At 58.3% G+C, this 121,896-nt stretch overlaps 5 protein-coding genes across 9 annotated transcripts; 3 read left to right on the top strand and 2 right to left on the bottom strand.

The window, feature by feature from the left end:
- The first annotated feature begins 5,482 nt into the window (after positions 1–5,482).
- FTH1 (ferritin heavy chain 1) lies at positions 5,483–10,677 on the top strand. The gene is made up of 5 exons (XM_045854753.1): positions 5,483–5,521; positions 7,839–8,294; positions 9,659–9,805; positions 10,129–10,254; positions 10,356–10,677. Exons 1-5 carry the CDS (start codon positions 5,483–5,485, stop codon positions 10,515–10,517), a joined length of 930 nt encoding a protein of 309 aa, XP_045710709.1. The 3' UTR covers positions 10,518–10,677.
- A 93-nt stretch (positions 10,678–10,770) lies between these two features.
- BEST1 (bestrophin 1) lies at positions 10,771–21,662 on the bottom strand. The gene is made up of 11 exons (XM_045855351.1): positions 21,604–21,662; positions 20,418–20,608; positions 18,820–18,914; positions 18,066–18,299; positions 17,366–17,520; positions 16,903–16,980; positions 16,412–16,564; positions 14,946–15,026; positions 14,470–14,621; positions 12,113–12,766; positions 10,771–11,105 (listed from the first exon to the last, which is right to left on the bottom strand). Exons 2-11 carry the CDS (start codon positions 20,567–20,569, stop codon positions 11,087–11,089), a joined length of 1,773 nt encoding a protein of 590 aa, XP_045711307.1. The 5' UTR covers positions 20,570–20,608; positions 21,604–21,662; the 3' UTR covers positions 10,771–11,086.
- A 17,445-nt stretch (positions 21,663–39,107) lies between these two features.
- Positions 39,108–60,739, top strand: RAB3IL1 (RAB3A interacting protein like 1). Of its 5 annotated transcripts, XM_045855430.1 has the most exons (11): positions 42,034–42,250; positions 43,871–43,988; positions 50,793–51,045; positions 51,418–51,513; positions 51,605–51,682; positions 52,303–52,521; positions 54,114–54,242; positions 54,336–54,448; positions 55,826–55,925; positions 58,630–58,696; positions 59,658–60,739. In XM_045855430.1, exons 3-11 carry the CDS (start codon positions 50,986–50,988, stop codon positions 59,738–59,740), a joined length of 945 nt encoding a protein of 314 aa, XP_045711386.1. In that variant the 5' UTR covers positions 42,034–42,250; positions 43,871–43,988; positions 50,793–50,985; the 3' UTR covers positions 59,741–60,739. The 5 variants fall into 5 exon arrangements, with proteins under 5 accessions (XP_045711382.1, XP_045711383.1, XP_045711386.1 ...); XM_045855426.1 differs by lacking the exons at positions 42,034–42,250; positions 43,871–43,988 and adding an exon at positions 39,108–39,338; XM_045855427.1 differs by lacking the exons at positions 42,034–42,250; positions 43,871–43,988 and adding an exon at positions 39,108–39,338 and having other exon boundaries at positions 59,661–60,739.
- Positions 60,740–67,639: 6,900 nt separating this feature from the next.
- FADS3 (fatty acid desaturase 3) lies at positions 67,640–83,658 on the top strand. The gene is made up of 12 exons (XM_045854977.1): positions 67,640–68,069; positions 77,825–77,935; positions 78,513–78,710; positions 79,159–79,260; positions 79,391–79,513; positions 79,814–79,874; positions 80,497–80,573; positions 80,970–81,067; positions 81,359–81,455; positions 81,617–81,696; positions 81,813–81,938; positions 83,293–83,658. The coding sequence occupies exons 1-12, from the start codon at positions 67,845–67,847 to the stop codon at positions 83,342–83,344; spliced, it is 1,350 nt and encodes a 449-aa protein (XP_045710933.1). The 5' UTR covers positions 67,640–67,844; the 3' UTR covers positions 83,345–83,658.
- A 4,750-nt stretch (positions 83,659–88,408) lies between these two features.
- Positions 88,409–121,383, bottom strand: FADS2 (fatty acid desaturase 2). The gene is made up of 12 exons (XM_045855335.1): positions 121,028–121,383; positions 112,289–112,399; positions 110,484–110,681; positions 110,273–110,374; positions 104,700–104,825; positions 97,090–97,150; positions 96,761–96,837; positions 91,914–92,011; positions 91,557–91,653; positions 91,168–91,247; positions 90,345–90,470; positions 88,409–89,995 (listed from the first exon to the last, which is right to left on the bottom strand). The coding sequence occupies exons 1-12, from the start codon at positions 121,232–121,234 to the stop codon at positions 89,944–89,946; spliced, it is 1,335 nt and encodes a 444-aa protein (XP_045711291.1). The 5' UTR covers positions 121,235–121,383; the 3' UTR covers positions 88,409–89,943.
- Between the last annotated feature and the right edge of the window lie 513 nt (positions 121,384–121,896).

A 121,896-nucleotide genomic window follows, 5' to 3' on the forward strand; every position in this document is an offset into this window, starting at 1 on the left:
ATTAAGAAATTATTTTCTCAGGTGTGTTTCAAAAGGAGAGCCATTCCCATCTAGAAATACACACAGGAAGGTTAAGAGAGGAAATGATATAATGTCTGGAATTTGCTTCGAAATGATCCAGGGTCAGACAGGGAAGTGGATGGGGATTCAGAAGACACGAGGGTGACCAGCTGGTCATTGCTTAAGCCGGGCAATATGTACATGGAAATTCACTGAACTATTCTCTACATTTTGGGGAGTAGTGCAAGTTCTCAATGATAAAGGGGGTTTTTTTAAAAAATTACTGTTTTTTTTAACCGAGGAGGTATAAGGCTTGCACATTGTAAACTATAAAACACTGCTGAGAAAAATTAAAGACAGCACAAATAAATGGAAAGACATTTGTGTTCACAGACTGGAAGTCTTAATATTGTTAAAATGCTCTTACTACCCAAAATAATCTAAAGATTCGATGTAATCCCTATCGAAATCCCAATGGCATTTTTCCCATTTTCGCAGAAATGGAAAAAAAATCCAAATATTCATATGGAGTCTCAAAGGACCTCCTAATAACCAAAACAATCTTTAGGAAGAATAACAAAGCAGAAGGTGTCACGTCTCCTGATTGTGAAGCATATAACAAAGCTACAGTAATCAAAACAGTATGGCACTGGCATAAAGCATATACAAAAATTAATTCAAAGTGGATTAAAGATCTGAACATAAAGCCTAAAACGTGGGGAATAAACCTCATGACATGAGCAGTGATTTCTTGGCTACGACCCCAAAGCACAGTTAACAAGCAAAAATAGACAAATGGGACTACATCAAGCGTAAAAGCTCTGCCCAGAAAAGGAAATAATCACCAGAATGAAAAGGCAAATGATGAAATGGGAGAAAATATTGGCAAACTATATCAAATAAGGGGTGAGTATCCAGAACATATAAAGAACAACAACAAAAAACCCCAAATAACTCAATTTAAAAGGGACTTAAATAGACATTTCTCTAAAGAAGCTAAGCAAATGGTCAGCAAGCCTCCGAAACCTGAGTGCTGGGCCCCTCACAGGTCCTCGAGCAGACCCGCACACAGCACACCAGACTCTGAAGGGCACAAGGCCTGCGTGCCTCGGCTCCAAGGTCCTGCTGCCAAGAAAACTGTGTTTTTTGGTGACATCAGGCTGGACCTCGCTTGGATTGTGGGCTGCAGGAACTCTCCTCCACCCGCAAGGATATTTCAGCCTCAGGGCAGCGAGAATCTCAAGGACCTTTTGTCCACCAGGGCCCACGGCTGCTGGTCAGGTACCATCAGCAGTGCTGATTTTCAGAACTGCAGTGGGTGCAGCAGGGCCCCAGATCCGGGAAGTTAACTAATCCCACCATTAGACTCGGGGTTTGAATCACACCCCCGTCTCTTACTGGCTGAGCAACCCCGGGCGAGGCCGTCGCTGAACCCCTCTGACCTTCCGTTTCCTCCTCTGAGCAGGAGGGACTGCTCAGCAAGGCTCCCTGCCCCACCCCCTCCTCAGAGGTGGTGTCGTTTCGGCCACAGTGAGGTGTCGGCCTGCTTTGCGTGACGTCTCTGGCATGTTCTGTTTGTGGGATGGTCATGGCTCCAAGAAGGCGCCAGTCCCATCTCCAGGAACCACGGGGCATGTGTTCCGGCAGGGAGAATCAATCTTTCTACACTTCCTCCCTCGCCCCCTGTGACTTCCCACACACTCCCTTGGCCGCAGGAGCAGGCGAAGGGAACCCGTCTTCTGAGCAGACAGCCCGTGACCGTGGTGGCATCACTGTCCCCGTGGCCCGGCCAGTCACAGTGTCCTCAGGTCCCTGCTGGGAAACCACCCTCAGACCCCCAGAAAGACACATTCTCGGAATCTTCCACGTGGGAGGGAGAAAGAGCTGGTCTTTCCTAAGATGGGAAAAGCAAACCTGTGAGGCGAGGGGTGGGGGAGGCCCATCCCTCTGTAATAGGGATTGTGACAGCTGGGCCTCACATGAAATCTGACACATGGTTCTCAGCAGTCCGTGACCCTGGCGCTTTGCTGGGCCCTGAGCTAGGGAAGGGAGAGGCACTGCCAGGAGGAGTAGGGCACAGGCACCCCCCTGCAGTGTGGGAGGCAGGTGCATAAGAGGTCACCGCAGCTCGCTGTAGCTTTGCAGCGCTGGAGGGCACACGGATGGAAATTCTCCACTCCGCAGGGGGAGCAAGGGAAGCCTCGGGAGGATATGTGAGCTGGGTTTGAAAGCCCAGCTGCTTTTCAGGCAGAAAAGTCAGGGGAGGGCAGTGGGGCAGAGGGGCAGAGGGACCAGCTGTGCCGAGTCCCAAGGTGTGAGGGGACCCGCTGCTGGGCCGCAGGGACTGGCTGGAAAGGGAGTCCCAGATGAGAGTGGCCGGCAGACGGGCAGGGCCTGGGGCCACACGGAAGAGCTACACTCCCATCCCTAAGGCCTAGAGAGTGTGAGGCAGAGCGACGCGCTTACCTGTGCATTTAGTAAGGCCGGGGAGCGCAGACTGGACACAAGTTAGAGCTGGGAGAGGCACAGGTGGCAGAGCAGGCAGGGACTAAGGAGCTTGACCGGGGCCTCTCCCAGGCTAACAGTGAGGTCTTTGGGGTCCTGACCCTCTCATGGGACACTGAGGACTCCACTCAGCTGACTACTGGGCCCCATGGGCTGGCCTAGCCAGAAAAACTAACTCGCCCAGATTGCACACCAGGGACCTTAACTGGTGGCTGAAGAGTCACTTGGCTGCTCACTGCAGTCGCTGCCTTCTGCTGCCTCCAAGGTGGGCCCAGGCCTAAGCTGCCCTTTATTCCTCCCCGAACTACCTCAGGGCTGCTGACCTCTTGGGTTGCCAAGGAGCTTCTTTGTCTGGTTCCCCAGCACCACACCTCCCAACCTTCCCCCCCCTTATAAGAAAGCTGGGGTCTCTACCCCCAAACTCTGTGCAGCCCAGTGCTCAAGCTTCTCCCTCAAGTTTCCTGTCACCAGCAGACAAGGGGGGCTGCCCTTGCTGACACAGCCTCCCGAGGCTCGCCCTCTTTCTGAGGCTGCTGGCCACTGCTCCCCACAGGCCGCCCTTGCTGAGCAGGGCCTCTCCTGATCTGGCCAGGGTGGGCATGGCTGAGCCCGGACTGTGTGACATGCTTAAGCCATGTGTCCGGGTACTAGGTCACAAGATACAACCTGAATTATGGTGATGAGGACACCCAAAGTTGGGGGGGAGGGGCACCCATGGTAACCTCGGGGAGGACTGGTTCCAGACACTGTAAATAAATACAGGAATCAAAGTTCAGGAAGGCCAGGTGTCCTCTTTGAAGTGCCTAGAATGTGGGCAGATACCCAGGAGGTCATTTGGAAGGACCCAGCAGGAGAAGCAAAGGCAAGGTCCTTGAGCTCCAGGGGCCTACAGTCCAGAGGAAGGCACCAGATATCCCACGGGGCGTGAGGGTGGAGGGCAGGAGGACCCCAGGGGACGGCTGGAGGGCTGCAAGCGGAAGAACCAGAAGGGCCCCTGGGCTGCCCTAGGGTCTGGGACACACCATAACAGGGAGCTCAAAGTCCAGCAGGCGGGCAGACGAGCAGAAAACGGTGAGGGTGTGTGACCTGGCAGAGGTGCGGGTGCGGGGCCGTGCCCTCGGGAGCTCCCACAGACGCGAGCGGTGAGGTCTCCCATTCTCTGCTACTGCCCAACACCCCAGGTCAAGGCTCTTGACCTTAACCTGCTGGAAAAGGGGGGTCCTGAGCACCCACACTTTGAGTCTGCATTGCCCCATGGGCTTTCAAGAAATGGCCTAAGGACAAGTTCTCTGAATCATGGTTGCATCATTCAGAAAGGTACCTAAATCTCATTCAGTGTTGTTTTGTTTTTCCTCAGTTTTGAAATTCCTAAACCCTTATTTCTGGCACACAACTTCTGGGGAAATCCCAGACATGTAAAACATCAGCTATTCGGTTGAAAACATTATTACTCAGTCCATTCTCTCCCAGCATCCTCCCCTATGCTTCCAGTCCTATGGCTTTCCTTCATAGTAACCAGCTTTACATGAACCATTCTGGGCTCTGCTTTCTCACGTAACATCATTTCACAGACACGTTCCAGCAACAAATTTGTCTTCGATGATTGTGTCATATTCCACTACGCGCCCAGTCCTACATTTTAGCGTGGGTTTCTGCCTTGGACGAGCCCTAGCCTTCTATGGGGCTCCCACCTCCATCTCTGTTAAACACGGTGATTTGAAAACACTGACGTCCTTTCTAAGCCTCGACGTTGTGAGTGGCTGTGATTTCCCAGTGGTGGAACCGTAACTTGTAACCCACAGCCCAGTACCTAGAAGGGAGAGACCCAACAGCTGCTGAAAACGCCCTCGAAGGCCAGAAGGCACCGAGGGATAGATAGATGGGTAGGGAAATGGCACCCACTCCTTTCAGCAAAAACCCAGCGTGGGGCGGGGCCTGGTGATCTAGACCCCTTTGTTCCGGGTCCAGCCTGGGCAGCCAGCCACAGGAGGAACCGGCAGGGGGGTGGGGTGCTTTCCCTCCAGTTAAGTCACAGCCCGCCAAGCCTTCCGCCCCTCCTTGACAAAGCACTTTCGGAGCCCACGCCCAGCCCCTCCAGACCAGCAGAGTGCTGAGTCACGGTGGGACAGCAGTTTCCAGCCCCCAGGCCCCGCGGAGCCAGCGTCCTACAGAAACAAGCAGCAGGCTCTTCTTTTGCCTGTGGCTCCTCCCACCGAGGCTGCTGTCCCAGGAGGCCCGCCAAACTTCCCCGCCTCCTCAGAGTCACGAGGAGCTGGGGCTGGGGCCGGAGGGGAAGCAGGCAGAATCCTGGTAAACAAAAGTCCAAAGACTAGGCCCCTGCTTCAGAAGACTCTAGAAGCATGGAGTTGCCAGTTCTGACACGCTGGCTTCCCAGAAGGTGTGGAATGGCCTAAGCAAACACACACACACACACACATATACACACACCAGCTTGAGATTTTCCTTTCACTCTTCCCAGACAACCTCCCCCAGCGACCTTCTACAGCCCAAGCTGTCCCTTAGTTTTGCCATGAAGTTCTCAGCAGCCACTGTGCTTAACCAACCGCCCTTCTGCCACAGACCCACCTCATTGCTGTGGGTCCAGCTTCACGCTGGCCTTCCCCAACAGCCTGCCCCCAAACTGCATATTCTGTGCTCCCCGTCTCAGTGAATGCCAACTGCAGCCCAGACAAGAAAGCTGGGGGCTCTCTTGCCCACCTCGCACCCCTCACCTCCACCCCCCCACCGAGATCCAGTCACCCACCTCATCCCGTCTATTCTGACTTCTCCATGTTTCTCAAATCTGCTTTCTGTCTCCTCTGCTCAATGGGAAGTAGGGCTCTTGTCTCCCCACCAGTTCCCAGCCCTCCAGCCTGACCTTAATCCAGCCTCCACATTCAATCACGCAAGCATCTGTTCATTCAGCAAATACTGAGCACCAAGCAACGAGCACCTTGCAAAGTGCTGGGAGTCCAGGATGAAGACGGAAGCAACACCTGCCCTCCGGCAGCTTACGGTGCGTGCAGGAGCAGGGGCGGCAATCAGAAAGGTGTGATTTACACGTATGAACATGTACTGCGCTTATCACCGTCACTGTGTGCACAGCCTACAGACACCATCAACCCAACTGGCCATTTGAATTTTAACCTTGCAGACAGCATCTCTTGTCTTACAGCTTTTCAGTTTTAATTGGCCCAAACTTCCAACTGACCATTTATGGTTTTTGACAGCTTCAGAACACTCCCGACCCCCAAATTCTAAGATCATCTTCTGTATATTCTTCCAGTAACTTTACAGGCTTTTTTTTTAAGGCTTGAATCTTTAACCCATCTGAAATATATTTTGAAGTACAGTGAGTCATTCTCTTCCACATGACTGTCGATTGCTTCAGCATAATTTGTTGAACCCACTCTTTCTTCCCTAATTTGCAATCCCACTTTCGCATCTACCAAGTTCCCATTCGATGCGGGTAGGGCCGTTCCCTGCACTGCTGTGGCCTCTCCCCCTGTGCCAGTACCAGCCGCTCCCAGGACTTTAGTTGTTTTGTTTTGTTTTCATAATACCAAGGAGGCAAATGTACCCTCCGATGCTTATCATTTATTTTACACACTTACTCTTCCAAATGAACTTTGGAATCATTTTGTCACGTTTCCAAAACACCACTTCATCTTATAGAAATTGCACTGAATTCATAGGTTTATTTTAGGAGAATCGACATCTTTGCAGACCTGGGGTTGGCTGTCTGGAACCATGGTGTCTCTTCCCTGATGCAAGTTTTCTCACCTGTCCAGCAATAAACATTTAGTTTCCTTCTCACATCTCTCGTGAACTTTATTCCTAGGTACTTTTAGCTTTTGGTGCCAATATAAACGAGAGGTTTTCTTTCATTGCATTTTCTAACGGGTGGTTACTGTCATGTAGAAAAGCTCTGCCACTGATGGCTTTGCTGTATTCGTATCCTAGTAGTTTTGGGGGTTGATTCAGTGTAAGGTTTCTGAAAACAAAACCAAGCCGGTAGTATCTCCCTGGCGAGAAGTCCCGTAGTGTCCCCATGTCCTCCAGAATAAAACATAACCCCTTTTTATGGCACACAGCCCTTCCTGACCTGGCCCCTACACGACCCTTCCAGCATGACTCCTAGAACATAACACTTTCTTCAGGTACCCTGGCAGACCATGCCTTTCCACGCCTTTGCATACACTGTTCTCTCTGCCTGGAATTTCCTCCTGCATCTCCCTCCTCCACTTCACCTTGCTTTGACTTTTTCTTCAAACTTAGCCCAAGGGTCACTTTCTTCGGGAAGCCCTTCCTGACCAACTATCCCAGACTGGGTAAGGCAACCGCCTCTCCTCCTGGCATCTTTCTGCCGACTCTCTTGTAGCCCTATCCCCACTACATTTTTCCTGAAAGTAATACATGCGCGTTTTGAAATGAATCAAGTGCCATAATTCCATCAGCAACTTGTTTTAATATTTGCATAAAATCCCCCCCCCCTTTTTTTAAGGTTTGTAAGTCCAGCTTCCAGTTTCAGGTTTGTGAGCATCCCCGGAAGGGACCTTGGGCAGCCTCCCACCTATGTGCAGAAGAACCTGGCTAAGAATAGTGAACCTCGAAGCCAGCAGGCTGGGGAGATGCAGCCTAGCTCCAGTTCTGCCACCCACGAATTCCTACCCAGCTTGGGACACAGCTGTAAGCCACATGCATTGGACCCGCGTTGGATCTGCCCCTCAGGGTCCCGGGTGCCTGTCGTGCCTGAAAAAAAGAGGCCATTTCAAAATAGCCACCCAGCGTCGGCTCTCAGATCCAAGTCGCTTCTCTCTTTTTTTTCTAACCTCCGATCTCTCAGTTTTAAGCACCACCAGTGATTTTCTCAGAAACCCAGGTGGCTCACTCACCCCCATGGCTCCCTCGGGGAAGGCCGCCCGCCCGGCCTTTGTTGCATAAACTGCAGTGCCCAGGAGCCATATTTGTTTTCTGCAAAAGGTGGCGGGGCTGATCCCAGATGGCCATAGCCCCCACGCCGCCTCGCTCTTTTCCAGCCCATCCAGACTCATTCGGCCTCCCAGGGCCCATGTTTCCACTTTCCTAATCTGCAATATCGGGGTGTGGTAACGGCTGCTCTGCCGCTCTGATGAACCGGCCCCAGGCCCACAGCATCAGAATGCCGTTAGGGACCTCGGGGACAGTTTCCCGTGGTTTCCAAGACCCAGGACGCCACTGGGGTCTGGGATCCGAGCTGGGTCAACAACCCCTCCCCACCAAGCGCTTAGCACAGAGGCGAGCCATCACCCGCAGCAGCGCAGCAGCGATCCGCGCACACGACACGGCCTCAGGCCTCCCCACCCCCACGACGCCAACGGGGTGGAGCCCCCGCGCTCCCCCAAGAAGGGGCGGGGCTCGACGCGCGGGCGGGAGGCGTGATTGGTCGGGGCGGGTGTGACGCCCGCTCCTGCTATAAAGGTGGGGTGGCTGGCCCCTGCGCCAGAGTCTTCGCCGAGAGTCGCCGTGGTTTCCTGCTTCAACAGTGCTTGAACGGAACCCGGCGCTCGACACCCACCCCCATCCCAGCCAGCTGCCCAGATCCATCCTCCTGCCACCTCCTCACAGCGCCCTCGGACCACCCCAAGGTCCCCGCCACCGCTCCAGCGCCGCGAAGCCGCCTGTCCTCAGCCGCCATCATGACCACGTCCGTATCGCAGGTGCGCCAGAACTACCACCAGGACTCGGAGGCCGCCATCAACCGCCAGATAAACCTGGAGCTCTACGCTTCCTACGTCTACCTGTCCATGGTGAGGCCTGGCGCCGTCTCCCCGGGTGGCAGGGCGGGGAAGGGGCGGGTGCAGCCTCTCGGGGATGGGGCAGAGGTTGTGGCTACGGGTGGGGGTCTCCTGCCCTCCTTCCCCCGCCAACCCATGTGCGCCCTTTGGGAAAATGCTTCCCAACGCTTGGGAAGGCTGCTCCAAGTATCTCGAGACTTGTCTTGCGCAGAAATTCTGGGCACGTCGCCCTTTCCGACTGCCTCCTGGGAGGGCTTCCTCATAGGCAAGGGCCGCCTCTGTGCACCATTTTATAGTTAGGGAGAGTCCGTTTTCTGGAAATCCTGGGACTGCGTCGCTTAGGAACTGTACAGTTCTGCAGTTAGGAAGGTGGATTTTTGCATTTCCACTCCTACTGAGTCTGATCACGTGCCCCTGAGGCCCTTGGTTTGCTCAGCTAAGGGGTGGAGAGGTCCAACTCCCATCCCCCTGGTATGGCGGAGCCTGCTGGGTAATGGTGTCAAATAGCAACCTTGGGGGCTGGTGCAAAGTGTCTTATCTCTCGTGGGCTCGTGGGCCGATCACTGTGGGCCGATCACTGCCGCGCAGCGGTCTCCACCCCTCAGCTCTGCTTATCTTTAAGCCTCATTGGAACTGAAGCGTGTCTGTAGAAATCTCCCCTTCTGTGGACCCGAAGTTGTCTTAGTCACACACCCTAGTGCCTGGGTAATTAATTCTTTATCCTTTTTGTGTCTGAGAATTGTAACCTTCTCACTGAACTCTCAGTTCTTAGATAAAATCCGCCAACAATTACTGGACAAGGGATTTTTCCCTATAATTGGTGAGATCCGTTTTCCAAAATCCTTCAGTTATTTTAGGATTGTGCAAAGTAACCAAGAATAAACGTGTTCCAGATGGATTTGAAAACAGGTGTGGATTTCTGTGACTGCCATTCATTTCAGGAACCCCTGAATACAGCAAGTGTCTGAAACTAGAATCAAATTTTTGCTTTCTACTGGTAGCATTTATCTACATTTGCTCTGCTCGCAGTTGTGTGGCCTTGCCTAGAGGGTTAATTTTAGAAATCTTTCTGTCTGCCTGCGAGCTGGCCAGCACACCTTCGGTGGGTTTATCAGGGAGGAGGGGGAGAAGGCGCTAACAGTGCAGGATAAATACTCCAGCACCCACACCCATGAAACTTGACACTGGCTCTAAAAACTTTGCAGTATACAGTTCCTGAAAATGGTTCAGACTGGAGGCAATTCCCGTGCTATTCTGAAAGTGCCTTGTAGTCCACTGCAACTTGAAGTATCAGGTTTCATTTTTGTATTAGAGGACAGAAACCAATCCAGGCACACAACCCGCCCCTAACATGTCCGTGTTCCTCTTTTATTTAGTCTTACTACTTTGACCGTGATGATGTGGCCCTGAAGAACTTTGCCAAGTATTTTCTTCACCAATCTCATGAGGAGAGGGAACATGCTGAGAAACTGATGAAGCTGCAGAACCAACGAGGCGGCCGGATCTTCCTCCAGGATATCAAGGTGAACAGAAGATCCTAGGGTTGGCATGCTACCCGATTTATCAGGCAGTCCTCGGGTGTCGGGTATCACTCGGTGTCTAGCAGTTTCCTTTTTAAATGATGAGACTTTGGCTTTTGTGTTCCTTATGCCCATAGTCTAAGCCAAAAGAGGCAAACTGTAATGAGCGAGGGTGTTAAATTTATCAAGGGTGGAAACTTACCAAGGAAGACTTAAATGTCCCTTTTGTCAAAAAGTTACATGCATAGTAGGGGCCTGCTGAATTGCCATGGTTTATTTACTTGGTAGAAATTGTAGGTGCATTGACCTGACTTCCTCCTCTTCAGAAACCAGAACGTGATGACTGGGAGAATGGGCTGAATGCAATGGAGTGTGCATTACACTTGGAAAAAAGTGTGAACCAGTCCCTGCTGGACTTGCACAAACTGGCCACTGAAAAAAACGATCCTCATGTAAGTATTCGCCACCAGGGAGGAAACAGAGGAACTCGTTTTCCTTAGTTGGCTGGGCAAGTTTACCAATACCTTTCTTCCCCGTTCCGTTTTTTTCCTAGCTGTGTGACTTCATCGAGACTCACTACCTGGATGAGCAGGTGAAAGCCATCAAAGAGCTGGGTGACCACGTGACCAACCTGCGCAGGTTGGGGGCCCCTGGAGCTGGCATGGCCGAGTATCTCTTTGACAAGCACACTCTGGGAGACAGTGCAGACAGCTAAGCCTCAGGCTGCCTTCCTGCCGCCACGGGAGTGACTTCCCGGGTCACCAAAGCAGTGCGTGCATGTCGGAGTCACCTTTACCTTTTCTATAACTTGTACCAATCATCCACTTACGTCCTTCATTTGTACCGTTCCTTCAAATAAAGTAATTTGGTACCCAGCTGTTGTCTGCAAATTCTTGGGGGAGGGGCTAGCATACCAATGACAACGAAACGCCAAAGAGAATTTGTATTTGTGCAAATCCTGAGTTTATTAATCACCCTTTCGTTAAACTAAACTCCTAAGTGTGAAAAAAGATACCGAGGCTTTGGTGTGTGGAGTGCAGGCAGGACTTCAAAGACTCCTGGTTTTGAATTCCACATTTCCAGTGATTTCTTCCAGCTTCTGTTATTTCTATGTACAAAAGTCCTCCTGACGCTAATGATCGTCGGTGCCCATCGAGCTGACTTTAATTGGGGCTGCCACGGGAACACACTTCTCCGTGTGGACGGCTACGTGGCTACAACTAGATCAGTGTCCCGCTGGTGTACGCGCAGGAAGGACCAGGCCGGTAAAGCGTTCCCCAAGGGCTAGGAATGGGCTTCCTCCCTGTGGAAAATTTGAGAAAATTCACGTGAATGTGGAGGATCACTTCATTCCAATACCGCATTAGCTGCAGTGGGAGAGCAAAGGTTGAGACACTAAAGAGTGGGAAGCAGCAACTAGCGTCAGGAGAATGCAGAGCCGTGAAGACCCTCCCAAACAAGCCACTGTGACTGGCTTCTCTCTAGGTCTAAAAGCAGGAGAGATGGCAGCCCTTTTGGGTTTTCATCTAAGCTGTGTGTTCTGACCACTAGCAACTGCTGGAGAATCTAGAAATAGGAAGTAACATCCCTCCCTCATGGTGGGGTGGGGTGGGGTAGGGTATATGTATAGTTGGCTGAATGTCTAGCAGATGGAGTAAAGGGAAACACCTGGTGGTTTTGTAACAGCTTGGATTGACTGCAAGGAAGTAGGAGGAGCACATTTAAGGCCTCCTGCGGTCCCCAAAGCAGAAGATACCCCAAAGGACCTGCATGCCCTCACCATAACCATCTGCCAGCTCCCAAAGGTGTGGCACCCTTTGCAGGAGTTTCAGGGCTGCTGAGTGGTCTTAGAGGAGCATGTATACGCATTCCCGGCTAAGCCTGGGAGTGAGTTGAATTTGGGGGCTACAGCCTAGAGCCCCTAGTTCTGCCCCATGATTTTGTGCCTGCCACACTGAGCTAGATCCAGTGATAACATCTCCCCATCGAAGCCTGGCCTGGTAGCCCTTCCTCTGGCATCACTCCTGCAGCTTTATCCTCCTTCACCCAGGTCCCAGGGACTCCTTCCTGGCAATGTCAGGCTCTCGGGTGAAATGAGCAGAAGCCCCCAATGCTTCCTTAGGGCCCGTGCTTACGTGGCCAAGTGTATGTCCCAAGCCACTGCTGGGCATAGGCCCAGCATTCTCAGGCAGTGACGGAACCATATGGAAATCATGGAAGAAGGGTCGGCTCAGCAAGGGAAGCCAGGGAGGGTGGGGAGGTGTCCAAGGAGAGGGCGCACTGATCCTGGGTTGGGTCTAGAGGACACACCTGTTTTCCAAGTCCCAATAAGGATCGTGATGATCTCTGAGTGTGGTGTGTATGCTGCTACGTGACTGTGTATGTGGTTCTCTGAGGTGACTTCCAGGGGCCTCTGACACGTCCGTCAGATTAAACTCGACAGTTTTCCTCTTGATGTGACACAATTCCAGGCGCTCCATGGAGGCCCCAGCAAAGGCTGGGAGTGACTCAAAGCTCTTCCTGGCCCCGGGAGTCACAGGCTGAAGGCTCTGGTCTTTGACAGTGCTGTCTGCGCCAGAGACCCTGCAAAGACCTGAGGGTGCTGGCTGTGCTGGTGGGAATACCATAGGGACGGAGCTGAGCGGTGTCTGTGGGGCACTGTGGTAGCCTGACCGCCCGTACAGCGCAGCGGACATAAAGGCTTCCTCCCCCTTCAGCCTCCAGGCCTTGCTATCATCCTGGTCCCTGGGGCTCTTTCTGGCCCCCCTGAGGTTCTCGGGCTGGCCCTCAGGGAGAAGGACTTCTTTCTTGGGCAACAGTAGTTTGGTCTTTGAGCTTGTCCTGGGGGGCTGGTGGTCGTGGGACTGCAGCCCCAGGAAGCGGCCAATGATGCCATTGTGAGCACCTTCCTCCTCCTCCTCTTCCTTCTGATGCGGCTGGAATTTCATCTCTTCCTTATGCAGACTGCAAAGAAGCAGGAGACTGCGGGCTGAGTAGGGGGGACAAAGGACTGAACCGGACCTTCTCCTTCCCTCCTTCTTCTCTCTCCCTCTGGCCCAAGGTCAAGGACACACACTGGTCTTCACAATGCCCCCACTCGCCTCTCTCCTGATCCATCCTGTACCTCCTGTACCTCCTAGCTCACCAAACTATTGCTCTATGGCTCCCTCTTGCCTATGTTAACATTCTAACTCCCTAGCGTTGAAGGGCTTCCTCTTCATCATCTCCCCTCTCACCCGCCTCACTCCAGACAATCTGAGCTACCAGTCCCCAGGCAGCGGTGGTTAGATGAAGCCCAGGGGAGACTCTGGGCAAGCCAGGGATCTGTGGTTCCAACTAGGGAGCAGCACCCCTAAGGACAGAAGTCTGGCTTCCTGGGAGCCCAAGGCCTTTACTCTGCAAGAGAAAGCCTGCCTACCCTGGAGTGTGGCCTGCCTTGCCCTTGTCCAAATTCTTCCCACGCTTCAAGCCCAGCTGCAGGCCCAGCTACAGGCTACCTCCCAGGTGGCCAATGGTGTCCTCTCTTCTATGTCCTGTCCTTTGCCCAGGCCTGCAGGGCCTGTGGTGCCTGTCCAGAGTCTGCACTCCCTCACTACATCATGGGTTCCTCAGAGGCACGGCCTATGCATTGGTATTTTCTGTTACTTCCCCTCCAACTCCTCAGCCTTCAGCTGCTGGAGTACAGACCACATAGAACTTGAAGGCAACCTCCGGACATGCTTCCGACCTAAGCAAGCCTTCCTTTGGTCATTTCCCCAAACCTTGTTCATGCAAACTAGGGAACTCTAGCTAATTCTAATTAGCGCGTAATAGGATATGTGGTTCTTAAAAGAACAAGAAGAGAACAGAGCTTTATACTGTGGAAGAAAACCTTGATGGTGTGGACCCTGACATGCACCCAAGTGCTTCCCACTCTCACCCCAGAAGGAGAGCGCCGTCTGGGGCGGCCCTTCAGCCCACTGTGGCCCAGCAGCAGCTCCAAGGGGATTCTGAGCAAATCAGGGAGACGGGACCCATGTGTGGGGGGCAAGTTTGGCTACTGTGGGTGATCTGGGGCCTCTACCCTGTAGCACAAAGTCTACCCGGAAGGTATGTATGATGACCCAGCCTCCTGCTGGGCGTGCCTGCCACCCCCCACCTCCTTCGCAGGGCCACCCCTCCCACCACCACCACTCCCTCCCAAACACTGTAGCTTATCAGAAAGCAGTTGTGGACTGGAGTCAGGAACCAGGTCCTGATACCCCAACTGATCGCTGATCACTGACTGCCCTCCAGTAAGTCCCTTCTCTCTCTGGGCCCTGGTTTCCATCTCTGGACACAGGGGCTCAGACTGAAGGTACCGAAGAAGCCCGAAGCAGTACCAGGTAAGAGTGAAAGGTGTACAGGTGAACCAGACATCCTGGCCCCCATGTGCTAGTGGCTATGTGGTGGTGGGCTGGGCAACTTACTTAACCTCTCTGAACCTGGAATTAACCATCTGAAAACTGGAGATAACAAACCAAGGTTATTGGGAAGAAAAAGAACAGTTAATATATATATACAAAGAGTTTAGTACAGCGCCCTGCACTTAGGAAGCACCCAGTATGCACTAAGTAGGCTATTCTAAGTTCCTGGCCCTTGAACTTGGGGTTTTCTCTCCACCTACATGGTTCCCTGGCACTGCCCACCTGATATTGAAGGTGGAGCCAAAAAAGGAGGGTCGGCGAGACTGGGCAGAAGCGGCGGTGTAGGGAGGCTGTGGTTCTGGGTCATTCCAGTACATGTCTTGCTCCATGGGGGGCAGGTCCTGGTGCATCTCGTCCACAGCCAACAGGGACACCTGGGTGCCCGGGACAGGGGCAGAAGTCCCACAGAAAGATCAGCCCAAGGCGGGACCATGAACGTGCCAGGTGACTTGGAGAGGTCACTTCTGTGTTTCTGGACCTCAGTTTCCCTACTTGCAAAATGGAGAGACTTACACCTACCTGAAGCCTCAAAAGTTGGGGTGAGAATCCTGTGAGTGAATGGTTCACGGGGGGAGGGAGAGGGGAGGCAACTCACTGTCAGGCCTCTGGCCCCCCTCCCTGGGTCCAGTTTGGGCACCTCCCTCCCTAGGTCCTGTCTGCGGAGGGTCCACGGCACTGACTCCCTCCCACCCCGGTACCTGCAGGCTCCTGTCGACAATCCAGTTGGTCTCAAAGTCATCATCGTCCTCCCCAAACGGGTTGATGAGCTGCTCTGCCACCTTGGGGGGAGGTGAGGCTCTGGAAGTCCTCAGGGAGAACCCTTGCAGTCTTGCTTCCCACCCTTAGACCTCCGCTCCTGGCTCAGCCTCTCCCAGGTGCCCCTCCTGCCTGACCATTGTCTCCAAAGCCGCTGGGTAAGGGCTCCAGCCACCCGCACATGGGAGCACCCAAACACATCGCCTTTCCCTTCGGGACACCGGGCCTTGCTGGCTGCTCTGAGCCAGCCCTCCTGCACCTGCCGAATGCCCAGAGCTATACTCAGCCCAGTCGCCACCTTTATCTCCCTTCACTGCATCTCACCTGCAGTGGCATGATTCTATTCATTAGTTCAGTTACTCATTCACTCCTTCAGTTACTCACTCGTGTGTGCAAACATTCATTTACTCATTATTTTATAACACAACAGACTTAATGCTGAGGCTGCACTGTATTAAAGGGTAGAACAGACAGGCAGATTCCTGGGCACTAGCCTCTGAGGTCCCCTGACCAAGCCCCGCCGTGGTGGTGAGTGCAGTGCATTAAGCTTAAGTGGACATCCTGCGAGCCACCAGGGCACCACAGGAGAATTTCAAGCAGCAAAATGGTGTGGTCTGGTTTGAGCTGTAGATAACTAGGGGAGGGGGAGAGGGAACAGCTGTGTGTGTGTGTGTGTGTGTGTGTGTGTGTGTGTGTGTGTGGCATGGAGAGGAGTGAGACAGGAGGGAGGGGACAGGAGGAGACACCACCACCATCAAAACATAAAGGAAGAGAGGGAGAGTGGGTGGGAAATGGATGGAATGATAGAGAGATGGAGAGCGCACTGTCATTCAGCATTCCTGTCAGAAGGAGCATTGCATGTGATGGGAAGGAATCCTTGGAAAAGCCACTCCTGGTGGGGACAGCGACCTCCACGCCCCCACCAGGCACGGCTTCAGTAAAGAGAGGCGGTGCTTATCTGTCTTCTAAAGGGTGGAGGCCGGGGTGAGTGAGCCTCAGGGCTTTTGTTCCGCTAAGCAGAGGGAACAAATTTGGGACCGGATGGCCGGGGACAGTGAGAAGCCGCCTCACCAGCAGGGCCTGCCGCTGACACTCTTATTCCGTGTAGGCCCCTGGTTCTGGGCAAGCAGGTGGGCATCCCGCTCCTGAGGTCTGCCATCGAACAGGCGGACAACTGAGCTTCCCCGGCGCCTCTCATGCCTGCCCAGGTCCACGCCCTGGGTGAACCACTGCCCTCAGACGAAGGCCAAACGCAGGTCCCGCTCCCTTCTGGGGTTCAGTTTCTTTGTGAAAAGGTGGGGAGACTAGAGCACTGTGGTCAGGACCCAGTGTACCATCTTCCACCCTGGGGACCCTCCTCCCCTGGCTGGCCCACACCCACAGCCCAGCCCCGTCCCGGGAGGCTCACCTTCAGCCAGCCAGCGTAGAAGAAGAACTGCAGGAACGTGAAGACGGGGACAACGAGGTCCAGCTCGTGGCCAGGGTAGGCCTTAGCCGGGTTCAGAAACTGCCGCCCAATCAGGCAAGCCAGGAAGAAGCTGTACACTGCCACGGTCACCACCTGGGCAGGAAAGGAGGTGGTGGGAATGGGCCGGGTGGGGACCTGGGGTCCGGAAGCTCCTGAGGCTGGGGGACAAGGCCTTGCTCTGACTCACACGCTCTTGTGATTTTGGGTGTCTGTGATCTCCTCCTTAAAGGGGGAAAATCCCCCCGCCTCCACCAGGCAGGAGCCTGGACTCTTCGAACTGGGCCCTAGAGAGAACCTGCACAGTGCAGACCCGACTCCCAGGGAGAGCCTCTTTCTCCGCCTCTAAGTGAGTCCTTCCCATCACAGGCTGCTTCCTGGGACCTCCCAGCCTCAGTTTCCCAAAGGGGCAGCTTCGCCAGCCTTGTCCTCACCTGCGTGTACACCAGTGGGACACTGATCCAGTCGTAGGCATACAGTTGACCACACTGCGTACGCAAGGTGTTCATCTCCTGGTGGGGAGCAGGAGGGAGGGTTGGGGTTCTGACCAGCACCTGCCCTCCCAGGCTCTCCTCCCCAGGTACCAGGGTCTGGTGCTCACGGGCCAGCCCTAGATGTGTGGTCATAGGCAACTCATTTAACCCCTCTGTGCCTCAGCCTCTCCATCTATCAAAAGGGAACCAGACTCTCAGAGGCTCCCTTTCAGGAGGGGATGGGAGGGGACTGTGGGAAGGGCCACACTGGGTTGTGGAATCCTATTGGAAAAGGTCCTACTATCCCAAGGCAACTCCAGGAAGACCCTCAGGGGCTCAAGCCTCCCCTTTGTGGGAAGCCTTGTTCCACCTGGGGCACAGCCCTCCCTGCTCTGCGGCAGCCCCATCTGCGTAGTGGGCTCACCGCCAGCAGGCTCTGGAGCAGGACAGGGTCCCGGATTCGACCTCCGATCCACGCCTTGACAGACAGGTTGGCAAACCACACCCAGGGCACCCAGAACGTGTTGTGTGGCAAACTCAATTTTTCCAGATGCTTGTGCTCCGCAGGGGTCATGAAGCCTGCGGGGTAGAGAGAAGAAGCAGTGGGTGGGGAGACCCGCAGGAGGGGGCTCCAAGATTCAGACCCTGCTGAGCCCACAGGGACTTTGGGAGCTCCTTTACCATCCCCCTTCTTTCAAACAATAATTACTGAGTGCCTGCTATGTGCTGTTTGGGGCTGAGAACATGAGAGGGGTCTATCTCATTAACCAGGACCCGGTCAGGAAAGGCCAGAGACCAAGGTCGCAGATGTGCAGGCCTGGAAACACAGAGTACGGGAGAACGGGGTGCGGGGTGGCAGAGAGAGGTGCACCCTAGTTCCTCACCACTTCCCAAGGCCCCCAACCCCACTCCTCCATCCCTGCTCTTCCCTTACCCCCAAGGGTCCTTAGGCCTACCTCAAACCCCTATCCTCCTAGGGTAGCTTCCTGGCCTGGCCCTGCCTTCAGGCGCCTAACTCCATGGGCCAATTCAGGACCCCAGGCCTCGACCCCCTGGCTCCCACACAATCCCCAGCCCAGGGGCACCCAGCTCCGCCCATCCCCAGCTCCAGGGTCCCTGCCGACCTGCTTTCACCAGGTGCTGGGAGCTGGGGAAGCGCTTGTAGACCGCCGCGCTGACGCTGCGCAGAATGAGCACGCTGCCCAGGTTGGCGTAGCGCATGAGCGTGCGCCGCAGCAGGCGGCCTTGCTCGTCCTTGCCCTCCACAAAGCCCGACACCAGGTTCATGAGACGGTCGGGCCACGGCAGGTTCTCGTATTGGTTCCACCAGCGGGTCACGACCAGCGTCACGTAGAAACCTGGGCAGGAAAGGCGCAGGGCGAGGGGCGAGGGGGCGAGGGCCCAGGCTGCGGCCAGAGCCTAGCAAGGGCGACGCCTCGGTTTCTTCTTCTTTCTCACGGGAGCAGGTCCAGCCTCATCTCTTTTGGAAGGCGCTCCCAGCGGGGCGGCGAGGGCCATCAGAGCCCCGCATGGAGGCAGAAAGCCTCGAATTACCTCTCCCGTACCCCGCCCCCGTCCCCGTCCATCCCAGAAATCAGGCAGAGCACCCCCCCCTCCCCCTCCATCCCATTCCGCCTGCGCAGAGGCTCCGGGGACCATGATGTCAGCGCTGCCCTCAGAACCTGAGGTCTCGAGTGCTCACGGCAGGAATCCTTCCTAGTGTCTAACGTCGGCCCCTCTGGCTGCAGTCTCCGGTTTCCCTGAACTTCCCAGAGGCCGACCACACCCCCCCACCCCACCCCACCCCCACCCCCAGCGCCTCGTGGTCCCAGCAGCCATGGGGACCGACGTTAGACACACCCCGAGGAGGGAGCTCACCCAGCACAAAGGAAATGGGGATGAGCTGGATGTAGCTGTCGCAGTACAGAGTCAGCTTCTCAAACATCACCTGCTGTTCCTCCGTGAGGGCCATCCTGGGGAAGCGGTGGGGGAGCAGATGGCCGAGACCGCACGGGGTCCAGCCAGGCGCGGGGGTAGACCTGTGGCTGCCCCGCAGCCTCCGTGTCCCTTTTACTGCCCGCTCCAGCTCGGACTGCCTGAGCCCGGGGCGGCTCCTTCCCTGGCAGCCCTGACCGCCCCGGAGGACTTTGGTGGCTGAAGGAGGTCCCCGGGGAGGTTTTCCGCGAGGTGGAGGAAGGAAGGTCCCGCTGGAGGAGGTCCTTTTAGGGACCCCCTCCGCCACGGGCCCTGCCAGTCCCGCCATTTCCTGGGGCTCCCTTTAAAGGATCCAAAGGGCAGTTGCTGTTGTTCTTTTTAAGTAGGTTGAAACAAAGGGTGTTAGGTCTTTGAAAAAACGTGCGGTAGGGAGGATTGAACAGGCAGAGCGCGGAGGGACTCTGGGGCAGTGAAACCGGTGTGCACAACGCTGTAATGGGGATGCAAGTCGCACGTGTGTCCAAACCCACAGGGTGCCCGTCGCCAAGGGCAAACCCTCATGTAAACTGTGATTGGACTTTGGGTGATGTCATGTGTGTCCACGTGGGCTCATCTCGTGTAACATGTACCGCGCGCTGTGCTACTGGTAGTTGATAGTGGGAGGCTCTGTATGTACTACATGTGGGGGGGGGGGCGGGGATGTGGGAACCCTGTGCCTTCCGCTCAGTTCCGTTGTGAACCTGAAACCGCTCTAAAAAAGTCTAATTAAAAAAAAAAAAACAGCTATATTAGTGCCCTGGTAACAATCAAAGAAAACCAATGTGTTCTGTGATTAGTACTGTCACTACGAGCACAAGACTTTTTATGCATTTGATATTTTCAATCTATTCCGTCATTAATGCTTTTTCTATTTAAAATGCTGTCATAGATTTATCATATATTCTGTGATTATAGCTGTCCTATATTTATTTATTTTTTAAAGCTTTCCTTTTACTGTTTTTTTATTGTTTTAAATATTTTATTTATTTATTTTTAGAGAGGGAAGGAAGGGAGAAAGAGAGAGAAACATCAATGTGCGGTTGCTGGGGGCTATGACCTGCAACCCAAGCATGTGCCCTGCCTGGGAATCGAACCTGCGACACTTTGGTTTGCAGCCCGCACTCAATCCACTGAGCTACGCCAGCCAGGTCCTGTCCTATATTTATTGTTATTGAAAAAAAAAGTACCGTCTGGACCGGTGAGCCTGGGCGGGCAAAATTCAGGAACACAGGCTGGCTATGGGGGACCAGGTGAGGCCTGGGTTCCAGGACCTGCCCCGGGTTGGAGGGTTGGGTGTCTGAGGTGCTCCCTCCCAGTCTGCCTCCTTTTCTCTCCTCCCCAGCACTCAGCCACCCCCCCCCGCCCCACTGGGGCTGGGCCACAAGCTCAGCTAAGCCTTATCAGTGCATAGGCCCCCTGGGTGGCTTGGAGATGTCCCAGCAGTTCAGAGCCCCAGCTGCAGCCCTCCCAGGACCCACCTCAGCCCCTCTGCCTGCCCGTACCTGTAAATACAGCGGATGGTGTAGTAGCTGAGCAGGAAGATGAGGAACTCGCCGTAGAGCAGCTTGTAGATGCTGCCTCGCCAGCACAGCAGCAGGCGGGAGAAGGAGCCTAAGCGGGCATTGGCCACTTGGCTTGAGTAGGTGACGGTCATGGTCAGGCACTGACTGGGCTGCTACAGATGGGCTGGGTCCTGGTGGACAGATACAGACACCGATGGGGGGAGTGGGAGAGAGCGGGAGCCTTGGTCAGAGCCTGTCTGGGGCTCATGTGTCCCCTTAGCTAGGATCCTGCCGTGCTCTGGACCTCAGCTCTTCCTTCAGGACACCGAGATGGGGGTGAGGTGGTCTGCACGGCCCTGCCAGCTCTGACCACCTGGGGGAGGTCGGAAGTGAACCCAGAGGCTGCCCACCGCCTTGGCAGGGAAGACATAGCTCGGTCTGTGCCCCTCCAGTGCATGACAAGGACAATGACCACAGTGCACACACTGGGGGCCAGTCCTCTGCACGCTCCCCAAGCTTCCTCAACCCACTCTGGAGAAAGAATTGGTACGAGGCTCCCTCAGCCTTGCCGACCGTCCTGTCCCCAGAGCCCAGAACAGAGCCGGGCTGGCAGAGGTGTTTCCTGAAGGGCGGCCCCAGGGCCTTTCCAGCTGCCGATCTCCCCGCCTGGGGGACGCTCTGCCTTAGCTGACTCCGTGGCTCATCCCCACGTCAGGTGACCTCCTCAGAAAGAACGTCCCCAACCACCCCTACCTAAAAATAGCGTCCCAGTGCCACCCACACTTTGTGACTTCTCACCTTGCCCAATGTTCCTACACAGCCCTCAGTCGTGTTATACTTGAAATTATATCTTGCAGACTGCCTGCTTGTTTACTGCCTAGTCCTTCCTTAGAGTGGCGGCTCCTACTGCGCTCCCAAAGGAGGTGCCCCATAAAAATCTACAGGAGCCACGGGTGACACCCACCCTCCCCCACTTGCTCTGATGCGGCCCCACGGGCTCGCTCTCTGTGTCTAGCACACACCAAGCTCTTCCCCACCCAGGGCCTTTGCACAGACACACAGGCACCCACGCACCTGCACATGTGTTGCCCGTGCGTATGCATCACACACACGTGTGCTAGGACAGTTATCCACCCCAACGACCCTCAAGGCCCCAGCGCAGCCCGCCCGGGCAACCTCTACTCACAGGCCGAGCTGCAAGCTGGTCGGGTGATCCTTCAAAAGCGTCTTGCCACTGGACTGGTGGGACTCTCTGGGGTTCTGTGGCCAGTGTCCCTGCCTACACTTAGGGGCTGGCACTGGCCCTGTGGGTGCTAAGCCGTCACTTGACTCCCTAAACCGTCACCTCCACAAAGGGGCCCTTTTGTTCCCTCCTCATAATCTGCCCGTAAGCAGCAGCCAGCACAGTCACCGGGACCCCTCTAATTCCTTCCTGGCAGGGCGTGGGGGGGCTGACGTTTCCGGCAACACCCCTCCACCATGGACCCTGCCACTCCTGCCATTCTCTGGGGGCCCGAAAGTCCAGAGATTGAGGGATTCGCATCTGACCCTTGAGGTCTTCCAGGGAAGGCTGTGGGGAGGAGGGCCGGAGCTGACCCCAGAGGGGGAGCCTCTGCCCAAGCCCCGTGGGGCTCTGGTGGCTCCGGGAGCCATGCTCGGAAGTCCTGGCTCTGCCTCCCAGGGGTGGGCCTCTGCTTCTCTCTAAACCTCAGTGTCCCCATCTCCAAAGATGGTGTTTCCTTAGAATTCCATCACCTCAGGAAGAGTGACAGAATTCTGCGTACACCAGCGAGAAGCTCTGATTGGTTGCTGGTGACATCAGCTCTTGGGGCTGTGACTGGGCCGCAGGACCTAGGGGGTTGGTTGTGAGCTAGGGAAGGAGAAGGCAGGCAGGGGGCTGCTGTGTGGGGGCCAGGCCTGGTGCACGGTGACACAGCAGCTCCGGTGACCCTGCTGCTGGCTCCCAGCCAGCCCATGAGAAATGCAAGCGAGTACCCAGGTCCTCAAGGGTGGCTGGTTCATGTCTCAGCAGCTGGCTCCACACTTTTCAATGCATCAGTCCATACTCGAGGACCCTCCTAAGCCACTGGAAGTGGTGCATCCAGAATATGTTCCTCTCAAGTTAAGGGAAAACTTAAAACAGGGGTGGCACTTGGTCTTCAGTGGCCATAAGAAGGGCTGGGGACAGCTATTAAATGTGTGGCTTTCTCTGCATCCTTCTCCGGAGTGTGATTCTGTGATGAAGGGGATGCTGTCTTTTTAAAAAATATATATTTTATTTATTTATTTTTAGAGAGGGAAGGGAGGGAGAAAGAGAGAGGGGAACATCAATGTGCGGTTGCTGGGGGTCATGGCCTGCAACCCAGGCATGTACCCTGACTGGGAATCGAACCTGTGACACTTTGGTTCGTAGCCCGCACTCAATCCATTGAGCTATGCCAGCCAGGGCTGGGATGCTGCATTTCTAACGAGCACTGTGGGGTCACGATGCCAGCGGTCTTCTGACCACACATCCAGAAGCCCTGAGTTACAATTTGATCTTGAACTGTTACAGAGCAGACCTGGGGTGGGGGGTGGGGCACGATATACTATTACTGAATGGACCCACCCTTGTACTCCAGGGGTCCCCCACCCCATACTAGGTTTACCTTGCCCACTGCTAGGGAAAGACGTCTCTCAGTGCCAGAAATTGGTGAAAAGGAAAGGGATTACTTATTTAAAGAGTTATACAAACTTAAGAGTAAGGACTTAATGTCTTCATTGAGGTCCCAAAGTCCTTTAGAACACCCACAAATGCACAGTCCTTTCTTCCCCCTCTGCCCAGTCTGGGGTACCATATCTCAGAAAAAGAAATAGAAGTTCGTGGTTCTTCTCTGCCCAAGCTGCGTGGTCCCAGAGAGACACCGCATGGCTGCTGCGCCCGGGTTTAAATCCCAGCACCAATCTTCCTCTGCCACGCCATTTCCGACTCCTCCCACAATTGGCCACAGCTGCCAGCATTCCCGCATTCTTCCAGCTTTACTATGGGCTGCCATAGTAAATCCGGGCAGCTGTGGCCCTGTGGTATGGAGCCAATCACCTCCAAGCTCTTCTCAATGGCCCTGCTCCATGTGTCCCATCCCCCAGCTCAGACTTGTGGGGGTGAGCACATCCTATATATATTTTCTTCTAATATTTCCTGGCCACCAAGTTCTGGACCCCATTACAAATCCCTACTTGGGCCCTCTGCCCTTGGCTGCACCCTGTGACAGAACCTGAAAATAAATTCCAGACCCCCTTCCTCTCTCTCTCTCTCTCTCTCTGACATACTCCTAAGTGCAACAATGCTGAGTCTGCAGGTGATTTTCGTGCATGCCATTTCTGCCTCTATAATTTAATGCCTAGAAAAAAAGTTACAATTCTTTCACAATGACATTGGTTTTTTTTCTTTCTTTTTTTTAGATTTTTTATTTATTCATTTTTAGAGAGGGAAGGGAGGGAGACAAAGAGAGAGAGAGAGAAACATCGATGTGCGGTTGCTGGGGGCCGTGGCCTACAACCCAGGCATGTGCCCTGACTGGGGATCGAACCTGCGATGCTTTGGTTCACAGCCTGCGCTCAATCCACTGAGCTATGCCAGCCAAGGCTTTTTTTTTTTCTTTCTATTCATGACAGACACATGAGGCAGTCTCTCAGAGAGCAGCGACAGCCCTAGAGGAACATTTGTTGCGTCCCTGCCTCCTGCTGCAGTTGGTGGCAACTGGGTTCTTCCCCGTGCCCACAAGGAAGGCACCCAAGGACCCACGCACACAAGACTGTGGGGTGGCAGGATGGTTTATTCTTGTGGAGATGGACACTGCCCCTGGGTTTCCAGCGTCTCCTCTGCCTCCGTCCCACCATGGAAAAAGTCCAACCCTGTGCTCAGCAAGGCCAAGACAAAAACCAGCATCCAGAGCTTCTGCTTCATATTAAAGCTCAGTACAGTGCAGCATCCGGCTAGCTTGGTGTGTGTTTGCAGCTGTAGTCCATTTCAGGCTGCCCCCTGGAGCCTGCGTGTGAAGTTGTGCGGCCGTGGGCCACGAGGCTGCTAGGGCCACACGGAGAGAACAGGCGTGTGCAGCGAGCAAGTGCCAGTCAAGAGCAAGAGAGAGAGCTCAGTCCCTTTGGAGCCCACGCCATCTGCTGCGGGGCCCTGCCGCTAGCTGCTAGGCTCACGTGGTCTCGTGCTCCTGGGAGAGAGAGCGCATGATCGAACACGGCGGGCGCATCACCGGGTTGGGGGCAGGGAGAGAGAGAGAGAGAGAGAGAGAGAGAGAGAGAGAGAGAGAGAGAGAGAGAGAGAGAGTGCGCGCACTTCTTTGTTCCCCTGAGGTTATGACCAAGAGCTTCGAGATGCACCAGGTGCTTTCTCAGAAGAATCAGTCGACTTCCCAGTTGGCTTTCATAGGTCCGCCCCTTAGTTAGACTGACAGGCCTCTGTGGTCTAGCAGCGCCCCCTGTGCCCCGCCAACTATCAATGCCAGAGACGGGGAGGGAAGAGTGGTAATCCCCTCGGTGGAGAAATGCTGTGATCCTCTGGAGTGTGAAGCTGCAGCTCATCTGGTGAGCAAGCAAACAGGCTTATGCTCCCCAGTTTATTAAACTCAATGTCTAGTTCCTTTTCTCGCTTTCCTTTATCCAGCTAAATGCCGATGGTCACACTGTGATGTGGGAAACACCTTTCCCATCACTCTCCTTAACTGAACCAGGGAAAGGTCACCCAAACCTCAGTCTCCTCATCTGCAAAATGGGACAGCACCACCTACCTCAGCAGCCGGGACAAGAAATATTCAGGCTGGACAAGAAATATTTTAGTCAACTCTCCAAACCCAGTGATTCACGTGCCTGGTCACTTGTCAACTTTTCCTGAACTGCCTGCAAACCCGGGGTGCATCTGCGCACCCCCTTGCAGAGTCCTGTAGCCTGGACGGGGCCCAGGTGCTGGTGTTTTCTCCCAGGTCCCCAGGCAAATCTAATAGACAGTCCGAGTTGAGAACCACCGCTGCGAAGGAACATCTCCCTGCCTTGTACTCCGTCTTCCCCCCATCCCGACACACAACATTTCAGAGAGCTTCCCACTTAGCAGATGATTAATAAATATGTATTTCAATTCAAGCTGAGACATGTGCCTGGCACCACGCCTGGCGCAGAAATGCTCACTGTCTCAGTGGAAGGAAGGAATACAGGAAACGCCAGCCTTCGTGGGGTCTCTGGGTTTTGCCTCCCCCATGGTGTCCACTGGAGGGAGCCCTTGCCCAGCTGGCGCTGGAGCCCCAGAATCTTGGCCGCACTGCGCTGGTTAGAATCTGTGTGGACCCTGGATCTGGCCCTGGATCTGGCCCTGGATGGCTCCTTCGTCTCCTTGACCCTGACCAGAAGCTGTAGAGCCATGGGAGGGAGCCAGCAGACACTGGAGTGCCCCCCTAACCCTTTCTCCTGAACTGAGAGTTTCTTCACAATATCCCCAGAGTCCCACTAGTACCCACTGGCAGTGCTGCCCCAGGCCCCCTTCCCCTCCTAGAGGCCCCAGGATATCGCCGGAACACCCTGAGCAGCTGGGTGCTCCGGGCGCCCTGCCAGCACTAAGCACAAGCCATGGCATTTCCCACGGGGTCTTGGCCGTGAAAACGTTCCCAGCCGGCCGAGGACAGCTGGGGCACGCAGTAAAGCCACGACGAGCCCTGGCCGACCCGTCAGACTGGGACAGGGGGCCCCAGGACTGACTCCTTCCAGGACCGGGTCAGAGTCGGCCTCTTCTGCTCTCCATTCGCAAAGCAGTTTATTCAACAAACCGTCTGATGCCCAAACTGGGACTATGCTAATGCCTACCTCTGAGAATTCGTAGTCAATTTATCCAAAGAAATCCAAAAGGCTAATTCAAAAAGATGCATGCATTCCTATGTTCCCTGCAGCATTATTGACAGTAGCCAAGATGTGGAAGTAACACCGGTGTCCTTCCATAGATGCGTGCATACAGGAGATGGGTGTACATGCACAAGGGAATATTAATTGGCCATAAAAAAGAATGAAATATTTGTGACATGGATGGACCTCAAGGACACTATGCTAAAAAAATTGTCAGACAGAGAAAGACAAATACTATATGATTTCTCATAGATACAGAGAACAAACTGATGCTTGCCAGAAGGAAGGGGGTTGAGGGGCATGGGGGTGGGGGGAAGGAGAAGGGATTAAGATGTACAAAGTGGCAGTTACAGAATAGTCACAGGGATTTAATGAACAGCACAGGGAGTATAGTGAATAATATTGTAATAGCTACATATGGTGCCAGGTGGGTGCTGGACTTATGGGGGTGATCACTTTGTTAGTTATAGAAATGTCTTATTGTACACTGGAAACTGATATCATACTAGATGCCAACTATAATTGAAAAATAAATTTTTTTTAAAAGAATTCACAGTCAAATAAAAACTGGGGAAACAAATAACTCTGACACAGAACATCAAGGCCTAATGTGTGTGCCTAGTACGCTGAAGTCAGGGAAACTTTCACAAAGGGAGCATTTGAACTGGGTCTTGCAGCATGAGTAGGAGTTCGTCTCAGCTGAGAAGGATGGAGGAGCATTACATATCAAGGGAATAGACCATGAAAAGTCACAGAGGAGTTACTGAACAATGGTTCGATACGGCATTATTGTTCGCATTTCACAGAGAAGGGTGCTGAAATGCAAGGCCTGCCTTGTTCCAGGCCACATAGCTGTGAAGGGCCAGGTTGGGACTGGAATATGGCCTTCTGTTTTGGACGCTCCCCTCTGCGATGGAGCTCAGTGTCTGAGAGGTGGAGCCTTACGGGTTAGGGTAGTGGTTTCTGTTGGGGTTGAACGGAGGTTCAAGGGATGGAGGATTCCTGCAGGAGACCTGCAGCACAGCCCGTGCTCTTGAGCGCCCCAGCAGAGAGCTGTGTCTGGGGCAGGTAGACCAGAGCTGGGCAGGTGGGTGGAAGTTCCAAAGCCAGAATGCTATGACCTTCTCATCTAGGATCACCATGGCAACAGGATCATCACAGAGGGTTGCCACTGTGCCCTTCCAGGGCCTGCCTCAGCTGGAGGGGACCCAGCGTGGCTGGGGGCAGTGGGCAGGGGCCCTGGGGTGGGCCAGCCAGGCCTGGATGCTGCCTCCAGGTGCTGCATAGGGCACCCGTCAGCCCACACCCCTCTCTTGGGACGAACACAGAATAAACAGGGCAGAAGCCAAGAAAGAAAAAGAAGGACTTGGCACAGCTGGACAGGGGAGGAAAGGGGTGCTGTCAGCCTGGGGCCTGGAAGCAAGTCAGACAACACCTGTGCCGTCCGGCCAGGTAACCCTCACCTCTGACGGGCTAGACAGACTCAGTGTTCAAAGAGATGAGCTCGTGAGCCTTGGCTCCTGCAGAAAGACACGGGGACCAGAAGAGACAGCGAGAGGCTGGGACGGGGCTGGGTCCAGCCTCACCGAGCCCAGTCCCACCGGCGACAATGGAATAGCATGGACTGGGCCAGAGCCAGCCCTACGAGAGACTCAAGGCACAAGGATTCAACCACAGCCTGGGGAGAACGCTGATCCCCGAGCTGCCGTGTTGCCATGGACTCTGCCCCAGTGAGACCAATCAGGTGAGGTACCGACCCTGTCCACGTCCCCTCCCCCCGTCCACCCTGCCTGCTGGGAACTAGGGCCCCTGGGCAGATGAGGAGGAGAAGGGGCGTCACAGGTGGGCCTTCTCCTGGAGAAACACACGGGGTGTGGGAAGACCTGGAGCTGTCACTCATTCAGTACAGGTCAGCGTGGCCTCCGGCTTCCTCATCTGTTGAATGGGCATGCTAGCGGTTGGCTTGCCATGAAAGAATGGGAATTTTCCTCATGGCTTCTCCTCCGGCTGCTCCTTTTGCAGACAAAGAAACCCCAGGCCTAGAGAAAGAAGTGGACTTGCCTCAAGTCCCCAGAATTAGAGTTGCAGCTGGGATGGGTGAGGAGGTCACTGCCTGAGTCAGAGCGGGGTATCTCTTTACTGTTCCAAACGTTCCTGTGCTTTCAGTTCCACGTGCTGAACACAGCCGTGCTTAGCACTCTGGGGCTGGGGGGAGAGGAGAAAAGACAATGCGCCCCCACCCCACCGCCACCTTGAGCCTTCACTGGGTGCCAGGCCGCGCACTGGACCCTGTTAAAAACAATCTCATCTCATCAGAGCCAAGCCCTGGGATATAGGAGGTGTTTCCGTTTGGGGGGCTGGCTGTTACTGTACCTTTAGGTAAAGGTTTTGTTTAAACATCTGTCCCCAGTTCTTTGGGGAACGTATCCAGGAGTGGAATTGCTGGGTCGGATGCTGATTCTACGGCTGACTTTTCGAAGGACAGCCAAGCGGTTTTCCGGTTTTCCGTAGTGGCTGTGCCAGTTCGAACTCCCGCCAGCACCGTGTGAAGGTTCCCATTTCCCCACATCCTCAGAAACACTAGTCGTTTTCCTGTTTTTGTTTTAAATACAGACGTCCTAGGGAGTGTGCAGTGGCCCTCAGTGGGGCTTTGATTTGCATTTTTCTCACGGCAAATGACATGAAACCTCTCATGTGTCTCTCGGCCATTTGTGTATCTCCACCAAAGAAAAGTCCGTCCAAGTCCTGTGCCCCTTTTCCAATTGTTTATTGTTGAGCTGTAGGAGCTCTTTACATATTCTGGACCCTAGACCCTTGCAAGGTGTACGATGTGACTTATAAATATCGTCTTCCATTCTGTGCACTGTGTTTTTATAGTCCCAAGAAGGCCATTTGAGGCACAAAAGTTTTTTTTATTTTGATGAAGTCCAGTTTACCGATTGTGTCTTCTGTTTCTTCTGTGTTGGTGTCATTTCTAAGAAACTCTTTCCAAATCCCAGGTCATGAAGGTTTGCCCTTCTGAAACTTTTGCCTTTCTTCTGAAACTTTTTATAGCTTTAGCTCTTACATGTCGGCCTTTGACTTATTTTGAGTTATTGTTTGTATGTGCTGGGAGGTAAAGGTCCAGCTTCGTTCCTTTGGGTGCAGATGCCCAGGCGTCCCGGCACCATTTGTGGAAAAGACTGTTCTTCCCTCATTGGATGGCACCAGCACTCGCGTTGAAAGCTGATTGACAGTAGACGTACGGATTAATTTCTGGACTACCAGTTCTGTTCCATTGGTCTATATGTCTGTTCTTACTCACTCATTGCTAAGTTCAGTGTGCTAATAATTGCATTTAGAACTTTGGCACCTAGAATTGATGGTGTTGGCTTATATTTTTTTATTCTCAGACATCCTTGTTGGGTTTCTCTTTTTTCTTTTTAAAATTAATTTTGATTTTGTCAAAGTAGTAACATGTGTATATTATTTAAAAAGTCAGTGGTCACAAAAAGGCTTATAATGAAACAGCAACTGACTGCTCCACCACTCACTCCTCTCCAGCCCCCCCAGCCATGCCTTCTGGGATTTATGCATCTTCATTATCTTCTAAGTAACAGGAGTATGCAGACAACTTTTTAATAATCATTTAATGTATTGACTTCGTTTTATTTTTAAAGATTTCATTCATTCATTCATTCATTCATTTCTTTTTAGAGAGGGAAAAGGAGGGAGAGAAACATCAATGTGTGGTTGCATCTCGTGCGCCCCCTAGTGGGGACCTGGCCTGCAACCCAGGGATGTTCCCTGACTGGAAATTGAACCTGGGACACTTTGGTTCACAAGCCAGTGCTCACTGAGCCACTCCAGCTAGGGCTGATCTATTGACTTCTTATTTGGAGGATGAGGGTTTAGTTATCTGATACCATTGTGGGTTAAGACAACAAGAGCTAAGGAAATACTTGGCCTTTACATTTTTATGCTTACTCAAATGTTATTCATTCCTGAGCACTTTAGAAACTATATTTTCTACTTTTGTTTTTCTCTAAAATTTCTAATTTTCTTGTCTTGTTTGTTTGTTTTGTATCTACCTATTGTTCATGCTTCCCACACCTTCCAATATCTTCAGTCACGTTAGTTGATCTATCAGCTCCAATGACTTTCCAGAGACACCGTTTCTAATGCCCATCATTCTTCTCCATCTGGACTGGTTGCTCTCCGTGCTGCTGCTGCACAGTCTTTGTCCAGGGACTTTGCTCTCGTCCTTGGAATAATCTTTCCCATTGTCCCAGGTTGGGTTCCTTGTTTTCCTGTGTCCTCCGTCTTTCTTTCTTGTGGTTTACTCTTCTGTTTTGGTTGAACACACCCTGTGATATTTCCCGAGTTCAAAGTGATGGTATAGATGGTACACAAAGTGATGGTACACAAAGTGATGGTGGCAGAGCTGTGTGGTCATGACTACTCTCAGCGTACCGACCTCTTGACCGTCTCTCTTCCAATTTGGACTAATTCTCCTCTTTGCCTGTGCAGGGTCCCAAGATCTGCCCTTTCTATCATCCAGAAGGTTCCCTTTCCTTTTGTTCTATGGTGGCTTTCCTGTGTCCTAACCTGTGCAGCGGGGAAGGGGGACTTCTGGTTTACTCCTCCTTTTGTTGGAGTGCATCCTGCAGTAGTTTCTGAGAAAGAATACAACGAGAGTGACGTTTTATGAGACTGGCTTATATACTTGAATGATAGTTTGACTGGCGCAGAGTTCTAGGCTGAAAATAATATTCCTTCAGAATTCTGAAGGCATTGTCTTCTTGATTCCGTTGCCCCCCCCCCCCGCGAGACATCCAAGTCTATTCTGATTCCAGATCCTTGGATGTTAAGGGTGTTAAAGCTGGTAAGATCGTCTCTTTGTCCCCAGCTTCCTAAAATTGTGCATGATGTATCTCACTTAGTATTTTCATTGGTATTTCCAATGAAAATGGAAATTTTCACTCTTAGTATTTCCACTCTGCTAGGCACAAGTGGGCCTTTTCAATTTGACAAACCATTTCCTTCGGTTTGAGGAAACGATCTCAAATTATGTATTTGATGCCTTATTCCCTCTAGTCTCTTCTGTTCTCTCTTTCTGAAATTCTTGTTTTTCAGATATTACACCTCCCAAATTTGTCCTCTAATTTTCTAATCCTTTAGTTTTCTTTTCTTTACTTTTGTTTATTGTCTCAACCTTGTCTTCCAACCTTTCTTCACAGTTCTTATTTCTGCCACCATCTTTTCCAAAAAACATTAATTCCCAAGAGTTCTTTTTTGTTTCTCTGAATATTTACTTGTTTGGAAAGCATGTTCTTGTGTCGGGAATGCAATCCTTTCTCTTCTCTCTCGGAGGACATTGATGATAGTTTTTTTCTGAGCCTCTGTTTCTTGCAAGTTGCTTTTTTCTGCTTACTAGCTTCGATGTCCGTCATATCCGGGGTTCTCCCTCATTGTCTGCTCATTGCTAAGAACGGGAGCTGGGCGCTTAAAACTGATGGGAAACTCTAAGCAGGATGACTTTGAGCTTCACACTGTGGTGCTCTTCCTGGGCATTTCTTGGGCAAATCTAGTCTTAAGGTCTTTGGTTCTGTCTTCTTGGGGTGGCCAGAGTCCCTCAGGGAAGGCTCATGCAAACTGCTGCCTGAAGGGTAAAAAGGCCTGGATGCCCAGTGAGGGAAGAGGGTTAGGGTCTCTGTTTTCAACTTGTATGCCATCACCTCATCCTCTCAGACAGATACTGGCCCGAAGCGCCTCTGTTTTAACGTCTTTAGAGGATAAATCTCCCATCTCATGCTAGACTTGGAAAGAAGGAGGTGCTCAGTGGCATGGAGTAGGGAAGGAAACACAGGCAACTCATGGCTTCTCCAGCAGCTTTGACCCAGAGCTCAGTGGTGCAGCCGCTATGGCCGACACTGGACGTCTCTGCTGCAGCCAGCTCCTGGTGCTCTGTTTCCCTGCTCTGTTCATAACTGAGGGAGATGTGTTGACACCTCACGCCGTAATTACCGATTTATCCAGTTTTCCCTATAGTTCTATTGATTTTCGCTTTAAATGCTTTCAGGCTATTTTATTAGGCACATATTACTTTCAAATTGTTACATCTTTCTGGTGAATTTAACTTTTATTTTACTAAACATTGTCAACATTTTCATATTACTGCATAGTGGCCATCTCTGCCCTTAATAATGACTTTTTTCTTAAAGTTCAGTTATTAATATAAATATACTACCTTTCTTCTGTTCTGTATTTTTTAAAAATATTTTTTTATTTATTTTTAAAGAGGGGGAAGGGGGGAAGAATGAGAGGGAGAGAAACACCCATGTGTTAGGGATACATCTATGGGTTGCCTCTCCCGTGCCCCAAACCGAGGACCTGGCCCATAACTCAGACATGTGCCCTGATTGGGAATCGAACTGATGACCTTCCAGTTCACAGGACAGCATTCAATCCACTGAGCCACACCAGCCAAGGCCATCTGAACCAATGTTAAGGGTACAGTTTAGTGGCATTAAGTACAGTTTACCTTGCTGTGCAACCACAATCATCATCCATCTCCAGAACTTTTTGCCTCTTCCCAAACTCCGTATCTACTAGACAAATATTGCCACCCTTCCATGCTTTATTTTCTATTTTTGGATTTTACTGACCTTATAAGTCTATGTTCTGTACCTCCTTTTAAACTTCTTTTCCATATTTTCCATCTCTGGGTATCACTCTCTGTGCTGCTTTCTGATGAATTCCTTGACCATATCTTCCAGGGCTCCCATGCTCTCTTTGGCTGTGTCTAGTCTATTTAACCTGTTGTTGTTGTTGTTGTTGTTGTTGTTGTGTGTGTATCTATATATCTATATCAATCATTTGGTCGTTTAAAAATCTCCTTGGGTGCCCTGGCTGGTGTAGCTCAGTGGATTGAGCTCAGGCTGTGAACCAGGCATTGCAGGTTCGATTCCCAGTCAGGGTACCTGCCTAGGTTGCAGGCCATGGCCCCCAGCAACCGCACATTGATGTCTCTCTCTCTCTCTCTCTCTTTCTCTCTCCCTCCCCTCTCTAAAAATAAATAAATTAAATATTTTTTAAAATCTTCTTGGTTCTCCTTGATAGTATCTTATTGCTTATTTATCTTAAATTCATACATGACCTTTCTATGTTATATAAGGACCTGAATGTCTGAAGTCCTATAGCCTGTTAATCTGTTGTGCATCATTTCAGCTGATTCTTACTCCTGGTGGCTAGCCTCCTCCTGTGCTGGTGATATCCGATTGTGAGCTCATTGATTCATATTAACCAATGGGAATCCTTCATACGTAAAGTTGGGCACTTTCCTCCAAAGGGTATTTGCCTCTGCCTCTGCCAAGAGCCAGGGGGTGCCACCAACACACAGAACACTTCGGCCCTCCTTGAGGGGCCCGGTTCAATGTAGTTGCCCAAGAGTCAACGCGCCCTCCTCCTTCTGGCCAACCTCCCAGCTTCATTCTCACTTTCCTTCGTGGGCTGGAAAGTGATTTTTGGAGATGTGGTTATTAGACAATGGGGCTTAGGAGAACCATGGTCTCTCTTTCCAGGATGTCCTTCTCCTGTATTAGGGGAGTTCCCCACTGCTCCGAGTCCACCACCTCACTAAAGGCAGAAATTCTTCAGTCCTTTCCACTCACACACACAGGAGACATTTATGTCGTTTTTGGATGGGCAAATCTGATCACATTAGACTCCCGCTGAAACCCTTCCATGACTCCCTGCTGTCCTCCAGCACAAAGTTCGAACTCCTGACCTAGCGTACAAGGTCCCATGTGATCTAGTCCCTGGTGCCCTTGCCAGATTCATTTCTATCCACAGTCCCCCTTTCCTACTCCCACACCCTTCTCTGGGGAACATTTCCTAGATTTCAAATCTAGGTTCAGAGTTCCTTGAGGGACTTCCCATCCCTATACCTGCTGCAAGCATTGTAGCTAGATGTCTGAATGCCCCCTCTTACCCCTCTCCCACACAGTGCCCATCATGAGTATAGAAACCCTGTCTTGTCCACCATTATCTCCTCAGCACCTGGCACAGGTGTTCATTAAATATTTGTTGAGTGAATGAATGAATGAATGAATGAACATATTAATTTAGCGCCCAGTCTTTTGCATCTTGGTTTTTGTGAATTCTTTATATATTAAAGATCTTAACACTTTGCCGTTTGCTGGGAATATCTTCCCCAAGCTATTCGCTTTTTAATTTTTGTTAATTTTTGGAGAATGGAGGAACATGGAGAAGTTTTAAATTCTTTTTGTTTTAAGATTTTATTTATTTTTATTTTTAGAGAGGGAAGGGAGGGAGAAAGAGAGAGAGAGAGAAACATCAATGTGCGGTTGCTGGGGGCCGTGGCCTGCAACTCAGGCATGTACCCTGGCTGGGAATCGAACCTGAGACACTTTGGTTTGCAGCCCGCGCTCAATCCACTGAGCTACGCCAGCCAGAGCTCGAGAAGTTTTAAATTCTAAAGGAAACAGATCTATTGATTTTTCTTTCGAGGACTCTTCAAACGCTTCTAAGTTCAGGAAGTCGGTTCCTCTCTGGAAGTTAATGAGTCTTCACTAGTATTTTCGATGCACACCGCTGTCGATTTTATGTCCCAAAAGCAGGGCTCTGATCACATCCCTCTTCTGCTCAAGGTCTCCTTGGAGGCTTCAGAATAAAGTCCACACTCTTTAAGTCGACCTCTGAGGCTCTTCATGATTCATCTTGAGCCTGCCCATCCAGTCTTTCCTTTACTGTCCCCAGCTCGGCTGAAGCTCTGCCAAGGGAAGGGTTGACTCCTCTGTGTCTGTGCCTGTCTCTGCCCCGACTCCACGCCTTTGTTCCTGATGGCCCCTCTGCAGAGAAGGCCCACCATCCATCTCTGTTTTCTTCATGTCTGTATAATTAAATTGTGCTGTTTCTTCAAGCCCTCCTTTTCCCAAAGAGCCTCACCTTCCCCTTCCTCCCAAGAAAGTCAATGTCAGAGGGATAAGAACATGAGTTTTGGAGTCAGACAAACCTGGATTAAAATCCCAATTGCATCAGTTGTTCACTGTTACCAAGTTATTTAAGCCTTCCTTAAGTCTCAGTTTCCTCGTCTTTCATAGGAGAACCGAAGGCGGTGTAGGACCACATCCGGTGGTTGCGAGGGGCAACTAAGTCTGACCTCAAATGTAAATGTCCGGGCGTGGTCCCAGCCCCACTCCGCATTCTGCCATTTGGAAGAGAGTCCCCAGGTTTGGGCCTGGGAGGGTATGTCTACCCTCCCCCTCTAGTCACATCTGCCCCTAAAGGTTTGGCTGCTTCTGGAATTCCACTATGTGCCTGAGCTCTCCTGCTTGGGAGCTGGGAGTGAGCAAACAGGTTCCACCCCCGGAATCCAGCCCGGGCCCTCGGGCACCTTGGTGGGACTCCCATACCCGTGTGGGCCGAAGGAATCTCCTCTCTCCTTTTCTCACGTGAATGACAGTGAGCTCTAATGGCTTTGTCGCCGGGAAATGTTTAAGTCCCCAAAGGGGCCCCCTGACACCCTCTGGCCCTCACTGGCAGCGCCCCCAAACACAAGTAGAGTACGGCAAGGGTAACCCTCCAATTTTGAGGTGAGTAAACTGAGGCTCAAACTCTCTTGCATGCAGTTGGGTCAAGGACTTGAGCCTCTCAGCCCTACTCAAGGGACTCGGGGAGGCCTGGGCCGCTGTGGTGGAGAATCTGGGGGGGTCTCTGGCCCCAGAGTAGGGGATGATGCGTGAACCCTGGCTTTCGGGGTCTCCACCAGTGGGCTGGGGCTGGCAGGGAGCTCAGCAGGTGTGTGTTCTCTCTGTGAACCCGGAGCACCGCCCCCGAGTCGTGGTCATCCGGGGAAGAGCGAGGGCGATGACCGTTCCCTGGCTGGGTGCCTGTGTGTCTGGGGCTGGGAGTGAGAGTGGGGACAGCCTGGGCAGTGAGAAGAGCAAGGTCAGCATCAGGAACCTGGATTCTGGCCCAGCGGCACACCCACCTGGGGAGAGTGGCTGGCCCCTCTGGGCCCTGATGGTCCCACGTGTAAAACGGAGGTGGTGGTAGAGAGAACCGTCTTTATCACGGAGCTTAACATTCTCAAAGCGCTGTCCCGGGCCGGGCCCTTCCCGGAGCCCAGGCCGTCCCCGGGGCCTGACTTCACCAGGTTGGCCCTGTCAACCCTCTGACACCATTCAGCTGCCTCCACCCTCCGCCTTGTCCTTGCTCCAGGGGTCTGGGCCTCACGCCGGCTCCCCACCACCCCGGGACTGGGTGGGCAGTGTCTCGGTCAGTCCTGCGAGGAGAGCTTCCAGGCCCACATTCGACTTCTTGAGCCTCTTCCCCTTCTCCTGAAGCCAGCATCCTCTCCTCGACTCCTGAAATCTGAGCTCAGAGACCCAGGGGGGACTCTCTCCGTGCAAAACATTCCATCCAGTTGTCCAAACACTCCGCACAGCTGGTAGAGGGAGGGGCGGCCAGAAGCCAGGCTTTGGGGACCCCTCGGGCTATTGGACTTGGTGAAGTCCTCGCTGGGAGGGCCAGGTCTGGATGCCCAGAGGGGGTTCACAGGGCCCAGAGGGTGAAGGAAGAGCCCCGCAGCAACGCCCTGGCATTCCTGGGCTTGCCCAAGGCCCTGGAGGGGAAGGTCTGTCCGGGTTTGCTGGGCCAGGTGCGCAGCAGACTCCTGCCACTGGCTGGGACGCGGCTGAGCAGCCCCGAGCAGGCAGCCTGGTGAGCCTCCCCTCGTGACCAGACTCGCTGGGGCGGGGCTGGCGGGGGGCGGGGGGGAGGGGAGGGAATGACGTTGAGACAGCAACCCCGGAGATGACTCCGTAACTTCGACTTCGGGCAGCAGCTTTTACTGGCAGCCAGGCTCGGACCTGGCGGCCTCTTGCCCCCGACTCACACGTGACCCGGGACGAGTCTCTGAGCCTCGTTTTCTTCGCCTGCACAGGAAGGGGTTGGGCCTCTTCTGGTCCCGAATTTTCTAAGAAGTCACAGCCAAGGACGAGACCCTCGCGGCTCCCCGTTCGGCCCTGGCTGTGCCTAAAAGTCCAGAAAGCGGCAGTTTTCTACACAGTTCCCAAAGCACCCGTGACTCAGTTTCCCCCCGATGGCTAGGGCTCGGCAGGGGAAGGACTGTGTGTCGAACACTTTACCACCAGCTAGACTGAGCCACTGCCCCTCCTGCCACGTTGGGGTGACAGGGAGAACCCCCTTTTCACACATCCTGTTTTCTATTAATTGTTTCCAGGTGGGCCCAGAGGTTGCCCTGCAGAGGAAGGTGGGGGCACCGAAGAATTTAATAGGGGGATCAGTGAGGAGCAAAAACAGGAAGGGGGTGGGAGCAGGCCATGGAAAATTCATCGCCAGGAAAGGGAGGCCAGCATCTGGTTTGCATTAGGCCGAGAGCGCTGGGAAGCCCAAGCCTGAGTGGAAGATATTGTTATCCGCCGGCGGGTGGGCGGGCGGGCGGGCGGGGTGTGACTGCTAGTCAGGAACTGGCAGCTTCTCCCCAGCGGGAACTCGGGCGCTGACAGGAAAGAAGAGGGAAGACAGGGGCGCAGGGGACAGGAAAGGCTCATTCCAGTCTCCGCTGTGGCAGGCGCGTCACAAATGTTACTTTCTTAGCCATTCACAACGTCACGGGGGGAGAATTGTCCCCATCTTATGGAGGCGGGAACTGAGTCCCAGAGGCGTTAAGTGACTTGCCCAAGGTCACACAGCCAGGGAATGGCAGGACTAGGATTAGAATTCTGGCCAAATGAGACAGGGTGAGACAGTCAACCCCCACCCCCTGGGTGGATTGAGGCTGGCTGTGTGCCAGGCGAGGAGACACAGAGGATTTGGTGATGAGTGGGGGGGGCAGCCTCTGCCCGTGGGTAACTCGGGGCTTGCGGGTTGTCCAACAGCACCATGGGGCACTTGTCATAACACAGGGCAGACCGTGCATCTGAGGGCTGGAGCCCGCTGCCCGCGCAGGAAGAAAGCAAATCGCAAGGGAAGGCTCCCAGGAGGAGGGGGTAGGTCTATCAGCGGGGCGGGATGGGGTGGAGGCTGCCGAAAGAGGGACTAATGAGAGGAAGGCAAGGTTGTAGGGCATATCTGGGCAACAGCAGCCGGCCTGCTGTGCCATTGAGGGTGAAATCCCATTTCATAGTTGGGGAAACTGAAGCACAGAGAGGCTACCAGGTCCAGGGGTTCACAGCCTGGAAGGGGGGAGATACACCAATGTGAGAGAGAAACATCCATCTGTGGCCTCTCATACACACACCCCCCCACACACACTGGGGACCTGGCCCACAACCCAGGCGTGTGCCCTGACTGGGATTCGAATCGGCAACCCTTTGTGGTTCGCAGGCTGGTGCTCAGTCCACTGACACACACCAGCCAGAGCCAGGCCTGGGTTCTTAGCTACTTCACTGAGTTGTCCCTTTTTGCTGGTGGTTAAAGGTTTGAAGGGGGTATCGAGGTCAGGGGTTAGAGAGGGGGAGGCAGGCAGCCTCACCCAAGCCTACACAGCCAGCGAGCGCTGGAGCCAGGGCTGGGCAGCCTCCTTCCAGCGTGCTAACCTGGGCAAAGGTCAGGGAACAGGCGGCCTCATCTGTGGGCCCAGCTGAAGCCCCGGGCCCCGGGCATGCAGACAAGGCTCCCACCACCCTTCGAGGCCTAGGAAGGAGGGCCCCAGAATTTTCTGCTGCTGCCTGTTGAGCCACAGGAGTTAATAATTATGGTGCTAAGGAGATAGACTCCTGTCCGGAAGGCTCCTCCCTCACAGGCAGCTGCTTCTTCAAGATAGCAAAGGTTAGTGTGAGCCCGGGGGTAGGGAGAAGGCTCTGCCACCTGCCCGTCCGGCAGCCTCCGGAGGGACGCTTGGCCTGGCCCTGCAGGCATGAACCCCGCTGAGGAAGGCACCAGGTGCCCGGCCCGAGGGAAATGCCCCGTGTACCTGGTGATGAGCTCAGGGGCCGTTCGCTACGCCCCATCAGGTCTGTGCCCTGCCCTCGAGGGCGACCTGGGAGAGGAGCCCTGGGACACAGACAGGTGAGCCGGTGACCTGACAGGGAAGGGAGATCTTGCTCTGTAGGGGGCCTGGGGGAGGGGTTGAGTAGCCAGCTTCTGGGCAGGGGACCAGCCTGGAACTGGGAGGAGTTTCATGAGCCTCCTACAAGGTCAGCGCCAGGGGGTGGCCCTGACGGTCTTGTTCCACTTGGCAGTCATGCAGACATAGAGACCAAGGCTCAGAGAGGAAAATACACTCATCCTGGGTCACACAGTGGACGGAGGACAGAGTCAGGGCCTGGGTCGTGGAGGCTGGCGGTTCTGCTCCACGTCTCCCTCCGGCCAAGGGACTTCGGCCGAAGCTGGGGATGGGGAGGGCCAGGGAAACTGGTTGGGGGCAGGGGCAATTTGGAGAGGCCAGTGGCTTGGGGGCAGAAGACACACCTTATTTCATTTCTCCCTTTCCACCTGCAGGCCAGGCAGCTAGTAGTCACACGGCTGCATGCAGCTGCAGCCTCCAGTGAGTCCTCTGGTTTCTGGGCTGTCTTTTTTTTCTTTTTTAAAGATTTTATTTATTTACTTTTAGAGAGGGAAGGGAGGGAGAAAGAGAGAGAGAAAGAGAGAGAGAGAGAGAAACATCAATGTGCAATTGCTGGGGGCCGTGGCCTGCAATCCAGGCATGTGCCCTGATTGGGAATCGAACCTGCGACACTTTGGTTTGAAGCCCGCGCTCAATCCACTGAGCTACGCCAGCCTAGGGCCTGGGCTGTCTTTTCAGAAAACGGGTATAAGGGGTCTCAGCCTAATTACCCCTGGCTGTGTGACATCAGGCAGGTTCCTTACCCCCTCTGAGCCCATCCTTTTCAGCTGAGGAGCAGAGCTTATGGGGCTGTGGGAGAAGCTAGTGAAGCCTGGGAATGCAAGGTAACTGGATACATAGATGCTGGAATATTTTTGGCTAGTAATTGGGGTGTCAATGCTCCCAGAATGGTGACCCCACACTTGCCCATGGAGGCCTCACTCAAGGGCCTCCACAGCCCACCCACCCTCCCGTACTGAGGATTCTTCTCCTGGAGCCACGGCCCCGGGCTGGCACACCCTTCCGCCCCTCATCTCCCACCAGTCCGGGTTGCCGGCCTCGGACTAGGTCTTATCTCCTGCCTGGTCCTGTCCTGAGCTCCTTTAGAGTCATCTTCTCCCCCTTCCCCTAAACAAAGCGAACAAAGCAAAGGCCAGGAAGCAGCAGATGCTCAAGAGTTGTTCTGGTGAAGGGTTCAAGTCAGCGATCGCGAGGACGTCTGCTTTCCGCCAGGCCCTGCGCTGGGCTGGGCTGGGTGGGGAGACAGAGCGCCAGGAAGGAGCGGGTGTCTGTCCGCAGTCAGGGAAGCAACTTCCCTGCAGAGCGAAGGGCACGGGAGGCCTGGGCGGAAAGCTTCTGGAGAGTGAGAAGGGATGCCCCGGGCTGCTCACCGGACAGGTGCGGGCTGAGGGAACCACGGAGCAGGCATGGCCTCCAGCCTGCTGTCCACTCACCACGTCCTGAGCCGTGGCGGGGGCTGTGTCCGCCGAGGGAAGGGCTACTGTTTTCTGTTTTGAACAAAGACATCACTCACGGAGCAAGGTAGGTGTGCCTTGGGCAAGTGGGGGTCCTAGAAGTGGAGGTCCTTGAGAGTATGTCCCGTACGCCCTCCCCCCACTATCCTGGAGCCCCAGGAGGACAGAGACTGTGTCTCTCAGTTTCCTGCGGGCCCACAGCCCTTGTGTTGTGCATAGTTTGTGCTCAGAAAGGGCGGTTGGACGAATGAATGAAAGAAATATCTATGTGTCCCCAGAGGAAGAGCTGACAAACGCAAGCCCAGGGACCCTGGCTCTGTGGGCTTGGAAAACTAGTGTCCCGAGTGCTGGCAGCATCCAGAAGGGAGTATCTTCTTCCAGCCCCCCCAGTCCTCCTCTAGATGTGGGGGGAGGGGGAGGCACAGTTCCCCGCAGGAGAGAAGGGAGGTCACGTTTTCACCAGCCCTGAGTTGAAGCTGAGGTCAGTGCAACCAAGGGTCAGAGCCTAGGGTAGGGGAGAGGCACGGAGAGTCTGAGGTACCCGGAGACCAACGGTTTGAGGTGCAGGGGAAAGGTTTTGCAGATGTGGGACCGGGCAGGTGTGTGGGCGTGGCGGGTGCCTTCCTCCGGAGAGAAGGCAGTGGCCAAGGCAAGGCTGGGGGGGGCGGCTGTTCACAGGCACGAGAGGCTGGGGCTGGAGATGGGCCACACGTGGGTCCTGCCTGGGACAAGTACCCAGAGAGTAAGACGGAGAAGACTTGTTTTGGGGTCTGCCCCCCCCCGCCCCGCCTCCCACCAGGCAAAATGTTGCGCAGGGACGGCCTCGGAGCGGGGAGCTCAGGAGGGGATGATGAGGGCCAGAAGGCCCGCGGAGGGGGTTGGAAGGTGTCTGCTGACCCAGAGTGGCAATCGATAAGGATCACGGAGCAGAAAGCCCGGTAACCAATGCAGGTTCTTGAGCCGAGTGGCCGGAAGGGGTGCTGCGCCGTGCCGGGGAGGCGGTGACCCGAGAGAGGGAGCGGCGGGGAGCGTCTGAGCGCTGCTGGCCAAGGGCGATGGGGATCGGCCTCCTCCCGCAGTCGGACTGTCCGGGGCGAGCAGCCGAGTGGGGTTGGGCCGGGCGCGCGCTCAGCTCTGCGCCCTGCAGGCGGAGGGGCGGGGCCGGGCATGTGTCCTCCGGCCACCCCCTTGGCCACGTGACCCCCGAGGGCAGGGTAGGGGCTGAGCTGGGGTCCCGGACGGACGGACTGGGGCCAGGACTGACAGGCAGCGGGACAGGCCAGCTGGCCCGGGGTGGAGTCCGCAGCGGCGGGGGACACGGCAGGGACGCAGTGCTAGGAGATCTCTGAGGCGGCGGGGACAAACGCCCGGGCGCCCCGAAGCTCCGGGATGTGGAGCGGGTAGGTCCAAGCGCGCTCGCGGCTCCGAGCAGGGTCGCCTCCCGCTGTGTCCGGGCTGGGCGGGTGAGGGATCCCTGCGGAGTCTGTACCCACAGGACTGGGGGTTCGGCTCCCCAGTCCTCTCTGCGGCGGAGGAGCCCGTTGTAGCACGAGGACCAGAGAGAGCTGACTCTCAGAGATGGAAGGACACTCCGCGGGGAGAGGTCAGCGGTGCGGGCGAGGGGGGGGGGTAGTCTTTGGGTGTTGGGAGCGCGAGAGGGGGGTGGCAGGCCGCCCCTGTGTGACAGCGCCAACTCCTCCTAGCTCATTTGGAGAGCAAGTGAGGTGGGGGGAGGGGTGCAAGTCAGTAAGTCCGGGGGTACATGCCCAGAGGAGCCCCCCGCAGAACCCTTGGAAAGCAGTGCAGTTGGGGAAAGGGGGCTGGGTCTCTGCCAACGGCGCCTGAAAGTTGCTGAGCCTCCACCTGGGGCTCCTGGAGCGGCAGGGCTCAAAGGTGCGGGGTGGGCTCCCCCCACCCACCTCGCTTCACCTCCAGCACCCATATCATCTGCTCACTGGCTCTCCGGTGTGCCCTGGCCCCGGCTGCCCCCTGCCCCCTATGTGCAGAGAGGCTGCAGTCTTCCCATGGAGCTGGGTAAACACTTCCTCTTTCCCCAGGCGGGGAAAGACCAGGTCCTGGACCCGAGTGGAGGTGGGCTGTGCTCCAGTGAAGAACGGGGCCAGCTGGGTGGTCCCAGGACAGGGCTCCCAGGCAGAGCTGGGGAGTGGCCGCAGCCCCCCTGGGGAGGCTGCGGGGCTGGAGAGTTTTCTGAGACAGGCCAGACCCACTGCGCTCTGTGGCACTCAGCACAGCCTGAGCTGAGACGGGGCGAGGGGGAGGGGCAGGCTGGACCCCCAGATGCAGGGGCGCTGAGAGAATGGGCTCCTGGTGGGGGTGAGGTGTAGAGAGGCCAGAGACTCTTAAAGGGGGAACCCTGGAGCAGAGCAGGTCTCCTTTGGGGTTGTACCTCCGGGGAAGGAGACTGGGGTTTAGGGAGAACGTGGCTGAGATGAGCTGGTGGTACCTGGAGAGGCGAGGGCAGTCCTTGTGACCTCCGGTGTCGGGTGTGCCCAAGGCAAAACACAGCGGCTGGGTTGCTGTGTGACCTTGAGAGTGTGGCCTCCCTCTCTGGGCCTCTAGGTGAGACGAGCAGGTTGTGGGGCCAGGAGCGATCCAGGCCCGAGAACGTCCTGCCCTGGAGGTGTCCAAGCCAGGGCCCGACAGACAAGGCTGGGTGCTACCAGATGGACTCTCTCTCTCTCTCTGTGTTTGTCTCTCTTTGTATACAATTTTATTTATTTATTTTTAGAGACAGGGGAAGGGAGGGAGAGAAGCAGTGGTGCAAGGGAGAGACATCGATGGGTTGCCTCTTCTACACTCCCTGACCTGGGACAGAACCCACAACCCAGGCACATGCCCAGACCGGGAATCGAACAGGCAGCCCCTCACTTTGTGGAACAACACCCAGGCCACAGAGCCACATTGGTTAGGGCCAGACACTTTCTCTGAGGACAGAATCGAAGAGACGACTCGCGGTTCTGGAGATGGTCCCCAGTCCAGTCTCCCTGCCGTATTCCCAGGAACCTTCTGGATGGACCAGGCTGCCACGCTGACTGCCCCCCCACCATGATCCTCAGCAGTCTCACTTCTTTCACGAGCCTTTGAGTCCCCGGGGCCCAGCCGGGTGCGGAGCACAAAGTAGGTGCTTCCTAAATGCAGACGCAAAGCATGAGGGGGCCGAATGAGGAGCTGGGCACCTGGGGAGTGAGAGGCAGAGTTTGGGGGTTACCCTGACCCTGCCTTTTTAGGGACCCCTCCCATGGCTAATGGAGCCAGGGATCGACAGATCAGGGGCCTAGCTGCCAGCACCCCCTGGGGACCTGGTGTCCTAGGAGCTTTACCCTGGCACCCACAACAGCTGGAGGGACCCTGCTGGGGTCATTAGTACCTTTATAACTCTGACAAGCTGCTATGCCTGTGTCCACCCCCCACCCTGTAGCTCTGGGGCAGCTGTGCCCTGAGGGTCCTTCATCCGGGACCAGGAGGAATCTGGGAGGAGGGGTCGATGTCGATGTGTCTGTGTGTATGAGGGGTCACTTTACCTGTGAGGTGAACTGAAACACCTCTCTGGGGTGTCTGCCATTCCCGGCCAAGGCATGGTGCTAGCTCACGCCGCCGGCCCTGGGCCCAGAGCTGCTCCTCTGGTCGCAGTGGGATGCGGCAGGAGCTCAGGTGGGTCCTCTTTCCTGCACACGGTCCATAGCTCTGGACCCAGAGGCAGCTCCCCCCAAATGGGGCCACACCCTCCCCATCTGCCACAGTGCCCCATGTCCATAGTTTGGGGCACCAAGTCTGCTCTGAGGGGATGGGCGTGAGGGCAGTGTCTCGGGTGCTTCTGCAGCTGACACTGTGCTGGGCACTTGGCACTTGGTCAGCAGAGGTCAAAGATTGGGCTCCAGGCTAGTTTTGATTTTTTTGTGTTTTTTTTTGCCATGAGGTAGCCACCTGACATGGGTGTTAGCCCTTTAGTCTCAACTTTCCCGTCTGACAGATGGGACTCATCGTACCTGTCCTAGGGAGGGCCAGGCTCCGAGGGACTGCCCGGAAATGAGAGGGGATCACCCCAAACTCCCAGGCATGGGGGCTGTGTCTTCGCGGCAGGCGAGGTGCAAGCGAGCTCAGGGGCTGCAGGCAGGTGTGTGGTTCTGGGCAGGTCACTCGCCCTCTCTGGGTCGTGCCTACTCTAAGGAGTGTGAGTCTGTGGTGGTTGTCTATAACACCTAAGTCACAGGAGACTATCGCTCTGAGACAGGTTTTTTTTTTTTTAATTTTTATAAGTGTATTTGAGCCAAACTGACCACATTGCCGGGAAGCCAGGAAGCAAGATCTTAAATGCTTCCCTGAGACAGTATGGCCTGGGGGTCCAGGGTCAAGAGCAGGGAAAAGAGGGTTGTGCTATACCCTTACTGCTGCCTCCTCCTAGAAACCCTCCATGAATTGCCACCTCCCCCTTCTCAACAGGTAGAGGTCTTTTCTGCCGTTCCATAATCAGCACACCTGTATGCGAGACTCGCCCTCATCAGAGTCCCGCTTGTCCTGGACTCCCCTGCCTCGGCACAGGGTTTGCGCCCAGACAGGCTTGGGGAAAGGGAACCAAACGAATCAGAATGCGGCATGAAGGGGCTTGCTCCTGCTGCTGCTGCTGCTGCTGCTGCTGGACTCTGTGAGGCTGTGCAGCCCGGGTGGAGCGGGGCTGGTAGAGTGCCTGGCCCGTGGCAGGTGCTCACTGTGTGTGTGTTGGGCGTCTGAGGTCTCGGGGTGTCAGATGCTTCTGGTACTGAGCAGGTGGATGTGGGCCCTGTGCTGGGGGCCCTGTCCTCTGAGATGGTGGAGGGTGGAGCCCCTGCCCTCTGGGGCCTGGTCCCGGCTCTCAGCGGAGACCCGGGGCTGGATTTTCTCACCAGGGCTGGGCTGGACTGGCAGGCCTGGGGCTGGGGCTGGGGCTGGGGCTGGGGCTGGGAGAGACTTGGCCTGGCCCACCTGCTTCAGGAGTTCTGGCCTCTCTTCTCAGCTCTTCCCTCCTCCCGCTCCCTCCTGGTCCACGTTCTCCTACAAGGCGTTGCTGCTGCTCCCGCCTCCCAGGTGCACACCTGCTCCGCAGTTCCTGGAGCTGCCCAGGTCCACCCTCTCCCACCCCTGGAGTCCTGGTCTTCGGCTCCGTGTGTGACACCGCTGCCCCTTCTTCTGGAGCCCTCCCCTCATCTGACTCAGGCTGCGTGCGGCTGCCCCCTCCGGCCTGGTGCCTCCCTCAGCCACCTCCCTCCCCTTCCCCGAAAGACCCCCTCCCAGTTCCTCATTCCTGTCATTACCGTTCCCCTCCTTCACCTTTTCCTCGGTTTTCGACGACATCGATTCATTGTTGCGACTCAGTTTTCTCTGTCCCCCTGTCCAGCCCCTGGTGGTCCCAGGAGCCCCCTTTCAGAGGCATCGGTGCCCGTGTGTTGCCTGCCAGCTCAGGGCCCGCCTGGCTTGCACAGCTGCCCTGGGTGGAACCCGCCCAGCCAGCACTGCCACTTGGGCAGGATCTCCAACTTCCTCACGCCCCCCCCCCCCCACTCCGCATCCTGCCTTACTTCTCCGAAAGCGCCATTCATCCCCTTCCCTCCCCGCCGGGCTTCTCTGGGTGGCAGGTCACATGACTCACTGCCGCCCGCACTCCGGATGCACTTCCCATCCTGCCGCCTCCTCCGTGCCCTGTGTTCCGGCCAAGGTGCCTTCTTCCCTCTCTGACCCTCAGTGCCTCAAGGGTTTCAGACCGGGATGAGGATGAGGAGAGCCTCTCACGGCTGTGCCGTAATGTGGTTCACGCACAGTGACACGTGTGGATTCGGGTGCCGAGCTCGGGGCGCGCAGCCACCGCAATCCTCACGCGCCGCCATCCAGTGCCGTGGTGGGCTGGCGTGGCGCGGGTGTGTGGCAGGGGCTCAGGGTTCCAACGTGCTGGGGTGTTGGGAGCTGAACACTTGGCCCCTCTTAGCACGCCGAGCCTGGCTGGGCTTGAGGGCGGGCCCGGGAGCCAGCACGTGAAACCTTTCTTGGGATCTCCATGTGCCCTGGGCTGGGGTCGCCTGACCAGCAGCCTCAGTGTCCCCAGGGCCTACTGAGTGCAGGAGTGTCAATCTGACGCACTGCCCCAGCGCCGGGCCCTGGTGGGGGGAGTGGTTTCTGCTGACGGATCAGCCGAGCTGGACGGTGGGCGCGGTGGCCCCAGGCAGAGGGAGAGTGGCCCTGCGCCCTCCCTGCCCCCCTCCTCTTGCCCCAGTTTCGGAGCTCCCCTTGCTGACAACACCCTTGCCTGTTCAATGAGCCCCTCGTGTGTGCCCGTTGGCTCAGGGGTCTTGGGCTCAAAGAGGCCATCTGGGCGCCCGTGGGTAGGGGGTGGGTAGGGAGGGAGAGGTTGAGGGCAGGAAGTCCTCATGGCAGGAGGGCCTGGCCGGGGCTGGAAAGGGGCACACAGGACCCTAGTCGGGCCCTTCTGGCCCAAGGACTGGCCTGTGGACCGGGGGGTTGCTGGGTGACTGGGGACCGTGGAGTCCAGGGCCTTAATTCTCAGTGGCCCTTTTTTTGCTGATGGAAACGAAAGCCCTGCTGGCCGTCCTGGGCAGGCTGGATGGGGAGTGAGGTTCCGGGGGCTGCCTCCCCCGCCCTCCTGTGTTTCCAGGGGAAGTGACCCCTCGGGGCCTTTCCTGTATGAACTGGCCCGGGCCCTAGGAAACGGCCCCCACCTACCTGCGACCTTGACTCTCACTATCTGAGCCTGCCCCTGAGCAGACCCCTTCCCCGTGGCCGGCGGTAGCATTGTATCCTGGATGCTGGACTCGGTGTCTGCAGGGAATGGGGACTGAGGAGGTTTGGGCAGAGGGCATGGGGCTGGACTTGAGGGAGAGACTAGCGAAGAACTGAGGTGGCAGCCCGTGCTCACCTGAGACAAAAGCGTGTCCTCCTCACCAGGTTTTGGGCCTGTGGTCTGGGGGGCTGAAGTGCGTGGGGGAGGAGTATCCTGGCTTGCCCTGGGCCTAGGAGCGCGGGGCCTGGGGTCCCTCCTTAGTCTGGAGTTTCCGAGTGCGCGAGCTGGCTGGCCTCAGAGCCCGGAAACGGGAGGCAGAGGGTCTGGGATTAGAGCTGCCCTCCCAAGATAGGAGAGGCCTTTCTTCCCCTCCGGTGCCCGCACCCCTGGCCCAGGCAGGGCGCAGCTGGAGACCACAGGGTGGTCCTGCCATTCCCACACTTTCTGCCATTGGGATCTGCGCATGGGGCCTTCCCACAGGGGTGGGGGTGGGGAAGGGACCACAGAGGCTCTGACTCAGGCCTCCCAGGGTTCTCTGTCTCTTCTGGCTGCAGAGGAGGGTCCCCCGCCGCTGCCCCCACTGGCAGTGAGCTGAAGTGGGAGCCTGTGGGGGAAATGATGGGGGACTGGCTGGCCACACCCCCCGCCTGTGCCCTTGGGACCAGCAGGAGAGTTAAAGCCTTTCCCTGTGTGGCCAGAGGCCCAGACCACACTAGTGGACAAAGTCCGGCCCTCGCGGGAGGGGCCGGCGGCCCTCCTCTCTCCCAGGCAGGCGGCGTGAGACGTGGCGGGGCGGGCCCTGCAGAGGGAACACTCGGAGTCTGGGTGTCTGGGGCCTGGGGTCCCGTCTGTGCCCTGAGCCGTCTGTCCCTGTGGGTCAGCCCCAACCCACGGCCTATGGTTCTTGCTCATTCTCTCAAAGCGGGCAACACCGAGGTGGGGCCAGCTGCCCCCCACCCCAAACTGAGGGCTGAGCCCCTGACCTCCAGACTGCCAGTGGGGACAGTCTCCAGGGCCTTCGGTGTCAGCTGTGCGGCCCAGAGCCTGGGCAGGCATAAGGGGGGGGGGGGGTGTCTGCCAAACGTGGCTGCGGACTGCACGCCTTTAACCCGGTGCCGTGTCCAGGGCCTTCTCGCTTGACCCCTAGTGCCCCTTCTGAAGGTTCTCACTCCCGACCCCGGGCGGGAGGCTGCTGCAGAGGTTCCCACGGGCTCCCACGTGCCTCAGGTCAGAGCCCCGCGTGGCCTTGGGCTTGCCCAACGCTGCCTCTGCCGTCAGCTACAGCTCTCCCAGCCCTGGCCCTTCCTCCTGGGGGTGGGGGGGGGGGACATTTCTGGGCCTGAGCAGAGGCTGGGAAGCCAGAGGCTGGGGTGAGAACTGGGTCAGATTTCCCTGCTACAGCCAAGGGGGGGGGGCTCCTCCTTGAGGAGAGGCTCCTCCCCCTGAGCCCAGCGGTCTGGGATCCTCCAGAGCAGCACTGATTCCACCGCTCACACCGCCACCCACTGGGAGCTGCAGGGCCGGGGGGGGGGGGGGGGCGGCGGAAGACCTGGCCTTCTGTCCCCCCACCGCTGCGGACCAGTCAGCTTTGTGACCCCTCCCTCGCCTGTGCAAGGGGGACAAAACCATGACTGCTGTTGAGAGTTTTAAGCAGAATAACATGGGCAGAGCACCCCTTGTAGACTCGGGCACAGCGTGAGTCCCCTGGACCAGAGCCCAGCCCAGGGCCACCACCGCAGGCAGCCCCTCACGCTGCAGGGACCCCCTTCCAACGAGACGCTGCCCAAACAAGGGCACTAGGAGGATCCCCGTCCGGCACACAGACCATTAATGAAGTGACAGATGTGTATTCCCACTGTACTCATCAAAGCCCCGCATCTCTGCCAGGCAGGGCCCGGCCGGAAAAACCTCGAGGCCACTCTCTGGGCGAGTTCCAAAGCAGAGGGCAGGCTGGGCCGGGCTGGGCTGGCCGGCTGCACGGGGCCACGTGAAGGGTTGGGCATGGGTTCGTTGCTGGGGTCCCTTGATGTCCAGTCCCTTTGTGTCACTCTAGGGGGAAACTGAGACCAAGGGGCTGCTTGGTGACGGTCCCAGAGTCCAAAGGACAAGCAGGAGGCCCCCGGCCCCCAGCCTTGCCTCTCACACTTTCCCCTCAGCAGTCCAGGACTTTCGGGTCTTGTCTTTCCTCCCTCCTGTGTGGGCCTCCCGGAGCCCCCTCCCCTCCACTTCCTCACTGTTATCACTGGCCTGGCCCAGCCCCCCATCTCCGCCGCGGCCCCCCACTCCCAGCCCAGCCACTGCCGCTCAGAAGCTGCTGGCTCAGGAGCCGCCAACTTTTGCTGAGCGAGCGAGTCCAGAGGTGCTGTCTTGGCACAAACCACCGCTGGCCAAGCGCTCTCCCTCCCTCCCCCTCTTCCTCCTTCCGTCCCCAGGGTCTGCTTCGAAAGCAAAGGCTGGAGGGTGGATTGGCCGAAGGAGGGGACAGTATAGGCTGGTGGTCTCCAGGGGAGGAGGGTCCTGGGGCCCAGAGCAGGGGTGTTTGTGTGAGGTCACACCTCGGATCGGGGAGAGCTGAGATTGCTCCCCACAGATCCAGGGGGACTGGAAGTGAGCCTGCCTGGCCTGGCTGTTTGCAGAATCTTCGTGCCTGCCCTGGCCAGTCCTTCCTCTTTGTCCTGTCCTTAATTTGCATGAGATTTGCATAAAATTTACATGAACAATAACAACAAAGGCAATTCCCACATAAGTGCCTTCTGCGTGCCAAGGTTTTAGGCACCTCTCTGTGCCCCCAGTGACCCTTGAGGTAGGACCCTTGGGATTGTCCACACCTGATGAAGTGGAAGCTCAGATTCTCAACTCTGATGCCTCGACCACTGGGTCACCTGCTGGACAGACCGAGCGGAGCACTGCTGTGTGTGCCCCACACAGCCCTGGAGGGGGTGGGGAGCAAACAGGAATGAAGGAAGTCTCTCCCCCCCACCCCACCCCCCGAGAGATTTCAATTTCGGTCATTCTGCCCTTGGGACAACCCTGGCGGTGGCCGCACTGGGAGCGCCCCATCGTACAGGTGCAGACACCACGGCCCAGGTTGGTCCCTGGGCCCAGCCCTCGAGGCCTCAAGACCCCTCACCCTCTGTTGGCCGCTTGCCTCCCAGGCAGCCCCACCCGGATGAGGGCCACCCACCGCCCCTCGAAGCTGTCCCCGTCTCCTGGAAGAGCGTGGGCTCCTGCAGAAGCCTCAGGGAGCCGCCGGGAGGCCTAGCGGAGACCCCCGCAGGGGAGGAGGCCCCCGGCCAGGAGGGCCCGGCAGCCGCCCAGCTGGACGTGTCGCGCCTTCGCAGCTCGTCCATGGAGATCCGAGAGAAGGGCTCGGAGTTCCTGAAGGAGGAGCTGCACAAAGCCCAGAAGGTGCGGTTCCGGGCAGGGTGCCTGGGGGAGCCGCGGGCCCTCGCCCACCCACGTCCGGAGTGAGCGAGGCTCACGCACCTGCCGCAGCCTGCGTGGGGCACGAGGGAGGTCCGAACAAAGGGTAGACCAGTTCTCCCAAAATGACCTGTAACCATCCGGACTTCTCTGAAGCCTTGTTCCAAGTTCTGAGGGATCGATAGCAGGGTTCCCACCCTCTGGCAGGAGCCTCGTGACGTAGAGCAACAGAGGAGGCGAGCTCAGGCCCCCATAAGATGACGCGGGGTGTGGAGCCTGGGCAGGGGACCTGCTGGCCCCAGTGTCAGGCCTGGGGGCCCCTGAGGGGCTGACACCCACCCACCTCATAACCCCCAGGAGCTAAAGCTGAAGGATGAGGAGTGCGAGCGGCTGTCCAAGGTCCGGGAGCAGCTGGAGCAGGAGCTGGAGGAGCTGACGGCCAGCCTCTTCGAGGTACAGTGGCCAGCCACCTGCGGGCCGGCTGGGGACGGGGCCTGCTTGGGGGGGGGGGGTGCCGCGGCTGCTGACCACGGCTTCTCCCCAGGAAGCCCACAAGATGGTTCGAGAAGCGAACATGAAGCAGGCGGCGTCAGAGAAGCAGCTGAAAGAGGCTCGGGGCAAGGTGAGCCCCCGCCCCCACCTGCCCAGGCCCGTCCAGAGCTCCTGCACACCTTGCTATTCAGCCAGACAGACCCTGGCAGGGCCCGGTGGGGCCTCCAGGGACGATGGGCTAACCGCTAACCGGGGCCCAGGGCCCAGGCGGGTGGGGCGGAGAGTACACCACTGAAATTCCGCTGTGCCCCAGAGACCTTTCTGGGGCCTCCTAGAGGCTGGGAGGATCCCCTCTGGGGTCACCGTCATTTCTGGTCCCGCCCCACACCCCATCTGCAAAGCAGAAAGCTCTTCCTGGCTGTGTGAGCCTGGGTAGGTGACTCCTGGTTACTTTACGGATGCCCATTTGTCCGTCTGTGAAAAGAGGGGCTGGGCTGTTCCTGGCTCCGGGGTGCCCCTCACGGGCCCCGACACAGGTGTCTGAGGCAGCCCTGGCTTCCGGTGGGACCTCAGACGGGCCAGGTCTCCCCTCTGAGCCTCAGCTCCCCTATCTGAAACGGGTGTCCCAGTCCCCAGCTTACAGGCTGCTCCAGGGGCTGGTTGCTGCTGTCCTGAGTGGGGTGGCAGGTGGCGGCAGCCGGGGAGGCATCCACCCTGGGCTAAGGTGGGCAGCCGTCTCTTTCTGGCCAGATTGACATGCTGCAGGCGGAGGTGACAGCCCTGAAGACACTGGTCATCACCTCCACGCCAGCCTCTCCCAACCGCGAGCTCCACCCGCAGCTACTGAGCCCCACCAAGGCCGGGCCCCGCAAGGGCCACTTACGTCACAAGAGCACCAGCAGCACCCTGTGCCCTGCCGTGTGCCCCGCTGCTGGCCACATTCTCACGCCGGACAAGGAGGGCAAAGAGGTGAGGGGCGGTGGGTGGGCAGTGGACACAGGAAAGGGAGCCAGTCCCACTGTCAGCCAGGCATTCGGGCCTGCTGGGAACCAGACCCCCTGCCCTCCCCTACCCCCCGCCACTGACACTGTGTGACCTGGACCTGTCCTGCCCTCTCCAGGCTTCTGTGTTCTCTGGCCACAAGGGCTGGACAGGCCCCTCGTCATATGAGACATTTGGCCCTCAGCCTCCGGGCATACAGTTTGGGGGCCGGGTACCCCATCCTTGCCCCTCCAGGCAGTAGATGGCATCTCTGCACCTGAGGCTGGCCTTGAGCCTGAGGGCCTGCCCTCAGGGGTCTGCAGACAGACACACTCCCTGGGCCTCGGGAAGCTGTACTGAGAGGGGCTACCTGGGCCCTGTGAGGCCACAGCCCCGAGGCCCAGGGCTCAACCTTGTGACACCCCAGGACTTGAGGGTTCTCGGCACCCTCTCGAGCACGGCCTTTGAGGGGCTGTCTCCCTGTCCTCAGCTGGGTACGTGCAGCCCTTGGGCCAGGTGGGACAATGGGCTATGACATCCTTGGCCGTGGGGGCACCTGTCAGGGCCTCAGTTTCCTCACGTGGTAAGAGGGACTCCGGGGGCCCTCTGGAGGACTGGAAGGGACGTGGACGTCAGAAGGGCAGCTCAGGGCTGTACCCGGCGTGTGCCCACGAGGGCCCTGGTGGGAATCCGCTTCCCGGGGTCTCTGACGCCCAGGCGGCCCCCAGCCCCTTCCTGTCCTGTACCTGTGGAGTGTCTGGGGAGGAGGTGCAGTCCAGGCGTCTGGTCCCTCTTCTGAGTTCTGAGCTGCTGCCTAGACACTGATATCTGCTTCCTTCTGTCTGTCTCTGTCCCCCTGTCCGTCCCCCTGTCTGTCTGCCTGTCTGCCTCCCTGGCCCCACCCGCCCAGCCTGGGCTGCCCCCGCTCCTCTCCCTGCTCCTCTGTGTGGTCCCCAGCAAGGCGGTTCACCTCACCTACGAGCCGGCCTGGCAGCTCCCGCCCGGGGAGCAGCCGGCAGCCCCCACTTCCGCTACCTCTCTCTCCTTTTCCCGACAGGTAATGGCTCCGCTGGGGGGCCGCCCCTCTGGCCCCACGGCCTCATTCGCTCAGCATGCCCCCCCCACCTCCCCCAGCCCAGCCAGGGAGGGGCCTCTCAGAGCCGCTGTGTGTTCCCGGCTGTGTGCATGTGCCTGTGCGTGACTGGGGGTGCCTGTGAGCACCCGCAGCATCACTCTTCAACTCCTCCTCCTCACGGAGGCAGTTGCGGGGTGGGGGTGGGTCTTCAGGATGAGGCCGGGGACCCAAGTCCACAACCCGGCAGTGCCAGGAAACTGCAAACACACCCGGAAGGGAGACCTGTGTTTGAAAGGCTTTGGTGCAGAGGGAAGAAGGGAGTTCTGCCTCGGGGCCCAGCCCTTCTGCCTGGCCACTGGGGACAGGGCCACTGGGGACAGGCCCACCGGCATGCTGCGGGCCGCCCTGCATCCTCCCAGGCCCCCACCTCCTTCAGCTCTGCCTGTGTCTGCCTGGCTGGTCCCCACCGCCCTGACCGCCCCTCCGCCCTTGCCCTCCGCCACAGGTGGACACAACCCTGTTTGCAGAGTTTCAGGCCTGGAGGGAATCGCCCACCTGGGACAAGAACAGCCCCTTCCTAGAAAGGGTGTACCGGGAGGACGTGGGCCCCTGCCTGGACTTCACCATGCAGGAGGTGAGTTGGGGCCGAGGGCAGCCAGCCGGCGGGCCCAGACGCCCAGCCAGGGCTCCTCCCTCACCGACGCACCCGCCGCCCCGTCTGCCGCAGCTCTCGGCGCTGGTTCGGGCTGCCGTGGAGGACAACACACTCACCATCGAGCCCGTGGCTTCGCAGACACCGCCCACGGTGAAGGTGGCTGCGGTCGAATACGGCAGCACCAAGTAAGCTTCGCTCCGTCCGCTCCGTCCTGCCCACTTGGGAAAGCCCCCCCTCCTGCATCTTGACTCTGCTGAGGGGGTGGCCAAGGAGGGCCGAGCCTCGGGCCTGCCTGCGGGAGTTCTGGTGTGGTTCCCGGGGGTGGGCAGGGCGTGGTGTACACCCAGAGGGGCACAGGGGCGCCTGGCAGAAGAGGGACAGTGGCTGCCCTCGTGCAGGGCAAGGAGGCATCTTTGGCTCTGCCCCGACCCATCCTGCCCCTCGTCCTGGACCCCCAGGCTCTCCGGGGAGTCCAGGAGCTGGGGGAGGGTCTCCCTCTTCCTGGCGGGCCTGACACGTGTCCCTCTTTAATTCCCCCTCTCTCCCACAGTGGGCTCCGGGCCCTGATTGACACTTAGGTGATGTCTGTCCATGGCCAGCTCTGCCTTCTGCTAATAAATAACCCAACAGCCCTGTGATCTGGTCCTTCCTGCCCCTAAGGCACTGAGCAGGGCTGGAGCAGAACACCCTCGCCAGGGTGGAGCGGGGGCGGAGGCTGGGGAGCACTTCCCCGCCGCAGGGCAGCTCGCGGGGAAGCCCCGGAGTAGCAGTTTGCCGAGCAGGGAAGACCTTCCGGGCGGAAGGAACAGAATGAGTACAAGCATGAGGTCCTGGGGCATTCACGGAAACACCGCCGAGTCCTCGGGGAGCTGCGGGTGGGGCAGGGAGACACTGAGGTGGCGGAGGGTGTGGGGGGCCAGAGTGTGAAGGTCCTCAGATGAGGTTTGGGCTTTAAGCCGCTAGGCAGGCCAGCATTTCACAAATCTAAAGATGCCCCAGAAGATGTCCTTGAAAAAGGGTTCCATGGTCCAACCAGAGAGCCATAGTGGACCTGGAGGCGGCAAAGGATCTGATAAGTCCCCCAGCCAAGGAGCCTGTTAAACCTTCCCTCACTCAGGATTCTCCACGGCTATGTCCTGGGCGGTGGGTAAGCTGCAGGGGAAGATGATGGGCTAGATGCGGTGTTTGGAGGAACCCCGGGCCCGTGGCGCCCACGGTAACATGGAGACGGAGGGGCAGAGCTGGTTGGAAGGAGCTGAGGGGAGCCGGTCGAAGGGCCCTGCTGGTGTGGTCTGGCCTGGACACCTGGTGACTAAGTGGAGGAGAGAGTGGACTCCTGCTTAGGTGGGGGAGGGGTGACTGGGTCTGAGGGGCCCAGTAAAGTAGCAGAGGCATTTTAGGGGCTTTAGGAGGTGAGGCTTTGGTCCCCACTGGCATGCAGCTGACCAAGCTCTCCTGCCCCTCCTGCGGAGCCTTCTCCTGGCTGCTGCACCCTCCCTGCCTGAGCTGGGCCGGCGAGCCCCAGCTGGCCCCCATGGTCCCCTCTGCTTCCGCCCCCCCAGCACCTGTGCCCTGAGCGGACTGGCCCGTGTCTGTCGCCACCGAATCCGGCTTGGGGACTCCGAGAGCCACTACTACATCTCGCCATCCTCCCGGGCCAGGGTGAGTCATCCATCTGGAGTGTCACTGGGCTCCTGAAGGGCCTCCTGGGCTGGGACTCTGCATCCCAGGCCTTGACCCACAGGGCAGGCTCAGAGATGTGCAGAGACTGACTCGGGCCACACAGCCAAGCCGGGTGTGCCAGTGTGCTATTGCTGCGTAACAAATCACCATAAACTTCTTGGCTGAAAACAACACCCATTTTATTCTCATCTCCCTGGGTCAGGAGTCTGGGCACAGCCTAGCTGGGTCCCCTGCTCGGGGTCTCCTGGACCTCAGTCAAGGTGTCAGTGGCAGCATCCTTTCTGGGGATCGGGGTCTTCTTCTAAACACACATGGCTGTTGGCAGAATTCAGTCCCTTTGTGGCCGAAGGACTGAGGTACCCGTTTTCTCACGAGCCAGAATGTAATCACGGGAGGTGCAGCCATCACCTCTGCTATTTACCTTAATCTAGGGGGTGACACTAGAGTCCAGCTGCGGGCTCCTGAGCCAGCTACAGCCCCAGGCTTTGGAGACGGTTCCGAGGGTGTCTGTCACCAAGCCCGAGGGTCAGCCTCGGGTGCCAGGGGTCCTCTAGGCCTCCCAGCTTCTGCCCTCTCTTGCCCCAGGACCCAGGCTGGGTCAGGGGGCCTTGCCAAGCTGGTGGATAAGGGTGGGGCGGTCCCCATTCCTTTGTCCCCTCGTGGACCGTGAAGAGGACTGCAAGGAACAAAAAGGAATGTGTTTGGAAACCAATCTCGGGATTGGTGCACAGGTGACACAGTGTGGACGGGCCCTCTTTGAGGGAAAGTCTCCTCCCCTTGACCTGCTGGGGGCTTCTCATGGGGACTAACTGGGCAGATGGCCCCCCGTCATTGGGCAGCCGACTGGTCAGCGCGGGCAGCGTGTCTGGTCCTGACAGCTTCCGCAGAGCATCTGAGCGTGTTGCCCTGGTGAATGCCCCGGGGGCGGAGCTGGGCTCCCGTTCACCCAAAGGGAGCCTGAGCCTTAGCAAGGACAGGAGTGTGCCTGGGGCCACCCAGCTGACCTGGGGCCTCCCCCTTCTGAATCCAGTCTCTTTTTTCTGCCGCCCCCACCGTGTGCATCTGTGCCCAGAGCCCTGTTCCGTACCCCTTTCCAGTCCCAGCCAGGGTGCAGCAGGAGGCTCCACGCCAGACACTCCCCTGCCTGGCAGAGCCGCATTCAGAACTTCGTTCCCTCCAGGCCCGCGTGTCTGCTGTGCTGGGCAGAGCTGGCATGGGAGATGAGAAGGGTGTGAAGTTTTAGGATGTGGTCCCCACCTGAAGAGACCAAGTAGTGCAGAGTCCACAGGGACAAGAGTTCTGTCCCCAGCCCTGGCTGGTGTGGCTCAGTTGATTGAGTGTGGGTCTATGAACCAAAAGGTTGTTGGTTTGATTCCCAGTCAGTGCACATGCCTGGGTTGTGGGCCAGGTCCCCAGTTGAGGGCATGCAAGAGGCAACCAGTTGATGTTTCTCTTGCACATTGATGTTTTTCTCTCTCTCTTTCTCCCTCCTTTCCTCTCTCTCTAAAAATCTAAAAAAAAAGTTCTGTCTCCTGTGGGGGCCCACTGGCCACTGAGCAACACCCCACCCTGCCCCTCCCACTCCCCCAGACACCCTGGACTTCCTTTATACCACCCTGCCTTTCCCCGGGCCACCAACCCTTCTGTACCCACTTTGTCGCCCTGGCAAGGGCTCTTGTGTGGGTTGAGGGCCCAGCAAGGGCATCACCTCCTCCCTGCAGATTCCTCCACCCCCCAGACCGTGGCCCCCACACGCTGGACATCCTTTCCCCAGAGTGCTAGACATTCCATAGGGGCTGCTGTGGGCGCAGCTGCCAGCTGCCTTCCACCTCTCTCAGGGTGCGTTTCCCTAGACACAGAGCCTAAGGGAAGGTTGGTGTGAGTCTCAGGAGCTAGTGAGGGCAAAGGGGCTGGGGGGTGAGGGGGTGTGGAGCAAAGAGGGTGTGGCCTCAGCAGGAGCCTGGCTGCAGCCCAGAGTGGAGCCAGCCTTTCATACTGTCCCCCGCACCGCCAGTCCATCATTAGCAGAGGGCAGTTAACGGCCAACTCTCTCAACAGTGGGGTGATGGGGCCCCTGCAGGCATCTGCCATGCCCTCTCCCCAGCATGAGAGTCGCCATGGCAGGGCCCAGGCCTGAACACAGGGCCTGGCGCAGAGCAGGCCTCCGGCCGGTCGGGAGACTTTGGGCCTGGCGAGCCGCTGCTGATCTGTGCTGGCATCACAAAGCACCCCTGGCGGAAGCCCAGCTGGCCAGGCACTGCAGCATCCAGAGCAAGCAGGGCCCAGGGTGGGATGGGGGGAGCAGAGATTCCAAACAGACCTCCAGGTTTCCTGCTCCCACCCTGCTGCTCTCGGCCCTGTGGCCCCCAGTCGTTGTTGGGTGGCTTTGTTTTTTGCAGCCTCTGTTTTCCCCACGCGTAAAATGGAAATGACAAACATGCCTGCCTCGCTGGACGCGTGGACTTGATTAACTGTTAGTTGCTGCCATTCTTTTTCTTAGAAGTAGTAATAGCGCTGCTACTGTGAATTCAATGGCCCAGCCCTGTTCATTTCAGGGAGCATTATCTGGCTCTGATGGGACAGGACATGAGCTTCCCGCGCTGGTCTCTGGTCTGCCCTGGCTTTTGAGGGACCCCATCTTTTGAGGACCGGCCGGTCACACCCTCCCGCCTTCTTCCCACAGATCACTGCTGTGTGCAACTTCTTCACCTACATCCGCTACATCCAGCAAGGCCTGGTGCGGCAGGACGGTGAGCGCCCCCTGGTGGCCAGTGGGGGAACGGCGCCTCAGAGGGATGGGGCTGGCGCGCAGCGCGGGGATCACCCAAGACAGGGTTTTGCTGTCCCTGTCTCAGTCCAGAACTCCGAGAGGGGGGAGACTCTGGGTTAGTAAAAGGCTGGAAGGCCTCCTGGTGCTGAGATGAGCCGCAGAAGGAGCCTCTTGGGCCCTGCCCTACCTGGAAGGCTAGCCACTGTCACAGCTGTACCTGGGTTTGACTGCTGACCCCACCCAGAAACCTCTCCCTGCCCTGCAGCCTTCAGGGGCAGCTCCCCGTTACTGGCCTGGCCTCTGAAGGCCTGCATGAGGGGCCTCCCTTGGGAGTCCCCTCGCCTCCAAGTGTGGCTTCCTTATGGTCCCCTGCGTGAGAGCTTCCCACTGAGCCCTTGCCCAGCCGGTCCTCCATCCACCTGTTGTCCCCACCCCCCGTTCTGCAAAGCCTACCTGCCCACTCCTTCAAACTTTGTCCCCCGATGAGTCTTCTCCTGAACCAATCTGGAGTCTGAGCCTCTCCTCCGCAACATGGGGGGTCAAGTCCCTCTGGAAGGCCAAAGCCAGGTCAGGTGGTAAGCCCTGAGGGGCCGCCTCCTCCCAGGTACCTGAACTGACACCGTAGCCCTGCTCCCTGCTCAAGGTCACAGCGAGGTGAGGTTTAAAAGCATGTGTGAGTGTGTGGCAGTGTGCACATGTGTGTCTGTGTCAGGCTGTGGGAGTGACCGTCGCCGCCGCCTCCAGGACAGCACAGACCCTTCGAGTGTGCTCAGCAGTTCGCCAGACCTCAGCTGGGAGCCTCAGAGAGGTTCACCACACGCCGAGGTCTTCTGCCCTGGGGAAGCGGGGAGCCCTGGAGTGCCAGCCAGCTGCCAGCAGAGGGGGCCACCTGCCTGAGACGACGCTGAGCTGTCACTAAGCTGTCCACTCTCTGCCTGCAGCAGAGCCGATGTTCTGGGAGATCACGAGGCTGCGGAAGGAGATGTCGCTGGCCAAGCTGGGCTTCTTCCCCCAGGAGGCCTAGGACCTGGCCCAGGCCGGAGCGGGGCTCAGAGCGGGAGCCAGTCCCTACCCCGAGTCTGACAGACGGACAGGAAGACAGGACCCTGCAGCCAGCCCTGAGCCAGATGCTGAACAGAGGGATAAATGGCCAGGCTGTGGAGACAGCACTGAGCTGGTACCAAACGTCCATCCCAGCACAGACAGGACCTCGTGAGACGACCCTTCTCTCTTCCCCAGCGGTACTACAGCCACCAGGAGGCTCTAGAAAGCACCAAAGACCGAGGAGCCTGGACCCATCCTCAAGGGCTCAGCTTTTTTAGAGGGGACACCCAGGGCGGCCAGCACCCTTCACCCCCAGTTCCAGGAGCTGCTGCCTGCAGGTGCATTGTTGCTGCCATTTTCTCTGAAAGAAACCTTGCTCCTTGCTGGGTGGCCTGATTTCCCCAGTTCCCAAGCCCTGAGCCACCAGCACCCCCTTGTGGCCATCCCTTGCCTTATTCCCAGGTGGCCTCCGCTTTGGACTGCCCCAGTGAGCCTGCCATCCTAAGTGCCCAAGGGGCAGCGGTGCTAGGATAGGCGGGCAGGGACTTCCACGCCAACTGGCATCTGCTTGAGAACTGCCCCAGAGTTCCTAAGATGGGTCAAGCCCCCCCCCCGACACACCCACTTGACTTTCCCCCTTCCCTCACGGAGCCCTGTGTTCCAGGACGCCATGCCCCCACCCCTGGAAGGGGTGCTGGAAGGACTGGGGCACCTTCCTCCCAAAGCAAAACACAGACAGGGCCTCAGGACACCAAGCCTGTTTCCAGCTGTGGGCAGCCATGCGGACGGCCGGGGCTGAGGTCGCCAAGCCCTGCGTCCAGGACTGGGGTGGGATGAGCCGGACCTGGGCCCCCCTCCACCCCTCACAGCCCACGCGGGACCGGGGCACAACCTGGACACATCCCTCACCAGGTCCGGGTTCCTCCTCTGGATGGAATGTAGCGCCATCTCTATTGAATAAAGGAAGCCTTTGTTGGTAGGGGCCGGGCGGCCACGCGCCTTCACTCCGCGCCCTGGGGCTCGGGCCAAGGCCCGGGCATCTGAAGGGATGAAACCAAATCCTTTCTTTGCCCACCTGCCCTCGTGGTTGAGATTAAACCCAAATCCTGAAGGGATTGCTGTCGGGGGACTCCTGGAGTCCTCCCGGTGTTCCTGAGGCTGGGGGTTGCTGGGGGGTGAGCCGGCTTCCTCTCCTTGGGCCAGCCACTGCTGCGGCCGGGAGGACGGCTGCCTCTGGCCGCTGGCCCACAAGGGCAGATCCTTGTGGGATCCTTGGGCAGATCCTGCCCCCCTACCCGTCTCCCACCGCCTCAGGCTAATGGAGGCCTGGAGCCCAAAGCATGGAGGCTGCCTGGCACTCGGGGGACAGTGGCAGGGTTGATGGGTGATGCCTGAGAGCAGCATGGGCAGGGACTGTGGTAGCAGTAGGAGACAAAGGAGGGTGACGGTCTGGGCCCTGGTACTGCCCATCCCTGCCCCCAGCGCCCGTGCCCCTGGCCCAGGAACATCCAGAGCCCAGGCAACATGTCAGAGGCCTGGCCCAGGGCCCCACAATCCCCACCTGCTCTGCCCACATCTCTGCGATAGGTGGCGCTTCTGAGAGAGGGCACTTCTGTTGTCAGGCCCACGTGGGCGCATCAGCAGCAGACCATAGCTGAGATACCCAGGGGTGTGGGGGGTGGACAGCGACACACACACCCTGGTCCCATTGTGTCCTGACGATAATTAATTTCTGAGCACACACCTGGCTCCAAGCCCTCTCCATGAGCGAGCTCACTGAATCCTCACAGCAACCTGCACAGGTACGATCGCCCCCACTGTGCCGATGAACTGGCAGAGGAGGCACTGAGAGGTCCCACGGAGGAAATGGGGGGACCCACGACGGGAGGGAATGAGCCCAGCCCCAGAGCCCATGGCGTTCACCAGCATCCTAGACTCTTACTAAACACCCGCCATGTTCCCGGTAGGGAGTCAGGCCCTTCCTTCCCTGTTTCTCAGAGATGGCGAAACCGAGGCTGAGTCAGGTTTGAATCAAGGTTTGATTCCTGCACTTCTACCCCGTGACAGCTCCCCCCGCCCTTGTTTCCCTGGCTTGGGGTGGGGTGGGGGGGTCTCTGAAGAAGCTCGGCGATCTGACCCTCGGAGTTAGGAGGGGACGGTGAGCTGACATCAGCCACATAGGGGTTGTTCCCCTGAAGTGAATTTTCTAGATAACCCGCTTGGCCCTGGCACATGCGGCCACCTCTTTTTTTTTTTTACATTTATTTATTTATTTATAGAAAGAAGGAAAGGGAAGGAGAAAGAGGGAGAGAAATGTTGGTGTGCGAGAGAAACAATTGGTTGCCTCTCACACACCCACAACAGGGGACCTGACCTGCCACCCAGCCATGTGCCCTGACTGGGAACTGAACCAGCAACCTTTGGGCTCACAGGCCAGAGTTCAATCCACTGAGCCGCACCCGCCAGGGCAGTCGCCACCTCGTGAAAGCTAGCACCGCCCGTGGCCAGTGAGCCGAGCCCAGCCACACGGTGGCGGACCGCGTCACCGTGCTGCCACTTGTCACAGTCTGCCTCGGGTGTCCCGCCGGGGCTGGGTGCCTGGGCCGGTCACCCCTCTCGCGGCCTCCGTCCTCTCATCCGAGAGTCGGGAAGATCAGATGAAGCAACCTTTGCAGCCCCCACCGCACCCCACACACCACTTCTTTTTTTACTTTATTGTAGTCAAAAAAAGTTGACCTTCCGAACCACTTGTAAGTGGGCAGGGCAGTTGTGTTCAGTATGTCCCCGTGGTGAGCACACAGACGTTTTTCCCTTGCCCGTCTGAAACTCCGGACCCGTTACAGAGCTCCCCTCCGCCACTGCTGGCGGCCACCGCTCTGCGCTCCGTTTCCAGGAGGTTGACTTCTTTAGATGCTTGAAGAGGAAGTCACGTAGTGTTTGCCTTTCTCTGCGAGCACGGGTCGCTCCCGGCGCAGCACGGGGCGGGACTTTCCCCTTTCTAAGGCGGAACGCCATGACATCGCCATGTGTGTTTATGCCGCCTTTTCTTTACCCAGCCATCGAGGGGCACTCAGTTCGTGTCCACCTCTTGGCCATTGCGAACGCTGCTGCTGTGAACACGGCGTGCAAGGTGTCGCTCTGAGCCCCTGCTTTCAGCTCCTTCGGGTGTGTTTACCCGGAGGTGATGCTGCTGGATCCTAAGGCAGTTCTATTTTTAATTTTTCGAGGACCCTCCGTTCTGTCTCCAGTAGCAGCTGTGCCAGTTTGCATTCCCACCAGCAGCCTGCAAGGGTTCCAATCTCCGCATCCTCCCGACACTTCTTACCTCAGTGTCTTTTGGTAATGGCCGTGCTAATGGCTGTGAGGCGACGTCTTGTGGTTTTGATTTGCATTTCTCTGATGATTAGTGATGTTGAGCATCTTTTCACGGGCTTGTTGTCTGTCTGTTTGCGGCCTCTCTTCACCGAGGGGTGTCCTTGCGAAGGCACTGTCCTGCGCCATCCCGGCGACGCCTTTGGGGAGTCTTTGGAGGCAGGGCCCTAGGCCTTGGATCCCTCTGCGGGCCCTGCCTCCCCACCTCACAGAAGAGCTGTGTCTGGGGACCAGTAATCAAGCTGGCAGGGTGGCGAGCTTGAACTCAGAGCCAAACGCTGCAGCTCTGGCTTGTCTGTTCTGTGTGGCTGTGCTTTGTGACCGCTCCTTCTGGGAGGCCCGGTGCGCTCTCATATGTTTGCCTGCCTGGGCCACTGCTGCGCCCGCTCGGCCCGTCCGAGCCGCTCCGCCCCGGGCCTGCACAAGCATCATCTGGCTCCAGGACAGTGGCTGGCAGCTCCGTAGGGGTGGAGACTCCGGTGGGTCCAACAAGAGGCCTGTGTGGCAGCTCGTTGTAGGGAGAAGCCAGGCTGAGGCCGAGACAAGGGATGTATTGGAGACCCCCCTCCCAAAACGCTCCAGCTGGCCAGACCCCCCCTTGCCTTTTGGCTAGCAAGTTCCCCCTCCTCCCTAAACCCAACAGTCTGGCAGCGGCCCAGTGGCAGCTCAGGAATGTCAAGTGGTGCCTCTCCCTTTCCAAGTGGTCAGAAAGGGCTCGGTTGCCCTGACAGGGGTTTGGGGACAAGGAGGTCCCAACAAGTTCCCCCTGACTCCAGGACAGTTTCAAGATCCACTGGGTTGCAGCCCAGAAAGGTGAACCAACCTATGGAAGGCTGCAGACGGATCATGAGGGACGCTGCCGGGAGGAGACACAGCTCAGGCTTCCTGGGGACAGGAGTCCGGGCGGCAGGAGGTTGGCCACTTCCTCCTCCTCGCCAGGGTGCAGGGCCTGGGGCGGCGGTGTGGCTCTGAACCCTGTCCTTGCTTAACCTCCAAGGGCCCCTGCACAGGCCTTCCTCCCCCTCCTCTCTCCAGGTGCAGCTGGGGTAGGGGGAGCTCGAACTCCCCCCAATCTGCCAGCTGCCTCACACGTGAGCTGAGAGCAGCCCAGGGCCCAGGGAGCCGCTGAGGATGGGTGAGGGCCGCACCCCCGTGGAGGGGCTGGATGAGAACATTTAGGATTTACTCTCTCAGCAGCTTTTGAGTGTGTACTGTGGCATTAACTGTCATTCATCACGCAGCTGAACGTTTTCACCCTTTGACCGGCAGCCCCCGATCTCCTCTGCTCCTCAGCCTGTTAACCACCATCTTACCCTGTTTCTAAGAGTTCGTCTGTTTCAGATTCCACATCGAAGTGAGGTCACACGGTGTTTGTCTTCCTCTGACTCAGTTCACTAAGCACGAGGCCCTCCAGGTTCACCCGCGTGGTCACAATGGCAAGACGTCTTTCTCTTCTGGTGGCTGAACCCCACTCCAGCGCGTCTCGCATCCGCGGTTCGCATTTGTCCGCGGATGGACATCAGAGCCGTCTCGGTGTCCGGACTATGGGAGTGACGCGGCCGCGAGCCCGGGAGCGCAGGCGCCTCTGCGGGACCAGGCTTTCATTCCCTCGGGGACGGACCCAGAAGCGGGGTTGCCAGACTGCACGGTAGCTCCATTTGAACTTCCGAGGAACCTCTCTGCACGGCTTTCTCCGGCGGGCGGCCGCACCAATTTGCACCCCCACCAGCAGTGCGCAAGGGCTCCCTTCTCCCCGCGTCCTCGCCAACTCTTGCTCTCTCCCGTCTCGTCTTTTTCACGGAAACCATTCCTACCCGCATGAGGTGATGGCTCACTGTGGTTTTGGTCTGCATTTCCCTGATCTTGAACCTGTACTGCTGCTGGCCATGGGTATGTCTTCTTCGGGAAAATGTCTACTCCGTTCCTTTGCCCATTTTTAAATCAGATTGTTCACTTTTTTTTTTTTTTTTTTTGCTGTTGAGTTGTATGAGTTCTTTATCCTTTCTGGACACTAACCCTTTACCAGGCATATGATTTGCAAATACTTTCTGCCATTCCATAGGTTCCCTTTTCACGCTGTGGATTCTCTTGCTGAGTGGAAGCTTTTTGCTTTGATGTCATCCCACTTGTTCCTTTTTGCTTTTGTTGCCTGGGCTTTGGGTGTCTTACCCACAAAACTGTCACCAACTCCAACGTCAAGGAGCTTCTGCCCCGTGTGTTCCTTTTTTAAAAAAATATTTATGTTTAGAGAGAAGGGAGAGGGAGAAAGAGAGGGAAAGATACATCGATGTGAGAGAGAAACACCAGTTGGCTGTCTCTCGCATGTCCCCAACCAGGGACCTGGCCCACAACCCAGGCCTGTGCCCTGACTGGGAATCAAACCAGCGACCTTTCAGTCCACAGGCCGGTGCTCAGCCCACTGAGCCACACCAGCCAGGGCTCCCCTATATTTTCCTTAAGGAGTTTCATGGTTTCAGATCTTATATTTAGTGCTTTAATCCATGTTTTTGGCATAAGCGTATATATTTTTCCAGGGCAAAGTTATAGTTGTGAGTGCAGCACATGCCGTGCAGTTGCATCACTCAGAGGCCTCTGCAGCGGGGGCAGTGGGTGCCTCCTCCTCCGGCCACTAGCTGACCCACATCTGTCGGAAGGAGAGGGCACCAGCACGGACTCCTCCACCCCGGGGTATTTTGGTTTATTTTTTTTCACCTATCCCTCCCCCTTTGGCAACCATTAGTGTATATATATCTCTGTGTTTTGGTGCAGAAGGGTTATTTCCTCCAAGAGGCGGTCTCCTCCACCCTCATGCCCCTGTGTGAATGCGGTGGGTGCAGGGGCATCGGTAGTGACCTCCAGCCTCAGCTGCCAGTCACACCCCTCTGCTCTGCCCACCCGCCTCCCGCCCCACACACAGAGGCTCTGGAGCAGGTTTGAGGATGCCACAGTGAAAAAGGACTCAGGCAGTCCTGCTGGGGATGACCTCACGGCATCACCAGTTGTCCTGGCAACCAAAGCCCGGGTTCCTGGTACTAAAGAGAGCCCAGAGGCCTCCTCAGTTGTCCCTCTGGGCCCTGGGTGCCTACCCCACCAATATTAGCTACAATGATGTCCTACAAACCATTAGACCAAGACAAAATTTCAGCCCATCAGAGAGATATACAGTCGACCCTCGTACACACAGGGACTAGGGTGTGCTGATGCCCTCGCAGTCAAAAATCCGCGTGTAACTTTTGAGTCCCCCAAAACGTCAGTCATCTGTGGTATCCTCAGGGGATCGGTTCTGAGACTCCCACAGGCACCCCAGTCCACAGAAGCTCAAGTCCCTGATGTACAATGGTGCAGAGCAATGGACTCAGCTGGCCCTCTGCATCCGGGAATTCCCAGCCAAGGATAGAAAATACTGTTTTCCATCTGCAGTGGGTTGAATCCTCCAATGAGAAACCCCAAAATGTGGAGGGCCCACCGTATGTTGACTGAAAAAACAAAATCCGCCCCCGCCCCGAAGCTCAAACCCCCATTGCTCAAGGATCCACTGTACTTAGGGGCCCCAAAGGGCATGTCTGAACCAGCACACCAGCTGCGCCTGGAAGCCTGTTGGAAATGCAGCCCTCCGACCTATGGAGTCCCAGTCTGGCCGCCCGGCAGCCCTACCCTTAACACGCTCTCTGGTAATTCTGATGTGCAAGCGAGTTTGACACCTCCGCCCTGAAGCATAACCTTGGCCTGATTTCATCTGCCTCAGGTCGTGAAATCAACTTTTAGGAGCAGGGGTCTTTATCTCAAATAGATATGGAGTCATTTGTAGAAAACTCAACACTGTCAAAAGAGCTTGAGTTTATTTAAGTAAAATGTAGGGGGCAGGGGCAGTAACAAGCAAGCCACCCCGCCAGGCCCCTAGTGACTGGTAGTGCCCTATTACGAACTCCAGCGCCCCTCCGTTCCTTTTGCCCCAGGGGCCACCCCTCAACATCCCCAACCCTACAGCCGCGACAGCACAAAGACCACCGGCCACAGACGGGGCCAGTCCCTCAGCCCTGAAGGCGGCCTCTTTGTGCAGACGTTGGTGGCCCATTGCTTGAAGGCTGCTTACGGTCACCCCGTCACCCGAGGTAGCGTCTCCAACTCTGTGCGCTCAAGGTTTAATGTTCAAGGATGCGTGGCAGGAAGCCCGTTATCCTCATTGTTGTTCCAAGCCCATCAGGCGCAGATGTGAGCTCCCGCGGGAGCAGCGGACACCGGCTGTCGGTGTTTGTCCCTGTCCCTCCCCCTCCCCACCCCGCCGAGCCTGGAGCCCACGAGTTGACAGAGCCCTGGGCAGCGACAGAGTCCCGGGGAAAGGCCGGGCGCGGTAGCCGCGGGCTTAGGGGCGGGGCGGGCCCGCCTCGACACTGTCCTCTCCGGCGGCCGGAGCACCCCGCAGCCAATGGGGGCCCAGGCGCTGCGCCGGGATTGGAGCGCGGGGAGGGCGGCGGGGCCGGGACGGGGGCGGCTGGCCGGCGAGCCGCCGGCGCGGTTATAAGGGAGGAAAGTTCTGCGCGGAAGGGAGAGCCGAGCGGCGCACGCTCGTACGGCGGTTGCAGCAGCGAGGCGGGGCCGCGGAGGAGCGGGTGGCGGCGGAGGGAGCCCCGGAGAAGACCACCTCTTTCCCCTCCGTGTCTCGCGGGGATCTCGGAAAGGTCCCCGGCGCCCGAGGACTTGTGCACGCAGCCATGGGCGGCGTCGGGGAGCCCGGCGGGGAGTCAGGGCCGCGCGAAGGGCCCGCGCGGCTTAGGGCGCCGCTGCCCACCTTTTGCTGGGAGCAGATCCGCCCGCACAACCTGCCGGGCGACATGTGGCTGGTCATCGAGCGCCGCGTCTACGACATCAGCCGCTGGGCACAGCGGCACCCGGGGGGCAGTCGCCTCATCGGCCACCTCGGCGCTGAGGACGCCACGGTAAGGAAACCCGCCGCCGGCGGGGTGGAGCCTGACGCTCGCTGGGGCCTGACGGTGGGCATTGTACCCCTGCTTCTCCTGCGGGGCCTGAGCGCCCTCCCTAGCTGACCTTTGACCTCCTGGCCGGTGACCCCGAGTTGTGATGGACTGGCAGGGGACTGATGAGGGGTAAGGGGGCCATGTCTCCGCACGGAGGTCTGCACATCCGGCCGTGGACCAGGGCTGGGCTGGAGCCAGGCTGTGCTGAAGGAAGGGGCTCTCGGAGGTGGGTGTGTCATGGCGGAAAGAACCTGCCCTAGAAGAGGGTCCCCCGTGCTGCTCTGAGGTTTCTCCTCTCAGTTCTGGGCTTCCCCAGACCAGGCCCTCATGCTGGTGTCAGGGATAGGGCCGAGACCCCTGGGGCTGGGCAAGGATGTGTGGTCCGAGGCCGGGGGCTGGGCAGCAAAGGTTGAACCCGGCCCAGAGGTATGCAGGCTTGCCCAAGAGCTTCCGTAAATGTCAGTCAGCAAGGGTCAGTGACTCACCTCCCCTGGGCTGGCAGCTGCCTGTGCGAGAACTTTGCCAGCCAGGCTGGGTGGGCCTCCTTGGGAAGCACAATCACCCCAGGACCAGGCTGGGCCCTGGGGACCCCGACTTCCCCTTCCCGGCACATGTCTAGACATAGCTTGGCCAAGGAGGCGTGGGGTTTGGCCCAAGTGAGACCATCTGGCCGGAGTCCAGTGGCAGAGCAGCCAACTGGGACTCCTCATCAGGCCCGTTCCCGAAGTCCCCCACGGGGGGCCTAGGAGCCGGGGCCGTGAGGCTCTGCCCTTGTCCGTCCGTAATGCCTGGCGGGCCGCACCTCGGACTCCGAAGGTCTTGCGGGGCTCAGAACTTCAGGCAGCAAAAGAGATGGCGTGCTGTCCCAAGAGGGTCAGTGTTCCTGTGGCCAGACCCCCTGCCCCCCACCCTCCCCCAGGGGCTGGGCGCTCTTCACAGGACTCTTTCAAAGCAAAGATTTCCAGCCCCTCTCGTCCCGCCGCACACGTAAACGACTGACATTCTGCGGAGCGCCAGAGAATACGTTTTCTGCTGATCCAAATAATTTTGATTCATTCACTCCAGATGACTATTGTGGCGGCCGTTGTTATTATTTTATTTGATAATCGAAAGGAAAAGAGGTCAGTATCCCTGACTACGTAGCCAGATACTGTGTGTGTCAAAGATTCTTGCGGCATACGGGTTGAAAATCGCTGTTTTAGAGGAAAGAGGCCCTTTTTCCCCACTTCCACCCCAGGACACTGCGGGGTGAGAGCCAGAAGCCTCCTAAAACTCTCGACACCAACAGAAAGTCTTGTCCTTAGGCGCTGAGGGGCCGGGGGGTGGCCACAGATTTGAAGCTGACCATGGGCCAGTGAGTGTGTGACCATGTACAGGCCTGTAGGTGTGCGAATGCTGCCTGTGTCTGTGCACATTGCACATGTGTGCACGTCTGTCAGGGTCTGGGGGTGAGAGGTGCCACGGCCCTTCCCCCCACCCAGCCTGGCTCGCTCCTTGAGGATCCTATGGATGTCTTCTCCGGCGTTTTTCAACCTCTGATCTGTCAGACAGGCTGGGGGCAGCCAAGGAGACGGCAACAGAGTGTTTGTTTGTTTATTTGTGTGTTTATTTAAAGGTTTTATTTGTTTACTTTTAGAGGGGGAAGGGAGAGAGAGGAAGAGGGAGGGGAACATCAGTGTGTAAGAGATACATTGATCAGTTGCCTCTCACATGCCCCCAACAACTGGGGACCTGGCGGGCAACCCAGGCATACACCCAGACTGGGAATCGAACCCGTGACCTTTCAGTTCTCAGGCCAGTACTCAGTCCACTGGGCCACACCAGCCAGGGCCAGAGAGCATTTATTAACTGCATTTTCCTTCTTGCCCCCCAGAGAGAGGAGAACCCCGTCATACAGTTAGCTCTTGACCCTGAGAATTCCATCTGACAGCTTTCTCACTGATTCCTCACCAATGAAGTTTTGCTTCTGGTTTCCCTGTCTGTTCCCCGGGGCTGGGTCATGGCTCAGCCATTGGAGGCCCTGAGTGACTTTGAACCAGGCACGCCATTCCTCTGAGCCTCAGTTTCCTTATCTGTAAGATGGGGAGAGCTGGGCCAGACCGCAATCTGGCTGAGAACAGCCCTGGGCCTCTCAACTGCGTGGCCCCGGGGCTGCCCCATCATTGCTCCTGGTCAGTGTGTATTGCTGGCCGGTCAGTGTGGGTGGGCCCTGCAGACTGCACAGTGCACTGGGACAGTGCATAGCACAGCCACCCCTTTGCTGAGTGACCTTCTCTGTTCCACCTGTGTCTGCAACAGGAAGGAGTTGCCTTAAGCCATCTCTTAGCTTCCTCCAGGCCCCAAACATTGGGCTGGAGTTGCTGGAATACCTGGTCCGTTTAGGCCAAAGGGGTTATGACATGGTCGGGGTTGGGGGGACCCCAGTCTTTGTCCATAATGGGCTCACCAGGCAGTCCGGGGGCTGGAGCAGCCCAGTGCCCTGTGCGGTCGAGCCCAGACTGCGGCCTCCTATCCCCGGCCCTGGAGCACAGGTGGGGGCGGGGCCGCCTTCTGGCCAGAGTGGTGCTCCTGAAACTGCCTCCACGGGCCCTGGCCGCCCATCAGCTGTTTCCATGTCCAGGCAGCAGAAGCCTTCCTGCCAGGAAATTCCCAGAGTTCCTGTGCCATGAGGTCAGCCTGCGGCCATCCTGGGATACAAAGCGGGTACCCTGGGGAGAAAGCTCTGGGCCCTGGGCCACGTTCGTCTACAAGTCATGGGCAGCCTAAGCCAGCCAGGGAGGGTGCGGCCTGGCCGCTGCCCGAGACCATGTGTCCCGTCCCAGGATGTCACAGCTCTCCACGGTCAGAAGGGCGCCAGAGCCAGGCCCCGAGCCCCCACTATGGCTCCGAAGCCGGACTGATAGATACTCTCTCTTTTAATCCCCAAGATCCCCCTGTAAGGCAGGTACCATCATCATTCTCCCCACTTTACAGATGAGGGAACGGGGCCGAGAGAGGCAAAGTGAGTGGGAATTAAAAGTTAGCTCTGGGATTTGAACCCACAGCATATGTTCCTCACCACGTGCTACACTGTGACTTAGCTGTCTTAGCTGTTTATTCCATTCATTCATTCTTTTGTAAAGAAAAAGAAAAGATTTTATTTATTTACTTTTAGAGAGAGGGGAAGGGAGGGAGAAAGAGAGAGAGAGAAGCATCAATGTGTGGTTGCCTCTCACATGCTCACTCCTGGGGACCTGGTCTGAAACCCAGGCACGTGCCCTGACTGGGAATCAAACCGGCGACCCTTCGGTTCGCAGGCTGGCGCTCAATCCACTGAGCCACACCAGCCAGGGCCCGTTCATTCATTCTTGAATTATATCCTAAGTGCCAGACTCTGTTCTCACCTCTGGAGATACAGCTGTGAACCACACACACCTCTGCAAGGAGGGAGTTCCTTGGCAGGTGGACTGGCTGGAGCACAGTGCGAGGTGGGAGCCTGCGCCAAACATTTAAGGAACAGCAGGTCTCTGCACGGCTGGAGCTGCGCAGTGGGCGGGGCAGGCGGTTAGGTTGTGGGGTAGCAGGGCTGCTCCCACTGGGTTCTGTGTCCTTGGAAGCAGCACTTGGGTTTTATTGTAAGGGGGCCTTGCAGGGCACAGCAGGGAAGCCGGGAGAATCTGATACAGATTCAACATGATCCCTAGTAGGGAAGGGGAAGGCAGAGCCTCCCAGGAGAAGGGCAGGGGGCTAGGGGACGAGATGATGGGTCCCAAAGGGCAGGTGTGGCCAGGGCGGAGGGCAAGGGATGCTCTGGGTGCAGGTGTGCCAGGGCACCCTCTGGGATATAGTTCAGTGTGGCCATCAGACAACAACCTGATGAGGCAGGTGGTAGTGTCGGCCCATTCTGCAGATGAGAAGACTGAGGCAGAATGTGGGTGATAAAAAGGGACCTTCTTGGGGGCCCTTGAGGGACAGGACCTTCCTTGTAGGGCTTAGAGGGTAGGGTTGTGTCTGGGTGGGAGTTGGGGAGAGGCAGGGCAGATCCTGAGGCTCTGGAGTGAGGGCGGGGCCCAGAGGGTGCTGGCCATGAACTTGGGGGACCTGGGTCCAGGGCCCACACACTGTCTCCTTCCATTCACCACACTGGCTGCCGTGAAAGCCCTGCTGCCCGACAATGTGTGACCTGTCTGTGCTCTGTAGGCATTTCCTGCAATGTCCCACCGCCCAGCCCCTTCCCAGCATCGCTGCCTTGGCCTGCCCCCTCCCTGGGGGAGGAGTCGGAGCTGCCGGCGCGGGGCAGGACCGCAGTGTGCGGAGGCGTGGGTGCCGGCAGCCCTCCTGTGTCTTCCCGAGAGTCCTGAGCTGTCAGGGGCTTCTCATGGAATAGCTGAGAACTGAGCCTAGTGGTGGAGAGACAACCAAGAGCCAGGGGGCCTGGCCGCTTTGGGGCCACGGCTGGGTCAGTGACACTTGTGAGGCCAGGGTGCTGGGTGGAGAAGGCCCTGGCATGTGTGCCAGCCTATCACCAGGGACACCAGCCGTGCTGGGGAGACGGGACAGCCTCCTAAGGGCATCGGTCCTTAAGCTGGGCTCTGCTGTGTGGGCGGGGAGTTGGCTGTGCCATGTCCAGAGATGTGTGCCCTTTGGCCTCTTTGTACCTCGGTTTCCACATCTGTAAAATGGGGTTACTGATAGCGCTTGCCTGTTGGCCTCCTGTGAGAAGTTCCCGGGAGAGGATGGGAAGGAGCATCTGAATGCCAAGGCCGAGTTTCCGCTCTGCCTTCCCGCCTGGGGCAGGGAGGGAGGGAGAAACGCCTGGGGCGTCCTTGGAGGCATGGCCCCATCTCCGCAGCCCACTGCCACCTCCTCGGCAAAGGCTTCGGGAGCAGACCGAGACCACCCCAGCAGCCCTGCCCCGCCCTCTTTCTGATCGGGAACGTTCCAGAACCTTGGGAGAGTGTGGCCAGACATGCTCCCCACCCCCACTGTGTCTCATTCATTCTGCAGCCTCAGGTTGGCCGGGACTGGACCTGCAGGATACACTGTCCCACAGCCTGTCCCTGTCACCCCTGGAGACCCACCCACCCTTCTAGGGCACGACATCAGAGTGGACTCAGGCGGTGGCACGTCAGGCTGGGGGTGGGGGGCTCACCGGCCGCCGGGCCCCTTCTGCGCGCACCACCTGCACAGACTGGGTCCCTCCCCCGAGGCCCACTCGAGGGGCGGTTGTGGTTCCTGGTTTGCTGATGAGAAGGCACAGAACAGAAGGGGGGTGACCTCTGTGGCTCCGTGGCCCAGCTCATAAGTGGCAGCTCAGCTTCCATCCCCGACAGGCTGGCTCCGGTGCCACTCCCCAGCCCTATGCTGCCCTTTAACCAGCTGCTACGGGGAGCTCAGGGCTGGGGGCAGGTTTCCAGGGACCCAGGCGGAGCTGGGTGGTCGCTGTACCCTGGGAGGGCGTGGCCGTCACAGAAGACTGGCCCTGGTGGCTCTTTTTATTGTTATGGTTCTATCCTGCTGGGACCCGGGGTTCAGTCCCAGGTGTGCCCCTGCTGACTCTGGCCCGGGCAGGCGTTCCCACCCCCCTGAGCCTCTGTTCCCTCCCGGGAGGATGACTCACCCCTGCCTGGTGGGCTGTGGAGCCTCGGCGCTGGCTCTCGTGCGTGCGCTCGCTCACACCCACTCTGCAGGCCCTGCTCCGAGGACACCGCCGTGCGCACAGCCTGACGCTGCCGCCAGCAGCGTCTGTCTGTTTGGGGCACAGCTTTGACGCCGGCGGTCACTCCTGACTTTCTTCCAAGGCCCAGAGTCTCTCCTTCAGCCTGTTAGGTGGGGGAGGGGCACAGGGTTTGCACACAGGCCCCTGCAAGGACGGTTTTGTGAGTTCACCAGCGGTGGGTGATGGGGGGGTCGCCTGCAGTGCCCTGAAACTCAATCAGTGTGGCCAAGAAACCCCAGAACCACCCTCCTGTCCCCCCACAGCCCAGTCTCACAGCAGCCAGGTCCTTGGTGACCGGCCTCACGGTGAGGACCACCCCGGCCCCTAACAGAGGAGGTCCGCTGCCTCCCCTCTGGCCGGAGAGTAGCCTCCCCGGGGCTCCTGCTGAGTGTTCAGAAGCACAGCTGTGGAGGCAGGCTGGGTTCTGGTCCAGCCTCCATTAAAACGGAGCTGGATAAGTGGCTTAACCGCTGGAGCCCTCCACCAGGCCCCTGGGTCCTTAAGTGGAGGCGCGGAGAGGACGAGGTCACATGGCTGCAGCCAGTGTTCCAGAAAGAGCTGTTTGCTAGTGCATCAGGACTTGGGCGGAGGCCAGGGACCCACCTTGCTGGCTCCCGAGAGCGAGAAGCCCAGGCTCAGTGGCGCCCGCCCAGCCCCAGGAGCCGCCCTGCTCAACAGGGACCCGCGGAGCCCTGGCCCCGGGCCCTGAACCCTGAACCCTGAACGGTCTCGTCTCACTCCAAGGGATAGGACGGGCTGCAGGTCCCTTGGGTGGGTCTGGCCCCGCCCTGTCCCTCCGTGAACCCCCAGGCCTGGCCTGGGTGAATCGGGGCGGAAGGGAAGGAGGCAGGGAAGCGGACCCGCTCCCACAAGCACTTCATCTCCAGTCCACGGTCCCGGAGCACCCAGGTGTCGGCTGGGCACCGGGGCGGCCCCAGAACACACACACAAGGTGGGAGAGAGGAAGGACTGAGAGGCAGGAAATCCTGGGGTGGTGCCCACCGCACCTGCATCCTGCTCTGCGAGTTCGCGCGCCCGCCACCTGCCGTGTGCGCGAGGCCGCGTCTGTCTGAGCCCAGTTCTCTCGGGCTCTGACCGTGCGCGTCTCCGAGTGTGCGCCCGTGTGTCCAAGTCTTGGTGCTGAGATGGGGCGGTGGGTGTGTCCGCGTGCATGGAGGCACACGCATCAGACTCTGGCTGCATTTCTGTGACAGGTGTGCCCCTCTGGGTCCTTGTGAGTGTGCCCGTGTGGCTGTGTGCGTGAGCTTCGGGCGCCGCGTGCTGCCAGGGGACTTTCAGAGGAAACGAGAGGGAAGCAGAGTCAGCACTCCTGCAGCCTTCAGAAGGAGAGAATTCTGACACGGGCTGCGGCAGAGGTGAACCTTGAAGACCCGCTAAGTGACAAGTTAGTCACAAAACAAATATCGTACGCTCGCTCTTCTGTGAGGCCCCTAGAGTAGTCGCTTAGAGAGAAAGCGGAACGTGGATGCCACGGGTGGGGGTGGGGTGGGAGTTAGTGTTTCCTGGGGGCGGGGCTCAGCTCCGGGTGGGCGGGGCTCCGGGTGGGCGGAGGAAAGAGTTCCGGAGCTGGGTGGTGGTGATGGTCTCACGGCATAGTGAATACACTTAATGCCACTGAACTGCACACTGAAAAATAGTTAAAATGGTAAATTCCATGCATGTTTCACTACAATGAAAAAAATTAAGGAAAATGTGCTCTCTGTAGAGCACGCCCGTGCCTTTCTCCCGTGGGCGTGTGTCTGTCTGATCTCGGGGTTCGGGAAACTGGCAACCAGGGCAGCAGCGGGCACTGGCAGCTCGTCCTGGGCTTACCCCCTGCGTCTGCCTGCAAAGCCCCTTTCCCCCTGACTCCCAGGGAGCTCACAGCAGCCCCGCTTGGCTCGCTTCTGTCACTGTGGCTTTTACTTCTCGGTGAGCTCATGCATCCCAGCGTGGGTCCCTCCTGTCCTACCACATTTCTAGGGAGACAAAGCAGAGCACCGCCCAGGCTCTCCCCGTGCCACTTCTGCCCCACGTGCTTCCTTTGTCTCACTGTCCCCAGCTTTAATAAATATACTCCCAGAATCACCTGGACTTGTGTCGTGAAATCTTTCTGCAGGAAGTCGAGAACCTGTGCGCTGCCGGCTGGCCTCAGGCAGACCTATTCCGCCCTGGTCCCACCCCTTCCCTCCGAAAAAAGGAAAAAGTTAAGGGGGGAAAAAAAACCCCGCCCTGGCTGGCATAGCCCAGTGGATTGAGTGCGGGCTGTGAAACAAAGTGTTGCAGGTTCGATTCCCAGTCAGGGCACATGCCTGGGTTGCGGGCCATGACCCCCAGCAACCGCACATTGATGTTTCTCTCTCTCTCTTTCTCCCTCCCTTCCCTCTCTAAAAATAAATAAATAAAAGCTTTAAAAAAAAACCTTAGCAGTCCAGAGCCAGAATGGCCCTGGAGACTCTCGATTTGTCCCCGGATTTGCCCCCGGATTTGCCTAGTCCCGGGCCACACAGACGCACTCAGGGTCACGATGAGTGGGGTCAGCGCAGCCCTAAGAGCCATCTTCCCTCCAGCCCCCGCCTCCCAGGTGTGCCACCCCTCCATCCAGGCTCTTCCAGGAGAGATGTGCACTCAGCAGCTCACACAGCTCGCTCTTTGTTCGGAACCCCAGGGAGGGGCCCCAGGCCAGCCTTCCCCAGGGCCTGGTTTACTCCAGAAATCTTACCCTCCCCCCTCCTGCTCCCCCTCCCCCACCCTCACCGCCCTGGGCCAGTAAGAGAGCAGGCATCCTGCAGGTGTGGCCTCTGAGTGGGGCCCGGTGGGGGGTGGGGCCCATGCGGGTCCTTCCCCCAGGACTGGGATGTCTGGCAGTAAGTACAGGGGCCCAGCTGTCACTTCTGTCTGAACACTCATCAGAAGCTGGTAGGCTCATTAGTGAGAAGACAATGGGAGACCTCTGTTCCCAGCCAATCTTCTTCAAAGGTATTTCCTTGAGCAGCCAGCTGCCACCTACCCCGGGCCCGTGGGGACAATGCCACTCCAGTCACGGCTCGCTCAGCTCAGGCCGCGGGGTGGCTGTGGCCAGCTCCTCAGAGGCTCTGCAAGCCCAAGGATACAAATCAGCTGCAGGACTGTGAGCAGGAATGAGGCCACTACACCCAGACTAGATCAGGGAGAGTAAGCGAGCCCCAGATGTGAAGTTCAAGTTTACTAACACTTCGGAAATGCCCAGGCTGCTTCCTGACGGGAGTCTTCTTCCAGCCCTTCATCCGTCTCCGTGCCGTGTTCCTCCTCTAACCCCTTCACCTGCGTGGCGTCCCACCTCCGCCCCTGCTATGACGGAGAATGCTAGATTATTTATATAATTTCCTTTCTAAAAACGTGCGCTTTCTGTTCCTGCTTTTAAAAGGAACTGTTCGAGTATTTCCCTTACAAACAAATGCCCAAGATCTAGCATTGGCTAGAGTCTAGCATTGGCTAAAGTCTGCGTGGCCCCCACTGACTTTTTTCCTCCTGATGGCCCGGTGGCCCGGTGGCCCTCGAGTACAGGTTTCCCACCCACGAGCCCTCTACCCTGTGCTTGTGTTTGTGAAGCGGGGACAATGTGACGGCTTGACCCAGGCCTCATTTTACATGCCGTAGAACAGCATGCGAGTTCCAGAAAGCGTCCCAGATCGCTCTGTTTTGGAAAAGTTGAACCCAGTCATGAAAGGAACCGAGAGTCTTCCAGGGAGACCTTCCTGCAAATCCAGATTTGTATGCATGCACCCAGCCAGGTTTGGAAAAGGGCCCCCTGTGCTGGGCGAAGCAGCTGGGGAGGACCAGGGCAGGCTCGGGGGCCAGGCTGAGCCACGTGGTGCTATTTCCATGACAGCTGACCAAGCAGCTCACGGTCCGTCCATCTGTCTTGTCTGCTCTGCTCTTCCGTCAACGGTCCTTCCACTTTGTCTACTGCCTCTGGGTGCTGCCAGCTGTCTGTCTGTCTGTCTGTCCGCCCACCTGACTGTCTGCTCTTCCTCAGGATGCCTTCCATGCCTTCCACCGGGACCTCAATTTTGTACGCAAGTTCCTGCAGCCCCTGCTGATTGGACAGCTGGCCCCAGAGGAGCCCAGCCAGGATGGATCCCAGAACGTGAGCAGGGCCCTGGTGGAGGCTGAGCCGTCTCTGGAGGGCCCTGGGAGGAGGGGGTGGAGGCAGGGCGGAGGCAGGGGCGTGGCTGGTAGTAGCTCCATCTGCATTACCCCAAGGGGCCCGGCAGCCGGGAGTCTGGGCTGCTTTGCCATTCCTTCCTTGGCAGGCAGGCAGGCAGGCAGGCGGCCGTAGGAAGAGCTGTAGGCACGCCTGCCAGGAGCTCACGGCCCCCGCAGAGCTGGCTGGGTCAGCACTTGTCCCCAGGCAACACCCTCCCTGCTCTGGGCCCAGCACCCCCATGTACAATGAGGATTTTGACGAGCGGTGCTTTAAGGGTTTTGCCCACTCTGCCTTTTTCTGCTTCTCACGTACCCTCCCCCCACCCCCCACCCTTTGTAAGGGGGGGCCTTTGCCACCAGGCAGCAATCCAGGTCACTCCCCAAGCCAAGTGCTCTTGTCCCTCTGACCCCTGTGGCAACAGCCTTTGGGCCTGGTGTGGACGGAGTGGCTGCGGGGGTTTTCTGGGGCAACTGGGACCTCACTCCCTGCTCGCCTGACCGGCCGCTCGCCGTGGCAGGCCCAGCTGGTCGAGGACTTCCGAGCCCTGCACCAGGCAGCCAAGGACATGAAGCTGTTCGAGGCCAGGCCCACCTTCTTCGCTTTCCTGCTGGGCCACATCCTGGCCATGGAGGTGCTCGCCTGGCTGGTCATCTACCTCCTTGGCTCCGGCTGGGGGCCCAGCACCCTCGCCACCCTCATCATGGCTGTCTCCCAGGTGACCCCAGCACTGTCTTGCAGCCCCGAAACTGCCCAACAGACACCTGTGAACATTCTGGGTGCATTTGCCGAATGAGTGCATGAATGAATGAATGAATGAACGAACGAACGAACGGCCAGCTGGAGACCCCATAAGGCATGTACCTGAAGGTCAAGCTGTATTTTAAATGAGCTGAGGCAGCTCTTTGCTGGACCCTGGATGAGCACAGGGCATAGAGCCAGAGGGCTGCTGCCCACAGCTCCGAGATGTGCGGGTCCCCAGACCTCCTGAAACCCGGTGTTCTGGAAAAGAGGAAGCTGGTGTACAGGTCCCTAGAATGGAGCATTCGCTGTGGGTGTGCCTGGCGAGCTGGGGGCGTGGGGCTCCCTGGGGCCCCAGGCAGCCAGCGGGGTTCCCTATAGCCGGAGCCAGGTGTCAAGGCTCTGGAGCCGGCCTCTCTCCCCAGGCTCAGAGCTGGTACCTGCAGCACGACCTGGGCCACGCCTCTGTTTTCAGGAAGTCCTGGTGGAACAACCTGGCCCAGCAGTTTGTGATGGGACAGCTGAAGGTGAGGGTGGGGTGCGTGCTGGGCTTCGAGGGGCCGAGTCGGGGAGCCACGCTGGGACTGCCCGCGCGTGCAGGCACCGAAGGGTGGACACGGCCTGGCCCCGCCCCTGAGGACCCCTCCTCCCCTGCAGGGCTTCTCCGCCCACTGGTGGAACTTCCGCCACTTCCAGCACCACGCCAAGCCCAACATCTTCTCCAAGGACCCGGATGTGACCTTGGCGCCCGTCTTCCTCTTGGGGGAGTCCTCTGTGGAGGTTCGTGGGGAGCACAGCGACACACATAGGCGGGGCTTGCAGCTGAGCGGGAACTGGTAGCCCCCGGGGGCCCCGACTATGGCCCAGCCCTAGCCCCCAACCAAGCCCCCCACTCTAGTTCCAGGCTGACTCCCACCCCAGAGGCACCCCCTCCCCCCTTCCCAGCCTGCTGGCGATGATGGGCCCACTGGCTAGAATCTGGAGTTGCCTTTGTCCCGTGGTCCCAGCCAGGCCCTGGCCCCTGCCTGGGCGGAAGGGTCCTGGAGAGCTGCCCCCCTGAGCCACCGCCTGTCTCCGCAGTACGGCAGGAAGAAACGAAGATACTTACCCTACAACCACCAGCACCTGTACTTCTTCCTGAGTGAGTGTCCCTTTGCCCCCACAATGTTGAGGACGTGGCTGGGGTGGGGACCACACCTGAGCCCGCACTGTCTGCCCCGTGCCGGCCGACACTGAGCAGCTTCCAGAACCTCTCTGGGGAAGGGGCGCTTGTTAGCCACCCCTCAGCACTGGCACCCCCAAGCCTCCTCCAGACCCCGCTGGGCCACCCCAGCCGGCCTCTCTGCCCAGGGTGCCTTAAGACCAGAGGTGGCCACAGCCCTGCCCGGAGCTCTCAGCATTCCTTTCTGCCCTCACATCAGAGCGGTCCAGAGCTCTAGAGCTTTTGAGCAATCGTTGGGGTGGGCAGGGCGAGAACTCAAGGGGTGTGACCAAAGGGGACAGGATGGGGACATGCAAGGCTGGCCCTGACCTGCTGAGGGGACACGGGAGGCAGTGAGGCAAAGGTCAGCCTGGGCAGGCTCAGATGCTGAGGGAGGAATGTGGACCAGGCCTGGAGGGTGAGGTGGGTTCACCCCAGCTGGCGGGCCCGGCATCCAGTCCCACTGGCGTTCCCTCAGAGACAGAGCCCCGCCCCCGCCCCACCTGCCCAGCCTGCCCAGCCCCCGGCCCGGTGCCTGAGCCCTTGCATGCCCTCCTTGCAGTTGGCCCACCGCTGCTCACCCTGGTGAACTTCGAGGTGGAGAATCTGGCCTACATGCTGGTGTGCATGCAGTGGAGGGTGAGTGGGCCCTGCTCCGATCCCCCAGGTGTACAGCCATGGTGGCAGGAGGCAGGGGCATCAGGGAGCAACCCCTGTCCACGAATGCAAGCAGGTGTGTGTGCGTGCAACAGTGAGGTACACGCGTGCAGGGGGAGAGCAACCGTGTCCCCAGGGCCCGGCATGGTGTCCTCCCTGGGGGTGGGGTTCCCCCACCTCAGCCCCTCCATGGCACCCTCACTTCCATGCTCTGCTGGCAGGGCAGGACCCCTGCCCCTTTCCCTGGCAGAGAAAACCAAGGCCCAGAGCGGGCAGGGAGCTGTCCAGGGCTCCGAGGCACGTCAAGCAGAAGGCACGGATGACCTCGGCCTCGCCCCTTCTGGCTGCTTTGAGACCTGTGTCCTCCGCTCTCTGCAGGACCTCCTCTGGGCCGCCAGCTTCTACTCCCGCTTCTTCTTGTCCTACCTCCCCTTCTACAGCGTTTCTGGGGTGCTGCTCCTCTTCGTGGCTGTGAGGTACGGCAGTTCAGAACGGCAGGGCGGGGGTGGGGGGTCACACACAGCCGGGGCCCTGACCGCAGCCCTCCACCCTCAGAGCCCCCCTGGGCTGTGGGCGGATCAAACGACACGAGAGCGGTGGGCTCTCCAGACAGTGGGTGGGCTGCTCTGGGCTCGGCCTGACAGGGAGCCTGCCCCTCTCAGCGGGGGGCGGGCTTGCCACAGTCCCCCTGTACAGAGGAGGAAGCCGAAGCCCAGGCCCGGCCTCAGTGGTGAGGTGGACATGGCAGCGCCCGAGCCTCCCCACAGGGTCCTGGAGAGCCACTGGTTCGTGTGGATCACGCAGATGAACCACATCCCCAAGGAGATCGGCCATGAGAAGCACCGGGACTGGGCCAGCTCTCAGGTGGGCAGCGGGGGCGGCTGGAGGGGCACCTCCTGGGGTGGGTGGGGTCCCAGTTGAGAGGGAAGGGGCCCTGATGGGGCTGCCGGGTTCAGGGGCTGCTGTACAGGGCCCAGGGCTTGGTGCCAGCCTCCCTCACCTGTGCCCTCACCTGCTTCTGGCAGCTGGCAGCCACCTGCAACGTGGAGTCCTCACTCTTCATGGACTGGTTCAGCGGGCACCTCAACTTCCAGATCGAGCACCAGTGAGTGCAGGCCCTGGGGCCCAGCGGGGTGGCGGAGTGTCTTTCCCTGGGGGTCTGCGCGGTGAGGGGTGGTGGTCCGTGTCAGGTGTCAGCCCGTGCTCTCCCTCCCGCCCCAGCCTCTTCCCCGCGATGCCCCGGCACAACTACCACAGGGTCGCACCGCTGGTCCAGGCGCTGTGTGCCAAGCACGGGCTCGTCTACGAAGTGAAGCCCTTCCTCACCGCCCTAGTGGACATCGTCGGGTGAGGGGTCATGGCAGCTCCCCCGGGCCCCCTGGCCTCCCTGGGCCCCACCGGCCCCCTCTCTGATCCCACACTGGTCCCTCTGGGAGAGCTGACACATGAGGCTGCTCCTGTCAGCCTGTCTGTCCTGACCAGCCTGTGGCCTGCCTCCCTCCCTCCCTCCCCGGCATCGGCACACCCACCCCCTCCCCTGGGCCCAGGCCGACACACCAGTGAGGAAAACAGACCGAGATGCTGCCTGCCTCCCTGCCTGCCTGCCTGCCTGCCTGGCCGAGCGTGGGGAACAGAAAACAAGCCGTTAAAATAAGTCAGTCACAGAAAATGGGAGACAGGGAGCAGTGCTTTGGCAAGAAGCAAAGCCATAAAACCCACGGGTGGGGCGGAACCCGGAGAGCGGCCGGGGAGCGCCAGCCAGGGGCCACGGTTTCCATCACAGGGTGGCAGGTGGCCGGTGTTGAAGGGAGAAGCAAGCAGAGCAGGTGGGGGAGGGGAGAGGGATGGCCAGGGAGAGAGACGTCTGGGGGAAGAGTGTTCTGGGCAGGAGAACTGCGGTGCAAAAGCCCTGAGGCAGGTGCTGGTGTGTGGGAGAGCCGCAGAGCGGAGGAGGAGGCACAAGCAGGAACCGGGTTCTGGGAAGACGCTCTGACAGCTCTGATGGGGCGAGAGCCAAAGCAGATAGAGCAGAGCCGCGGGGCCTGCAGCTGCCCCGGCGCGGGATGACGGGCTTGGCCCGGGGGCAGCCCTGGCAGTGGGAACGGAGGTCAGGTTCCCCAGCCGGAGCTCTCCCGCCCCTGCACGGTGACACCTGCTGTTCCCTCTCCTCGGCCGCCCTTCCTTCCATCCTGGTGTTTGAACTCCTCTTCTCCTTCACGACCCTTCCCAGCCCCGTCCTCCGAGCCCCTGGCACCCGGCCCGGCCCCAGGACAACACCTGGCCCGGGGTTTCCTAACAAGTCGTTGACATTTCTGGCTCCTCTGCCTGACTGCGCCGGGCTACTTACTGGTGGACAGGGGCCAGGCCTGACCAATCTCTGGGTCACGGGGCCCAGCAGAAGGAGGCAACAGACAGAGCCGGGCGGCGGTGGGGGGGGCGGGGCGGGGGACAGGCCCACAGCGGCTTCTGCCTACACTTGGCCTTGCCTCTACCCCTCCCCCGGTCTAGATTCCAATCCAGAACTGGATTCCACTCCAGTTCACCAGAAGGGAGCCTCATTCTCCAGTCCACCCCTTCAGCCCCACCCAGCCGCTCGCCGTAGGGGAAGGGGGATACCGCCACTCACAGCCTTCATCTTGGGGGACGGGGGTTGGTGTCTTGCAGTAGCATCCCTAACACCCCCTCCCCCGCCCCCCTCCAGGTCCCTGAAGAAGTCTGGCAATGTCTGGCTGGAAGCCTACCTCCAACAGTGAAGGCGGCACCCAGGGCTGCTGCAGACACCAAGCTGGCTCAGGCAGGCCTGACAGCCCCCACCCCCAGCCGGGCCTGGAGGGCCCTGCCGTCCCCCTGGGCCTGCCATCCTCTCCTCGGCCCCCTAGTCTGTCTGCTCTGCAGCCCCAAGGCCACGGTTGTCGGCCCAACAGGACAGGGGTTCGGGGGACGGTACACGAAGCCACACGGGTGAGCATGGCATGTTTTCTTGGAGCAAAAACTGAGGGAAAACTGTTATTTTTATATAAAAACAAACCCAGATATATTATGGAATAAAGTATTGAACTTGCATGAATTTTTTTAAAAGATTTAATTTATTCATTTTTAGAGAGAGGGGAAGGGCGGGAGAAAGGGAGCGAGACATCGGTCCGTTGCCTCCCGCTCACACCCCAATCAGGGACCAAACCCGCAACCCAGGCACGTGCCCTGACTGCGAACGGAACCTGCAACCGTTTGCTCTGTGGGATGACGCCCGGCCAGCTGAGCCACACCAGTCAGGGCTGAACTGGCATAGATTTTGGAGCTGGAGTCTGCTGAGATCCACAAGAGTTCAGGCCCTTGGGCCATTCGGGTGTTGGGGGTGGGGGATGGGTGGATGGTGGTATTTGGAGTTCCCCTGTGCTCTGGGTCACATCCACCGAGGGCCTGCCTTGTCGCTTCCTGTTTTTCGCCCAGTCACCAGCAGCCTCGGGTGCTGACATGGGCTCGCCTCGCTTTACTCCTGGGCCCAGTGGGACGGGGCAGGTGTAGCAGGTGAGGGCCCAGGGCCGAGAGCCACGTCTGCAGGTGGCCCCACAGCACAGGAGGGGGAAGCCAGTATGTCCTCCACCTGCACCAGGCTCCTCCCACAGCCTCTGTGACCAGGGGCCTCAGAGGGCCGTGGGCAGCGGGCCACCTGCCTGTCTCAGCATCACACTGGTCACTGCACCAGCGGGGGCGCAGCTTGACTGCACTCAGTCCCCCCCAGGCTCTCCCCGTGCCTGCCTGGAGCCAGGTGCCCGCCTGCAGTCACTGTGGTGACTGAGCTGGGTGGCTGAGAAGTGGCCGTTCCTGTCCCTGGAGCCCTGGCTCGCCCGTGTCCTCAGGCAGGCACTGCCCTTCCCCAAGCCCTAGGCTCCTCATCTGGAAAATGGGCACGGTTGGCCTCGGGCCTCAGGCCCTGACAGTTCTGTGGGGGGGCTATCCGTTGTCCCTTGGGGCTTCCTGAAGGGGAGGGGAGGGCGGGAGGGCTGGGCTGCTGGACCCCGGGGAGGCCAGTACCCACACACCAGCAGTGTCAAGCTGGGGTGAAGGTCCCATTTGAAGAAGTGTGAGGAATTTCCAATAAACACGGAAATGCTGAGCTAGCGTATCGGAGGGCCTTTCTGGCATGGGGGCCGGAGTCTCCCCGCTAGCCACAGGAGTGCCCCCCACTCTTTGTTAGGGCCCCCATGGCCCTGGGCTGGAGGTCCTTCAGAAAGCAGAAGGCGCGCAGTTACTGCCGTTCTTGCTCAGCCCTTCCTGGGACCACTCCGCCCCGCCCTGATGCATTCCACCTGGCTGCCCCTCTTCTCTGGGGCCCGGCAGGCCACGGGGTAAGGCTTGCTTCTGTCAGGACGCAAGGCTGTGTGACCTTGGGGAAGTTATTTGACCTCTCTGAGGGGAGTATGACCTCCCATGGTGATGGAAGATAAAAAGGGTTTCGTGGAAGGCTCTTGGCAATAGGGCCTAGCAACAGAGCTCAGAAATGTATTTACATATTTTATGCACACAAGTTCCAAGTCCTGGGACGTCACCTGCTCTGGCTTGGGACAAGTCCTTGGTTGTTTCCCAGCTTGTTTGCTCTTTGAAAGGTGTTTCTATCTTGAGAGCAAATTCCTTACGTCCAGGGCAAGACCGACACTCAGGGCCCCTACATAGGCTGTTCCCTCTGCCAGGAGTCCCCCTTCCAGTGTCCACCAGTGGAAAGCCTGCTGACTCCTGATGCCTCGTGGGCCCTTGGATGGCATTCCCTCTATCCCCTGCCTGTGCAGATGGTCAGTACATTTCCTGCACTGGCTTTGATGCCTTTGTAGGGGAGATACTAACATTCTGGACCCCAGGGCAGCACGTCCCCACCCAGAGCGAATGCTGAGCCTGCAGCGCCACTCGGAGGTCACCCGGAGTATTGCACCACTGCGAGGCAGGCCATGCTCCATGCTGCCCCTGGTGGTAGCCATGGACAGTGCACCCTTCGTCTGCAAATGAGTAGTTGCCTAGTAACTTGTTTCAAAAACACTTGGAGAGGCCCTCTGGCCTCAAGTAGCCACCCCCAGCTATCTCTTCATTGCATAAAATTCCCCACGGGCTGGTCATCTTTGTCCTTGTCCCACTCTGTCTCCCATGCTAGGGCCCCTGGGGGACAGGTCACCCCCTTTCTCATGAGCTGAACTCTCCCTCATCTAGCTGTAGGTTTCCTAGGCAGTCAGGGAGCAGGAACTTAGCACACCTGTGCCGGCTTTGTAACCGGCAGAGGAAAGGGTCTGGGGAGCGCCTCTAAGAAACCCCGTGTCCCTGCGTTATGGTCTGCACAGTGTCGGGACCCTAAGAAACCCAAACCTGCCCAGGGAAGAAGCCATGGCTCCACTAAGTCTCCTGTGGGCTGCCCCCGGCTGCTGGTGGCAACGCAGATCACAAGGACCGGTCTGGAGGGACTGGTAGAGGCGACAAACGAACTTCTTTGTGACAGGGCAGGTCATGGCTCCTTCACGGGTCTTTTCCCCACACCCTTCCCCACACTCGCACCCTGGGGGCACTAGGCTGCCCTGGTCAACTTGGCCCTTCCCAAGCCCCCGGTGCCTGTGACTAGGGTACTGGCTCCTGAACCAGATGATTTGGAGGGAAGATCTAAATGTCTTCAAAATTGAAAGAAACAGTCATGGCGGTGGACAGGAGAGACATGAACTTTAAATCACGCAGCTGGGCGGCTGCCTGTTCTGCTTTCTGTGCGGCCAGTTGGGTTAGAAACATAAAGTGTGGACAGAAGAGCACCCCCGTTCCCGAGGGGCGCTGCCTCCCCACTCCGGGCCTCCATGTCTTCGGATGGTTGTAAGCGCCCCTGGGACCCACAACATATCACATCCATCGCAGGCGTGGGACCAGGGGCTCTTCGAGAGGCTGAGTCCTGTCCAGAGGGGGCAGACCTCGCTGGGGAAGGTGCACCTGGGGCAGCTGAGGAATCTCGATGGGTCCAAGGCTGTCACCTGAGCAGTGGCAGATGGAGCCCAGCCCAGGTGGCTGCCCCCTCCGCCCTGCCCCTTCTCCCCAAATGCCTCCTTTCCTGCCAATGGGCCCAGAGGGCTTCTGAGTGTCCCACTGATGCCAGAGGAACCTGCCAGGCCACCAGCCACCAGGTCCACACACAGCCCAGGCTGGTCTGCAAGCCCTGACGAGGCCTGGCACCCTGCACAGGCCCACGCCCCCGACACTGACACACTTTTCTCCCGCAGTGCTGGGTGAGGAGTCAGCACCCCACGTCCTTGCCCCGATCCAGCCGCTGTCCCCGAGTGGCCTTGAGCCAGTCCTTTCCCCTCCAGTCTCAGCGTCCTGTGAGTGGAAGCTTCAGGTCTTGTGGTCACTTGGGGTCTTACATGTTAGGGTGTCACAACTTTGACAGGGGGTGAGGACCAGAGCCCCACCATTCTGTGTGTGGAGCAAGTGTCATTGAAGTGTGGGGACAGGAGGGGCAGCTGAGTGCGTGTGGGTATCCCCAGCTTTTTGACCCAAGGGTAACACTTCGGGGCGAGGTTGGGAGACAGAAATCACCAAGAAGATGCAGGTGCCTCCCAACCTGAGTCGAGATTTGCCTGGTGCCTTCACAGGCACCGCGTCTGCCTAGCCTGTCAGTTCTCAGGTTCCTGGGCTTGGGGGCCTCCAGTAGGTCTGCAGGAAGGCAAGGCCAAGGGTTCACAGGTGTTGACAGGACAGCACCCCAGGGGCTGTGGCTCAATCCCTTCGTTGTACAAATGGGGACACTGGCCCAGAGGGCCAAAGGACTTGCCCAAGGCCACTCAGCAAGCCGGAGTGGGTCTCTGGCCTGGCTCAGGCTGCTTCTGCTCCTTGGTCCGACTCGAGTCCCTGCACCCACTGGAGAATCACACATATCGCACCCGAGGCACCTGGCTATCCCTTCCAGGTATACTGAGGCCAAACAAGAGGGGGACAAGGGCCTACTCTGGGGCTGGAGCAAGAGGCAAGGCCCGGTGGGGAGCCCCTGAGGCACAGACCACGCTGACCCTCTTGCCCTTCCACCACTCACCTAGTTCGCCCTGCCCGCCGAGCCATCAGGGGCAGGTGGTCGCAGAGCAGCATGGGGCCACTGCCAGCGCCCCGGTGCGTTCCCTTGGACTCTTCCCAGGCTCAGTGGTCCAGAGCCCACCTGCGGGACTGCTGCCTCGGATCGTCTCCATGACACTGCCTGCGAACTGGTGAGTCGTGGGGGCCTGGGGTGGTGTGGGCTCCCCCGCACTGAGGGGACCGAGGGAGCCGGCCCAGGGGCCCCCAGGCTGCAGATGGAAGCCTTGGTCTCCGGGCCTTTCCTCTGAGATTCCCTTTGCTCCCAGGGCTGTGCGTTGACCAAGAAGCGGGCAAAAGGGAGGCAGTAGCAGCCAATGAACGAGAGGCTAGGGGCACGCAGCTGGTCCCAGAATGAAGACAGAGATGGGGGTCCGGTCAGAGCCGTGGCCCCTCCTGGCTGCCCTTGCGTCACCTCCCTGGAGTACTGGTGCAGCTCCTGGGGGGTTTGGAGTTGGGTTTCCCTGAGCTGCCAGGAGGAAGGCGGGACAATGTATCTGGGTCAATTGCCCAAAGTTCCCGGCCTGGAGCGCACTTCAGGGGGCGGGGAGGAAGCTCCTGAGCAGCGGCGGCAGGGGTAGGGTGGCCACAGGCGAGGAGGCGGCAGAGGAGAAGGGCTGCGGACGTGGGCTCCCCTCCTCTCCACGCACAGCCCTGGCCTCAACCCAGCGCCGTCCCCCCACCCCCACCCCCAGCCTCAGCAGGAAGGAGAACAAGGCGGTCCACTCAGCAAGGACGTAAGAATAAAATTACTTCTCTTATTTCCAAAAAACATAGGGCTGGGGGAGCAACAAGATAGAAATTAAGATCAGTCCCCTAAGAATCCATCAGCCTCGGGAGGGACACAGCTCCTTGGGCCTGCGTATTCTCAGCAGCAGGGCCTCTGGCAGGCCCCCGTTGCCACGGAAACGCGAAGGTCTGCCGCAGTGGACGCTGGTACCTCCTGGCTGGCCAGAGCTGGTGGACGAGACACCCTCCTCCAAGGGCCCCCACTCTGAGCCTGGCCCTGCCCTGTGCTGCTGCCTCAGTGCGGAGTATTGGTTAGTGGGTTAGGTTTCCAAACGCAGTAGCTCTGGATCCCTGGCCAGGGTGGCGGGCTGCCCTCCCACCCCCACTCTCCTGTCCCCTCGGCCCCTGGCCTCCGGCCCCAAACTCCTCTCACCTGCACTTCCCATGTGGCCCCCTTCAGGTTCCCCCCCAGTCCCCTGGCTCCTCGGAGTCGCCTCTGGGGCTCCCTCCCTCTCTGCCCCACCGCCCTCCCCACAGTGGTGGCCCTGGCAGTGACAGGCCGGCCACCACGGCCTCCGTGAGCAAGCCCAGCTCAACCCACAGCACGGCCCCGGGAGGCCTCGAGGGGCGGGTGGGCAAAAGCAGACTGTCAACCCCAGCCCCAGCGCCAGCCCCAGCGCCAGCCCATCAGAATGTATCCTGTAGCAAAAGGTTAAAAAAACAGTAGAAGACGTGAGAACGCGGCAGACAGGGCTGCCCGGCAGGCCACAGACCACTTTGGAGAAAGGTTGGAGTGCCCCTGAATCGGAGCGTCCCAGCCAGGACAGACATCTGGGTGGGGGTGGGCGCTGGGGCTGAGACTCCAGACCCTGGCCTGGGCCCCAGCCTCTGCAGAGTCCGCCCCCCCGCCCCCGCAGGACGGCCCCCCTGGACCCAAGGTCGCGGCTCTGGAGGTGGGAAGAGGGTGGGAGGTGGAGGGACGGACGTGCCCAAGCCCTGGTCAGAGGGCTCCAGTGGAGTGAGGAGGACATTTTCCTGAGCCGGAGGGCGGAGCTGGTGGCAGCCCGGAATCACAGAGCCTCTCTTTACAAAGGGCAGGCCGTGGGCGCTGTCGGAGGGCGGAGCCGGGCCTGCAGGGTCAGGGGGCCACAGTGACCCGGCGCCTCGGACTGGACACGGGGCTGAGGGAGAATGGAGGGAGTATGAGGCCCGACGGCCAGGCTGCTGCGGGGGGGCCAAATGCATCTCTGGACCTCTCATCCAGCAGACGTTTAGGGTCAGAGGGTGGAGGCGGTACGGATCCCCGAGTCTCTCCGCTCCCGGTGGGGAGGGACTGACGGAAGGCAGGCCCCAGAATGGGTACTGGAGGTCGAAGTGAAAGAAAAATTGAGAGGGAACCAGGAGAAAGACCCAAAATGGGATCAGTGAACTGCATGTACCCCAGCCTTGTGGACACCCCTCAGGACAAAAACCCACCCCTCCCTTTGGCCATCATCGCCACCTGCTCCCCCTCCCCCGTGGGCACCCAGGCGCTACGGCTTCATTTGTGCAGGTAGGCATCCAGCCAGAGCTCCCCGGACTTCTTCAGGGACCTGGGAAGAAAGCAGGGCGGGGACAGTCAGGGGCCCGGCGAGGAGCCAGGGGGCCCTAGGGAGTGGGTGGGGCGGGGAAGCCACCCTGGGGGTGCAGGGCTGCCTCCTTGGGGCTCCCAGGGGACCGTCTGGGGCAGGACAAGGGGAAGGAAGACCCTCATCTGGCCCAGAGAGAGAAGCCAGGCAGTTGCTGGTGAGGAGGTGGCCTGGTGGGGCCTGTGCCGGCAGGGCTCGGCCCCTCTTGGGGCTGCCACCATCTCCACCACGGGCGGTCCTAGGCATGTGCCACTCTGTCCTCGCCTCGTGCCCCGGGGCTCAGGGACCCCAGCGCCCAGGGGCTCCCCCTCACCCGACGATGTCCTGCAAGGCCCTCAGCAGCGGCTTCTCCTGGTACCGGATGCCGTGCTTGGCGCACAGGGACTTCACCAGCGGGGCCACCTTGTGGAAGTTGTGCCGGGGCATGGTGGGGAAGAGGCTGTAGAGAGGGCGGGGTGCGGAGTGTGAGGGCGCCCCCACCGCCTCCCTCAGCCCACAGAGGCCGGCGGGGCCCCAGGGTCCCTGTCTGCAGCTCTCCCCGTGTGCCCGCTGGGGCGGCTGGCATGTGGCAGGGAGGCTGCCTGGGGCCGGCTCTGTTTGTGCTCTGGGCACTGGAAAGAAATCTGATGACTAGAGACAGAACACAGCTTCCTAAAAAGAAAATGGGGGTGGAAAGGCAAAGGAACAGGGGCCAGGGGGCAGGAGAGGACGAGGGACAGCAGGGGTGGCGGCAGCCTGAGGGGCAGCCCCTCAGCCTCTCAGCTCCGGGCAAGCTAGCTAGCCTCGCTGGGTCTCCGCGTCCCCGCCAATGACACGGGACCGACCGCCCTGCCCAGCTCACGGGACCGAGGGAGGTGCTGGTGTCAGCTCTCTGCAACTACAAAGCTCCCGCCACACATTGTGGGGGGGCTGTTTCTTTGACAGCGTGGCACAGGGAGCCCCTCCCCGACCCCGGCCTCCGTGGGGCTGGCTGTGGAGCGTGCTCTAGGGCAGGGGGGGTGAACGGGGAGATCTCACCGGGGCGGAGAGACTGGGAGCTCCCCAGAGCTGCTCTCTGCCCGGATGGGGCTGGCAGCCACTTCCCTCCCACTGCGTGTGCCCCGCCGGTCCCCAGCCCCACCCGCGCCTGCGCTCACTGGTGCTCGATCTGGAAGTTGAGGTGCCCGCTGAACCAGTCGTTGAAGAAGGACTGCTCCACATTGCAGGTGGCTGCCAGCTGTCAGGGAAGAGGGACGAGTGGCCGGGAGTGAAGAACCGTCGTCTCCTTCCCACGAGGCCAGCCTTGCCCGTGGTCTCAGGGCCGTGCTTCCACGTCACACTATTCTGCTTAGAGTCCTCGCCCCCCTGGGTTCCCCACCCCCCGCCCCCGGACCCTCCAGAAGAGCCCTGCCACCTTTGCTGCTTAGCCCTGCGCCAGCCAGCAGGACACAGGCAGCCCCCTGGGGAGCCCAGCTCAGTCTGGGTCCACGGGGCAGCCACGTTTCCGGCGGCCGAGGACACGGACCGAGGGCCCCGGCCGCCTCACCTGGCTGCTGAACCAGTCACGGTAGGGCTCTCGGTCAATCTCCATGACAAGGTGGTTCATCTGTGTGACCCACACGAACCAGTGGCTCTCCAGGAACCTGGGGGAGAGTGCCACTCAGTGCCGGGGCCCTGGCCGCCCTGCTGTCGGCGGGGGACCCTGCCACAGTGGGAACAGCTCCCCCTCCCAACCCCCAGCAGCTGAGGGCGGGTGTAGGGGGCAAGCTGAGGCGCCAGGACCTAGGCCCAGGGCGGGCAGTGGGGACCTCAGAGCCTTTCCTCATGCTCCCTCTCATCAAAGCTCTGGTGAGCAGGCACCCGTGCTCGGGGGACCAGGGATTGGCCAGCGGAGCTCAGGCACCTGATGAAGTTGAGGAAAAGGACTGCTCCCAGGACGCCATAGAAAGGGATGTAGGTGACGAAGAAGCGGATGTAGTAGCTGATGGCCCAGGCCAGGTCCTGCCAAGAGAAACACGTTGGATGTGGGATGGCCCCGTGCCCCCTGGCACTGTGTCCTGACCACGGGTGTGTACACAGCGCCTCCCATGCCCCACGAGGCACAGGTGTGCAAGAAACACCCACGGGCACCAGGTGCGCTGGGCAGCAGGGTTTGCGAGACTGTCTTTGTTTCTGGAGACGTGCTGAGGGTTTGGCAGCAGGAAGGGAGCTGCGTGCTCTGATTTCAGGGAGACAAACAGGGGTGGGGACCCGGGGACACCAGCCAAGGAGCACCCACGGGGAGGGGCTGGAGGTCAGTGGCCCTTTTGCGGTCCCGGGGACTCTGACAGTGCGCACTGCCCGCGGACACCTGGCGGGCTCGTCACCCTTCCCCCACGCTCACTCAGCACGAAGCAGGAGGGCGAAGGCCAGAGCACCACCTGCCCCCACCTCAGGGCGGGCAGGCACTCTGCCTCCTGCCTGCCACCCGCGTCCGCCGGACCACAGCAGGAGCCGCCCACCGGCCTCTGGCTCTCCCTCGTGCCCCCGTGGCGGAGCGGCCTTCCTGACACCAAGCGAACTCCACCTCTCCCCTGCTAAGCCTCCCACCCTGCCCAGAGCAGCCCACGCCGTTCCGAAGGGCCAGGCACCCGCCTCTCTCCTTCCCCAGCTCTGGGCCTCTGCACTGACTGTGCGCTGCCAGGAATGCGCACACAGGGGCCGGGTCCCCTGTCATGTCTCCTCCCGGGACCCTGGGCAGGGGGGCGATCAGAGGCCCTGGGCTCGGGCTGCCTGCGCTAACTCCAGCCCCACCGCTGGCTCCTGTGTGGCTGTCAGTGGTTCTTGTCACTGTGCCCGGGCCCCCGCTCTGCAGGGCGGGCAGAGGGCTCCCACTGAGGTTCCACGTGGCTCCGGTGTGTGCTGTGGCAGCACGTGAAGTCTGCAGCGGGAGCTCCCGGGACCCCAGTCCAAACCCTGCCCCACGGTGCTCCCTCCTTGGACACGGATGTTTCTGACGTGCAGACGGGATCAGGCCACCGCCGTCCTCAGAGCCACCCCTGGTCTCCTTCCCTGCCAGGGGACAAGGGGTAACACCCGGCCCCGGGGCAGGACGCCCGAGCCCTCACACACCTGCGCGCTGACCCCGCCTCACCAGCCGCCCGTCTCCTGACCTACGTGCGCCCCCGCAGGTGTGCTCAGGTTTGCTGCAATGCTAGTGTCCCAGCTGTCCCTGCCCGCAGGCTCCCTCCTCCCTTATCTGCTCAGCACACTCATCCTTCAGGCCAGCTCTGTCCAGTGTAGCTCCACAAACACTCAGCAAAAGCCTTCTCTGTGTCAGAGGCTAAATTAGGTGCCGGGAGCAAAAGCTCAGTCAGAAGCCCCGAGTCTGCAAGGACAGGGCTAGAAAGAGATTCCTTCCATTATCCACAGAAGGGGACAGGTGGTTGAGGCAGGGCACAAAGGAAACCGGATGGTCGGGGACCCCCCCCACGCTGCCCTGGATAGGCCTCCTTTAGGAGGTGGTGCCTGAGCTGGGAGGGGCCCCCCCAGAGGTCTGCCACGCCAAGAACAATAGGAAGGAGGTTGGCAGAAGAGGCAAGGATACAAAAAGCCCAGACAGGCGAGCCTGCCCAGGGTGTGTGCTGGGGAGGCGGGCGGCGGGCAGGAGCTGTTTCCATACAGATTGCATGTCCCCTACTCTCCGGGCCAAGGCAGGGGGCAGAAGACCACGCCAGGTCACGTGCAGCTGAGGAGGCCGACCTCTACCTCACCGGCAGTGGGGAACCCCTGGGAACTTGAAACGACAGACGAACACGCTACATCTGGGTTTAAAACAGACCTCCGCCAACCACAGGTACAGAGACTAGGTTACTACCTCAGCTCAGGCATGCAATGACGCCCCCGTCCCTGCCCCAGGGCCCGCAGCACCCACAAGCAAGTACGGGACTCCCGTTCTACTAGGGAGGCAGAGGCAGCTGCATGTGGGGACCGCTGCATCTCCGTGAGAAAAGGGGGAGGAAAGCGGCTGGGAAGCCGCCGCGGAGCGTTGGGAAGGCCCGCAGTGAGCGCAGGGCAACACCCGGGGGCCGACAAGGCGGTCTTTAAGAGGCGGAGGGAGCAAATATTACAAGTTCGCCCTTCCTTTTCATCACATTCCCTTTCACATCGTCTTTGTGTGTCTGTGGCACAGCGGTGAGCACCTGTGTGTTAACGGTGGCGCGTGCTCACCTCTGTTTTCCCGCGGAGGGATACAGGACTACCACGCCACTGTTTTAGGGGCAGGGGGTGCTGGAGCTGTGCGGCATCACAGAGAGGTGGGAGAGGACCTTCGTGGCGGGGGAGGGGGGCTTGGAAGCCGACAGGTACAATTTCAGGAGGGAGCTGGTGGCGCTGTCCGATCCCGTGGGCCCTTCTCTCCAAGGAGGGGCCTGAGAAGCGTCCCCAGAAGGTGGCCACTGGCATCACCGCCAGTAGTAAAAACCTCCCTCCTCGGCGTCTTCCTCCGCCTCCACTACTGTCGGCGCTGAGGCTGGTAATTCTTAGTTGAAGGCGGCAGTCCTGGCACGGTAGGATATGAGGACCTTCGGCCGCCTCCCTGGCTCGGTGCCTGCCCACTGGATGCCGGAGATACCACTGCGGCCCCCTTGCTCCACCACCCTGAGTTGTGACAATCACAACGGGCCACGCGGAGGACCTCTGCCCTGGGTCACAGCTGCAACGAGCTCCACTGTGAATCTCAGACACCCAGGCTGGGAGCAGGCAGGAGGGCGCCCTGCGGATGGGCCTGAACCCTAGTTCCCGGCAGGCGCCAGAGCAGGGCCATGGGGCCATGCAGACCCCCCACCGCACGGCAAGCCCTTGAAAAGGCCAGCAGGCCCTCGCAAATGTCCCTGGCTCTGCCATCTGATCCTGTTCAGGTACGTGGTCTAATTTCCTCTCCTGCTGTTCCTGTTTAATTGCTTTGTTCCTTGGGGCACAAACAGGGAAAATAAAAACAAGATGAAATATTCATGTCAGGAGTCATCTGCTGTGAAAGGAGATAAAACGCCTCTGGCAGCTCAGCCTGACCCAGCACAGCTGGGCTGTCATGCCTCCCGGCCGGGACTCCCTCCAGAGCCCAGGTGCGCTGGGGCAAACGGTGCTCTACGTAGGAGGAGGTCTGGGTTCAAATCCTTATCGCTGACCCGATCCAGAAATTCCACTCCTCCCTGGCTCATAAAACAGGGTCAAATGACACGGCGTAGGTGGAAGCACTCAGCTGCTGCTTCCAGCACACCATGGGTACTGCCGAGGTGCTCGCTTTGGGGGCACGAGCCGATCTTAGAAGTGAGTTAGCTGTACAGGTTCCACCAGCACAGGGCTGGCAGGGACTTCCAGGGTCCTGCCAAGCCCCCGGCCACTGCACCTGCTCCTGAGGCCAGTCCTGGGCCTCTCTCGCAGGACCCATGGCCATGGCCCCTCTGCCCGCACATTCAATGGGAGGACGTAAGACAAACTTTTTTTGAGGCCCTTCAAACACTAGGCAGGTACAAGGTACTGTTATTTCAGAGGCTGGTGGCTGAAGTGTCGGGGGGAGGGTCCGGGGCATGGAATCAGGAGACCTGGGTTCTAGAGCTCCGCCCGCAGCCCCAGGGTGTCAGCTGGGGCGAGTCCCAGAGGCTCGGTCTCAATGTTTTCACTGATGAAACTGAGTTAAGAGAGACCAGCAATACCTACGTAGGACTCTGTGGAGAGCGGGGCCCTCTCTCTGTCCCACCGAGACCAGCTCTGCCAAAAGTAGGCTCTGCTGACCCGGACCGCCCCTTCCCCGATCTTTTCTCCGGGGGCGTGTTTTCCTACACGGCCCCACCGAGCCGAGGTCGGCCCCTCTCCAGGGCCCCTTCCTCTCTCTGGGGGGAGAATCCGGAGATTCCCTCCAGCCCCGTGTTGCGGGCTGTATGCAGTGTGTCCCCTAAAATGCCTGAGTAGAAGCCCTGACCCCCAGGACCTCCCAATGTGGCCTGACCTGGAGTCAGGATCGCCACAGACGCAGTCAATTAGAATCAATTAGAATGAGGTTATTAGGGACGGCCCCAGTTCACTATGACCAGGGTCCTCACAAAAAGGCGGACGTTTGGGCCCAGACAGAGACACACGCACGGGGAAGATGATATGAAGAGACACACGGAGAGGGTGGCGGCCGTCCACCGGCCAAGGAGAGAGGTCCAACCAGACCCTTCCTCATGCCCCAGAAGGACCGACGCGGTCACACCTCAGCCTTGGCCTTCCAGCCCCCCCGGACCGGGAGATAGTACAGTCCTGCTGCTAACAGAGCTGCCACGCGGCCTGTGGCGCTTCGCTGTGCGGCCTCAGCAAATCAACACACCTGCCGTCTCGACCACCACCGGGCTGCGCTCTATTCACAAACCTGAGTGCCCTGGTTCGTGGGTCTTAGCACCCGCACGGGACACAAGGGGGCAATGGCTGCAGCAGAGCTGAGGGTGCGTGGGCCGAGTTCAGCTCCGATCACATGGCCTTCAGGAACTTTCTGAGGGGGCTCTGCAAAGGCAGTGGCTCCCCAGGGTGGGGGGATCTTTCAGGGAGGGGTGCAATGGCCTGCCACCTCCTGGCAGCTTCACAGCAGGTCCCTTCCTGAGAGTGATAAGGCAGCCACTCTAGGAGGAGAGGCCTGGGGCCCCACAGGGCACAGCGGGGTAGGTGCAGGCCCCTGGGGCGCCCACCCAGACCCCCCACTCCCCGCACCCCTGGCCGGCCGCACCCCTGACTCACCACCCAGTCTTTGCGGACGATCATGGTCATGATGATCTGGTACTGGAAGTACATGGGGATGAGCAGCGGCGGCCCGACTGTGGGGGAGAGCGGAGCAGAGGCGCTCACAGGTGTCCTGTCCCGCCCGGTCCGCCCCGTCCCCCCTGGTCCAGGCTGCAAGAGCGGGGCAGGCGGGCCCAGCACACAGGCCTGCAGCTCAGAGGGGCCCACCAAGGGGGCTGGGAGCGGACAACCCCCTACCCCACGTCCCACGCAGGGAAGGGGTATCAGTGGGACAGAGTAGCCGGAGTGAGGGGTCTGGGGTGAGGTGCTGGGCGCCCCGCACTCACTCAGGAAGAAGTACTCGTGCTGGTGGTTGTAGGGCAGGTATTTCAGCTTCTTTTTGCCGTACTGAGGAGAGAGCAGAGACCATCAGTGTGAGGCACCCCAGGGCCCTGCCTCCCATGCCTGCCCCCACCCCCCACCTGCTCTGCAGCCGCCATCTCTCCCTCTACTCAGGAGGCCTCTGTCCCTCTGCTGTCCATCTGCACCCCGAGCCCCCTGAGCCTGGGCCCCTCCGGCCCTCTGGGCTCCCAGTCGCTCCGGCTAATGGCGGCCAACATTTCCTGGGCCCCGCCTGGGCGTGCTGTCTCCACGCTGCATGCGGGTCTCTGCTCACGTAGCCCTCCCAGAGTCCACAAGCTGACACTTGTGAAGTCGAGGCTCAGGGTCAAGGCCACATGAGAATGGGCCCACCCAGCTGGGATCTGGACCTGAGAAAGCTGACCCAGAGCCCTGGTAACAGTCACTAAATAACTGTTTGCTGCGTGAATGCACACCCAAACAACTCACACAGGGGCACAGGCCCCAAGGGGGTTGAGAAAAGCTGCTGGGTCATCCCAGGGACCTCTCCAGAGTCCGAAGCAGCTGCAAAAACCAGGCAAGGGCCTGGGGGCGGGGGTACGAATAGTCACGGGGCTCGGAGCGTCTACCTCCTTGGAGCCTCCTGCAATTCCCAAACCGAATCACTCCTCCCAGGGCACCAGTCCCCTCCCCATTGGAGCCTGCACCCCTGGGCAGCCCGACGCCTGGATACTCCGAGAGAGGAGGGCTGGGCTTTGGCTTGGGCGCCCTCACTGTACAAAGCTGTTCAGGCACTCTGAGAGTGAGCCGGTAGGAGAGGCACAGTCCCACAGGGTCCCGGCAGCCCTTTAATTCTAAAGCCCAGCCCCCTGGGGCCCAGCCCAGGCTGCTCCCTAGAGGCGAAGACCAAAAGATGCTGCTTGCAGAGGGACACCTGCTCTTGCTTGCCCTGCCTGGGGGCTGTGAGGGGAGCCTGGGCCCGGGCTGAGACCCTGCACAGGTCATTCAGCCCCGCTAAGCCACTTGCCATCCATATCACTAGTTGTTAAGGGCAACCAATGAGTCCTAGCTGGTGCAGCTCAGTGGATTGAGTGCGGGCCTGAGAACCAAAGGGTCACCGGTTCGATTCCCAGCCAGTGCACATGCCTGGGTTGCAGGACCAGGTCCCCAGTCGGGGGGCATGTGAGAGACAACCGCACGCTGATGTTTCTCTCCCTCTTTCTCCCTCCCTTCCCCTCTCTCTATAAATAAAATCTTTAAAATAAAACACCGAGAACATGGGCCTGAAAGGCCAGGCCCCAACCCCAGGGGCAGTGCCCCTCAGCAACCCTTCCCTGGAGCCAATGATGTCCATCCCTACTCACTGCTGGGAAATCAAAGCTAGGGAGGTGGACAGACCCTGGATGTTGTCCAGGCCAATGCCCCTGGTCCTCCAGGTGAGAGCAGAGAGGAAAGTGATTGTCAAATCGCAGGGAGAGTCTGTGGACTCCTGAAAGGAGGGGCCCTGGACAGACACAAAGCCAGCTTGTCCCCAGGACCCGTGCCCTAGTGCCGGAGGCCACGGACACAGCACGCCCGCTGAGGCGCCACCAGAATCAATCCGTCGGTTCTGGGCGCCCTCCTGTGCTTTGGCAGGGGCCCTGCTCGTCCCCAGAAAGTGTGTCTGTTTGCTCAAAGACGGTCATTAAGGCCAGGGCTGAGGCTGACCTTGGAGGTGTCCCAACTAGGGAGAGCTCAGAGGTGGGAGGAGGGAGCCCAGGGTGGCCATTCTGGGGGGAGTGGGGAGTACGGCTGCCCAAGGGTCTAGGGAGCAGACAGCCCACAGAACAGGCCCCTGGGTGCTGCTCCAACTCCCTCCCAGAGGCTGGGACAGGGGCCCACAGGCCCCGCCTTCGTAGGCTTCTGCGGCCCTGGACAGCAGCCCTGCCCACACTTCTGCCCCACAGGTCGCCCCAGGGAAGGGGCCCAGGCTGAAAGGACCTTCTCGAGCTGGTCAGGCTCGACACAAGAAGGCTTCAGGAACCTAAGCAAGGCAGCAGAGACCAGAGGCTCCCCATAAAAGGACTTAGAGGTGACGGAACTGCTGGGGGGTGCAGGGGAGTCACCTGGGAATTCATTGCTGCATTTGCACAGAAGCACACTGTTCTCATTTATGTATGGTGACCTTTGCGGGGGACAGTAACAGGGATGACGGGGCTGATGCTCCTCCAGCTGCCTCCTACGTGTGTCCCCGCAGTGCCCCAGAATGACCCCAGGAGGTCCCTGCTGATGGCCGTGGCAGTGGCAGGCCTCTCCATCAGTCCCCGAGATCGCCGGGATTAGGGAGGCCGAGGCTCGAGATCTGGAAACAACTTATTATTTGAGGAAATTGCTTCACCACCGCCTGCCCCACGAGCTCCTTAGTTGTCAAGGGGACGGATGATGGGCACTTCGTGGGGTTACGGAGGGACCGGCGGGTGAAGTGGGTATAAAAGCACTTCGGGACCGTGAAAGGAAGGCTGGTCGCGGTTGCGCATGCGCCGGTGTGGGGGGGACACGCCCACACACCGCCCAGCCTGCGTCCCAGCCAGCGTCAGGGCAGCCGCGAGGCCGTCTGTCGGGGCGTGGCTGACCGCAGCGCCCGCCTGCCTCCGAAAGCCAGCGAGCACCACTGCGGCTGGCTGAGGCCAAGCCGCGTGGGGTGACTCTCTGGCTCTCGTCGCCCCACACTCAGCTCTTTGCCGACGCCCAGCTGTGTACGTCACGGGTGCCGGGAAGGGGCTAGTGTGGTATTTCAGAAAGTTTCCAGCCAGGAGGGGGGCTCCTGGCTTCTAACTTCATCGGAATGAGCTAGAGTGACCCAACACACACACACACACACACACACACACACACACACACACACACACGCACAACTTCCCTAATGTCCCCCAGGACCCAGAAGCCCTGGCTTCTAGCCAGAGGGCCCGGGTTTGGACCGTGGCGCTGCTTTTCTGGCTGTTACCTTGAGCGCGTCACTCCCCCTCTCTCAGCCCCAGTTGTTCCGTCTATAAAACGGGTGTGCTAGCCCTGGCTGGCGCAGCTCAGTGGATTGAGTGCAGGCTGCGAACCAAAGTGTCGCAGGTTCGATTCCCAGTCAGGGTACATGCCTGGGTTGCAGGCCACGGCCCCCAGCAACCACACATTCATATTTCTCTCTCTCTTTCTTTCTCCCTCCCTTCCCACTCTGAAAATAAATAAAATCTTAAAAACAAACAAACAAACGGGTGTGTTCACAGCTCCTGCCTCAGGGCTGAGCCAGGCTCAGTGACCACCTTGCCCGCGGTGCTTGGCACAGCGCCAGGCACCGGACTCTCCTGGCGAGCGCCTGCGTCCGTCCCCACTGGGACCCCACACCTCCCTGCTGGAGGACAGCCCTCACCACACACAGGGAGAAAGCTCGGGGCAGTGGGGCCGTCAGAGGGGAGACTCAGAGGGGAGACGCGGGGAGGACAGAGGGCGCCGGCACCCAGGCGAGGCACGGGCGCCTTATTGTGTCCAGACGCCAAGCAGAAGATGGTGGCTCACTGGGCTCCCTTTGAGGCGTTCCCCGAGCTGAGGCTGACTGGGACACGGGCCAGGGGCAGGGGGCGGGGGTCGAGGAGGCATGGAGCACGGCCAGCGGGGGCCTGGGCTCCCTGGAGGCCCACAGCCCTTTGCCCCGGCTGGCCAGCCCTCCCGTGCTCAGCCTCTCCGAGGACCACAAGGCCAGCCTTGGATTATAGGTTTGGACGCCAGAGCCACGTACAGGGGACTTTTCAGCTTTAGAACAAAATGTCTAAGGAAGGACAAGGGCCTTCCTTGTCTGTTCAGGAGTGGGGGAGGGGAGCTGCCGCAAAGTCCAGCCTCAGCCTCTGGGAACCTGCAAACTCACACGAGAGAATGAGCGAGTAGGGCCGCACCGGGCATGCGCGGTCGGCAAAACCCCAAACCCCAGGCCGCGGGCCCGGAGAGGAGGGCCTGGTCATTCCCAGGGAGGACTCGCCACTTGGCCCGCTCCCCAAAGGCTGCCTGAGCCAGGAAGCCTGGCCGGTGAGCAGTGGGCGGGCACAGGGGCGGGGAGAGCGTCCCAAGGGGGGGTGGGGGGTGGAAAAGCAGGCTGTCAGGCAGAGGTGGAAACACAGAGCCACGGGGACAATGGCCTCCGTGACACAGCCAAGAAAAAAGGACGAGCAAAGTCAGGCTGCCACGGAGCTACGGACACCACTGCTGTTTACGTCTGTTGTGGAAACTTCAGGAACACCATAGGCCCCACCAGAAGGGAGAGTGTGCAGCTACCACAGATGAAGAGGCCAAGTTTTCATTATTTTCAAGGATATGATTGTCTACCCAATGGGAAAGCAGCTAGAATCACAAAGAGATAGAAGTGGACAACTCTTGGACATCAGACAAGCAGCTAGCCAAATACCAGCAGCTTCCTGCACACCGGAGAGACCCCGATCACAGTGATGAGAATGGAAAATATTCAGGATTAAACTGAGAAAAAACTTTCACAGGACATATAAAGTATGAAAAAAAAAGTATGAAACCTTTCCAAGAGATAGAAAAGGCGACTTGAGTAAAGAAAGAAAGTTACTTTATTCCTGGATGGAAAGGCTGAATATAAAGACATACATTTGCCCTGGCTGGTGTGGCTCAGTGGATTGAGTGATGACCTGGGAACCAAATGGTTGCTGGTTCAATTCCCAAGGCAGGGCACATGCCTGGGATGAGGGCCAGGTCCCCAGGAGGAGGGTATAAAAGAGGCAACCATTGAGAAATTGATGTTTCTCTCCCTCTCTCCCTCCCTTCCCTTCTCTAAAAACAAACAAACAAAAAAATACAATCAAAGGTGTAAATTCTCTCTAGAAGAGGAAAGGCATCCCACTAGGAGTTATGCCACCCAAGTCACACCCAGAAAGTGTCCCTCGCAAGGACAGGCAGCCCAGTCCAGGTGCCACCGGGGTCCAGGTGGGATCCAACACTGCTCTGCCCCGAGCAGTGTCACCCGATGGGGGAGCTAGGAAGCGGGCTGCCTCCGGGGAAACGGGGAGGCTGAGCATCCTCTCAGCCCAGTCCCACTGGGCAGAAGTTCAACATTCAACGGTGAAACTGTAAGACACTGAAAACAGTATCTATGAAAAACTGCCTAAGCATAGAGGGCATAAAAGGGCCCCCCCGGGGGGCAGGGGGGTGAGGACGGTGGGGGGAACAAATACATCTTGCTACATCAAACAAGCAAAAAAATCTCCCAGCAGTCAAAAATAAAACAAAAAGAAAACTAACTAGGGGGTGCCTGCTTACATCTCTGGGTGCCGGCGGCCCTATGGAGTGGCTGCTGGGCTGCTCTGTGTGTGGTGTGTGGAGATAAGAGCCCAGAGCCTCCTTGCTCTGGCGGCTGGCCCTGGGGTGCTGTGTGGGTCTGCCGTAGGACGAGTGCCATCAGACCACCGTCACCAGAGTCCCCTCCGGGGCAGCATGGTTTCTGTGGACGCAGGGCACAGCTCAGCCAGGAACCCAGAAACAATCGCCCTTCCCCTCAGAAGTGTGAGAGAGGAGGATCGCACGGGGCACCATGGCCCTGGCCAAGGTTTTTCCAATGCTACCAGCGGCTGTCACCAGCCCCCCAAACCTCCTGGCCATCCCCTGCCTCAAAGCCAGCCCTGGACAAGTGTCTAGAGAGAGATGTCAGAAGAGGTTTCACGAGCCACCAGGCAGAAAGACGCCTTCCTGCCAGCGTGGTCGGGGATGCTGGATCTGGTTAGAGACGGGGACCCTCGGGCGGGACAGCCAGCTGCCCCACAGCATGGGGGAGGCTCACCCAGCGAGCCAGGGAAGCCTTTGTTTTCGCTCACCAGGGGGCGAAGGTCATCAGGTCCGCCCTCCAGACACTTCCAATCAAAGCGAGCGAACTTTCCTAGAAACTCAAGCATGCACTTTGGCACCGGAGCCCCACACTTCCACAGTGCTGAGTGTTGGCTAATGTCCCCCGAGCGGGTGATTCCACAGAAACCCACGTTTCCACTCAGATGTTCCCTCGAGTGGACAAGAAACGGGCGAGAGGAGGAGGGACAAACCAGAGCTGCGGGAACGGGCTCTGACCTCCCCTCCCCGTGGCAAGCCTCGGGTGCCGACATGGCGGGGAACCGGCAAAATTCAAGGCTCTGCTCCCCCCGCCCGCCAAGCCCCTCCCCGTGTCCCGCTCTGCGACGCTGAGGTCCGCATGGAAGCGACCGGGACATTCTCATCTTCGTTTTACCTCGCCGATGGCGTCCCAAACATGAAAGCACAATCATGTTTTTGGGGTAAAGTGAACCGTCACTAGAAGCTGTCACAAAAAGGATTCCACTTTTTTAAAAAAATGCATTAAATGAAGACACTGGGAGTGCTCTTATTAAAAGGAAATTAAGAACTGGCCACACCAAAATGGCCTGCCTCAGAAGGTAGCGTGGGCAGCATTACAGAACAGGAACAGAGCGCAGCCCTGGCCGGCCCCGGGCGGAGGCCGAGGATGGACGTGGACTCGCAGAGAGAGGTCCACGCTTGCTGAGACGGCAGGTCGCAGGGGAGAGTGCCTAAGTCGTAGCTTTAGGTTTTGAAAAGCAGATGTACGTGCGACTGTACCCACGTAGGACGTGTAGGGCGGGCTGCCACCAGTGGTCACCTCAGAGGCTGGCCCAGGGCCACAGTGGGGATGGTGGGGGGTGTAGAAGCCTCATTTTTAAATTGTGCATATTTCTGAGCCACTTAAAATGCTTCTGATAGGTGTGCTCTATATTTATAATTGAAAAATGTACTAATGTTAGCCCTGACCAGTGTGGCCCAGGGGTTGTGTGTCCTCCCGCAAAGGGAAAGGTCGCCGGTTCGATTCCTGGCCAGGACACACACCCGACCTGCTGGGTTTCGGGCCAGGTCCCCGGTTGGGGGCCTGTGAGAGGCAATCGAGGGATGTTTCTCTTGAACATCGATGTTTCTCTCTCTCCCTTTCTCCCTCTCTTCCCCAGTCTATATAAATAAGTAAAAATAAATTTTTTGAAAGGAAATGTACTAATATTAAAATAAGGCCGTGTGACAGAGTGGAAGAAAACGACGTGACCCGTGTGACCCGGGGCCTCCACATCCGCTAACTAGTGACCCTGGCCACACCCGTTCCGCCCGCTGAGCCTCGCTTCCTCATCTGCTGGAGAAGCGGGTGCAACAGACCGTGGCCAGCTCCCTTCCAGGGGGAGGCCTGCGACTTTCCAAATACACTTTCCTTGAGCTGGCCTTTGAGGACCAAGCTTGAGCCCTGGGATCGTGCCTTCCTGCCAGCTGAAACCAGCTCCCCCTGCCACTTCCCGCAACCCCTCCCCGGCCTCTAGTGGAAGTGGGGCGGCCTCTAACCAGCACTGATGCTCTGATAAGAAACTGTGTCTGTCGTGTACACGCGAAGCTGCTCCCCAGAAACCGCAGCTTGAATAATTCAGGGCGTCCAGGAGAGGTTTCCGAGTACAGGTCAGGTCTGGCCGAAGAGTCACCTTACAGAATCCCTGACCTGATCCCCACTCAGGCCAAACACTTCCCAGGTCAGCGCCCAGCCCCCGCCCTGCCGTCAACATACCTCAATGGGCTGCCACTCGCCCAGGACGAACACGTGCAGCATGTTCACGTCTGGATCCTTCTGGAAGATGTTGGGCTTGGCGTGATGCTGGAAGTGGCGATGGTTCCACCAGTTGGCGGAGGCGCCCTGTGGGGGGAGAGGAGGTCGAGGAGTGCAGTTGCCGGGGGACCTGAGAGCACTGGCGACAAGGCCCGCCCAGGGCCAGCTCCTAGGGACCTGGCCCCTCCATCACTCAGGGGTGACTTCTCTGTTACACAAAAGGTGTCTGGCCCTGGCAGGGTCGCTCTGTTGGTTAGAGTGTGGCCCCGATATGCCCGGGTCGTGGGTTCAACCCCCCAGTTAGGGCACATATAAGAATCAACCAATGGATGCATAAATCCGTGGAACAATAAATCGATGTTTCTCCCTCTCTCTCAAAATCAATTTTTTTTAGAAAAAGGTATCTGCCCATGAAAGAATGCAGCCCTGCCAGCACCGAGCGAAGGATGCTGGCGGCCGTGTGGCCAGGACTCCTGAGTGGAGCCAAGTCAGAGCGCGCGCCCAGGCCCGTTTCCCCAGCAGCGAAACACAGATGGCGGCGGGTGAGGGCCGACCGATGCACCACACTGCGGTGAGCACTCCGGCCGGGGTGGGGTGCTCCCTGCGCTCCCCCAGCACCAACCGCGAGCCTCCACACCCTGGTCCTCCGCACGGCTCCTGCGTGCCCGTGTTGTGTAAGTAAGAAGAGATCGTGGTATGAACCCAAGGGACACGAAAACATGACCACACAAAAACTTGTCCGTGAATGTTCCCAGCAGCATGATTCAAAATAACCGAAAAGTGCAAAACAACCCCAGCGCCCACCAGCGGAGAACTGGATTAAGCAGAATGGGGCGGACCCGCCCAGAGGAATACTGTTGGGCCAGGCCCCAAAGGGAACGCAAGCACTGACACGCTACGTACCACAGGGAGGGACCTTGAAAAACCTCATGCTCAGTGGAAGAGGCCAGTCCAAAAGGACCACAGAGACGATTCCATTCACACGAAATGTCCAGAACAGAGAGATCTAGAGACGGGTGGGCGTTTGTCTGTGGGCTGCCGAGGGTCCCAGCGGGTGGAAGGGGTAAGAGGATTGGGAGGTGACAGCTAGGCGGCAGGGGTTTCTTTTGGGACCAATGAATATGTCCCCAAATGGACTGTGACGATGGTTACGTCACTGGTGTCTGCACTTCAGATGACTTGTATAATATGTGAACGGTATCGCAATAAAGCATTTTTTAAACAAACAAGGGCCCAGAGTAGCTGGCAAGAGACACTTCGACAGCCAGACCCACTGTGCACTGAGGGGCAGGGCTGAGTCAGCCGCACGGCCCAGGAGGGACTGCCTGCATCACTAACGAGTGCGGGTAAGAGCTTCCTGGCTCTCCCACATAAGTGTAAAATTAAGATTCTAGGAAATAAGCAGCATTACGTGAGTATTTATTTCCAGGCCATGAATCGGTCTCACCAGCTCAAGCTCTTGACATAGTTCAAGGGCGTGTCCCTCCACAGAGCAGCCCAGTGACGCATGGAAACAAGACTCTCTGACCCTTCACACCGGGACGTCAGGGGTGAACTGTTCCCGGATCCATCCGCGTGCTGGCCAAGGGTCTGGCCATCTCCAAAAAGGCCTAATCACGGAAACAGACATTTTGCTTGGGCGGGAATGGCTCTGAGCCGCGGCGGTCTCGGGCACGGGCAGGCAGGTGGGCCTCAAAGCCCGTCAGGGCACAACCAAGTGTTAGGGAGCAAGAGCTCGGAGGGCCGAGGAATCAGATAACACAGTCGTCTCTCCGGCCAAAAGCAACCAAATCCCAGCCCTGGCTGGTGTGGCTCAGGGGACTGAGTGCCGGCCTGGCCTGCACACCAAATTCCTGAGGAGGATGAAGTGGACAAGTATGTAGAACAAAGACAGTAAGAGGCGAGGCATGCTATGAGTAAGCATGGTGTTTGCAGAGTGTGTAACCCGGGGACAGCGAGATGGGCAGGCCAGCAGCCAGGCAGGGCCAGGGCGCACTGGCTGGCTGGGACGGAATGAGAAAACGTGTTTTGATGGTGCCATTCCTTTCCTGTGATTCTCCTCCGTTCCTCTTTGCTAGGCAAAGCCCTCCTTCTGCTTGCCGAACCCTCCTGCCCAAGAAGCCCTGCTTGCCCAGGGAACAGGGGCCGGCCCTGGTGGCCATGCTGCCAGCCCTGCGAATGAAGTGGGGAAGGAGCCGCTGTCTAGAGCCAGGGCGTCAGGCATCACACCACAGTGAGATGGGGCCGATGGGGCTGGACAAGTTCCGGGAAGTGGCTCAGGATTGCCCTGGGTCTGCAGGCCGGGCAGGAGGGGGCCAGGCCGAGTGAGGGCGCTGGACTGACAGAGGGGAAGAGTCCAGGTGAGGGCCTTGGGGATGGAGGGATGGGGGGGGCGTGTGGATGGTTCCAGAAGCCAAAGGAAGGCCCCCTGGGCTGGGCCCAAGCCCCAGGATGGCAGCCAGCAGGGCTGGGCTGAGCCGCATCCGAGCCAGAGGGGAAAGGAAACAGGTGCACTCTGGTTTTAGCGGATGCAGCCTCATCATCCATCGTTTCCAAATCCACTTTCTGGCTCACCTTGTTTCCAACCGCGAGGGTGGCTAAGTGGGGCGACGTCAACCAAGTGACCACCTTAAATGACTTTTCAGTTAACCGAAATAAAGCAGTGCATTCTGTTTTGGTATAAGCACTATATTTAAAGTTCATGCCAGGGCTTTTAATACACTGACTTTCCAATTTGTAAGTATTTGTCAACTACTTTAATGCTCTGGGGAGAAAAAAAATCAACCATTAAATAGAGAATGCATACCAACATGTATACAGGGGCGCAAGCTTCTCCTTCCAAGTCCGGTTCCAATGTGGCTCAGCATTGCCCTGATCTGTATTTAAAATGTTGATATTTTGAGCCCTGGCTGGTGGAGCTCAGTGGATTGAGCACAGGCTGCGAACCAAAGGGTCGCCAGTTCGATTCCCAGTCAAGGCACATGCCTGGATTGTAGGCCAGGTCCCCAGCAGGGGGCGTGTGAGAGGCAAGCACACATTGATGTACCTCACCCCCTCTTTCTCCTTCCCTTCCCCTCTCTCTAGAAATAAATAAATAAATATATGAAATCTTAAAAAAAATAAATTTAAACAATGTTGATATTTTGTTCAATGAGGATTTTTTTTTGGGCATTGATTTTTATTTTTCAAGAAAATACTGCATTGAAATGTTACCTTGATTACCAAGGTAAAAATTTTTTGGTATCCCCTTAGGTTCTGCGCCCTGGGTGAATGCCTCCCTTGCCTCGCCCCAGTCCTGGCCCCGGAGGCCCGAGATGAGATTGTGAAAAGCCTGGCAGGTTTCCGGTTTCCATCCCCAGATGCAGAGTCTATTTGGCACCAGTCCCTGCGGTTCACATTTTATCCTAAGTGCCATGGCGAGCAATTAAAGGGTTTTAAGCCGAAGTATGACTGCTTAGAACTGTCGTTACGTAAGATCACCCTCTGAAAGAGCTGCCCCTCCTCCCCCGGAAGTGGCGTGGCTGAAGGAAGGGGGGAAGTCAGGACATGGAGGGCTCTCACACGGATCCTGCAGCTGCACAGGCCGGCACTGAGAAAGCAGGTCCCAGTGCCCTGTTCACAGTCCTCACTGCTCGTGCTAAAACATCTGAGGTGACGGGGCTGCCCGCAGCCCGTCTCTTTCTGTCCCAGGAAAGAGGTCAGAGGAACGGATGGCCTTGTAAGACTTGTCTGGCCCTGGATGGTGTGGCTTAGTGGACTGAGCATCAGCCTGCGAACCAAAAGGTCGCTGGTTTGATTCCCAGTCAGGGCACATGCCTGGGTTGCAGGCCAGGTCCCCAGGTGGAGGCATGCAAGAGGCAGCCAGTCGATGTTTCTCTCCCTTTCTCCCTTCCTCCTCTCTCTCTAAAAATAAATAAAATCTTGAGGGAAAGAAAAAGAAAAGACTTGCCTGCAGCAACGTGGCCACCGGGAACCAGAGCAGTTCCAGGCACGCTGTGATGGCCCTAGCTCTGGGGCACCCCTGGGTGAGCTGCATGGCCTCGTCACTGGCCTGGATGCGGCGTGAAGGACACACAGCAGGGAGGGCGATGAGCCACGAGTGGAACCCATGACCCTGACCTCCTCTAATCTCTGAGCCCAAACACCATCTTCCTGTCATTCCAGAATTCTGATTTCCTAAGACAGTTGTCCCTGGAGGCCGACCCTATGTTCTGACCTTGTGTTCCACACGACACGAGAGCTGTGCTCCAGGGCCCTTTAAGGACCGAGGGCCATCAGGAGGGGAAAGCACCTCCTGGCCTGGCTGCTGCCCAGGATCTGGAGACAGGACACAGCCCATCTTTGTCGATGCGTGGGGATAACATGGGCTGGGAGTGAAATGTTACTTTCCAACACTGACGAGGGGTTTGTCCAACAGAAAAGCATATGAAATGAAACAAAGCGCTCTACTATGAGCGCCCACTCCCTTCACCCCTGAAACTCTGGAAAGAACCCAGATTCTCAGACCGCTTCAGGCTCAGGGCCAGGCCAGCCACTTGCTGTGGAGCTGGTGACCGGTTCAGTGGGCGCCCCCCCCCACCCCCCAACCAGACCTGGAGCCTGTAAGCCAAGGGCTTGCTTGCTGCATCTGGGTTGCAGGAGGATTAAGTTAACCCAGACCTGGGGCTCTTCCCAAGCCAGGATGGGGAAAGTGGGGAGGGTGGGAGCCTTCAGCACGCAGCCTTTCTCAGGAAGCAGCTGCAGGCTGAAGGGTGCGGACTGGGGCAGAGGATGATCTGTTTCAGAGAGAGCGGTGGCAAAGGCTTATCTCCAAGACCAAGGAGATAACGCCGCTCAGATCAGCACAAGGTCACCCACCGGCAAGCCCAGCTAGGGCTTTACAAACTTGCCACTTCGGCGGGCCCACCTCCTCCTCCTCCTCTGCAGCATGGACAGAACCAGGTTTTAAACACATCTTTGAGTTTAAAACACACCTGGCCCTTTGGCTCAGCTCCTCATTGTACCGAGTGAGGTCCCCTTATCTAAAGACTTCTAGGAGGACAGTACCTCCTTGTCATCGCCCCAAGCCTATCGGAGGCTGCTTGTGATGAAGGACTCACGAAATGATGATAAATGACTCGTAGCAGGAGAGGAGGAGACAGCTCACAGAAGCGAGAGTAAGGACCGTTCCAAGTGCTGCTCTGTGTTACCGGGGAGGAGAAACAGAGGCCACGAAGCAGCGAACCGCTCCCATAGCTCAGAGACAAGAACACTCCAGCTCATCAAGAGACTCTGCTCCCCTACCGGCCCCACACTGAAGGGAATGCATTAGGTAAGCCCTTAGATAAGGCGCCAACGATGTAACCAGCAGAGCCAACAGGCACAAGAGGCCTGTGCCCATCTTCCTGGCGAGCCCACAGATTCGCTGGGTCTGGTGAGAGGGAGTCAGGGCTCAGAAGGCGGGAGGAGAGGGGACCTGGTCTCAGAGTCAAGTGAGACAGAGCGTCACCAACTGCTAAGTGACGGGACGGACACCCAGGGCTGCTGAGCCTTACCTTCAAGTGGCCAATGACGAACTTGTGGACGATGTGGTTCCACGTGGACTTCTTGTAGACAGAGAGGTGGCCGTAGTCGTGTTGCAGCCATCCCGCCTGGGCCTGGGGAGAGAGGGCCAGGTGCTTTGACAGCGGCCACACGGGGGGGGGGCCTCTGTGAGCTGGGGGAGCCCAGGGCTTCGGGGCACCAGGTGAGGGGGCCACGCCTCACCTGAGAGGTAGCGAGGACAAAGGCCGTGAGGATGGTCGGAATCCAGCCATTGCCGAAGTAAAAGACGATGAACCAGGCGATGCTCTCCATGACGATGATGTGGGCCAGGAGCAGGAGGAAGAACAGGTGGTTGCTCTTGAACAGGTTCATGTCCTCGGCAGTCTTCCTCAGGGCCCGGAAGTCCTCGATGATCTGGGACTGCGGAGCGAGAGCACAGGGAAGGTGTCAGCCACCAGGGAAGGTGTCAGCCACCAGCCACGGTGCACGACAACGGCGGTCATCACCACGTGCCTGCCTGGGCCTGGCACAGCCCCGGGGACTGTGCATTCGTCCACAGCCAACTAGTTAAGTGGCAGAGAAAGGATTGGACTCCAGAGCTTGCATTTTGTGCAGCCGCGTCCTCAGCAGCATTATTCGCCATGGGCAGAAGGTGGAACAAACCGGAGACCGCTGACGGATGCCTGCTTAAACAAAACGAGATCCGTCCGGACAGCGGACTGCTCCGCAGCCTTATAATAAAGGAAGGAGACGTTCACCCAGGCCACAACACGGGCGAACCTCAAAGACATTCCGCTCGGTGCAATGAAGCTGGACACCAACAAATGAGCGCTTGGCTCATTCCACTCGTCTGAGCTCCCTGGAACAGGCAGACAGACTCACAGACAGAACACGGGACGGCGCTCGCCACCGCCCAGGGCGGGGAGCCTGGAAATTACTGTTTACGGGGGACAGTCTCGGTTTGGGAAGGTGAGAAAGTTCTGGAGATAAATGGTTCTGGAGTGCCAATGAAAGCACTCAAAGTCACCGAACCGTACACTTAAAAATGGTCAAAATGGTAAATTTTATCTTACGTCTATTTTACCCACCCCCCCCAAAAGCTTGCCATTTCCAATACCAGACACGGAGGCGGCCTTGTTCGGGGTACCCCATGGGGCCTTGAGGAGGCGGAGGTGGGGGAGGCACAAAACCAGAGCAGGACAAAGTCCCTGCCCCGCCCCCTCGCCCTCCCCCGCCCCCCCAGAGCTGGGAAGGAGGCTGGTGGGGTCAGGGGCAATGGAGGCGGAGCCTAGGATGGCTCTGAGGAAACAGGGGCATGGCCAGGGGGCAGGGATGGGGATGGGGGGAGGCGGTAGAGAGATCAGGGGCTGAAGGCCTCTGCAGGACACACCCAGGGTCGTTTGATAGGCAGACAGGGTGCCTGTGGGTGGAGGAGGCCAGGTCCGGCAGCCTGGGTGATAAGGGAAGACCCTGAAGAGTATCTCTGTCAACCACTTAAGTGGCAGTGAAAGTGGGGAGACAGGGTGGGGGCTAGAGGAGCAGGAGCAGGGTGGGGGTGGGGAGTCTGTGGGCCTCTGGGGGCTGGGGAGAAGAGCTGCCTGGGAGGGGGTGGAGGATGAAGCCACCTATGACGGAGGCCAGGCAGACCACCCAGCTCCCGGAGGGAAAGATGAGGGGGGGAGGAGCACATGTGGAGAGCCAGCAGGAGGGAGGTGGGCCTCGGGAAGGCAGAGGGACGAGAGGGGGCAACCCTCTGCCCAGCCTGGGCCCACTGCAGCCCCAGAGGTAGAGAGGCTGGGCATGAATCACTCCAAGTGGGGGGTCAGCCAGGACCCGGGTGGGGTGGGGGGCCTGTGGCTCCTGCAGAGGCCCCTGAGTCCTCCCTCACCCCAGCGGATGGGTGGCGGCTCCCCCCAGACTGGCATAAAGCCCCCCTGCCCCACACCCAGCACTCTGCACCTGCGGGTGGGGTCCTCATCTGTCTGCAGACCCTCCCTTCCCACCGTCCTTGGTCCGGTCTGACTCACGTTCTTGCCCCGGTCCTGGCTGGGCTCCTCCGGGGCCAGCTCGCCAATCAGCAGGGGCTTCATGAACTTGCGCACGAAGTCAAGGTCCCGGTGGAAGGCGCGAAAGGCATCCTGGGGAGCGGAGGGTAGGAGATGAGTGGGCACCGGGGCCTCAGCCTGCACCCCTCACCAGTAAACCTCTCCGTGCCTCCCACTCAGGCACCGCTGCGGCCTCCCCTGCGCTGGCCCCAAATGCTCTTTCAGGCCTCACCCAGGGCAGATGCGTCAGTGCCCAGCGCCCACCGACGTGCCACCCGGGCCTCTGCCCCGACGAGGGAGCACTGAGCTCTCGGAAGGTGAGCGCGGGACACATGGGCTGCCTCTGGGCGAGTCGGAACAATGCGCCAGTCGGAGCAATGCGCCCCTCCAGCGACAGACACAGGGCTCCCGCACCCGGCTGGGCAGGGCCAGGGAAGGACGTGAGCTTCCTCGCCTCCTCTGCTGGGTGCCTGGGACCCCAAGAGGCGGGGCCACCTGCAAACCCCCCCCCCCGCCCCTACACTCGCTGTCTGTGAGAGGAATGAGGCTGGAGACTCTGCCAATGCATGGAAAATGTGCTTAGGGACCACGTAAAACCAAAAACAAATGCAGAATTAGATCAAAGATTTCTGGGGGGGGGGAAGCTTTTTCAAAATTTGAAAAAGTATAAAATTAACTATGAAAATTATAAAAATAGTTTCTATGGAAGGCTCTGTATTACAGGTGAAGGTGGCGGGTCTTATGGCTCATTCTACTTTCATGACTTTCCACATTTCCTCTAATGTTGCTGCGCTGCTTCTAAAATTGAAAAAAAAAAAATGTTGGCCATTTTCATCTTGTTCCTATTCCACAGTGACAATGTGCACAGTTTTGGCAAATTCGGTAAATGAAAGGACAGAACAGACTGGAAAATAGTGGCCACCCAGGGAGTGACCACTGTCGCTGGTGCTTTAGTGTGTTTCCTTGCAGTTGTTTTTTTTCTAGACACATTCTGTGCATTTCGTGCATTGTCTCGAGACAGACCCGCCTTGGAGATGAAGCACCACCCGGTCCCCCCGGACGGGCTGCAGTGTGGAGTCCCCGCGGGGGACAGTGTCCGCCCTGCACGCAACCAAGCTCTGGGCCTTTGCTCGGGCACAGGAGCAAGTCCAAAGGCAGGGGGGACAACCAGGAGAGTCAACAGGCTGGGGGGGGAGTGAGGGGGTGTGTGGGGAGGGGCGTGTCTAGATTAAAAGAGACGGAATAGAGCCCTGGCTGGCGTAGCTCAGTGGATTGAGCACAGGCTGCGAACCAAAGTGTCGCAGGTTCGATTCCCAGTCAGGGCACATGCCTGGGTTGCAGGTCACGGCCCCCAGCAACCGCACATTGATGTCTCTCTCTCTCTCTCTCTCTCTCTTTCTCCCTCCCTTCCCTCTCTAAAAATAAATAAATAAAATCTTTTTTAAAAAGAGAGAGAGACAGAATAGAGAGGTGGTAAGTAGATATCAAACCTGTAATGTTTGATTTGAAAGACTCCCTAGGGGAGGGGGGTACCCAGCAGTTATACAAGACCATTTGGGGGGGGGTGGTGAATGAGAAAACTTGAATATGGAATGGATATCTGATCGTATTAAAGAATTATGCGCTGGCTGTTGTGGCTCGGAGGAGTGAGCGCCGGCCTGCGAACCAAGGGTTGCCAGTTCTATTCCCAGTCAGGGCCCATGCCTGGGTTATGAGTCCAGTTGTGCCCCCAGTAGGGGGCGTGCAAGAGGCAACCACACATTGATGTTTCTCTCCGTCTTTTTCCTTCCCTTCCCCTCTCGCTGAAAATAAATACATAAACCTTTTTTTAAAAAAGAGTCATTATTGATTTCATTGAACTTGGTAAAGGTATGATGATGATGGTAGAGAATGTCCCAGTTCTGAGGAGAAGATGGTGAAGAATTTAGGACTGAGACGGCACACGATCCAGTTTATTTTCCTACGATTCAGCAAAAGCAAACCGCCTATGCCTAATGAGGGAGAAAGCACATGTGGCAAAATGTTAAAAATTAGTGAATCTTGGTTGAAGCTATACAGGTGTTTGCTTATTTTTAACTGTTCTGTATGTTTGGACATTTTCACATTAAAGCAAAAGGAAAGCCGTGGGGACTTGCTGACGAGGCACACAAAGGTTTCTGCCTCGCCCCGCCCCCACCCCCACCCCCACCCAAGCCCCCTCGGCAGTGTTTGCCGGTCTTCTCCCACCTCCTTACTGCATCCCTGGCACCACGTCCTTCGCCCGGTCTCTGCTCTGCGTGTGTCTAGAACAGACTCACAAAGCAACACGTTGTGCAGAGGAAAATGGGGCCCAGGGTTTTTTTTTTAACAAAGGTCTGTGCCCCCTCGCTGAGCAGAAAAGGGATGGTGGCAGGGCATCTGATTACGAGTATTTTCAGAGAAGAGACCGGCCGCTATTCCAGGGGCCCTGGGCAGGCAGCGAGGAGGCCTGGGATCCAGGACTGACCAGCTGTGCCCACTCCGGGCCAGCTGCCCGCACCCAGCCTCCGCCTCCCCCACAAGCCAGGGAGGTCCCTCCCTGCTCCCAAGTCCCAAGGCCCTGGGAAAGGCCCAGTGCGGGGCGGAAGCCGGGCCCAGAGTGCCGGTGGTGCTGCAGTGGGCAGAGCTGCCTCCCCAAGCCAGAGCCCAAAGGAGCCCTTTCATTGGTCCCGCTCACATCGGACCACAGCCTTTGAGCCTCGAACAGGAAGTTCTCGATAAAGGCAGCTTCCTGGGGAGCAGCTGCCTGGTCGGACAATTCAATGGTTACTCTCCACTCTTTTGACTTTTCGGGGAGAGGTAGAACTCAGTGCAGCGGTCTGCAAGTGTGCTGTCCCCACGTCCAGCTCCCCCCGCCCCCACCAGGTCCAGGTCATGCCTCCAGGCCGGGGACCTGGTGGAGCTCTCAAGGGGCCGGGCCAGTAGCAAATGCAGGTTCCCCTGACTCAGGGGCTGTCTCCCCACACGCCTGCTGCCTCCTGCCAGCTTAGAAAGCTGAGCGTTGCTGGGTCCGGCAGCTTTCTGAGCAGGCCTGGTGGGAACCCACCAAGCGCGTCCCCACAGCAGACCATGGCTCGGCTCTTCCCCTCTGCCTGGAGACCTGTCCTCACCGTGTCCTGTGGTCAGCTGCGTTGGGATGCACCTCAGAAAGGCTTTTCCCAGCCACCCCACGGGAAGCAGCCACCCTCCAGCCCCACACTCTCTCCCAGACACGTTTCAGCTTATTCACAAGTTATCAAGATCACAGGCTATAGTATGTGTAGACACTCCTCGACTTACGATGGGGGTTATGTCCCAATAAACCATCGGAGGCTGAAAAGATCGAAAGTCGAAGATGCATTTACTACACCTAACCTACTGATCAGAGCTTAGCCCTGCCCACCTCACACGTACTCAGAACCCACAGGGGCCCAGCGTGGGGCACAAGCATCTCGCACAAAGCCATCGATGCGTCCGTAAAGTGTTTAACACCTCATGCAACTTTCGTTATGCATGTCAATTCTGCAGCACCGAAGATTTGTAAAGTCAATACATCTTCAGTCAGACCACCACTCATTGGGGAGCAGCTGTGCTCACATTTTATTTATTTACTTTCGGAGAGAGGGGAAGGGAGGGAGGGAGAGAGGGAGAGAAACATCGATTGAGTGCCTCTTGCACACACCCTCAACCGGGGGCCTCACCCGCAACCCAGGCATGTGCCCCAGCTGGGAATCGAACCAGCAACCTTTGGTTTTACAGGATGATGCCCAACCCACTGAGCCACACCGGTCAGGGCTGTGCTCACTTCTTGTTGTACTTTTTTTTAGTTTTATTATGCACTTGATTAAAAGTCTAAACATAAACATCCCCCTCTCAACCCTCCCCCAATAAGAAGGGTGTTCACATCTTTCTTAAGGTAGAGCTTGCCATTTTCTACAGTATGCCAAATTGGTTTGTAGACCTACTTCTCACTGCTCCTCAAATATTTGTATCCCAACTACAAAAGTGGTGCTGCAAAGGGTATAGAAAGATGAATGAGATATTCTTGCTCTTGTGGTAGTGCAGACAGTTAAGCTAACTGAGCACTGCAAGGATACAAAGTGGAGGACGGTGCCTGATTAAGGAAGGGGATGTCTGATACCTGTAACAAATAGCTGAATTATTCGCTGTAATTAACACCTACCCTGAAACAACTAGTGTGTAAGGACACGGGCCCATGAACCCGTGAGACTGCATGCGCCAGGCAATTGCTTATACTTGTTTCCAGACGGCACGTATTTTCTGCACCCTTCCTTAATAACTAAAAGCAAAGGACAGCAGAACCTATTGCCTGTCTCCATTAAAATACCAGCCCTGGCTGGTGTGCTTCAGTGGATTGAGTGCTGGCCTGCAAACCAAAGGGTAGCTGATTCGATTCCCAGTCAGGGCACATGCCTGGAATGCAGGCCAGGTCCCCAGCAGGGGGCATGCAAGAGGCAACCACCCATTGATGTTTCTCTACCTCTCTCTCTCCCTTCCCACCTCTAAAAATAAATAAATAAAATCTTAAAAAAAAAAAGAATACAAGCTCCACAAGGGAAGGCCACACCCACCCTGTTGGCCACAACAACCGCAGGGCCTACAACAGAACCCAACGGGAGGGCTCACAGTAACTGCGGGAACCTGGGGACCCCTGGCTGTGCGCCTCCTGATCCCAGGAGACCGTGGCACTCTGCAATCATGTTCAGACTCTTCTGCCATTTTGCAGAACTCAGCTCATCCTTCTGGAACGGGGAACTCCTCGCCGTCCCCAGCTCTTACACACTAGTGGTTGGCAGAAGGGCCCCATGCTGAGGTTGTGTGGGCCAGCCACTGAGCCACAGGCTTTATGCACACAAGCCACTAATCTTCCCCGAGTTTTGAGATGGGTCCTGTTTTAGGGAGAATGATGAGAAGAGACCGAGGGAGACAAAGCTACCTGGCCCCGGTCACACTCCAGGTATGCCTAGACTCTCCGGTTTCCCATTCTTAATACAGAGTCCTCAGTCACACCGAGCTTCCTCTTCCCTGAGAGCTGATTGCAGCGTCTCCCCCTCCAAAGGGTCACACGTGTGCTGCACACCCGTGGAGAAGTTTCCCAACGGCTACAGAAGTGACTGCTGGCGGCAGGGCCAAGACAGGGACAACCCAGGTTGGAATGTGAAATACTTGGAACCAGGTTCGTCCAACGGGGAAGGAAGCCTAACACTTTCCAGGAACAGCCCACAGGCACAGGTGCAGAGAAAGGAGTAGCAAACGGGTTGGAAGAGCCGTGAGGGGTGTGTTCCCGGTAGAGTGTGCCGCCGGCGGGTAAGGAGGCCAGGCCGCAGGAGGGAGGGCCGCAACACCCCGATTCTCAACCGGAAGACGTGTGGATGTCACACTGCCTGGCCTCCACAGTTCTTGCTCCTGCCACCGCCCCATCCAGGCAGAGCTCACAGCTCCTCCCCCTGCACTGAGCAGCGGGTGCCTCGATCTGCTTCTGGCCGAGTCCACCCTCTCTGCAGAGCAAGACTGGACTCTAACCCAGCTTCGCACATCCGGGCGTGAAGCCCGGGACTCAGAAGTGCGGGAGGAGCCAACACCGGGCATACAGGGCTGTTGTGGGCAGCAGCCCTGGGAACCAGGACTCTGCAACACGTGGTTAGAGAGGGAGAAGCAGAGGGACCCTGGGTTCTCAGCTGGAGACAGGGGTGCTGACTTCGTTTCCAAAGCAAGCAGAGGTGCAGGCAGGGCAGGGAGCCTCTTATGCCACGTCCCCTCTAAAAGAATGAAGCAACGGAGGCTGGTGGGGGCAGTGGTCTGTGCCCAAAGAGATCTTGGCAAGTGTCCCCAATGCCAGGTGCAGGCACTGCCAGGGGTGTGAGGGGCTGGGGGGTGGGGACGGGAAGGGTAGGGCTACACAGGAAGTAGGCCCCAGGCAGGATACCTGGGCAAGATGGGATTACAGTGGAGAAGCAGGACTCCTGCTTCCCAGGAGTCTGCATAAAATACCAGGAATTCCGGGCTAGGTATGGGATCTTCCCTGAGGCTGTAGCCAGCAGGATGGGGGCTCCTACCCAGATCTAGCTGAGGGGCTGCGTCTGCCCTCCAGGCACAACCAAAGGAGGATTTTCTGTGGCAGCGACTGTGTCTTCCTTTTAAAAAACGGGATCCCTTAGGTTCTCCTTCTTTCCACTTTTTCTCTGGTTTACTGAGCTCCCCGCTGTGCATGCTGGGAATATACACAAGGTAAGGACCCCTCACGCCTGTAGAGCACTCTGAAGTTCAAACAGTGACCTTGCACACACAGCCCACTGAGCCTGATAACAAATAGCCTTCCCGTTTCATAGACAGGGAAAGGGAAGTTCAAGGTAAGTGTCTTGTCTAAAGATTCACATCAGGCCCTCAAACCCCTGTCCTCTGCCTCAACTGAGACCCTCTTGCTCTGTCTGAAGGACAGGGACCCCTTCCAGTTTCAATGTGTTGTCCTTTTCACAAGGACAGTGTGGGAGCAACTTATGAGATAGAATGAATCCTGACCGCTTCTCTGGGTTCTGAGAGGGGCCGGGGCAGGAAAGTGCTGGACAAGGGGGATGGGTGGCGCTGGAACCGAGAGGCAGAGGGTCCGCATTCACGCCCCAGCTTGAGATGAAGGAGGGAAGCAAAGCCAGCCGATGTGTGGGTGGATTACTCATCTTTGTGCCCAGGGCCCAGCTCTGAGCCATGGAGACACCGAACACATGTGACGAAATTGCAGTTGAAGATTAAAAGTCCCCAGAGCAGAAAGCCCTGCGGTGGTGGGACTGGGCCAAGAAAAGAGCAGACACCCTTAGGGCCCGGGTGAGGGTCCCTCTTGCCCGCAGCAAAGCAAGACCAGAGAGGTGCCAGAGGACCAGAGGGAGAGAGGTCAGAGATGAAGTAGGGAGGGCTCTGGGATGGCAGGTTCTGAGAGTAGGCCCGGGGGCTTCTGCTGGAGCAGGTTTTTAAACCTAAGAGCAGCGAGCAGTCAGAGACGCTTCGAGCTGATCCCAGCCCCGGTGAAACGACTTCATAAGTATGAATGTGGTTTCTAATGTAGCTCAAAAAATTAAGCAACTTTTATTCTGACAGGCAAGGCCAAGAAGTTCTAACTTCTTTCTTGTTTCCTTAGTTGTTTTCTTTTTTACTTCTTAATCCGAGGACGTGTTTATTGGTTTCACAGAGAGAGAGAAACACCGGTGTGCGAGAGACACGTGTATCTGCACGCACCCGGGCGGAGAGGACCAGGGATCGGACGCGAAGCCTTTGGTGCCCTGGACAATGCTCCAACCGGCGGAGCCACCTGGCCAGGCAGGACAAGAAGTTCTAACTTCTGCAAAAGGCCCAAATGGCCATTGCCTTTGCCCTTCACTAGGTCATCCTTCTGGGGAAGAGGAAGTACTGAGTTCTGGCATCTCTTCCTCAGAAACAGGAACATTCCCTGCTGAAAGCTGCACAGTCCAAGGAGAGCTCCCTTGACTTTCAGCCTCTCGTGAGGATCTGACTGCATGCTGCTGGGCCCCGGCAGTGCACTGAAGTGCTGCCGCAGGGGAGGCCACCTCTGCGTGCTGATCGGTCCCTCCCCAAACTTGCTGGGTCCATAATACTGTCGCTCCCCTAACTCCGAGGAAGAAGCCAGTCCATGCTCCAAGGGGCAAAGCACCCGCTCAACAACCTAAAACCAAAACTCTCTGGATTCCTAGCCTGTTTCTGCCTCTTCTCTTCAAGTCCCCTTCCCATACTTCCCATGGCGAAGGGTGGTGGGGTGGTGAGGGGGGGGGGGGGGCGGTAAATATCCAGTTGCTCCCTCCACCATTACACTACATCCCTAGTTAGCACATTTCACGCCCGGAAAGTCTGACCTTAGAAGTAAGCTTCTGGGATAGGGGTTGAGCAAGAGGGAAGAGCATTCCTCGCCGTATGTAAAACAGAGGACCATTGAGTTGAACGTCCCAGAGTAACCTCGGGCACAGCTGAACCTGTTGCCAAACCAGCCTAGAGCTGCTAAAATCCACGCGGCTCACGACGACACTGAACCTGGGTTTTGCAAACTCCAGCCCTTTCTCCTTTTCACCAAGTCCCCAACAAGGCCAATCCTTGGAGTGAGGTGGGTCCTGGGAGTCTCTGAGAGCGTGGGAACAGGAGTTCCCAGGCGGTCTCTCCGAGGGAGCCATCGCGGACCTCCTTAGGCCGGACTCCACGCAGGAGCAAGCTCGGGCCGGGAACGAGTTTTCCTTCCCCGCCCCCTAGCCTGGCTGGAGAATGAGGGACGCCCTCCGGGTCCCACACCTGGCTCCTCTCCTGCTCGGTTCCGCACCGCCCGGGGCGGCCATCTTCCACGCTGGGGGCGCCAAAGCCCTGGTGCCAGAGCGCCCCCTTTTGGGCGTCCCTGGCTCCGGTGAGCCCAGTGCAGGAAGCGGACGCGTGGGTCCCAGTGCGCGCGGTAGATCCTGCACGATTCTCCACCGCTCGGATCTTCACCGCGGCGCAGCTTCCCGGGGTCCCTATCCGACCCCCACAGCAGGTTGGCCCACCTGTCCCATGGGACAAAGATTCAGAGAGGAGGGATGAGCGCAGTAGACACACCTTCCCTTCTGGACGCCCCCGAGCTCCATTTAGCGGTGGAGGTTTGGCGCCCTGAGACCCAGGACTCCTGACTCCCGCCTTCGGTAGAGAATGGTGGCGGGAGAGCTCCCAGACTCTTACCGTGGCATCTTCCCCCGCGTAGTGCCCGATGACCCGCTGGCCTCCCGGGTGCCGGCTGGACCATTTGGTGATGTTGTAGACCTTGCGGTCGATGACGAGCCACTTGTCGGTGCGCAGGTTGTGCTTCTGAATCTCCTCCCAGCTGAAGGTGGGCATCGGCGCCTCGCGCTCAGTGGCCCCCTCGCCCTGGTTCCCCCCCTTCCCCATGCTGCCTACCGACCGGGATCCCCCGTGTATTGCAGCCAACCGGCGCCGGTGGCCCGAGTGTTCGGCCGGGCACTCCTCGCTTTCGGCTTTTGTCTTCTATCCCTCCTCCCACTGCGCCCCCTCCCCCAACCTCCTTTACTTTGCTTGGGAGTGTGCTGCCAAATATCCCTCGGAATATCCCTGGCTTCCCAGTGCCCCCAGGCAGTCCCCTTCCTCCGCCCCGCCCTCCACCCGCCAGCCCGCGATGGACTTTTGCCACCAGTAAAAACTCTCGGGTGTTCAGAGACTCGACGCCTCCTCTGCCCGCCCCTCTGGCTCCCCCCGTCCGGGGCTCCGCATCCTCCCGCGTTCCCCGCCGCCCGGGTTTCCACAGTGATCAGCAGAGCGCCTGCACCAATCCGAGCGCGTCGCCCCGCCTGCCATTGGCCCAGGAGGATCTTTCGAAGGCCAGCGGGCTGGAGCAGCGGTCCCTGGCTCCCCCGCCCGCCAGGCCGCGCGGAGTCGAGCCCTGCCTCAAGGCCGGCTACGTGTCCGACCTTCTCCCTCCCCCCAGCCTCCGCCCGGGGCTCAGGAGGAGATCCCAGAGGCGCTGGGAGGGCAAGCGGAGGCGGCAGCCAGGCTCCGCGCGCTCCGGAGCGCGCGCGCACTCGTCCCGCGCTCCC

The sequence above is a fragment of the Phyllostomus hastatus genome, unplaced genomic scaffold (assembly GCF_019186645.2).
Source record: "Phyllostomus hastatus isolate PE091 unplaced genomic scaffold, TTU_PhHast_1.1 phas_scaffold_11, whole genome shotgun sequence".
Taxonomy (NCBI): domain Eukaryota; kingdom Metazoa; phylum Chordata; class Mammalia; order Chiroptera; family Phyllostomidae; genus Phyllostomus; species Phyllostomus hastatus.

Excerpts from the sequence above, each read along its gene's own strand:
- FADS3 (XM_045854977.1), top strand. The coding sequence starts at position 67,845 with ATGGGCGGCGTCGGGGAGCCCGGCGGGGAGTCAGGGCCGCGCGAAGGG. Across the intron at positions 77,936-78,512 it reads GCCAGGATGGATCCCAGAAC|GCCCAGCTGGTCGAGGACTT; the intron begins GTGAGCAGGGCC and ends TCGCCGTGGCAG. Across the intron at positions 81,068-81,358 it reads CTCCTCTTCGTGGCTGTGAG|GGTCCTGGAGAGCCACTGGT; the intron begins GTACGGCAGTTC and ends GCCTCCCCACAG.
- BEST1 (XM_045855351.1), bottom strand. The coding sequence starts at position 20,569 with ATGACCGTCACCTACTCAAGCCAAGTGGCCAATGCCCGCTTAGGCTCC. Across the intron at positions 17,521-18,065 it reads CCAGCACCTGGTGAAAGCAG|GCTTCATGACCCCTGCGGAG; the intron begins GTCGGCAGGGAC and ends TCTACCCCGCAG. Across the intron at positions 14,622-14,945 it reads TTGTCGACAGGAGCCTGCAG|GTGTCCCTGTTGGCTGTGGA; the intron begins GTACCGGGGTGG and ends CCGGGCACCCAG.
- FADS2 (XM_045855335.1), bottom strand. The coding sequence starts at position 121,234 with ATGGGGAAGGGGGGGAACCAGGGCGAGGGGGCCACTGAGCGCGAGGCG. Across the intron at positions 112,400-121,027 it reads ACGCGGGGGAAGATGCCACG|GATGCCTTTCGCGCCTTCCA; the intron begins GTAAGAGTCTGG and ends TCCGCTCCCCAG. Across the intron at positions 110,682-112,288 it reads GCCAGGACCGGGGCAAGAAC|TCCCAGATCATCGAGGACTT; the intron begins GTGAGTCAGACC and ends CTCGCTCCGCAG.
- RAB3IL1 (XM_045855426.1), top strand. The coding sequence starts at position 39,187 with ATGAACCCCGCTGAGGAAGGCACCAGGTGCCCGGCCCGAGGGAAATGC. Across the intron at positions 54,243-54,335 it reads TGGACTTCACCATGCAGGAG|CTCTCGGCGCTGGTTCGGGC; the intron begins GTGAGTTGGGGC and ends CGTCTGCCGCAG. Across the intron at positions 58,697-59,657 it reads AGGCCTGGTGCGGCAGGACG|CAGAGCCGATGTTCTGGGAG; the intron begins GTGAGCGCCCCC and ends CTCTGCCTGCAG.
- FTH1 (XM_045854753.1), top strand. The coding sequence starts at position 5,483 with ATGAAGACGGAAGCAACACCTGCCCTCCGGCAGCTTACG. Across the intron at positions 8,295-9,658 it reads CCTACGTCTACCTGTCCATG|TCTTACTACTTTGACCGTGA; the intron begins GTGAGGCCTGGC and ends TCTTTTATTTAG. Across the intron at positions 10,255-10,355 it reads CTGAAAAAAACGATCCTCAT|CTGTGTGACTTCATCGAGAC; the intron begins GTAAGTATTCGC and ends TTTTTTTCCTAG.